Source organism: Vulpes vulpes, chromosome 5 (genome assembly GCF_048418805.1).
Source record: "Vulpes vulpes isolate BD-2025 chromosome 5, VulVul3, whole genome shotgun sequence".
Classification (NCBI taxonomy): Eukaryota; Metazoa; Chordata; class Mammalia; order Carnivora; family Canidae; genus Vulpes; species Vulpes vulpes.
Window position 1 is genome coordinate 618,393 of NC_132784.1, and position 127,237 is coordinate 745,629.

At 39.2% G+C, this 127,237-nt stretch overlaps 1 protein-coding gene and 2 pseudogenes across 1 annotated transcript; all 3 read left to right on the forward strand.

Moving 5' to 3' along the window:
* Window positions 1–12,483: 12,483 nt before the first annotated feature.
* Window positions 12,484–12,580, forward strand: LOC112932751 (U6 spliceosomal RNA; annotated as a pseudogene).
* Window positions 12,581–43,227: 30,647 nt separating this feature from the next.
* On the forward strand, window positions 43,228–58,705 carry LOC112932727 (large ribosomal subunit protein eL30 pseudogene; annotated as a pseudogene).
* A 5,089-nt stretch (window positions 58,706–63,794) lies between these two features.
* Window positions 63,795–120,227, forward strand: LOC140598958 (uncharacterized). Its single transcript, XM_072757416.1, has 3 exons — window positions 63,795–67,471; window positions 87,877–88,176; window positions 117,937–120,227. Exons 1-3 carry the CDS (start codon window positions 64,745–64,747, stop codon window positions 118,072–118,074), a joined length of 3,165 nt encoding a protein of 1,054 aa, XP_072613517.1. The 5' UTR covers window positions 63,795–64,744; the 3' UTR covers window positions 118,075–120,227.
* The last annotated feature ends 7,010 nt before the right edge of the window (window positions 120,228–127,237 follow it).

A 127,237-nucleotide genomic window follows, 5' to 3' on the forward strand; every position in this document is an offset into this window, starting at 1 on the left:
AAGCAGTGAGAGACAAGAGATTCTTAATTTATATGGGGAGAAATATCAGATTAAGAGTAGACCTCTCTACAGAGACCTGGCAGGCCAGAAAGGGCTGGCAGGATATATACAGGATGCTAAATTAGAAGAACATGCAGCCAAGAATACGTTATCCAGCAAGACTCTCATTCAGAATAGAAGAGACAAAGAGCTTCCAGGATAGGCAGACTGAAAAAATATGTGACCACCAAACCAGCTCTGCAAGAAATATTAAGGGGGACTCTGTAAAAGAAAGGGGGAGCCCAAAAAAACAATCCACAAAAACAGGGACTGGATAGGTAATATGATGACACTAAATTCATATCTTTCAATAATTACTCTGAGTGTGAATGGGCTAAATAATCCCATCAAAAGACACAGGGTATCGGACTGGATAAAAAAAGCAAGACCATCGATATACTCTTTACAAGAGACTCATTTTAGAGCACCTAAGGACACCTAAGACCTAAGGACACCTCCAGCCTGAAAATGAGGGGTTGGAGAACCATTTACCATTCAAATGGTCCTGAAAAGAAAGCTGGAGTGGCAATCCTCATATCAGATCAACTAGAGTTTATCCCAAAGACTGTAGTAAGAGATGAAGAGGGACACTATATCATACTTAAAGGGTCTATCCCACAAGAAGACCCAACAATAATGAATATTTATGCACCTCATGTGGGAGCCACCAAGTATATCAATCAATTAATAACCAAAGTAAAGAGATACTTAGATAATAATACACTAATAGTAGGAGACCTCAACACAGCACTTTCAGCAAATAACAGATTTTCTAAGCAGAACATCACCAAATAAACCAGGGTCTTGAATGATACACTGGACCAAACAGACTTCACAGATATATATAGAACTTTCCATCCTAATACAACTGAATCCACATTCTCCTCAAGTGCATATGGAACTTTCTTCAGAATGGACCACATATGGGTCACAAATCAGGTCTCAACCAATACCAAAAGATTGGGATTGTCCCCTGCATATTTTCAGACTACAATGTTTGAAACTAGAACTCAATCACAAGAAGAAATTTGGAAGAAACTCAAACACATAGAGGTTAAAGAGAATCCTGCTAAAAGATGAATGGGTCATCCAGGAAATCAGAGAAGAATTAAAAAGATTCATGGAATGAAAATGAAGATACAGCCATTCAAATCTTTGGGATACAGCAAAAAGTCGTTCTAAGAGGGAAATACATCACAATACAAGCCTCCCTCAAAAAATTGTATAAAACCAGGCACCTGGGTGGCTTAGTGGTTGAGCATCTAACTTTGGCTCAGGTTGTGATCTTGGCCTGGTCCTAGGATCAAGTTCCACATCAGGCTCCCTCAAGGAACCTGCTTCTCCCTCTGCCTATGTCTCTGCCTCTCCCTCTGTCATTCATGAAAAAAATAAATGAAATCTTTAAAAAAATGGAAGAAACTCAGATACACAAGCTAATTTCTCATCTAAAAGAATTGGAGAAAGAACAGCAAGTAAAGCCTACACCAAGAAGAAGAAGATAATAAAGATTTGAGGAGAACTCAATGAAATAGAGTCCAGAAAAACTGTAGAACAGATCAACAAAACCAGGAGTTGGTTCTTTGAAAGAATTAATGAAATAGATAAACCCCTAGCCAGCCTTATTAAAAACAAAAGAGAAAAGACTCACATTAATAAAATCATGAATGAAAGAGGAGAGATCACAACTAATACCAAAGAAATACAAACGATTTTTAAAAAGTATTACAAGCAGGCATACGCCAACAAATTAGACAATCTAGAAGATATGCATGCATTTCTGGAAAATCACAAATTACCAAAACTGGAACAGGAAGGAATAGAAAACCTTAACAGGCCAATAACCAGTGAAGAAATTGAAGCAGTCAAAAAAAAAAAAAAAAGAAGAAGAAGAAGAAATTGAAGCAGTCATCAAGTCATCACAAACCTCCCAAGACACAAAAAGTCCAGGGCCAGATGGCTTCCCAGGGGAATTCTATCAAATGTTTAAAGAAGAAACAATACCAACTCTACCAAAGCTATTCCAAAAGATAGAAAGGGATAGAGTTCTTCCAAACTCTTTTTATGAGGCAGCATTAACTTGACTCCAAAACTAGACAAAGACCTCATCAAAAAGGAGAATTATAGACCAATATCCTTGATAAACAAAGATGCAAAAATTCTCAACAAGATACTAGCCAATAGGATCTAATAGTACATTAAAAGGATTATTCACTATGACCAAGTGGGATTTATCTCTGGGATGCAAGGCTGGTTCAACACTCATAAAAACAATCAACATGATAGATCACATTAACAAGAGAAAAGAAAAACAAGAACCATATGATCCTCTCAATAGATGCAGAGAAAACATTTGACAAAATACAGCATCCATTTCTGATCAAAACTCTTCAGAGAGTAGGGATAAAGGGAATATTCTTCAGCATCTCAAAAGGCATTTATGAAAAGCCCACAGCGAATATCATTCTCAATGGGGAAGCACTAGGAGCCTTTCCCCAAAGATCATGAACACAACAGGTATGTCCACTCTCACCATTGTTATTCAACGTAGTACTAGAAGTCCTAGCCTCAGCAATCAGACAACAAAAAGAAATAAAAGGCATTCACTTGGCAAAGAAGAAGTCAAACTCTCCCTTTTCACAGATGACATGATACTGTACATAGAAAACCCAAAAGACTCCATCCCAAGATTGTAGAACTCATATAGCAATTCAGCAGTGTGGCAGGATACAAAATCAATGCACAGAAATCAGTTGCATTTCTATACACGAACAGTGAGACTGAAGAAAGAGAAATTAAGGAGTCAATCCCATTTACAATTGCACCCAAAAGCATAAGATACCTAGGAATAAACCTAGCCAAAGAGGTAAAGGATCTATACCCTAAAAACTACAGAATACTTATGAAAGAAATTGAGGAAGATGTAACGAGATGGAAAAACATTCCATGTTCATGGATCAGAAGAATAAATATTGGGAAAATGTCTGTTGTACCCAGGGCAATTTACACGTTCAGTGCAATCCCTATCAAAATACCATGGACTTTCTTCACAGAGTTGGAACAAATTATCTTAAGATTTGTGTGGAATCAGAAAAGACCCCAAATAGACCCCAATAGGAATATTGAAAAAGAAAACAGAGCGAGGGCATCACAATGCTGGATTTCAAGCTGTATTACAAAGCTGTGGTCATCAAGACAGTGTGGTACTAGCACAAAAACAGACACATAGATCAATGGAACAGAATAGAGAACCCAGAAATGGCCCCTCAACTCTATGGTCAACTAATATTCGACAAAGCAGGAAAGGTTATCCTCTGGGAAAAGGACAGTCTCTTTAATAAATGATGCTACAAAAATTGGACATCCACATGCAGAAGAATGAAAGGCCATTCTCTTACACCATACACAAAGATAAACTCAAATGGATGATGAAAGATCTAAATGTGAGACAAGAATCCATCAAAATCCTAGTGGAGAACACAGGCAACACCCTTTTTAAACCCAGTCACAGTAACTTCTTGAAGACACATTTATGAAGGCCAGGGAAACAAAAGCAAAGTGAACTATTGGGACTTAATCAGGATAACAGCTTCTGCACAGCAAAAGAAACAGTCAACAAAACTAAAAGACAATCTACAGAATGGAAGAAGATATTTGCTAATGATAAATCAGTTAAAGGGCTAGTATCCAAGATCTCTAAAGAACATATTAAACTCCACATCCAGGAAACAAACAATCCAATCATGAAATGGGCAGAAGACATGAACAGAAATTTCTCCTAAAGAGACATAGACATGGCCAACAAGCACATGAGAAAATGCTCTGCATCACTTGCCATCTGGGAAGCACAAATCAAAACCACAATGAGATACCACCTCACACCAGTGAGAATGGGGAAAATTAACAAGACAGGAAACAACAAATGGATGAGGATGTGGAAAAAAAAGAACCCTCTTGCACTGTTGGTGGGAATGAAAACTGGTGCAGCCACTCTGGAAAACAGTGTAGAAGTTCCTTAAGATGTTAAAAATAGAGCTACCCTATGACCCAGCAATTGCACTACTGGGTGTTTACCCCACAGATACAGATGTAGTGAAACACCAGGACACCTGCACCCCAATGTTCTTAGCGTCAATGTCCACAATAGCCAAACTGTGGAAGGAATCACGATGTCCTTCTACAAATGAATGGATAAAGATGTGGTCTATAGATAGACCAGTGAAATATTACTCAGTCATCAGAAAGGATGAATACCCACCGTTTGCTTGGATGTGGATGGACCTGGAGCATATTATACTGAATGAAGTAAGTCAATCAGTGAAGTACAATCATCATATGGTTTCACTCATACAGAGAATATAAGAAATAGTGAAAGGGATTATAAGGCAAAGGCAGGGAGTTGTGTGGGAAAAATTAGAGGGAGACAAACCATGAGAGCCTCCTAACTCTGGGAAATGAACAAGGGGTATTGGGAGGGAAGGTGGGCGGGGGGTTGGGATAACTGGGTGACAGGCACTGAGGAGGGCACTTGATAGGATGGCACTGGGTGACGGATCTCATCTAAAGCAGATATTGTCCAAATGGATATAAAAATATATAAAAAAAACTACATCCAACTGGAGGTAGTTTTTGTCTTGTGATGGTTCCACTTGCTAATTTCACTTTATGATGGTGCAAAAGCCATACACATTCAGTAAAAATTCGGCTTTGAATTTTGAATTTTGGCCTTTTCCCAAGTGAGCAATATGTGGTAAGAATACTTTCTGGTGAGGCTGGGCAGGGGCAGGGAGCACAGCTCCCAATCAACCATGAAACCATGAAGGTGAGCAACTGATACACTTAAAACCATCTGTTTTTCACTTTCAGTAGAGCATTCAATAAATCACATGAGATATTTAACACTTTATGATAAAATAGGTTTTTTGTTAGATGATATTGCCCAACCATAGGCTAATATAAGTGTGTGAACATATATAAGGTGAGTGAGGCTATGATGTTTGGTAGGTTAGCCATATTAAATGCATTTTGACTTATTTTCAACTTATTATGGGTTTATTATGATGTAACCCCACTGTAAGTCAAGGACAATCTGTATATGCTCTTTATAGAAGACACTTTAGATTCAATTACACAAATATGTTGGAACTCAAGAGTGGAAAAATATACCATAAAAACAACAGGAACAGGAGTGATTATACGTGTATCAGCCCAAACAGACTTTAACACAAAAAATTTATTACAGATAGAGAGGGACACTTTATAATAATAAAAAGCGTGATCCATTTAGATGATAAAATAATCATAAATACATATGTACTTACTAACAGAGTCCCAAAGTCCAGGAAGCAGAAATAGGCAGAATTGAAGGAAGAAATAAAGAATTAATAACAATAGTTGGAGACTTCAATATCAGACTTTAATTAATGATAAACCAACTAGGCAAAATATCAACAAGTATACAGAAGATTTGAACAACACTGTGAACTATTTAGAACTAATAGACATCGATAGAACATTACCTCAAACAGAAGTGGAATACACATTGTTCTGAAGTGTGTATGCACCATTCTCCAGAATAGACCATAAAACAATCATCAAAAAAGTAAAAGGAGGGGATCCCTGGGTGGTTCAGCAGTTTGGCGCCTGCCTTTGGCCCAGGGCGCAGTCTTGGAGTCCCAGGATCCAGTCCTGCATTGGGCTCCCGGCATGGAGCCTGCTTCTCCCTCTGCCTGTGTCTCTGCCTCTCTCTCTCTCTCTCCTCTATCTGTGCGTGTGTCTATCATAAATAAATAAATAAATAAATAAATAAATAAATAAATAAATCTTTAAAAAAAGTAAAAGGATTGAAATCAAAGAAAGTATATTCTTGAACTAAAATTGAATTAACTTGGAAAGCAATAACTGAAGGATATTTGAGAAATGACAAAGAAACATAAAAGTCTTAATCCAGTGAAAAACTTTTATGCTACAAACAAAAAGTGGCATCCAGAAAGTTAAAAGTACACAGAATGGAGAAAATACATGTAAATGATATTCTGGTAAGACATTTATACCCAGGATTTATATAAACAAGTCTTACAACTCAATAAGAAGAAAACAACCCAAATATAAAGTAGGCAAAGGATTCGAATAGATATTTCTCTAGGGAGGCTGTACAGGGGTCCAATAAAACATACAAATTTGCTCAGCATCACTAATCATTAGGAAAATGCAAATCACAGAGATACCACTTCACATGCACTCCATGGCTGTAATAAAAAATATAGAAAATTTTGGTGAGGATCTGGAGAAGTTGGAAATCTCATACATACATTCCCGGTAGAACCAACCGTAAAACCGTCCAGTCACTTTGAAAGCAGTTTGGCAGTTTTTCAAAATGTTAAACATAGAGCTATCACATGACCCAGGAATTGCACTCTGCATTTATCCAAGAGAAATGAAAGCATACATCCACACAAATACTCAAAGTAACTTCATTTATAATAATCTCAAAGTATGAAAAACTCAAATGTTCATCAGCAGTTGGGAAGATAAACTGTGGCATATCTATACAATGGAGTACTGCTTAGCAACAATGGAATGAGTTACTGATACACAGAACATAGATGAATCTCAAAATAATTCTGGCTAGTGACAAGAGCCAGTCACAAGGACGATGTAATGTACAATCCCACTCATAGGAAATATCCAGAATAGGCAAGTCTATAGAGACAGAAAGTAGGGTGGGGTTGAGATGTGTGTGTTGGGATGTGTAATAGGGAGGGAATGCTAATAGGATTTCTTTTGGCAGAGTGAGGAAGGGAACATTCTCAAAGTAGATTGTAGTGATGGTTGTAGAACTGAGTTTATTTTTGAAAGTCCAATTGTCTACCTTATCTTTTATTTGAATTCAATTTGCTGACATGTCGTATAACACCTAGTGCCCATCACATCACGTGCCCTCCTTAATGCCCATCACCCAGTTACCCCATCCCCCCAACCACCTCCCCTTCCTCAACCCTTTGTTTCCCAGAGTCAGGAGTCTCATAGTTTGTCTTCCCCCTCTAGCCAATTGTCTATTTTAAATGGGTAATTTGTATGGTTGTAAATTATAACTCAATAAATCTTTAGAAAGTTGAGGAGATATAAGTTACAGCAGGTGACACCTTTCCTTTGATGGCAGAGACATGAGATGGCTTTGTGTTCTGGGAGTAGTAGCAGTCAACTGGCCAACATTTCTCAAACATCTCTGTCACATACGGAACTCCTACAATGCTGCAAAATATTTAGGTTGTGTTCCTTGTCCTCACAGGAGGAGCTTGTTATTTATTTATTTTTTTTAAATTTTATTTATTTATGATAGGCACACAGTGAGAGAGAGAGAAGCAGAGACACAGGCAGAGGGAGAAGCAGGCTCTATGCACCGGGAGCCCGACGTGGGATTCGATCCCGGGTCTCCAGGATCGTGCCCTGGGCCAAAGGCAGGCGCCAAACCGCTGCACCACCCAGGGATCCCAGGAGCTTGTTATTTAAGCAAGGATTTGATGAGGAAATTTACAACCACAATTTAAGATTTTTAAGGATTTGAGGAGTCATAAGAGGCATCTTAAAAGAGGGAAACGTTTGTACTGGGCCTTTAAAAATAGGTGGACTTTAAGTAGATGGCGAAGGCTTAGAGAATTGTTTTCAAGTGCTCTATCCTTGTACAACCCTCTCAGGTGCCTTCTGCCCATAAGCTATTGGGCAGCTCTAATTGTTGGAAAATTATTCCTTGTATTAAATAGACCTCCCTGTTGATAATACTCTTACCATTTATGATGCAGTTATTATTGACAGAACTGTCTCAGAAATGGTGTCTCAAGTAATTCGTTCCACATGAGATAGATGGTGCATCCTCCTCCTCATTATTATTTTCCTGATGAAAAAATTCTGGCCCATAGGTGTGTACATGACCTGCCTACAATTGCAGCCCCAGAACTCATCCTCATGTGCCCCTGCAGCACTGTCATTAGTGGATGTCCTTTCTTTCATCTAATCCACACAGGACATGTCTAATTTCCATCCATATGATAGTTAATAAAAGTGAAGATCTTTAATTTTCTATGCCTTTTAACGCATCTTTTCCTCCCTTAGGGTTAAACAAAATCCATTGCTAAATCATTCTTCATTCAGCATGATTTTGAGGTTCTTTCCCATCTTAAGCACCATTCTTTGATCAAATCTGTCAGTATTTTACTGAAGCATGGGCCTCAGAACTGAGATCAGGCTACTGTGGTCTGACTAGCTGAGGAATGTAGGACTTGACCTCATTCTTCTTCTGTACAATGTTTGTCAGTTGATGGATCCTAAGATGGCATTAGCTCTTTGGGCAGTCACATTCCTTTATGGATTAAAATTTTTGCCAATTAAGGTCCAGGACCTGAATAAGGGAATCCTTTTAGAGCTGAATAAAAAGACCAAGTCTGCTGTAGGGTCTGGATGAGGTTTGAACCTACTAACACCAGGATCAGGCTTCATTCCACCTAGGACCAGTCTTTTAAATAAAGTAAGATGTGACCATTTACATGGTACTCAATATAATAATATTGATAACTCCTCTAAAATCTCTCCTCCTAGAGCTTCATTATTCTGATCTCTGATACTTTTATTCCAGAATCCATTTCCTTGCTTTTTTCAGCTTACTAGTGACTGCCTAAATCCCTAGGCCTATGACCTGCTCCCTCTTCAAAAGCATCACTTCATCTCTGCCTTCAACATCACACAGTCTCCTCTTCTGATCCTCCTTTATTCCCCTGAGAAGGGTCATGGTGATTACATTGGGTCCACTTGGATGATCCAGGGTAAACTCTCCATTACGACATCCTGAACATAAACTTATCTGCAAAGCCCCTTTTGCCATAAAATGTGACATTCATAGGTCCTGGATATTAGGACATGAACACTGTGGGAATTATTATTCACCCTACACAGAAGGTATTTCACAGACTTTGATTGGGGGGGGATGATGTGATAAACTGTATAATTCATAGTTTAGAAAGATCTGTCTGGCAACAGAGTGGGAAGAGTAAGGCTGGAGGCCTAGAAAGTACTTTGGAAGCTTCCAATATCAGTGGATACTGATCTGTATCAGTGGCAAAGGGACAGAGGAGAGGATTTATGTAGAGCACTCAGGAGGTATAACCCACAAGATTTGTAGCCAGTTAAGATGTGGGATGAATGAGAAAGGAGGTCTAGAAGGGCTTAGGGTTTCTGCGCTCATCAGTTGGGTTGATCAATAGGGAGTACAGGAGAGGCAGAGAGAGATTACTGGTTTTGTCGGGAACCTGACTTTGGGGTATCTATGAGATAAGCAATGAGCCCTGCCTAATAGGCAGTTAGGTCTACAGAGGAAGGTGGTGACGGCTATTGGTGTGCTGAGCACATAGGCAGCGCTTGAAACCACAGTAGACCAGATGACCCAGGGGCTGTCTCTAGAATTAGAAAGACCATCAAAGCTGCCTGGAGGGGAGGTCTAAACCTCAGCTGCCTACACTTGGATCTTTGAAATGCCCATTAATGTACAGATGCTTTGAGAAGTCTATAAGGGAAAAAAATCAGTTTAACTTACGGCATTTTCCAAAATTATCTGATTGTCAGGCTCATCATTTCTCTTCCAAATCATGTGAACCCTGCTTCAGAAAATGCTTCATGCCAGCAATCTGGGAAACTCAACTCCTCCAGATCCTGGAAAGACCCTCCAACTCTTTGTAAAAAATCAACTTGACTCACTCCCTTATGGTTCTGTCAACACTGGGGCAATAAAAAGGGAGATACCTTGTCTTCCTGGGTTGATGCTAATTCCTCCTTCTGAAAATCCTCAAAACAAGGTGGTCATAGGAAATGGTGAAATGTTTCCAGATCTTGGTGCATCACCTGTCAGCTGTGTCACCTTAGATGAGTACTTAACCTGGCAGAACACAAACTGCATATATGTAAAATGGAGCAATGGTGCCTTGCAAGGCCGCTCTGCAGTTTACATAAGAAGAGGCAATGCACCTAGCAGAAAGGAAGGGTACTGCTATTCCTTTCTCTGCAGGGAATAGGCTTAGCTTTCTAAAAATGGCTTCACCCTATTTCAAGCTGTTCACCTTGTTGTTAGGGTTAATGGGTCTTCCTCTGCTAGCCTTGTACCAAGCACACCCCAGTATGTAAGCCTTGCTTTAAAAGATTTCTCCAGTCTAGAACCTGCCCTAGAGGAAGCCATGGCTTTTGTACTAAAACTAGGAGTATGCGATTGATGGCAGATGAAATTTTGAAATTGAGACTGTCTTGGGAAACCTGGCCCTGTTGGATTCTGTACCCACAGACTGTTCAGTCCTAAAGCCAAACCACTTCTAGTTCCTCCAACCAGGCCTCTTGTCAGCAGACATTACTTCAGAGCTTGGCTCCTATTTCCCAGCTTTCTTCTTTGAGCTGCTTTGAGCTGAATTATACCAGTTGTGTGTCCCTTCCCCATGGCCACTGGATACAATTTCAAATCTTACTGATGGCAAGTTCTTTTGTCTAATGTATGCAAGGTTCTTAATGGGATTTCTAATGGAGTCACTCAGAAAGGAGACTCTTTCTGCTAGCTCCTTATGAGAGGGAAAAATTTCCCTGTTGTTTGGGGATTATGGGTTCCAAAGAGATACAAAGGAATAGAGGAGAAAGAATGGGCTGGGATACGAACGCCATATGTGTAAGACAGGAGCACCAGCACCTCACAGGGCTGAGGTACAGTTTGATGGGATGGGGTCAGGCCTCCATGGTAGCCCACCTTTGAGGAATGGGGGCCGCCTCTATAAGGCTACCTGGGGTACCTCCCAGCTTGCATCTGGTCCACATGCCCACCTGTGACCACACATGCTCACACTCAGTATTAGCTTGCAGAGCATGCTTTAAAGACTCCTACGGCTGCAAAGCTCTAAGTCAGATGACTACTACGGGGCTAACTGTGGGCACTAACTTTCTTTTGTCACTTTTCTTAATCTTCAGAGGAATGGACACAAAAAGGCTTGGAGCCAAACGGCCTGGGTTTAAATCCTGATTCACTACTTCCTAGCAGGTGTGACCATGACCAAGTTACTTGATTTCTCTGTGCCCCATTTTCATCTCCTAGGATATAGTGCCTACCTCATATGGCAGTCATGAGACTCCTGTAAGGTTCAATAAATTTATTGTCATTTCTCCCATTTTATGAGAGGAGAAATTAAGACTCGGATATCGGTACTGGTTACTTTTTACTTAGTAAGTGGGAGAACTAACTAGGACATATGTCTGATATAGTCATAGTCCTCTTTTGTATGCCAGCTGTTGTTCGTGGTCAGAGAAATTAATCCAGACTGATAGGAGATCAGAAACCATATATAGCAACACTGGGCAGTGTGTATGCGTGGTAGCAGGTGGGTAAGAGTGCTCCTGGATGTGGACTTTGGCTCAGGGCTACCCAGCCTTGGATTTCCCAGGTTCTTTCTACAGACCGATCTTGCCAAGAAAGGACTATTTTGGATTCCTTACTACTCCCTGGTGGTAACAGATCCCTATGAGGCTCTTTCCCTGAGAGATCAAAGTGGGAGGCTATTTTGAAATTGGCTCTCTAAATTAATGAAGAATTTTGAACTTTTTGTTTCTCTGTTTAAGCCTTCCAGGCACCTCTGGACCAACAGCCTAAATTAGTTCTCGGTTTTGTCCCTTTATAAATTAATAAATAGCTTACTAACTGCTTGACCCCAGTAAGTTACCAGCCTCTTGGGGATGTTCCATCTGTAAAATCAGCATTTCAGTTCCACTCAGAGAACATGATCTATTCCAGTCTATTCAGTCTTATTTTCAGCAGACAAACCACAAGGTGGCACTACAAGAGTTTGTCCTCCTGTTTTCTCCCCAAGCGATGGAAGAGTAGGTCAGAGGAACTGTGGTATGTGCAGAGGAATTGACTCAGAGCAAAGCTAAAAGTTATTCTATCTGCGTGTTGTGTTTCCGACATGGCCAGCCTCAGCACTCAGACCTGAGACCTCAGCATAATTCACATGTATGTGCGCCTTCTCCTTCTCGTATGGAAAATAGAGACAAAATTCGCTGAAACTTCCTTAAAGGGCACCCTGAGAATTCAGATTAGCTAGTGGGTAGGATCAAGATTTATTTTTATAATTAAGTTAAATTTGAGGGTGAGGCTATCATGGATTCACATAAAACTTAGAAGACATAATACAGAGGGCTACCATGTGCCTTTCACCCACTTTCCCCCAGTGACAGCATTTTGTAAAACTATAGCACAATATCACAACCAGGATGTTGACATTTATACCATCAGGACACCCAATACTTCTGTCACCATAAGGATCTCTCATGTTGCTTCTTTATAGCTACACTCATGCCCCCATCTTTAACCACTGATAAGCACTAATCTGTTCTCCATCTCTATAATTTTGTAATTTTAAGAATATTATAGTGCTTACTTCAGCAGCACATCTATTAAAATTGGAATGATACAGAGATTAGCATGTGCAAAAATGACACATAAATTCCTGAAGTGTTCCGTATTTTTTTAAAAAGGAATGTTGTGTATCTTGCTATTTGCAGTAACATGGTTAGAGCTAGAGAGTATTATGCTAAGTGAACTAAGTCACAGAAAGACAAATGCCATATGATTTCACTCATGAGGAATTTAAGAAACCAAATGAATAAAAGGAAAAAGAGAAAGGCAAACCAAGAAACAGACTCTTAATTATAAAAAACACACTGATGGTTATCAGAGGGGAGTTGGGTGGAGGGATGGGTGAAATAGGTGATGGGGGTTAAGGAAGCACTTGTGATGAGCACTGGGTGTTGTATGGAAAAGTCGAGTCACTATATTGTACTCCTGAAACTAATATTACACTGTATGTTAACTAATTGGAACTTGGATAAAAACCTTTAAAAAATAACCAAGAATATTATACAAGTAGATTCATACAGTATGTAATACTTTAGGTTTGGATTTTTTCACTTAGCATAATTCTCTGCAAATGCACCCAAGCTGTGTGTGCAATGGCTGGTATTTCATTGGATGGATGTACTGGTTTGTCTTACTATTTACTTGTTCAAGGAAATCCAGGCCATTTCCAGTTTTGATCTACTGTGAATGTTAAGTCATTTTGATTTTGAACTATTGTGAATAAAGTTGCTATGAGCATTAATTTACAGGTTTTTGTGTAAATGTAAATTTTCATTTCTCTGGAAAAAAGGCCCAAAAGTGCAATTGCTAGGTTGTATAGTAGTGTCTTTTAATCAATGGGTCCATTTCATCTAAGTTCTCAAATTTATACGTATAGAATTATTGGTAGTATTCTTATCTTTTTAATACCTGCAGGATCCCCTGTTTCATTCCTGATATCAATAATGTGTATCTTCCTCATTTTTCTTTGTCAGTCCAGTTAGAGCTTGGTCATTTATATTGACTTTTTGATCAGCTCTTTATTTCATTGATTTTCTTTGTTTTTGTTTTCTACTTCATTGATTACTGCTCATTACTATTTATTTACCTACTTACTTTAAACTTATTTTGCTATTCTTTAACTAAGTTCTTGATATGTAATGTAGGTAATAAATTGAGACTTTCTTTTTTCCTAATATGTTCATTTAGTGCTATAAATTTCCCTCTCAGCATGACTTTAGCTGTGTCCCACAATCTATTATATGCTGCATCTTCATTTGGTTAATTTTTTTTTTTACTTTTTCCTTGAAACTTCCTCTTTGGTCTTGGATTATTTAGACATGTGTTGTTTTATTTTTCAAGTGTTTGGATTGTCCTATTCTTTTTTTAAATTATTTTTTAAATTGTTTATTTAAATTCAATTTAGTTAATATATACTGTATTATTAGTTTCAGGGGTAGAATTTCGTGATTCAGCAGTTGCACATAACACCCAGTGCTCAGTACACCAAGTGCCCTTCTTAATGTCCATCACTCAATTACCTCCTTGCCCCACCCACCACCCCTCCCGCAACTTTCAGTTTGTTTCCTAGAATTAAGTATCTCTTATGATTTGCCTCCCCCTCTATTTTCATATTATTTTATTTTTACTTGCTTTCTCCTGTTCATCTGTTTTGTTCCTTAACTTCCACATATGAGTGAAACCATGAGATATTTGTCTTTCTCTAACTTATTTTGCTTGGCACAATACCCCCTAGTTTTATCCACATCCTTGCAAGTGGCAAGATTTCATTCTTTTTTGATGGCTGAGCAATATTCCACTGTTAAAGTGACTTTTTCCAGTGGATATTCTTCCCTGCTTTGTCAAAAATTAGATGAACAAAGAATTGAGGGCCAATTTCTGGGTTCTCTATTCTGTTCCATTGATCTATGTGTCTGTTTTAATGCCGGTACCATACTGTCTTGATGATCACAACTTTGTAATATAGCCTAAAGTCTGGCATTGTGATGCCTCCTGCTTTGGTTTTCTTTTTCAGGATTACTTTGGCTATTTGGGTTCTTTAAAGGTACAATACAAATTTTAGGATTGTTTATTATGAGTGTTCTATAGTTTTCAGAATACAGATCTGTTACCACTTTGGTTAGGTTTATTCCTAGCTATCTTATGGGTTTGGGTGCAACTGTAAATGGGATTGATTCCTTAATTTCTCTTTCTTCAGTCTCAGTGCATAGAAATGCAACTGATTTCTGGGCAGTGATTTTTGTATACTGCCACTTTACTGAATTGCTGTATGAGTTCTAGCAATCGGGGTGGAGTCTTTTGGGTTTTCTATATACAGTATCGAGTCATCTTTGAAAAGGGAGAGTTTGACTTCTTCTTTGCCAATGTGAATGCCTTTTATTTATGATAGTCACACACACAGAGAGAGAGAGAGAGAGAGAGAGGCAGAGACATAGGAAGAGGGAGAAGCAGGCTCCATGCACCGGGAGCCCGATGTGGGATTCGATCACGGGTCTCCAGGATCACGCCCTGGGCCAAAGGCAGGCACTAAACCGCTGCGCCACCCAGGGATCCCTGCAGAGAGTTTTTATGAGGAAAGGATGCTGTATTTTGTCAAATGCTTTTTTCTGCATCTATTGAGAGGATCATATGGTTCTTGTCCTTTCTTTTACTAATGTGATGTGTCACATTGATTGTTTTATGGATATTAAACAACTCTTGGGGATCCCTGGGTGGCGCAGTGGTTTGGCGCCTGCCTTTGGCCTAGGGCGTGATCCTGGAGACCCGGAATCGAATCCCACATCAGGCTCCCTGCGTGGAGCCTGCTTCTCCCTCTTCCTGTGTCTCTGCCTCTCTCTCTCTCTCTGTGTGTGTGTGACTATCATAAATAAACAAAAATTGAAAAAAAAAAAAAAAAACTCTTGAAGCCCAGGAATAAATCTTCCTTGGTCATGTTGAATAATCCCCTTAATGTATTGTTGGATCCTATTGGCTAGTATCTTAGTGAGAACTTTTGCATCCATGTTCATCAGGGATACTGGTCTGTAATTCTCCCTTTTGGTGGGGTCTTTGTCTGGTTTGGGGATCAAGGTAATTTTGGCCTCATAGAATGAATTCGGGAGTTTTTCTTCCATTTCTATTTTTTTGGAACAGTTTCAGAAGAATAGATATTAATTCTTCTTTAAATGTTTGGTTGAGGGATCCCTGGGTGGCTCAATGGTTTAAAGCCTGCCTTTGGCCCAGAGGTGATCCTGGAGTCCCAGGATCGAATCCCACATCAGGCTCCCTGCATGGAGCCTACTTCTCCCTCTGCCTGTGTCTCTGCTCTCTCTCTTGCTCTCTCTCTCTGTATCTCTTGTGAATAAATAAATAAAAATCTTTAAAAAAATAAATGTTTGGTTGAATTCCCTTGGGAAGCCATCCAGCCCTGGAGTCTTGTTTGTTGGGAGATTTTTGATTACTGCTTCAATTTGATTGCTGGTTATGAGTCTTTTCAGGTGTTCTATTCCTTCCTGTTTCCATTTGGTACTTTACATGTTTACATGCATCTGTTTCTTCCAGAATGCCAAATTTGTGGGCATATAATTGCTCATAGTATTCTCTTATAATTGTTTGTGTTTCTTCAGTGTTGGTTGTGATCTCTCTTCTTTCATTCATGATTTTATTTATTTGGGTCCTTCATCTTATCTTGTTGATAAGTCTGGCTAGGGGTTTATTGACCTTATTAATTCTTTCGAAGAACCAGCTCCTAGTTGCATTGATCTGTTCTTCTGAGTCTTTTTTACTTCTATGTCACTGATTTCTGTTCTAATCTTTATTATTTCTTTTCTCCTGCTGGATTTAGGCTTTCTTTGCTGTTCTTTTTCCATCTCCTTTAAGTGTAAGATGAGGTTGTGTGGTTGAAACCTTTCTTGTTTCATGATAAAGGCCTGTATTGCTATATACTTCCCTTTTAAGACTACCTTTGCTGCATTCCAAAGGTTTTGAACTTTTGTGTTTTCATTTTCATTTGCTTCCGTGTATTTTTTCTTCCATTTATTTTTTAATTTTTCTTTAGTTTCCTGGCTGACCCATTCATTCTTTGGTAGGATGCTCTTTTACCTCCATGTATTTCTGGTCCTTCCAACATTTTCTTCTGGTTGATTTCAAGTTTTAAAGCACTGTGGTCTGAAAATATACATGGTATGATCTCAGTCGTTTTTGGTTCTGACCTGATTTGTGATCCAGTATGGGATCTGTTCTGGAGAATGTTCCATGTGCACTTGAGAAGAATGTGTATTCTGTTACTTTAGGATGAAATATTCTGAATATATCTGTGAAGTCCATTTGGTCCAGTGTGTCTTTCAAAACCCTTGTTTCCTTGTTAATCTTTTGCTTACATGATCTGTGCATTGCTGGGAGTGGGGTGTTTAAGCCCCCTACTGTTATTGTATTATTATCAACAAGTTTCTTTACTGTTGTTATTAATTGGCTTATATATTTGGCTGTCTCAAGTTGGGGGCATAAATAGTTACATTTGTTAGATTTTCTTTTTTTAAAGATTTTATTTATTTATTAATGAGAGACACACAAAGAGGCAGAGGGACGAGCAGGTTCCCGGCAGGGAGCCTGATGCAGGACTTAATTCCAAGATCCCCAGAATCACATGACTTGAGCCAAAGGCAGACACTCAACCACTGAGTCACCCAGGTACCCCAATTGTTAGATTTTCTTGTTGGATATACCCTCTTATGATATAGTATCCTTCACCCCTTATTACATTCTTTGGTTTAAAATCTATTTTGTCTGATATAAGGATGGCTACTCCAGCTTTCTTTTGATGTCCATTAGCATGATACATAGTTCTCCACACCCTCACTTTCAGGCTGAAGGTGTCTTTGGATCTAAAATCAGTTTCTTTTAGACAGCATATTGATAGATCTCATTTTTTAAATCCAATCTGATACCCTGTGTCTTTTATTTGGTGTATTTAGTCCATTTCCATTCAGAGTAACTATTGAAAGATATGAATTTAGTGCCATTGTATTACCTGTAAATTTACTATTTCTATAGATTATCTCTGTTCTTTTCTGGTCTTTGTTACTTTTGGGCTCTCTCTTCACTCAAAAGATCCTCTTTAATATTTCTTGCAGGGGCTGGTTTAGCATTCACAAATTCTTTTTGTTTTTGCTTATCTTGGAGACTCTTCATCTCTCCTTCTATATTCTGAATGACAGCCTTGCTGGATAAAGTACTCTTGCCTGCATATTTTCCCATTTGATACATTGAATATATCATGCCAGTCCTTTCTGGCCTACCAGGTCTCTGTAGACAGGTGTGCTACTAGCCTTAGGTGTCTATCCTTGTAGGTTAAGGACCCCTTGTCCCCAGCTGCTTTCAGGATTTTCTCTTTATCTTTGAAATGTGGCAGTTTCACTATTACATGTTGTGGTGTTGACCTATTTTTATTGATTTTGTTCTCTGTGCCTCCTAGATTTGAATGCCTGTTTCCTTCCCCAGGGTAGGGAAGTTCTCTGCTATAATATGTTCAAATAAACCTCTGCCCCTGTCTTTCCCTCTCTTCATCTTCTGGGACACCTATTTGAATCTTATCTCACTTTATGATATCATTTTCTTGAAGTCTCCCTTCATGATCAAGTAGTTGATTTTCTTTCTCTCATCTTCTTTATTCTCCATCATTTTGTTTTCTATGTATCGCTCACTTTTCTGCCTTGTTTATCCTTGTTAGAGCCTCCATTTTTTTTTTTTTTTTTTTTGCATCTCAGTAATAACATTTCAGCCTGACTAAACCTCTAACTTTGTTCTCTTTTGTTGTTGTTGTTCAAGATTATTTGGCTATTTGGAGTCCCTTGATAGTTCATAGAAATTTTAGAATAGTTTTTTCTATTTCTTCAAAAAGAAGTCATTGGGTTTTGATAGGAAAACCCAATCAGGATAGGATTGGGTTTTAATTGTATCCGGAGATCATTTTAGGTAGTTTTGTCATCTTAAGAATATTCAGTCTTCTAGTCTATGAACATAAGATGTCATTTATTGGCACTTTCTTTAATTTCTTTCAGCAGTGTTATATAGTTTCCACTGTACTAACCTTTCATTCCATTGGTCAAGCTTATTCCTAAGTATTTTAATCTTTTTCTTGATATTTTAAATAGAATTGTTCCCTTAGTTTTGTTTTGGATTTTTCATTATTAGTGCATAGAAAAGCAATTGAGTTTTTGTGTTAATTTTGTATCCCACAATATTGGTTTATTTTTTGTTGAACTGCCAATTTGTTTATTAGTGTTAATGGTTCTGTGTGTGTGCATGTGTATTTGGAATATATAAAGTCGTATTATGTGTAAACAAAGATAATTTTATTTCTCCCTTTTCAATATTAATCCCTTTTATTTTTTCTTCTTGCTGATTTGCTCTTGCAGGGATTTCCAGAACTATGTTGAATAGAAGATGTAGAAAATGGGAATCTCTATTTTGTTTCTATCTTGGGGGAAATAATTTTAATCTTTGACCACTGAGTATGATGTTACATCTGGGTTTTTCACATCATCTTTAGGAAGTTTCCTTATATTCCTGGTTTATTGAGTTTGTTTTATTTTTTCATGAAGAAGGGATATTGAATTTTGTCAAATACTCTTTCTGCATTGGTTGAGATGATCATATGTTCTTTCCCCTTAATTCTAATAATTGATTTTACTGAATCAGTTTTCACTTGAATCATGATTATATTCTGGGGATAAATTTCATTTGGTCACGATACACAGTCTTTTTAATATGCTGCTGAATTCACTTGGCTAGTATTTTATTGAAGGTTTTTACAACATTTATAAGGAATATTGGTCTGTAGTTCTCTTGTATTATCTGTCTGGTTTGAGTGTCAAGGTACTCCTGGCTTCATAGAATGAGTTAGGGTGTGTTTCCTCCTCTTCAGTATTTTGAAAAGTTTGAAAAGGATTTGTGTTTATTCTTCTTGAAATGTTTGGTACTCTTCACTAGTAAAGCCATTTTGTTTTAGCTTTTTGTTGTTGTTAGAAGGCTGTGACTACTGATTTAATCTCTTTACTAGTTATAAGTCTACTCAGATGTTTTACTTTTCTTGATTCAGTTTTGGTGCATTGTGTGTTTTTAGGAATTTGCTTCATTTAGTTTAACTAATATGTTAATATAAAAAATCACATTCTTTTTATTTCTGTAACCTCAGTAGTAGTGTTTTGTTTTTATTTCTGATTTTAGTAATATGAATCTTAATCCCTCTGCCAGTTTTGGGTTTAATTTGCTTTTCTTTTTCTTAAGACATGAAATTAGGTTATTGACTTAATACTTTTTTTCATGTGTACATTTAGAGCTATAAATTCCCTTCGTATCATTGCTTTCTCTATATCTCATAGATTTAGGTATTTTGTGTTTTTGCTTTCATTTGTCTCAATGTACACAGATCGTTCTCAACTTAAAATAGGGTTATATCCCAATAAACCCATCATAAGCTGAAAGTATCATAATTTAAATGGAAGAAGATTTTTGTGAATGACATATTCAACAAAGGGTTAGTATCCAAAATACATGAAGAGCTTATAAAATTCAACACCCCCAAAACCCAAATAATCCAATTGAAAAATGGATTCTTTTCCAAAGAAGACATACAGATGATCACAGATACATGAGAAGATACATCACTTATCATTAGGGAAATGCAAATCAGAACTACAGTGAGATGTCTCTTCACATATGTCAGAATGGCTTAAAATTAACAATTAACAACACAAGAAACAACAGGTATTGGCAAGGAGAAAGGAGAATGCTCTTGCCCTGTTGGTGGGAATACAAACTTGTGCACCCACTGTGGAAAACAGTATGGAGGTTCCTCAAACATTAAAAATAGAAACATTAAAAATAGAAACATTACAAATAGAACTACCTTATGATCCAGAAATTACACTACTGGGTGTTTACCCAAAGAATACAAGAACACTCAAAGGATACATACATCCCTGTGTTTATACCAACATTATTTACAATAGCTAAGATATAGAAGCAGCCCAAGTGCCCATTGATTGATGAATGGATAGAGATGTTGTGATATATACATGTATACATATATACACACACACATATATACACGCACACATACACATTGGAAAATTATTCAGCCATAAAAATGAATGAAATATTACCATTTGCAACAACATGGATGAAGTTAGAGAGTATACTGCTAAGCAAAATAAGTCAAAGAAAGATAAATACCATATGATTTCACTCAAATGTGGAATTTGAGAAAAAAAGTGAGGAGGAAAATTTAAGAGAGAGAGAGAGAGAGAGAGAAATCAAGAAACAGACCCTTAATTATAGAGAACAAACTGATAGTTACCAGAGGGGAGAGGTAGGGGGATGGGTTAAATAAGTGATGAAGATTAAGGAGTGCACTTGTCATGATGAGCACACAGGGTGATGTATGGAAGTGTTGAATTGTACACCTGAAAGTAATAAAATACTATATGTTAACTAACTAGAATTAAAATTAAAACTTTTACAAAACAAAGGAAGTACCATAATTCAAAAAGACATTTAATATACCTAACCTACTGAGCATTGTAGCTTAGCCTACACTACCTTAAATATGCTTAGAACACTTACATTAGTGTACATTTAGGCAAAATCATCTAACATAAAGTCTCTTTTATAACAAAGTGTCAAATATCTCATATAATTTCTTGATCACTTAACTGAAAATGAAAACCATAGTTGTATGGGTACAGAATATTTCTAATTATATTGGTTGTTTACCCTCATGATCACAGGGCTGACTGGGAGCTGTGACTGGGTGCCACTCTCCAGCATCACAAGAGTATTAATAGTATCACATATAAAGAGATCAAGAAAAGATCAAAATTCAAACATTAAAGTATGGTTTCTACTGACTGCATATCACTTTTGCACCATCATACCCTTGAAAAATTATAAGTTGAACCATTATAAGTGGAGACTGCTTGTGTTCTCTAATTTCCCTTCTGATTTCTTCTTTGACCCATTGGTTAAGAATGTGTGGTTTAGGGGCACCTGGGTGGCTCAGTTAGTTAAGCATCAGTCTTTAGCTCAGGTCATGATCTAGGGGTCCTGGGATCAAGCCCCTGCTTCTCCATCACTATGCTCATGCTCTCTATCTCTCTCAAATAAATAATATAAATAAACAATATAAATAATATTAATAAATAAATAAAATCTAAAAAGAAAAAAGAATGTGTTGTTTAATTTCCCCATATTTGTAAATCTAGTTGTTGTTATTGATTTTTATCTACTGTGATAGACATGAATATTTTTTATGATTGAAAACTTTTATAAAATGTATTCACTCATTTTGTGATATAACATACAGTCCATCTTGGAGAATTTTCTATGTGTACTTGAGAAAATACGTATTCTGCTGTTCTTGGATGTTCAGTATATTTCTATTGTGTTTAATTAGTCTATGGTTTTGTTCAAGTCCTCTATTTCCTTATTGATCTCCCATTGGTTCTACCATATTAAAAGTGATGTTTTGAAGTCTTCATTATTCAATGTCCCCATTTCTCCCTTCAAATCTATAATGTCTGCTTCATAGATTTAGGGTCCTGATACTTGATGCATATATGTTAAAATTGTTATATTTTCTTGGTGGATTGATCCTTTTATCAATCTCTAATATTTTTGTTTTTGTAGCAGTTCTTTACTTAAAGTCTATTTTATCTAAATTAGTAGTCACCTTAGCTCTCCTTTGGTTAGTATTTGCATGGAATACATTTTTCCATCCTTTCACATTCACCCTATTTGTGACTTTCAGTCTTAAATGAGTCTCTTGTAGACATCATACAGTTGGATTATGGAGTTATTGTTGTTTTTTAACCAATTTTGCCATTCAGTGCCTCTTGATTGGAAAGTCTAAGCCATTACATTTAAATTTCTGACAAGGAGAGTCTTATTTTTGCCATTTTGATGTTTATTTTTTATATGTCTTGTAACCTTTTTGTTTTTCATTTCCTTCATTACTTTTTTTGTGTTTAATTGCTTTTTTTATAGTGACACATTTTGATTCCCTTCTCATTTCCATTTGTGGCTACTCTATGGATTTTTTCTGTATGGCTAAATGGAGATTACCCATAATACCCTATAGTTATATTTATCTAATTGGGACTGACTCCAGTAGTGCTCTCTCTACCCTCTTTATGTTTTGGTGTCACAAATTACATATTTATACATTCTGTGTCTGGTAATACTGATTTTAACTATTTTTATGCTTTTGTCTTTTAAACTCGTAGAAAATTAAAATACAAATTACAAACTAGGATTACAATAATACTGTTACACTCATATGTTTACCTTTATTGGAGATTTTATATCTTCTTGTGTTTTTTTTTAAGATTTAATTTATTTATTCATGAGAGACATAGAGAGAGGGGCAGAGACCTAGGCAGAGGGAGAAGCAGGCTCCGTGCAGGGAGCCCGATGCAGAACTCGATCCCGGGACTCCAGGATCACGCCCTGAGCCAAAGGCAGACGCTCAACCGCTGAGCCACCCAGGCGTCCCTCTTCATGTGATTTTGGGTTAATGTATAGTTTCCTCTTATTTTAACCTGAAGCATTCTGTTAATTATTTCTGTAAGATATGTCTAGCAGTATTGAAGTCCATCAATTTTTTTTCTATAAGTATGCCTAATTTCTCCCTCACTTGTGAAGTTCAACTTTGCCATCTATAAAATTATTCATTTATAGTGTCTCTCTTTCAACACTTTAAATATACTGTCTCTGGTCCAGAGTCTCTGTAAATGGCTGATAATCTTATTAGAAGTCTTTGGTACATGATAAATCACTTCTCCCTTGCTGCTTTCAAGATTCTTTATATTTGACATTCAACAATTTGATTATAGTTTGTCTTAGTGTGGGTCTCTTTATGTTTAAACTACTTGGAGTTTACTGAGCTTTTAAGATTTATAGATTCAGATGCTTCATCAAATTTGGAAAGTATGGCCATTATTTTTTCAAATAATATTTCTTTCTCTTTTTCTTTGTATTCTCCTCCTGGGACTCTCAAAATGTGTGTGTTGTCCCATAAATGATGGTGTCTCACAAATCCTGTAGGCTCTGTTTATTTTTCTTAATTCTTTTTTGTTTGTGCCCTTAAGATTCAATAATTTCAAGCATTCTATCTTTATTTTCACTGATTCTTCTGTTTGCTTAATTGTGCAGGTCAACTTCTTTTGTGAATTTTTTATCCCAGGTATTGTATTTTCCAGCTCCATAATTTTGTTTGAGTCATTTTTGTAATTTCTATTTCTTTATCGATATTCTAATTTTGTTTACATATTGCTTTCCTGATTTCCTTTATTTCTTTGGCTATGTTTTCCCTTATTTCAGAGTGTAGTTAAGCCTTTTGTTTAGTAAAATTGATGCCTGGGATTCCTCAAGGATAGTGTCTTTCAATGCATTTTCTTCCTTTGAACGAACCAGTTTCTATGTATGCCTTGTGATTTTTGGTCAAAGTTGGGCATTTGGTTATTATAATGTAGTAATTCTAGAAATCAGATTTCTGCCTTTTCTCATGATTTGCTTTTTTTTTTCTTTTGAGACTTTTCCAAACTACTTTTGAAAGTCCAATGTGCTGAACTGAGTGGAACTGTTGAGAACTCAGATTTAATTTTATCTTCCTTATAAGATAATATGGTGGCTAGCAAACATTTCCTTTTAAGAGTGAGATTGTAAATATTTTTAGGCCTTGTGGGCAATATAATGTCTCTGTCACATGTTCTTCATTTTTACTATAACCCTTTACAAATATAAAAGCCGTTCTTAGCTTGTAGGCTGTAGGCTGTACAGAAACAGATCATGTGCTAGACTAGATCCACAGGCCGTAGTTTGCTGACCACTGAGATAATAAATTAACCTATTACTCCCTCATGGATCCTGGAAGAAGAAATGATGCTCATGGCACAGCAAGCTGGAACAGCATCATGTCTGTGGAAATTCTTGACTCCTTCAAGTCCTATAGAGTCAATACAGAGAGTGCTTTGCAAGCAATGAATTTGTGTCACAACTGAGAATCACTGAGCATAGGCAGTCACTTCCTTTATAGCAAGCCTGCTCTTTGGCCTGGAAGGAAACATTATTCCATCTCTCAAAGTTACTTGCTGCAAATACAACCCTGAGAAATGAGATGGATTATTCTTGGATTACTCAGTAACTATGTGCAGAGAAATTTAGGGTCTATTGTGGAAAACACTCAATAGTGTTTTCATTCCTCTGTGTTTCAGGTGAATTGAAGAGAATTTAGTAGGTGCCAGGAAATATACATGGAACTAATGATACAAAGAGAAATAAAACGTGGTTCCCATCCTCAGGGAGCTCACAGGCTGTTAACAAGTATTCACAGGATAAACATAAACATTGATCTGACAATAGGTACACGGTAACCTTTCAGGTATTTTGGGAACACATAAGAGAGAAAGTGGTTTTTGAGTTGGACATTAAAAGAGGTTCAGGTTAGGCAGCATGGGGGGGGGAAGGAATTTTCAGGTAGAGAAACAAGCTTGGACAAAGGTATGTTGAGCAATGCTGAATAGTTGGATATTGCCAAAGTATAATATATATGGGTGAGGTCAATGGGGAGAGAAGTACAGTGAAAAGGAATGATGGAAAAAAATTAGCATTTTCTGAGAGTTAATTTATCTAATCCTCAGAGCCTATCAGGTAAGATTGAGCACCAACTGCACAGAGTTTCTTAACACAGGCTTTAAATACACTATTGCATTTACTTCTCATAACTACCTGAATGGCCTTTTGAAAAATGAGAAACTTGAGACTTAATAATTTGTTCAGGGTTATGGCTGGTGGCACATCTAGGATTCGAATCTGGATTGGCTAGATCCCATAACATGTGCTCTTCAGCACAGCCCTCTGTTGCCTCAGAAACTAACACTCTGGAAGAAAAATGTGTAATTTTCTGAATTTATCCAGAAATTGTGAAACATTGATGGGTGGAACTGGGATTTGTATATATGTTTATCTGCCAGCAAAACTAGTTCTGCCTTAGATTATGGGTCTTTAAGTCAATAAGTTTCCACATAATTGAAGGAATTAACTAACAATAGAAGGCAATAGCTTGCATTGGAGATATGAAAGCAGACCAGGAACCGTTATAGAAGTAAAAGAAAACCCCAAACTCCCTCTTCCATTTGAGTTACCTATTCTCAACTCCTTCCAAGAAAAGGTACATGTTCTACCAGTGGAAGGCAACACAGCATAGCAGTCAAGACCATAGGCTTTATGATATGAGCTGCTCACCTTCACTAAATAGTTGTGGGGAATTAGGCAGATTGCTTACTTGCCCCAATTCTCATTTTCCTCCTTTGACAAATGAGTTGTGAAGATAAAATAAAATAGTATTTGTAAAGCACTAAACACAGAGCTTGACACAAAGAATTTTCTAGAAGTATATTGAAATTTCCAAGAATTAGGACAAGATTGGCATTGGGGAGAGTTAGTGGTAAGTTAGGAACCAAAATCTTGAAGGGATAAGGGCATGTAAAATAGACGTATATTGCTTCAGTAAAAATAGTTGTGGGCAGCACAGTCCAGATATATGATATTCAAGGTTAAGTGACTTTAGAGATTGGGCTTTTGCTTTACTGGTTTGGAATTCATCAAACTGAGAGACTACAGCTGTGCATGAGTTGTCTTTGGAAGGTATCCTCTTTTCCAAGGCTTTTGCCATAGTGAATGCTACAGAGATTCTGAAGAGGGAGAGGTAATTATGGGTCAGAGTCTCTACACTTGGAGTGTGGCCCTTGAGTGGAAGTGGGTTGGAGATAAGGAGGAAAAAGTGATGCAGAGTACAAGTGGTGAGAGTCTGCATGGGGAGAGTCTGCTTGGAGCAGGTGTGCTGTAAGAGAGCTACCTGGGCCAAAAGGGGTTGGTTTGAGGCCAAGGCTGAGCTAGCTGGCAAAAGAAACACCCTCTTCTCTGGTTTGTCCAGGTAGCTGGTACACAGGTAGGATCCATGGGAGTCAGGAGTGACTAGGGTGGAGGGGTCAAAGATAGCATTATGAGTTGAATATAGAGAATGGCCAGTGAGAAGGAGAGCTCACTGCCCAGCCCAAAGAGGAGATCATTCATGACAGAATGGGCAGAGGTAGTAAGTGGTCAGGCCAGGCCTTAGGAGGAGAGGGTTGTCCCCTCATCCTCAGTCCTCTTATTGCTTCTTGTCCTTAGATCTGCAGCCTGCTCCCGGAGGCTTCCAATTCCAAGACAAAATGCCACTAATACAGAACAAGGGAATGATATCTCACATGCATGCTCTCCCACAGGTGTTCACATTTTAAAAGAAATCAGATAGAAAATTAAATTTCTGCTGGCGCAACCAAGAGGGCCATGTTCCTTAGGAGCATAGGGAGCAATTGTCCTGATTCCTCAGGTTGCACTGCATGGAGAAGCTCCTCCTCCACCCACATTATTTGCCACGGTCCCCACGGTGGGGTTGGAGGAGGTCTTAAATAGGGCTAGACATTCTACCTGGGACTTTTGTTTTTCTATATTTTAGTTTATGTTTTATTTTAATTTATTTTGGGCTTTAACTTATTTGGACTTGACTTCCCTCTTTAGCCCAAGGTTTCATTACCTAACTGCCTCTCACCCCACAAGGTAGTAAACACTTCTTTTATTCCTTCTCTACCTCCAACTCTAAGAGTCATTTTTCCAGAATACCATTGAGAAATTAAGACCTTTCAAGAGCAAGATGCCAGAACCTTTATGCTTTCCCTGATGGCTGCCTGTGTTCATGCCTCAGAATTGTCTGGTGCATGTCTGTCTTCCCTATAAGATTTGAGTGAGATTTCAGGATTGAACTGATTTGAGATTTCAGAAATCTCATTCATTTTTGTGTTGCCAATGCCTAGACAGCTAATATTTGTTGCACTGAAATGAGGTAGATACGGGGCTTAAGAAGGAGGCTTATGGGACTTGGGGCTGGGGGCTCCCTGTGTTTTCTCTGTTTTCCTGTTGATTCAAAACACATTCAGGTGAGTAGGCACTCCCTGAATTATGAAAGTGCTCTGAAGTCTTTAGGGATGCCAGAACTCCCTCTTCTATTCTTTGGAATGCTGGAGCAGAATGGTAGGCAGTCACTTAAAATTAAACAAATCTTTTTTCTTATGGGAAAAAAAAGTCCAACTCAAAGGTATCATGGATTTTTCAAATGCCTCTTTTCTTCTTCTCTCTCATCGAAAATACTATAGTGTTAACTTTTCTAAATTTCCTGCGTGGGTTGATTCAATTACACTGATTCAGTTCCTTTAGTGGTTATTGAGTTATCTCAGTTGTTCAGACCTGGGGAAACCAGAGGCAAGTGTTACTCTCCTGGCTCTAACCCAGTCACAGAGCTGACGGTAGCACCCACGTGTAACTACGGGAGACAGGGATGAGCCAGGCAGAGGCAGCAAGCTGTGAAATGACTGTGTATCTGGGGCTTCTTCTCTGAGGTGTCTGAAAGAGTGGGCAGGTTGGTTTTCTGAAAGGCCTCAACATCCTAGTTCTCTGCAGGCAGAGGGTGTGGGCTAGCAATGGTTCTGCCGCTAACCATGTGGCTTTGGGTAAATTGTTTAACCTTCTGAGTCTCAGACCCCTCATATTGTATATATCCATATTCCACAAAATATGGAATAATACTGTATGTTTCCAGGATATTCATGAGAATTAAATGAGTTAATTCATGTAAAATCCATAGAATAGTGGGTAGCACATAAATAAGTGTTCAACAAATACTAAGGTTCATTATCACCATCATCATCATTGTCATCATTATGTCCCCTTATACTGACATATTACAATGTTATTTTATATTGTGAAGGCAAAAAGTGGTGTAAGAATTTTGAAAATGTTTTGGAAATGTTTTCACTAAATAGTTTAGAAAGGCTTTTTGAAGGAGACAGGAAATGAGCTGAGGGTGGAGAAATGTAAGTAGTGGCAAATGAATAGACAGAAGAGCATTCAGAGAAACTCAGTTTAATTTAGTTAATGGTTAAAGAGCACACTCTGGAACCTGACTGCGATTGTTAGATTACTGGTTTTGCCATTTACTAGCTACATAACATCATGTAAATTACTCAAAATCTCTGAGCCTCAGTGGATTCCTTTGTAAAATGGGGATGTTTATAATACCTACCTGAAAGGTGGTTATGATCAAAAGCACATAAAAGCAGTCAAAAGTATTAGCTGACATTATTAACAATGCACCTAATATGCGGTTTTTGGCATGAATTTTGTTACTTCAAGGAGTAAAAGGCAGATTGCTTATCTTTTCTGAGCTGTCCGTTGTTGGAAGATACAAACCATTTAGCTAGAGAGAACAGGTAACCGTAATGCCAGGCAATGTCTCCAAATGCCCACAGTGGTAGAGAGATTCAAGAAATATTCTTGATGAACTAGGATGTGTATACCTGTTTTTCCAGGACCAACTGGAAGTGCCTAGGGGTTCTCAAAACCAAGCCCTGCTGCCTCCTATGGAGCAGCATTTGATTGCAGACTGAGGACTGTCCCCAGGATCTGTCCTGACCGGGAAAAGCCTTGGCCTTTCTAGGCCCTCTTCAGTTTTACCAGTAATATGAGGACAAAATCCATCATCTTACAGCACTAGAGAGGAAAATAAAATGAGGTACTATATTTTTGAAAGTAGAAACTTTGTATTGACCAAACCTGGTAATTATGGTTTTGTTTCTTCCTATATTGCTGGATTTGGTATAATGATACTTTGTTTTAGATTTTTGCATTTTTGTTCATATATGAGACTGGTAGGTAATTTTTCAAGCTCATTAGTGTTTTAGGTTTTGATATCAAAGATGTATTAACCCTATAAAATGAACTGACAGGTGTTACATTTTTTTAAAATTCTGAAAAAGATTGTATAAAATTTTTATTACTCATTTCTTGAATATTTGGTAAAAATTGTTAGGAAGCTTCCTTTTTAGAAAAAATATTTTAGCACTGATTCAATTCCTTTAATGGTTATTGAGCTATTCACAATTTCTACTTTTTTTTGCTAAGTTATTTTTTGCTGTTATTTTTTTCTATGTGGATCTATAATGTGCCCAACATTCTTTGTTGAAAAGACTATCCTTTTCCCAATGAAAAGGCACCAACAAAATGATCTCTTTGTGGGTACATATTGTTTAATTCCTTGTCTCTATTTGGTCTCATCAATCTAGCATTCTTACACTGATTGTCTTGCTTACTGTAGCTTTAGTCTTGAAAGTCTGGAAATCAGCCTGTATAGTACCCTAGTTTTGTTTCCTGTTTTCAAGATTGTTTTAGCTATTCCAGAAAATTGCATTTCTGTGTAAATTTCAGAATTACATTATAGTTTCTACAAAAAGCCTGCTAGAATCCTGATTGGTACTACATTTACCATACAGAACAATTTAGGAAAAATTGACACCTTAACAATGTTGAGTCCAGTTTTGTTAAATTGTATTTTCTGAGAATGTGCAGTTTCATTTAACTGTTCAAAGTAATTGGCTTTTTCTCCATCAACCTTCTTAGTAATGTTTTTAAAGGCCTGCAACATATATAATGGAACCATCTTTTTCATTCCTCATATTTATTATGTGCGTCTCCACTTCTCCCTTAACCAGTCTTTTCAAAAGTTTGTGGCTGCATTAAGGTATTCCTGGTTTCTATAACAACAACCAACAATGTGATATTTCAGAAGTTTATTTCTCCAAATAGGTGCTCTTAGTCAGCAGTGGCTGTCCTCTAAGTGATGACTCAAGGATGCTAGACCTTTTCTATCTTTGGCTCTGTCATCTTCACAATGAGGTTTCCAAGGCTGTCTTGCTTGCCTACACCATGCTAGGAAAGTGTATGGAAGGCCACACGTTGGAGGGCTCAACAGGCAGGGTGAGACTGGTGTGTGTCACTGTTGCTCATGTTCCACAACTGGAACTGTTACACGGCCACAACCATTTAGGGGCATTGGGAAATGTTATGGAGGGGTGCGCCCAGAAAGAAGAAGAATAGGTTTCTATAGCTATCCCGTATAATCTATAAAGATTTTTATTAGTCTTAAACTTAAAAAAAAAAACAAACTCTTCCTTTAGTGGTCTTCTCTGTTATTTTATTAATTGCTTCTCTGTATTTTCTTAATTGTTGCTCTTCGCCTTTTATATTCTTCCTTATACTTAATTTGGCTTTATTTTTCTGTTCACTTTCTAACTTCTTAAGAGAGATGCTTAATTTATTAGTGACAGGGCTTTCTTTTCTAGTGTTTGGTTTTCTTTCCAGAATTTAGGACTATAAATTGTTCCCCTAAGCAATGCTTTAGCAGTATCCCACAAGTTTTCATTGAGGGTATTTTAAAAATCATCCAGTTCAAAATATCTGATTTCCATCCATATTTCATCTCCAATGCATGGGTATTGTATATTGTTACTTAATTTATAAATATATGGAGATGTGCCTTTGCTGATTTCTACTTGAAATGCACAGAATTATTTCAGTCTTTTGAATTGTGTTATTTTTCTCTACTTTTTTTAGAAGTTGCACATTCTGTTTGCATTTCTCTTAATATTTGCCCAGAACTTATAATATGTATTTTTAACTTAACCAAATTATAGTGAATCAATTCCTTTATCTTCCTCATGGATAATATAATGATCTCAAAACACCTTAACCTTATAATTTTACTAATTTCTTTTATATTGTTCTGTATTTTATGTCTGTTTTCTAACTCTATTAGATATTATTATTTTATATAGTCTATGTGCATTTTTATTTGCCTACTTATGTACTACTTCTTTACCTTCATTTCTTTGTCTATCTGGAATTACTCTCCTTCTGTCAGAAACTCATCATTTAGATGTTCCTGAATGAGAGTCTACTAAGAGTGAATTTTTCTCAGCCTTTTGTTTTCTGAAATTGGACTTATTATTAAAATGTGTTTTCACTGGAAACATCATTCTAGTTGGGCAGCTATTTTCTTTCAGCATATTGAAGATTTTCCATTCTATTCTGATTTCTGTTTTTGCTCTTATAAGTCTAATATTTTACAATTAGAATTTTCCCCCTCTTGCTACTATTTTTAATAATAAATTTAAATTTTATTGGTGTTCAATTTGCCAACATACAGAATAACACCCAGTGCTCATCCTGTCAAGTGCCCCCCTCAGTGCCCGCCACCCAGTCACCCCCACCCCCGCCCTCCTCCCCTTCCACCACCCCTAGTTCGTTTCCCAGAGTTAGGAGTCTTCATGTTCTGTCTCCCTTTCTGATATTTCCCACACATTTCTTCTCCCTTCCCTTCTATTCCCTTTCACTATTATTTATATTCCCCAAATGAATGAGACCATATAATGTTTGTCCTACTCCGATTGACTTATTTCACTCAGCATAATACCCTCTAGTTCCATCCACGTTGAAGCAAATGGTGGGTGTTTGTCATTTCTAATGGCTGAGGAATATTCCATTGTATACATAGACCACAGCTTCTTTTTTTTTCTTTTTTTTTAATTTCTTTTTTATATTTATTTTTTTAAATAAATTAATTTTTATTGGTGTTCAATTTACCAACATACAGAATAACACCCAGTGCTCATCCTGTCAAGTGTCCCCCTCAGTGCCCGTCACCCATTTCCCTCCACCCCCCCCCTTCCCCTGCCACCGCCCCTAGTTTGTTTCCCAGAGTTAGGAGTCTTTATGTTCTGTCTCCCTTCCTGATATTTCCCACACATTTCTTCTCCCTTCCTTTATATTCCCTTTCACTATTATTTATATTCCCCAAATGAATGAGAACATACACTGTTTGTCCTTCTCCAATTGACTTACTGCACTCAGCATAATACCCTCCAGTTCCATCCACATCGAAGCAAATGGTGGGTATTTGTCGTTTCTAATGGCTGAGGAATATCCCACTGTATACATAGACCACAGCTTCTTTATCCATCATCTTTCAATGGACACCGAGGCTCCTTCCACAGTTTGGCTATTGTGGAAATTGCTGCTATAAACATCGGGGTGCAGGTTTCATTGCATCTGTATCTTTGGGGTAAATCCCCAGTAGTGCAATTGCTGGGTCGTAGGGCAGGTCTATTTTTAACTCTTTGAGGAACCTCCACACAGTTTTCCAGAGTGGCTGCACCAGTTCACATTCCCACCAACAGTGCAGGAGGGTTCCCTTTTCTCCACATCCTCTCCAACATTTGTGGTTTCCTGCCTTGTTAATTTTCCCCATTCTCACTGGTGTGAGGTGGGACCTCATTGTGGTTTTGATTTGTATTTTCCTGATGGCAAGTGATGCGGAGCATTTTCTCATGTGCTTGTTGGCCATGTCCATGTCTTCCTCTGTGAGATTTCTGTTCATGTCTTTTGCCCATTTCATGATTGGATTGTTTGTGTAATTGGTGTTGAGTTTCATAAGTTCTTTATAGATCTTGGAAATTAGCCTTTTATCTGATACGTCATTTGCAAATATCTTCTCCCATTCTGTAGGTTGTCTTTGAGTTTTGTTGACTGTATCTTTTGCTGTGCAAAAGCTTCTTATCTTGATGAAGTCCCAATAGTTCATTTTTGCTTTTGTTTCTTTTGCCTTTGTGGATGTGTCTTGCAAGAAGTTACTGAGACAGAGTTTAAAAAGGGTGTTGCCTGTGTTCTCCTCTAGGATTTTGACGGAATCTTGTCTCATATTTAGATCTTTCATCCATTTTGAGTTTATCTTTGTGTATGGTGCAAGAGAGTGGTCTAGTTTCATTCTTCTGCATGTGGATGTCCAATTTTCCCAGCACCATTTATTGAAGAGACTGTCTTTCTTCCAGTGGAGAGTCCTTCCTCCTTTATCGAATATTAGTTGACCATAAAGTTGAGGGTCCACTTCTGGGTTCTCTATTCTGTTCCATTGATCTGTGTCTGTTTTTGTGCCAGTACCACACTGTCTTGATGACCACCGCTTTGTAGTACAACCTGAAATCTGGCATTGTGATGCCCCCCGCTATGGTTTTCTTTTTTAAAATTCCCCTGGCTATTCGGGGTATTTCCTGACTCCACACAAATCTTAAAATAATTTGTTCTAACTCTCTGAGGAAAGTCCGTGGTATTTTGATAGGGATTGCATTAAACGTGTAAATTGCCCTGGGTAACATTGACATTTTCACAATATTAATTTTTCCAATTAATGAGCATGGAATATTTTTCCATCTCTTTGTGTCTTCCTCAATTTCTTTCAGAAGTGTTCTGTAGTTTTTAGGTATGGACCCTTTACGTCTTTGGTTAGGTTTACTCCTAGGTATCTTATGCTTTTGGGTGCAATTGTAAATGGGATTGACTCCTTAATTTCTCTTTCTTCAGTCTCATTGTTAGTGTATAGAAATGCTACTGACTTCTGGGCATTGATTTTGTATCCTGCCACACTGCCGAATTGCTGTATGAGTTCTAGCAATCTTGGGGTGGAGGCTTTTGGGTTTTCTATGTACAGTGTCATGTCATCTGCAAAGAGGGAGAGATTGACTTCTCCTTTGCCAATTTGAATGCCTTTAATTTCTTTTTGTCCACGGAGGGGGCCGCTGATCTGCTCAGCTCGGGGCAGGAGCGTCCTCGCTGTCCTGGACCCTCCCGGCCTCTGCCTGTCCCGGGGGAGGCCGGATCCTGGGCTGTGTCCCGGCGCCCTGTGCTCCGGGGCCTGCGCTGTTGGATTCGCTCCCGCCCCGCAGCCCCCTCCGCGGAGCCGCCGCCCGAGCCCCTCCGAGCTGCTCCGGGTCCCGCCGAGCGCTGCAGCCCTTAGGGAGCTCGGGGCATCTCCCGGGGCGCAGGTGCCTGTTAGTGTCCCCGGGAGCCCGAGGGCATCCCCGCCCTCCTGGGTCCTGCTCCAATTCCCCGGGGAGCCCCTTTTCCCCGGGAAGGTCGGTGCAGCTCCTGCTCCTCCGGGACGGGGCTCTCCTGTCCTGGGGACACTCGCCCCGGCCTCAGCCCGGCTCCTCGTGGGGCCCCTCCCCCTTGGAGGCCTTTTGTGTCTTTTTCTCTTTTTCCCCGTCTTCCTACCTGCTAGAAGCGCGAACTCTTCTCACTGTAGCGTTCCAGCTGGTCTCTCTTTAAATCTCAGGCCGAATCCGTAGATTTTCAGGATGGTTTGAAGGTTATCTAGGTAATGTGGTGGGGACAGGTGACATGGGGACCCTACTCTTCCGCCGTTTTGCCCCTCCTTCCCCTTTTTGCTACTTTTAAGATGTTTCTTCCCTTATTGGGTGTTTTCAGTTTCACTTTAATTTGTCTATGAGTTGATTTCTCTTTTTATTTATTGAACTTGGGATTTGTCAGAGTTCCTAAATGCATGGATAGGTATCTCATCAGTTCTACAATATTCTCAGCCATTAATTCTTCAAATATTGCATCTTTGCCCTCTTCTTTCCCCCTCCCTTTGGAACTCCATTGTAAACTTGGTACACTTCCACACTTTATTCCTCATGTCTCCTAACCTCTCTTCCATAACTTTCATCCTTTCTGTCCTCTGTGCCATTTTGCAAATTTCTTTTGTCCCATCCTGTGATTCACTAATTCTCTTTTTAGCTGTATCTAATTCGCTGTTAAAGCTGTTAAGTTTTTAATCCTTTTATTTTAGTTTAGTTTTAAAAGGTTTTGATTTCTATAAGTTAATATCTAGTTTCCTGTTTCCTGTGTGTACTTGTCTCTGTTTCTTTGAACATAGGAAACATACTTGTTTTAGCTTCAGGCACTTTGCATTTGTTGTCTCCTTTGGTCCTCAGGACCCAGCTGTGAAGAATCATTATGCCTATCATAGAGAAAAAAGCACCAAGACACTTGTCTCAAGGTCCATTAATTCCTTTTCTATCATCTACCTTTAGCTAGAAGTTGAAACTCTGAGAAATTGCTCCAAGACAGAGAGGAGTGTCTGCCCAGTGGAGCCTCCCCGAAAATTATACAATAGAGATGGTGTCATTGAGCATGGAATACGTTTTATGGAGCTAAGACCTGTATTTCCGTGATTCACTGTGAGCTCCCTGAGGGCAGGGACTGTGTTTGAAGCATCCCTATGACTATAGTACTTAGGACAAGACTTAGTAAATATATTGTGATTGCATTATTCAGTGTTCTGGGCACATAGCCGGGATGCAGATAAAACTGTAGAAGTGAATTAATTAATAACTAAAATAATACAATTAAAACAAACTAACTTGAGCACTATTTCTTAAACATTTATTAATAACTGGTTATGAGCATCTAGATTGGAGCTTGGCAAACTTTTTCTATAAAGAGGAAAATAATAAGCAAATTAGACTTTGTTGACTGTATGGTCTATTTCACATCTACTCAGCTCTAGCATTGTAGCCTGTGTTAGTCTCTATAGCCTGTAGTAGTCTGATAGGGCTGCCAAAAACAAGAAAATACCAGAGAGAAACTTCTAGGTTCCAATATTTCCACACAATTTTGGAACCCAGAAGTCCAAGATCAGCATGCCATCAGGGATGGTTTCTGATGAGAACTCTTCCTAGCTTGCAAATGGCTACCTACTTGCTGTGTCCTCATGTGGTCCTCATATGTGTGCAGAGAGGGAGAGAGAGACTTCTTCTTATAAGGACATCAGTGCTATCAGACAGATGCCACCTTATGACCTTCTTTAACCTTAACTAACTCCTTAAAGGTTCTACCTCATAATACTTTGGGGATTTGAGGGCTTCAACATGTGAATTTGGTAGGAGGACACAATACTGTCCATAACAGAGCCTAAGGCTGCCCTAAGCAACACATAAATGGGTGAGTAAGGCTGTGTTCTAATAAAATCTTATTTTTAAAGACCTTATTTATTTATTTTAGAGGGAACGAGAGTGGGGGGGCAGAGGGAGAGGGAGAGAATCTCAGGCAAACTCCATGCGGAGCACAGAGCCAAAACACAGGGCTCAATCTCAGGTTCACGAGATCGTGACCTGAGTCAAAACTGAGAGTTGGATGCTTAACCAAGTTAGCCACCCAGGTGTCCCTAATTAAAACCTTATTTACAGAAACAAGTAGCAAACTGATTTGACTTATGGACTGCAGTTTGCCAATTCCTTTTCTAGATATATAAAGATGATTACCTGTAAATGTGCCAAACTTATTTGAAATCATATTTCTTTAGGGTGCTCATTCTTGGCTCTAGTGGCTCTTGAGTCTCAGCAGGAAAGGTATAGCATCTGGGGCAGAGCCAGGGTCAGATGCTTTGCCGCACTGACCAAGTAGGTCTCCTGACCTTAGCTTTCCCTTGAGAGGAGCCTAATTTATCAGAAGCACCTAAGTGATGAAAGATAGTAAATAGGTCCTGAATGAGTTTTATTTCATTGCCCTATCTTTAATTTTTTATAGAATAAGATATAAAACTTGAGTTTAAATTGCAGTTGGTGTGATGTATGTAAGTGAAACAGCCTGAATCATTCTATTCATGCATTCGTTCATTCAAATATATATTTTTAACATCTTCTGTGTGTAAGACAGAGTTCTATGTGCTAGAGATACAGATGTGATTAAGACAGAGAAAACCCTGACCCTTCCTGATGCATGCTAAGATATGACTCATGCTAAAATTATAGCATCAGTGAAGAAAGCCCCTAAATCCTTGGCAGTGCCTCTTTCACAAGACTCTTTTACTCATTTCTATTCAAAATTGCTCTTTGGGAGCTGCCAATAATCAGGCATCTCACATGAGTGAATGGATCTTTCTTGGTTGCTTCTCTGTTCTATGCAATAGGTGTGGACCTGCTAAATCTAACAAGTCAGTAAGACATAGGAGGACTTGGGATTTATAAGGAGAAATGAGTCTTTGGGGTGAAAAGCTTTTTGGATGGACAAAGAAGGAAGAAGGAGAAGTAGCAAGATCGGCCTCAGGACTTCTCACTCTGAGAGTTAGGTCTTCCTTTCTTGATTTTGGCATTCTGGTGGGTTTTCTGCTAATGCTAACGCTGGCCTTAATCTACAAGACACATGAAACTAATGCTGGTTTGAGTGACAACCTGGGCCCATGCTAGTGGATGGGGGAGCCCAAGAACTGCCTCACTAGGATGCGATGATGACTCTTACACAGGAGGCCTGGCCAACCCTGTTACTGGGAAAGCATTTCTGAGAGGATGTTGGTGTGAATGATCTGGTGAGTGGCTCCCTATAGGCGACTCCAGTACTCTATGACAGGAGGCTGTCACCCAGCAGGCATTCACTGGGCACTGCCTTGGCATCTGACCCCTATATGGGTGTGGGAGGAGTGAGTGGATGGGGCACAGGAATAAAGTCATTGGGATATAGTGGGTCAATGAACAGTTGTGTTTATGTACAACTTTTGCCCTATTAGCTGCATGTTATTAAGCAAATCACTCTTTTAGGCTTTACCAATCCTGTGCTCCAGGCCATGAACTATGGCCTCTTCTATACCATTCATCTCAGAAGAAAATTGAAGCTAAATACCTCTAAACTTTGCCCAGTAGCACCAGCTCTTGGTGGCAGATTGAGGACTAGAGCCAGGACAAATCCCATTCCAGCAGTCAGGTCACCCCTACCCTGCAATGCACATCTCTCCACAGATTCCTCTCCTAGACTTCTACCCTCCTTGCGCAGCCTGTGCAGTTGCCTGCATTCACAGCCCACCCGGGGCCCATCTCCTCAGGAGGTGTTCTGCAGCTGCCAGGTCTGCCTCTGAGACCCATAGGTGCTATACCCCTTGCCTTCATTCTCAGTGTCTTAATGTCTATGTTCTACATGGCTCCCAAAGTGGATGTTTTTCACCCAGAAATATGTTGATTTACTTTCTTATTTAAAGGCTGTGTCTTGTAGATTAAGGCCAGAGCCCTGAGCATAGTGTATATAACCCTTTGCATCCTGGCTCCTGCCTAATAAAGTTGAACCTTATCACTCTTTCTGGCCATTCCAGTAACTGTCCCAACTGTGCTAAATGACTCAGTTTCATCCCCTCTTTCTACCTGCTGAACTTCTACTCCTGTTTCCAGCTTAGCTCATGCATTCTTTCTCTAGGAAGCTTCTCCTGTCTGCCTTGGCATATTTACCTGGGAGGTCCCACCAAACTCTCACATTCACTAATCTAGTACTCATCACTTGGCCTTATAATTTTCTGCCTTCTTATTTGCTTCAACTTTTGTCTGACCTCCCGAAGGGTCAGCACAGAGTCTCTTATTTTCATATCTTTATTACCTAGCATAGAATCTGGCATAAAGATCCAACAAATAAATGTTTGAATAAATTTTTGAATTATGGAGAATGGATATATTCTATCTGGTTATAAACTGTCCTGCACTGTTTTTTTAATTCATCTTGTGCTACCTTTGTCTCTCTTCTGTTCTGTGGGGGCTGGTCTTCCAGTCTGGCACAGTGCTAGAAACAGAGCATGGCCTCAGGAGCTCAAGTGCTGAGTTGGGCTGAGCCGCACTGTCTCCCGTGCCAGTCGGTGTAGCCTCAGCAGGGTGGGGAGACATAATCTCCTCCCTGCTTTTCCTCCAGGACTCAGTCCTGTGGAGCCAGAGGGTGGAGTTCAGGAAGGAAAGCCGGTGCTTCCATTTTTTTATCTGTCAGGTGTCGTGGCCCCACCTGGTGAATCAGCCCAACCAGAATGGGCTTAGTAAAGCACGTGTTGGTGTTGCAAATACCCAGAGGCACTCTCCAAACTTCACAAAGCCTCCCTCCCTGCCCAGTCCAGGCATGTTCCCCAGTTCTCTGCAGAAGGCACTCTGTTGGAGAAGGCCACACCTTGGTGTACTTGTGTTCCAGGACAGCTGGACCTAAGAGGTAAGGAGGGCCACATGTGCTTCTAAGAAGGGAGACCACTCTTGTGTCTAGGAAGAGACTTTTGGATGAGATTTGGACGGGAGAGTAAATTCAGAGTTTAGATGGTCCTGTTACTGTTCAGCCTGCCCTGCCATGCCCTGCTGTGCCTGGGTATGAAGGATGTGCCAGCCCACAACCCATTGAGGTCATGGCAGGGCGCAAACAGATCCTGTATAAGTATACTTGATCATTGGATATATTTTCAGAATTTTAAACTGCGTGTTACAAACTGGGTATACGTGTCAATTTGCTATGGATGTGATTGTTTTCTGTAAAAGCTATTTATTAAACTAAACTGAACTTTAACTTAGTTACACAGAAATCACTGTAATGGTGTTATCTACATGCTTATTCCTGCTCTTTATTTTACCCACTGCCCACCCAGAACAGTTGCTTGATTTCTACATGGATAGTGGTCAGGCAGGGCTTATGCACTCCAGATATCCCTGCAGAAGTGAGATTTGAGATTTTATGAGGAAATCTGTTTAATGAAATCTGAACCCCTGAATTGCAAACTAAATCTAGGTGTGGCTTTCAGTCCTTTTTCATTAAAGAACCACTGAGGAACTATCTGTAGGGGAACCAGGAGGACAACATGAGGGGCGTGGTCATGCCCCCAGAGGACACCAGAGGGCACTTCTGAGGCCAGGGCTGGGAGTCCTGGGATGGAGAGGAGATTCTATTGTCATTCATATCCTTCTGGTTCATTGCTTTGTTTGCACAATGAACCATCTATTGCCTTTCTAATTTTTAGGAGAAAAAACACTCTCTTCTGGAGAGGAAAAACTGGTGAGAATCCTTAACAATTTCATCCAGTCCAGGTTTTGCTTCTTCAAAGGTCCTATTCTGTGGCTCCCTGCATGGCCCCCCTGTTGCATGGTGTCAGGTTAGCCAATTCACAACCTTTTGGGCAGATTAACCTCAATCTCTATGTATGCAGTTGTTTAAGGTATCTTCCCCCTCCATTAGCTTCCTTTGTGATTCTTTTTCTGGCCAACCTAGAGATCACAATATGGATTTCTAAAACTAGCTTTATTGAGGTATAATTTGTATATAATAGAATTCACCACTTTTAAGTGTAATTTGATGAGTTTTGTCAAGTGTGTTCAATTGCATAATTATCGCTACAATCATTATACAATCATCATATAGAACATTTCTATTCCCTGAAAATGTTCCCCTCTGCCCCTACCTAGTAAATCCCCTTCCCATGACCCCAAGAAACATGGGTGTGTTTCCTGCTACTTCAGGTGTCCTTTTCTTCTAGAGTCTCACGTAAATGAAATGGTAGCTTAGGTGGCCTTTGGTGTTGGGCTTCATTCACTTAGTAGAATGCTTTTGAGATTCAACCATGTTGTTCTGAGTGTGAGAAGTCCATTCCCTTATTGTGGCTATGTAGTGTTCCATGATGTCACTGTGTGATTATGCACCAGTTAGTGGACATTTGGATGGTTGACAGCTTGAATATTATGAATTATGAATACATCTATTGGAGCATTTGCTTAAAAATCTTTGTGTGAACATGTGCTTCACTTTTTTTCAGTAAAAACATAAGAGTAGAGGAGTGCCTGGGTGGTTCAGTTTGTTAAGTGTCTGCCTTCAGCTCAGGTCACGATCTCAGGGTCCTGGGATTGAGCCCTGCCGTCCTGCTCCCTGCTCAGTGAGGAACCTGCTTATCTCTTGCCCTCTGCATGCTTATACCCCTTCTCTCTCTCTCTCTCTCTCTCTTTCGTAAATAAATACAATCTTAAAAAATAAAATATAAGAGTAGAACCACCAATCTCATGGCAAGTGTATAACTTTATAAGACACTACCAAGCTCTTTCCCAGGGGCTATACTGTTTTATACTCCCATCCCAGTATGTGAGAGCTGTGGTTTTAATTTACATTTCCTTAAGGACTAAGAATGTTGGGCACTGTTTCATGAGTTCATTTGCCATCTGCCTAATCTTCTTGGTGAAGTGTGTGTTCATATTTTTTGCCCATTTTTTTATTGGGTTGTTTGTCTTACTACTGGGCTATAAGGGTGCTTTATATAGTTTGGATATAGTGCTGGTCAGATGTATATTTTTCAAAGATTTCCTTCCAGTCTGTGACTTACCTTTCCATTTTTTTAACAGTGACTTTTAAGCAGTAAAATTTTTAAATTTGAGCAAAGTTTGATTTTCACTTCTTTTGCATGTTGTACAAGCTTTTTAATCCAAGATCATAAAGATTTTCAAGAGTGTTATGGGTTAGTTCTAACACTTAGGTATATGATCTATATTGAATTAATTGTATGTATGGTATAAGGTAGAGGGTTTTTTTTTTTTGCATTTTTGCATATGATTATAGTTCTAGTACCATTTGTTAAAAAGACTAGTATTCTAGGGTTTGGTTTTTTTTTTAAGATTTTATTTATCTATTTTAAAGAGAGAGAGAGAGAGTACAGGCGATGGGGAGGGGCACAGGGAGAGCCAGACTCTTCGATGAGCAGGGAGCCCGATGTCGGCTCCATCCCAGGACCCTGTGACCATGACTTGCAGTTGCTTAGCCAATTGAGCCACCCAGGTGCCCCTAGGGTTTGGTTTTTATAAAGTCTTTTTTGATTTGTTATTAATCTAAAACATTATAAAAATATAGTACCTCATATATATGTTAACAAATGACCTTTTGTTCTTTCTCTTTTTCTGGAACACTTGAAATAGCAGTCTTATAATCCCTTGTGTGTACAGAGCCATTTGTGCTGGCAAGTAGGAGAGATTTTATGTAAAGTGGACAGGGAGAGTTTCTTATTTGTTGTAGTCCAAGCAGAAACCATTCTTCTAGCAGCAGTGACTCAGGAACATTACAATACTTAACTATGCAGGGATGGCGTGTGTATATGGGAAGGTAACTGCTGTTCATTGAGCACATACTATATTTCAGGTACCTAATTTAACCTTTACAACAGTATGAGGTGAGAATAGCTATCTCATTTTGCAGATGGCAAATATGAGGCTCAGGAAGGATGGTTAACTGACCCACAGTAAACATTTCAGAGCTTGGAACTTTTTTTTCTTCCTGTTATACTGCCTTCACCAGTACTGGCAATTTTCATATTTTACTATATTAACTGTGTGTGTGTTCTCCATAGAAGGAGAATCAATAGAATATATAGAGATGTATATAAGAGGAGATTTATTATAGGAATTGGCTTCTGTGGTTATGGAGGCTGAGAAGTCCCATGATCTGCCATCTGCAAGATGGAGAACTGAGGGAGCCAGTAGTATAATTCAGCTTGAGTCTAAAGTTCAAAGAATTGGAGGGCTGATGGTGTAAGTCTTGGCCTGGTTCCAAATAACTGAGAGCAGGGAGCACTGATCCCCAAGGGCAGGAGAAGGTGGATGTCTCAGCTCTACCAAAGAGAGTGAATCCTCCCTTCCTCCACTTTTTTGTTCTATTTGGGTCCCCAACAGATTGGATGATACCCACTAGCATTGGTGAGGCCAGTCTTCTTTCCTTAGTCTTCCCATTTAAATGCTAATAATCTCTTCCAGAGACACCTTCATAGATACGTCTATAAATAATGTCTCACTAGTTATCTGGGAATTCCTTAGCCCAGTCAAGCTGACACATAAAATTAGCCACCACATTAATGATATTTTTAAAATACTTTACTTATTTATTCATTTATCCATTTATTTGAGAGAGAGAGAGAGAGAGAGAGAGAGAGCACAAGCAGGGGGAACAGCAGAGGGAGAGAGAAAAGCAGGCTCCTTGAGGGAGCAGGGAACCTGACATCAGGCTCAATCCCACGACCCTGGAATCATGACCTGAGCCAAAAGCAGGCACTTAGCCAACTGAGCCACCCAGGAGTTCCCACATTTATTATATTTTAGAACGAACTATCACTTACCAAATGAAGGTACATTTGGCAAACAAAGAGAACTCAGGCCTCAGGGTAAAAGGGTACGAGCCTCTGAAGTCCAAGTTACAGACCAGAGACAATGAGGGTAGATGTCTGCATCAACAGCAGCCAGAATGAACGGTCCCCAGCTCCATATGGACCCATACTGGTGGCCGGCCACTCATGCCAGGGACTGGCCACTGGTTCAGTGGAATTTAAGTCTGCATGGAAATAGTGGCAATCATCCTCTAGGGTGATGAAAATTGAATAAGATAGCACAGGTAAAATTTCTATCATTTGGTAGGAATGAATTAGCATTAGCCTGTTGGCCCTGATCACCAGGCTAGGGGAGGAATGTAGTTCCTATAGAATTTCAATGAAAGGAAGAATATAAGACACAGTGAGCTCTAGAAATGCTAGCTCCCATCCTCTAATGCTACCGGATGAAAATATTTCTGACAGTGCACTTCCAGCCCATCACCGAACATGGCTCTGTTTTTAAAACCACAGCACACGCAGGAAAATGTATATACCATTTGCTTCTGTGAAACAAAAGACACACAGTGCTTGCATAAGTGATAGCCGGTTACTAAGTGAGCCGAAGCTGCTAACTGTGAGTCTAGGAATGTTAGCCTCCTGCCACAGAAGATCTTGCTTTCCAGTATGGATGTATGGGACCTGGAAGGCAGCAGGTCAGTGTGAGCAGGTGTGAAGGTCACTCCACCCAGAAGCAGGAGGCATAAACACTGCCACATTGTTTAATTTTTCCCTAGCTTCAGTTGTGTTAGTTTTAAAATTAAAGAGGAAAAGACCCAGTATTTGTTGAATATCTACTATTTGCTGGGCATTTTACACCTACTTTTTCATTTGAGCACAAACATACATACATGATATAGCATTTTTTCCCTTAAATCTTACCGATAAGGAAACTGAAGTTCAGGCAAGTCTGATACCTTTACCCACAGACATAAGGCTAAGTGGTAGTTCTTTCTAACAACAGGATCTTTTAATTTTTCTGAGACACCATGCCGCTACTAATTCAAAATTGTCATAATAGTACACAAATTGTGAAGAACAAATGAGTTAATGAATGCAAAGCTTGCATGCTGTCAAGTACAATGGACCTATTTTAGCTGTATTTTTTTTATGTTTAAGTAACTAAATGAACCTTTATATTAACTGTACAGTAAACATGCCAGAAGAAATATAGAAGTCCAGGCAGAATAGAGGGCTATACATGTGCATGCTAAGATTAATATTTAAATATGTAAATAGGAAAAACTGCATTTTGTTTGTAGTATGGTTGTTTCATATTATCCACATTTTTCTCCTGTACCATGAACATAAAAATGCTATTATGCCCCCAGATAAGAGCCCTGGGTGGGCCAGGAGCATGGACAGATCTTTTGAATACAGTCCTGGATATGAATATAAGACATACATGTAGCCAAGTCCTGTGCAGCAGGGCCACTGGAGCTAAAGCCCATTCGAGCACAGCGCAGTGTGCTGCAAGTAAACATGCACTTTTTCAAGTCCTACTGCAGGCCTGGGAAGGAGGCCTTCCACGGGTATCGGCCCAGGATGAAAGAAAATTATCACTTTCCCAGATCAGGAAACTAATGGTGGAGGAGTGAGTCAACCCTGTATTTGTCTGTATGTCCCTTGTGCCAAGCCCAGAGCCTGGCATGGAACAGAGACTTAACACAAGATGGCCAATGAAAGAATGAAAAATGAAGGAAGGAATACAAGATTGTGGATTTGGGTCTGGGAGAGTTCATGAGATGGCAGCACTGAGTAGATTGATGAGTTGGTCAGAGAGAAGAGAGAGACCTGGATTCTCAGGTGGAGTGGATAGGACTCTGATTGGGCAGATGCTTCAAGGCCTCATGGGGAGCCAGAACACACCCATGACAAGAAGGAGTGTGTGAAACACAGGGAAATGATAAACAATAAAAAGCTGCAGACTGAAGCTGCTCCTTTTTATGTACTAAGGCAGAAGGGTTCTGCAGCTCACACAAACACACTCCTGGTGGAGCCAGGTTTAGGTGATAGGACAGATGTTAGCTACTAAGAGCACTATATTGGACTGCCAGGCTACAACAGAGCACGGGTTCAGTTTGATGTGAGGGTGTGCCAGAAAATTTCCTCTCAATCTCAAAAATATACATATATCTCACATTCACAATTTTTCCCCGATTCATAGAATTCTTTACCATAGCTACATCTTGCACATAACCCCCTATAGCTCAGAGCCAGTGAAGGAGTGCCCAAGCTTTGCCACATTTGGAATCTTTCTGACTTCTGCCCCAGCTCACTGCCTTCCTCTTCTGCTTTGAAGCATATGACTACTTTGGGCTTGCCAAAGTAATCCAGGGTAATCTCTTTATCTTAATTTTAACTGATTATTAATCTCAATATCTGCAAAATCATTTGTGTCATGTAATTTATGTATGAACATGATACTGGGGGCAAAAATTTTGCCTTCTGAGCTGTTCTTGCCTCCAACTCAAAAGGGGGGATCAGAATTGATAACAGGGAGTTAAGATACAGTCTAACTGTTGCTACAAGAAGAATAAACACAGTGCTGTGGTGTACTTAGGAAGTCTATTTGAAGCAGGGGCAGCTTCCTGGAGGAAGAATATCTGATGTGATGGATAGAATTTAGCAAGGGTGGGAAAGTCCCAAGAAGAAAGAATAATGCTATTCTGCTGTGCAGTGGCTCATTGTTGTTGGCCTATGGAATTCACTTCAGGGAGCCTGAGAGACAGGGCAGTGAAAGGACAGATAAGAGAGCTGCCAAAGGCTCTAAGCAAGGAGCTGAGATGATCAGATTTTCATTTTAGAAAGGTTGTCTGATAGTACTATGGGAATGGACAGGACTGTATTTAAAGAGGAGGCTGGCAAACTAATGAGACTGTTGCGGTAATCCAAGCAAGATGATGATGGCTTGAAAAGTAGAAATACCAGTGTGAGGGAGAGAGGTGAATGTGATACAGTGTGGGATTGAGCATGAGAAAGTACCAAGTTATGAGTGATCCCTGAGTTCCTAGCTTGGCTGACTAGATGCAAAATGGCACCATTTCACAGAGACTAGAAGAGAGACAGAACAGTGGAAGCCATGAGTTCAGTTTTAGAGATATTTAATCATTTGAAGTGGCTATGACAATGAGTGGTGATGTTCCATGGATAGCTCTAAGATAGTGATAAGGTTTGGAGGTCATCAGTGAATGACTGGAAACATTCTTGATGTTTCTTGATGTGGAAGGGAGGAAGAGGAGCCAGAGAAGGAGGAAGAAGCAGCAGGTATAGAAGAAGGAAACCCAGGTGGGTATGGTGGCTCAAAGCCAAAGAATAGAGTTTCAAGAAAGAAGTTGAGGTCAGGTGCTCTTGAGAGGTCAGGTTAAATGAAGACCAAAATGTGCACTAGATTTAGTACCAGCAAGGTCACACTGGTGATTTATTAGAGTAATTCCCATAGATGGTGGGCAGGATCAGGTGGTATTGCATTAAAGAGTGACACATGAGGGATGACTCAGTCAGTTAAGTGGCTGTCTTCAGATCAGGTTATGATCCCAGGGTCCTGCTCAGAGGAGAGTCTGCTTCTCCCTCTCCCTCTCTTGCTCCCCTTGTTGGGCTCTCTCTCTCTCTCATAAATAAATAAAATCTTTTTAAAAAAGTGACACATAAGGTAAGAAAAGGAGAGTAGCTGGAGGGAACTAACGTCAAGAAAGTTGGGAGGACAGAGGAATATTGAAAAAGAAAACCAGAGCCAGGGGCATCACAAAGCCAGATTTCAAGTTGTACTACAAAGCTGTGATCATCAAGATAGTGTGGTTCTGGCACAAAAACAGACACATAGATCAATGGAACAGAACAGAGAACCCAGAAATGGGTCCTTAACTCTATGGTCAACTAATATTCAGCAAAGGAAGAAAGAATATCCACTGGAAAAAAGGCAGTCTCTTCAATAAATGATTCTATGAAAATTGGACAGCCACATGCATAAGAATGAAACTAGACCACTCTCTTACACCAGTCACAAAGGTAAACTCAAAATGGATGAAAGATCTAAATGTGAGACAAGAATCCATCAAATTCCTAGAGGACCTAGGCAACATCCTTTTTAAACTTGGCCACAGCAACTTCTTGCAAGATACATGTATGAAGGCAAGGGAAACAAGCAAAAATGAACTATTGAGACTTCATCAAGATAAAAAGCCTCTGCACAGCAAAAGAAACAGTCAACAAAACTCAAAGACAACCTACAGAATGGGAGAAGATATTTGCAAATGACGTATCAGATAAAGGGCTAGTTTCCAAGATCTATAAAGAACTTATTAAACTCAACAGCAAAGAAACAAACAATCCAAACATGAAATGGATAAAAGACAAGAACAGAAATTTCACCAAAGAAGACATAGACATGGCCAATAAGCACATGAGAAAATGGTCCGCAAAACCACAATGAGATCCCACCTCACACCAGTGAGAACGGCAAAAATTAACAAGACAGGAAACCACAAATGTTGGAGAGGATGCGGAGGAAGGGGAACCCTCTTACACTGTTGGTGGGAATGTGAACTGGTGCAGCCACTCTGGAAAACAGTGTGGAAGTTCCTCAAAGAGTTAAAAATAGACCTGCTCTAGGACCCAGCAATTGCACTACTGGGGATTTACCCCAAAGATACAGATGCAGTGAAAAGCCAGGATGCCTGCACCCTAATGTTTCTAGCAGCAATGTCCACAATAGCCAAACTGTAGAAGGAGCCTCAGTGTCCATTGAAAGATGAATAAAGAAGATGTGGTATATAACTTTTCTTTTCTTTTTTTTTTAGATTTATTTATTCATGAGATACACAGAGAGAGAGGCAGAGACACAGGTAGAGGGAGAAGTAGGCTCCATGCAGGGAGCCCAACATGGGATTCGATCCCGGGTCTCCAGGATCATGCCCTGGGCTGAAGGCCCGCTGAGCCACTCAGGCTGCCGAAGATGTGGTATATATATATATATATATATACATATATATAAAATGTAATATTACTCAGCCATTAGAAACAACAAATACCCACCATTTGTTTCGATGTGGATGGAACTGGAGGGTATTATGCTGAGTGAAGTAAGTCAATCAGAGAAGAACAATCATTATATGGTTTCACTCATACGGGGAATATAAAAAATAGTGAAAGGGATTATAGGGGAAAGGAGAGAAAATGAGTGGGAAAAATTAGAGAGGGTGACAAACATGAGAGACTCCTAACTCTGGGAAATGAACATGGGATAGTGGAAGGGGAGGTGGGTGGGGGGTGGGGTGACTGAGTGACAGGCACTGGGTGGGGCACTTGATGGGATAATCACTGGGTGTTATGCTATATGTTGGCAAATTGAACTTTAATTTCATATATATATAATTATAATATATATATAATATATATAATAAAAAAAAGTTGGGAGGAGGACTTTACTTTAAATGAGAGAATGAAAATTATGCTTAAGCGCTATTGGGAGAAAGCCAGTGGAAAGTTGAACTTACAGAAAAGACAAGATTGTCACTGGAGTTTGGAGGGCTCACATCAGCAGGAGAAGGTGTGACTGGGAACACACACAGGAGAAAGGGAATGGGACTGAAACTGTACTTGGAAGGAGGAAGAGATGAATGACACTTAAGGGAATGTAAAGGAGGAGACAAGATTTGAGGGTACTCTTGAGTGACAATGTTGTCTCCATTAAGGAGGTGATCAGATCACCTGGAAGAGACAAGTAAAGGATGTGGAGCAGGAGAATTGGGTGGCAGGAAGGTCTGATGTAGCCTTGTGGAGAATGAGAGAGTAATTACTGGAAGAATTGCAGAGCAACAGTAAGCACCCATGTCTGAGGAGCCACAAGGGGCTTGTTGTTCCCACTACATCTGCTTGAGTGCACACTTAACAAGGTGGGCCTTGGCCTGGGGCGAATGAAAAGATTTTCGTTAGGGCGATAAAAAAATATTTTTAATTGCACTGTTGGGGATTTACCCCAAAGATTCAGATGCATTGAAATGCCGGGACACCTGCACCCTGATGTTTCTAGATTTTTAAGAAATTTTAAAGTATAAATGCAAGACACATAAACAATATAGTTTCCCCCTTAGTGTATCGTTTAAATTAGGTTAATTGCTGAAGCAAGTGATGGTTCATTCCCTCTTCCCTTATCCTCAGAAGATAATCTTAAGTGAGCATGGCACTCATGTCATGTGAGTCTCCTCTTATTTGTATAAACTGGTCTGGGCTCTGTAGAAAACATATAATTTTTAAGGAAACTTCATAAGACATGGTCAATTATAGATTGACCAAAAATAAGAGGTTTCCAAATAGGAGGCTCAGACATTGCTGAAGGGTCACTCATTCTCATTCACCTCAATTATTTATTCCTTATCTTTAGTGATCATCTGGAATCCTGTAATTCACAGGGTTGGGTAGATGGCTCACAGCATTACTAATTTATCACATTAAAGATCATGAAACAAGGCTCTCCAGGCATGGCCAATTGTTAAGATTCAGAAGTATAGCATATCTCTCCACTTACGTGTCTTCTCTAGTGTCCTTATTTTTTCTTCATTATTGAAAGATATTTTCCCTGCGTACAGAATTTTTAGTTGGCAAGTTATTTCCTGTAAGCTCTTAAAAAATACCCACTTTCTTCCACTGCCATAGTTTTAGATGCGAAATCAACTGTCATTCAAAATGTGTTTGCTACAAGAGTATGTCATTTCTCTCTGGCTGCTTTCAGGATTTTTTCTTTGTCTTTAGTCTTCATAAGTTCAATTATGCTGTTCTTGGCATGGAATTATTTCTATTTATTCTACTTGGAGTTTGCTCAGCTTTCTGAGTCTTTGTAAATTTGTATCTTTTGCCATATCTGAGAAATTTTTAGCCATCATTTCTTCAAATAGTTTTTCAGTGCTATACTCTCTCCTCTCCTTATGAGACTCTGATGATACAAACATGAGCTTATTTATTATGATGTGACATATCCCTGAGACTATTAAAATTGCCACAGTCTCTTTTCTCTCTGTTGTTCAGATTGGGAAAACTCTATTGATCTTTCTTCAAGTTTATTGATTCTATCCTGTATCATCTCCCCTCTGCTTCTGTGCCTAGCCAGCATATTTTTTCTTTTTTTAAGACTTTATTTATTTGACAAAGAGACAGAGACAGAGAGACAGAGAGACAGAGACAGAGGGGAGGGAGAAGTAGGCTCCCTGCTGAGCAAGGAACCTAACTTGGGGCTTAATTCCAGGACCCTGGGATCATGACCTGAGCCAAAGGGAGACACCCAACTGACTGAGCCACTCCGACAACCCATATTTTTCTTTCTCTTATTATATTCTTCAGTTCTATAATTTCCATTTGATTCTTTTTCATTAAAAAGAAAACTATTCCCTATTTTTTTGCTGTTTTCTTGTTTTCATTAGTTTCCAGAAAATTCATAATTGCTTATTGAAGCATTTTTATGATGGCTGCTTTAAAATTTTGTCAAATAACTGACATTTGATTCATTTTGGTGTTGGTATCTGTAGATTGTCCTTTCTCATTCATGTAGGGATTTTCCTGGTTCTTGGTAAGACCAGTGATTTTTCAGTTGTATCTAAGACATTTGGATATTATAACACTCTGGATCCTATTTAATCTTCCTTTAGTAGTAGGCAATACCCAGTTGAGGGCATGGTGGATGTGTAATGTTAAACTTCATACTGGGCCTTGACAATAACAGCCCAATAAAAATGGAGCACTGACTGACATTGCCTCTTTGCCTGTACAGGAAGGGGAAGCAGAGGGCTGACTCATACCACACTGTTGCTTCAGGGAGGGGTGGAAGCTTAGGGGTGATGGCACCAGAGAAGAAATGGGAAGGGAGGCGTGAGGAGGGATAAGCAAGCCAGCCTTTCACCACCCTTTCCACCTATGTGATGCTGGGTTGGGGTAGAGTCTTCGCTGGGGGATAGGAGGTAGTGATGAAGCATGGTGGTAATTACCTCCTTCTCCTTCTGCCTTGTTAAGTCTGATTGCTATTGGTTTTGGATTGAGGTTCAGCACCCTGCTGGCACTCTGATGGCAAAGGAGTCAGAATACCACCTGCTTCCACTGAACAGGATATCTGCCTTCTGCTGGGGTCACTGACATTGCCCACTAGGGGCAATACCCACAGATGAGAAAACTGGAGCATCGCCTGCTTCCTGGGAATAGGTGGAGTATCTCTGAGCACTCACCCTGCTGAAACCAGAATGAGATGAGACAATGTGGTTTTCATTGGTGTTTGGCTGGAACAGGGAAGGTGTTGCCAAAAAGGTATTCTTTTGTGAGGCTGCTCTTGTCCCCGACCTTTCATTAGGGCAGTTTTTGTTTGAGCCTATTGTGAGCTTAGGTTTACAGGTTCTTCAATATACATGTAAGCAATAAGAAAGCCAGTGGACTCATGTCATTCCTTAAGTCTAGAAGGTCCTAAACAGCCACCTTCTTCTTCCCACTCTTCAGAGACTTACTGTCTTGTTGTCTTGTGCCTACAGTTATTTAGTTGTAAGGGGGAGGATGTGGGAGCAATGAGGCTGCTCCATCTTTGGCAGAACCAGAAGTCCTTTAATATCTTCCAAGAAACTTTTAAATTGAAACTGAAATTTTGCATTTAAAGTAAAAATTTTTTTCCATGAAGATTTTGGACATATATTTATATGTATTCTTATGTACTGAGGTATTTTATGTTGTGTTCATAAAAATATGTCTTTTTTACAAGAAAGGATCAGAGAAAATCTTAAGAAAGCCACAAAATAAGTAATAAAGTGGCAATAAATACATATCTATCAATAATTACTTTGGATGTAAATAGACTAAATGTTCCAAACAAAAGACATAGGGTGACAGAATGGATTAAAAAAAAATAAGTCCTATCTATATGCTGCCTACAAGAGACTCATTTTAGACTTAAAGACACCTGCAGATTGAAAGTGAGGAGATCAAAAAAAAATCTATCATGCAAATGGATGTCAAAAGAAAGCTGGAGTAGCAATACTTATGTCAGACAAAATAGACTTTAGAACAAACACTGTAACAAGAGACAAAGGACATTATATCATAATAAAGGAAACAATCCAACAAGAAGATATAACAATTGTAATTATTTATGCACCCAAGATATAAGCACCCAAATGCACAAACAGTTAATAGCAAACATAAAGGAACCAATTGATAATAATACAATAATAGTAGAGGACTTGAACATCCCACTTACATTAATGGGCAGATCTTCTGAACAGAAAATTAGTAAGGAGACAGTGACTTTGAATGATACACTTATACAAATGGATTTAACAGATATATTCAGAACATTCTACCCTTAAACAGCAAAATACACATTCATTTCAAGTGTACATGGAATATTCTCCAGAATAGATCACATGTTAGGCCACAAAACAAGTTTCAACAAATTAAAAATATCAAAGTCATACCATGCATCTATTTCAACTACATGGTATGAAACTAGAAGTCAACCATAAGAAAAAATCTGGAAAGACCACAAATACATGGAGGCTATATAACATGCTACTAAATAATGAAAGGGTCAACCAGAATATCAAAGAAGAAATAATAAAGTAAAAGGAAACAAATGAAAATGGATGACATTTTATATATATATATGTTTATATATATATACATATAAATTTTTATATATTTACTCAGCTAGAGAACTCTTACTATGACAATGGCAACTATTTCTCTTATTTTTTTAAATCTTTATTTTTTTAATGTTTTTTAAAATTTTTATTTATTTATGATAGTCACACAGAGAGAGGGAGAGAGAGGCAGAGACATAGGCAGAGGGAGAAGCAGGTCCCTGCAGGAGCCTGGGATCATGTCCTGAGCTGAAGGCAGACACTCAGCCACTAAGCCACCCATGTGCCCTTATTTGTCCCCTTTTTAATATTTATTCGGTCATTTATTCCTATCAGTATAGGCTTATGGATAATTATTCTCTCTTTGGGTTATAATTCAATAATATGGTTATCTTGTTACTTAAATGATTCCAAAATGGGGAGAATTGGCTTAGTAATATTAAGTAATAGTACTATAAAGCAGTATTAAGTCCTTAAATACATGAAAAGCACACTTGCTTCATATATTTATGTCTACTTTGATTTCTTTGATTAGTATTGATTAAAAAGCCATGCTGATGAAATATAGCATATAGGTCCTAAATTTTTTCCTTAGATTTATACCTAGGGATATAATTTTTGGCTACTATTATAAATGCTATTTTTTATTTCAAATTCTAATTGTTCATCCCTAGTATATAGAAATACAACTTATTTTGTTTCTTGACCTTATCGTCTTGAAACCTATTAAAACCACCTGTTAATTCTAGGAGGGTTTTTTTTTTTAAAGTTCCTTTGGTATTTTTTTTTTTTTAAAGATTTTACTTATTCATGAGACACACACATACACACACACAGAAAGAGAGAGAGAGAGAGAGAGAGAGAGAGGCAGAGACACAGGCAGACTCCATGCAGGGAGCCCGATGCGGGACTCGATCCTGGGACTCCGGGATTATGCCCTGGGCAGAAGGCAGGCGCTAAACTGCTGAGCCACCCAGGGATTCCCCCCTTTGGGATTTTCTATGTAGAAAATCGCACATAGACTATTTCGTTTCTTCCATTTCTTCCATTTTTATCTGTATTCCTTTTATTTCTTTCTATTGTCTTATTACACTGGCTAGGACTACAGAGTTCAGTATTGAGTAAGTGATAAGAGAAAACACCCTGGCCTTGTTGAAGACTTAGGGAGAAAGCATTCAATTTTTCCCATTAAGTATGGATTTAGCCTTAGGATTTTTTATAGTTTACATTTATCAGGTCCAGAACATTTCTTCTGCTCGTTTGCACTCTTCATTTCTGTGTGTAGACCCAAGATTCAGCCTGCTATCATGTTCCTTCTGCCTGAAGAAGTTTTAACATTTCTTATACAGTAGGCCTGCTGGAAATTAATTCTTCAATTTTTGCTGGGAAAATCTTTGTTTTTCCTTCATGTTTGAAAGATTCTTTTGCTGGATATTTTTTTTCTTTCAGCTCTTTAAAGAGGTCACTCCAATGCATACTAGTTTCCATGATTTCTGATAAGATTTTTGTTCTAATTCTTATCCTCGTTTGTCTCTATTATTGTTTCTTTTTATCTGCTTTGAAGATTTTCTCTGTCTTTGGTTTTCTGCATTTTAAGTATGATATCCATACATGTGAACTTTTTTCTTTTATATTTATCTTACTTGAACTTTATGAATTTGTGGCTTAATATGGTCACTTATTTGAGGAAATTCTTGGACTTCTTGTTTCAAATATTTTTTTCTGCCTTGTTCTCTCTCTTCTCTCCTTCTAGGATTCTTTTTTTTTTTAAGTATTTTTTAAAATTTTTATTTATTTATGATAGTCACACACACACACACACAGAGAGGCAGAGACACAGGCAGAGGGAGAAGCAGGCTCCATGCACCGGGAGCCCCACATGGGATTCAATCCCGGGTCTCCAGGGTCGCGCCCTGGGCCAAAGGCAGGCGCTAAACCGCTGCGCCACCCAGGGATCCCTCCTTCTAGGATTCTAATCATGACATGTGTTAGATCATTTGGTATTAGTCTTGGAAGTTTGAGTTTCCTATATCCCTGCAGATGCCCGTCTCTCATATTTTGGGCCAGTAGTTTGCTCTGCAACCTCAGCTCTCAGATGGCTCCAAAAAAAGTTGTGAATTTGAAACTATTGCTTTTTCATTTTAAGAGTAAGAGTGATGCTCCTTTGAGCTCATTTGTATCACAAGGCGGAAGCTGCAGTTAGAACGATGTCTTGGAATATGCTAATCCAGTCATATGCCTTCGTTTACAAACGAGGATGCTGAGGTACAGAAAAGGGAAGTGAGTTGCATAAGTCCAATTCTCATCACAATGAGAGTCACTTACTTTGTACCTCTCTAAGCTGTGGTTAAATGCCTATTCCCCATTGGAGAGGGATTCTAGACTAGTTTCTCAGGTGATTCAGTTCACAATTTAGAGTAGTCCATGGGGAAGGAGAAAAGGTTTCAGGAGCCAATGCGAGGGCATGCAGCCAGATAATAGGGTGCCTTTAGTAGGTGCCCAGCAGTGAGACATTAGAGTCTAATAGAGAAGACAAGTAAAAAACTACAGTTGTTTTCTGACTGGCCCAAGTGACTCTAAAGATAAACCACATCACGTTATTCCCTGTCTTAAACTCTTTATTGGCTTCCTCTCAACTCAGAATGAGATCCAACTCTCCAACACACCTACAAGTCCCCACAGTATCTGGCCTTTACCTCCTTTTGCCTTCACCCATGAGGTCACAGTGGCCTGTCCTATTGGATCACTTGAGCCAAGGTGTCTAGACCTGTGAGTTATGCTTTTTCCTCGACCTAGAATGCTCTCCTCCCTAACCCTTTCCACAGATGGTTCCTGTTCAGCTTTCAGGTCTCAGAGTAAACACTTTGCCTAATCATTCATTGCCCCTTGGCTTTTATCCCTCTACAACCTTCATCTGAATTTTTAATTATGCACACACATGTCCTTGTTTGCTGCTTGTGTGTCTTTGGGGGCAATGGCAGGGTCTACTTGATTCACCTGTATACCTCCAGATTTTGGTATTGTTAAATAATACTGATGATTGCAGCATTATGTGTTATGTGAGAAGGTGGAGATGTGGTAGCAAAGATGGGTACAGAGTAGGTAAATATGCCCTCACCTGACATAGAAGAAGAAATGAAGAGTGCTAAGGACCCATCTTGCTACCAAGCTCCTCAGGGACCTTACTTGCCATCAGTAATGGCCTACTTTTACACTTCTCCCCCTGGCACTCGTGAAACTTCATCTCTCATAACACAGTTCAAAGGGAAGCCCCCGTGAGAACTTCTTCCCTCTAAAATCATTCATTTTCATGTGTGTGTATAGTTTTTGTTTATACTGTTGGTAGAGCAGGCAGCACATTTCACACTTGCTAGTTGCCTAGAGGCTTGTTCCTTCGTTAGTTTAGAACTCCTCTGACGGAGGATCCCTGAGTGGCTCAGCAGTTTAGCCCCTGCCTTCAACTTGGGGTGTGATCCTGGAGTCCCAGGCTCAAGTCCCACATCGGGCTCCCTGCATGGAGCCGGCCTGCCTCTCTCTCTCGAATAAATAAAATATTTTTTTAAAAAAGAACTCCTCTGGTAGAAGGGGCTTTGTTTTGTGTGTCTTTTATTTCAAACCATCTCTGGTACATAACAGTTCTAGTAAATGGCAACTTCTTCTAGAGTCTCTTATGGTTTGTTTCCCTTTCTCCTTTTGCTCTTTTCCCCCTTCCCATGTGTTCATCTGTTTTTTTTCTTAAATTCCATGTATGAGTGAAATCATATGGTATTTGTCTTTCTCTGTCTGACTTATTTCACTTAGCATAATACACTCTACCTCCAACCACGTGACCGTAAAAGGCCAGATTTCATTTTTGATTGCTGAGTAATATTCCACTCTAGGTATATGTGTGTGTGTGTGTGTGTGTGTGTGTGTGTGTGTATATCACAGTCACAGCTATATATATATATATATCACATTTTTTTTTTATTAAATGGCAACTTAAGTGGCTCTGAATCCAGAATTTTGGCAAATTCATCTGTACTTTCCCAGAAAAATCAGACAAAGCAGTAGATTGCTATAGGGCCTTTGAAAATAAAAAGTGTCTGATTTACGTGGAAATTCAGGCTGAGCATATAGAATGAGGACTAATTAAAGGAAAAGGCCATTTAGGATTCTAGAATATTCTTTTTTTTTTTTTAAAGATCTCATTTTTAAGTAATCTCTGCACCCAACAACGGGGCTTCAACTCATAACCCTGAGATCAAAAGTCACACACTCCACCTGACTAAGCCACGCACCCCAAGATTCTAGAATATTTTCAAGTAAGCATAATAATAATACTTCCAAGATCATATTTAACTCCCATTGATTGCCTAAAAGGACTTTCCAGATAGAAGAAATCTTGTCACCTAACAAATGAGTAAAAACTAAGTGCATTTAGGTACAGTGAGGTAGAAATTGCTTGAATCCTTGGGCAGTGTAGAGAATACATTTGCCTTATAACTTCATCAGTGGGAATGACTGACCTAAAATCCCATGCTTTTAGAGAGTAAAAAAGGTAAATATGATCAGATCAGGTCCAAATATCATGGAGGGGTAGGGAATGAGGTTGACTAAGTGAGCGGCTCTGTCCATAGGTAATAGGGCAGCTTGCTTTAAAACTGAGGGAGCTTCTAGGGCTCCTCAGACCTCCCCAACTTTCTTCTTTTTCTGTCTGTCTCTCTACACCCCCACTAAATAACAGTCACTGCATTCTATTCATTAATTCACCTGACAAACATTTACTGGAAAACCTTGCCCAACTGTGTGCCACACCCTGAGCTGTGACTGAGGAGTCATCAGGTGCTCCTTGAGCAACCAGAGGATAGACTGCAGTGGGACTCACCCTCCCTCTTGTCTGAGGCCTTCTGTGAACTGCAGTCTAACTCCAATTATTTGAATAACCCTTTGCCATAAAAGGTAACTTTGACAGCTTTCAGGGATTAAAATATGGATATCTTTTGGGGGAGACGGACATTATCCTGTCCACCATACTCTAGAAGAAATGATAGGAAAAATCTTTGTGATCTTAAGTTGGAATGAGCCTTTAAAATTCAACACATGACCTACACGACCTACAAAAATGAATAAATTAGGCTTCATCAAAATGAAAACTTTTCACTCTGCAAATTAAAAATAATTATCAATAAAATGAAAAGGCAAGTCATAGACTGGAAGAAATGTCGCAAAAGATATATCAAACAAAAGTCTTCTATCTAGGATCTGTAAAGTAGTCTTACAACTCAATAATAATAATACAACCCAATTTTTTTAATAGGCAAAAAACTGAAAATTGAAATGCTATTTCACAAAGATGTACAGATGGAAAAAGCATATGAAAAGATGTTTACATCGTATGCAATTAGGAACCTGCAAATTAAGACCACTTCACACCTACTCGGATGGCTGTAATGAACAAAGGGTGCCATACCAGGCTGGGCAGGCGGGGAGGCTGGTGGGGGTATGGAGCAGCTCACTGTCCTATACTGCTGGAGCAGTGTCAAAGGGAATGGAGATTTTTTGGCGGTTGCTGTTGGTTGGGGCCGTCCCACGTCTAAGGCAGGAAGATTGTGCCCGCAGAGAAGACGAAAAAGTCGCTGGAGTCGATCGACTCTAGGCTCCAACCGGTTATCAAAAGTGGAAAGTACGTGCTGGGGTACAAGCAGACCCTGAAATGATCAGACACGGCAAACAAAACTGGTCATCCTGGCCAACAACTGCCCGGCTTTGAGGAAATCCGAAATAGGGTGCTACACCATGTTGGCCAGAACTGGTGCCCATCACCACAGTGGCAAGAATATCGGACTGGGCACAGCATGTGGGAAATGCTACAGAGTATGCACACTGGCGATCATGGGTCCAGGGGATTCTGATATCACCAGAGGCATGCCAGAACAGACTGGGGAAAAGTAAATCCGCAAAATTTTTCTTTAAAAAAACTGGCCAGAGCTTGTTTTAAAGAAAAAAATAAAATAAAATAAAATAAAATAAAATAAAATAAAATAAAATAAAATAATAAAATAAAATAAAATGGAATGGAAAGGAAAGCCATTTGCCATTTCTTCAGAAATTAAACATATAGCCCTTCCATATGATCTAGTCATTCCACTTCTAAATATTTACTCAAGATAAATGAAAGCACACATCCATACAAAGACTTGTACACGAATGTTCATTGCAGCTTTATTTGAAAAGCCAAAAACTGGGGGCAACTCCAATGTCCATCAGTAGGTGAATGGGTAAATAAACTGTGCAATCTCTATACAAGGGAAAGTTACTCAGCAATAAAACAAATTATTGACACACGAGACACTGATGACTCTCAGAATAATTGTTCTGAGTGAAAAAAAAAGCCAAACCAAAACTATATACAGTATGATCCCATTTTATGGAATTCTATAAAATGCAAATTAATCTGTAGAACCAGAAAGCAAGTAAAGATCGCCTGGGTATGGAGGAGGGTGGCCAGGGAGAGGTGAGAAGGAGATGAGAGGAAGCAAAAAAGCATAAGGTAACTTTTGGAAGCAAGAGAAGTGTTCATTATCTTGACTGTGGTCATGGCTTCCCAGATGTATGTAAAAACTTTGATTGTACACTTGCAATATGTACATTTTATTTTATGTCAATTATACCTCAATAAAGTTGTAAAAAATTAAATAGTCAACAACAACAAGGAGCAATCAAGACAGAAAACCAGAGTCCTGGGTTTGGTAGTGCAGAGGTCACTAGGGGCTTCTGCCAGAGTGATTTGGGTGAATGAACAGACAGCCGGTCAGACTATGGTGAGCAGAGTGAATTTCTGTTTCTAGAATTTTTGCAGATTGTGTATTGCCCAAAATGCTCACTGCAACAAAAATACACAGAAATGATGCGTATATTTATGCTCTTAAGCAAACCATTGCTGAATCTACACACAAAAAAGAGAAATTCCCAGGAAAAAAAGGAGAAACCCCAAAAGAATGACATATGGTGGTAGACAGAAACCATAATATACCAGTGATCACAATAAATGCTCACTGATTAAACTTTCTAGTTAAAAGTTAGTGAAAGGGGCATCTGGGTGGCTCAGTCAGTTAAGCATCTGCCTTCTGCTCAGGCCATGATCCCGGGGTCCTGGAATCGAGCCCTGCACACCATTGAGCTCCCTGCTCATTGGGGAGTCTGCTTCTCCTTCTGCCCCTCCCCCACTCATGCTCCCACTCTTTCTCTCTCTCTCAAATAAATAAATAAAATCTTTTTAAAAAGTAAATAAAAGTGACTGAAATAGACGGGATTTTGAAAGCCCAGCTACATGTGGTTTATGAACAATATACTTAAGGGGCATAGAGAGATTGAAAATAACGGAATGGAAAAACTAGGAAAATAATAACCCAAAGAATTCTGGTATAGGTCTATTAATATTAGAGAAGATGGCTGTGAAAGCAAAGACCTTTATTGGGGATAAAAAAGGTTACCATGTAGTAATCGAGCCACTCACCAGGAGGGTACACCATCATAAACTGGTTTATGCACCTACTAACATATGCTGAGATACGTCAATCAAAAGGTGACAGAGTTAAAAATAAATTGACAAGTGCACCACCTTTGTGGTTACATTAAATGTTAAAATCACCCTTCTCTTAATAGCAGATGAAAAACTGGTCAAATTACTGAGGATTAACAGTATTAATTAGGATTTAGCAGTTAACAAGCTTGAGCTAATGAACACTTATCAAACCCTGCATGATCTTATTAGAGAATACACATTCTTTTCAAGCACAGGGGACATTTATTAAATAAAACCTGTGTTATACCATACAGCCAGTTTCAACTAATTTCAAAGAATTGGTATCATAGACCACACTCTCTGATTGTAATTAAATATGAATCAGAAACACAAAGATAATTAAAACACACATTTAAATAAATCATGGGGGCAGCCCAGGTGACTCAGCGGTTTAGCGCCGCCTTCAGCCCAGGGCCTGATCCTGGAGACCGGGGATCGAGTCCCACATCGGGCTCCCTGCATGGAGCCTGCTTCTCCCTCTGCCTGTGTCTCTGCCTCTCTCTCTCTCTCTCTCTCTCTCTGTGTGTCTCTCATGAATAAATAAATAGAATCTTAATCAATCAATCAGTCAATCATGGGTCAAAGAGCAAATCATAATGGCTTTTAGAAAAACAAAATACAGGAGAAAGTCCGAACACCTTGCCCTAGCGTTTGAAGCTTCATATAGTTACAAAAACATGACAATTAGGAAGTGCCAGGACTGTGACAAAAATAAAGTTTCTCTGCTTAAGAACATTCAAATTTGACCCGCCGCTCACTCTCACAAAAAATTTAAACAGGGATCCCTGGGTGGCTCAGCAGTTTGGCCTGTGCCTTTGGCCTAGGGTGTGATCCTGGAGTCCCCAGATCAAGTTCCACATCGGGCGCCCTGCATGGAGCCTGCTCCTCCCTCTGCCTGTGTCTCTGCCTTTCTCTCTCTCTCTCTCTTTCTCTCTGGCTCTCATGAGTAAATAAATAAAATATTTTAAAATTTAAACAAAAAGAATACTTTTGCTTCTAGATTTAATCCCTAGGCCATCCCTCCAGGGTAACCATGGAATTACATGGATTCATGCTGAGAAATTACTTGAGGATTACTCCTATGCCAAGTCAGGAGGAAAAGATTCTTTCTTTAGAAGATTTCGAACCTAATTTTCAACCAAATCAAATGCTTTTTTAAAAAGACTTGTGCTCTTCATATTTCAGCATTTGTACACTTTAAGGAATTTTAAACCTACTATACCAATGCACTTGCTGAGACAACACCAATTTTGTAATCTGGAAAAATTATTTTTTGTATTTTTCTGCAATTTTCTTTTATTTTCATTGAAACAGAGTGAGACCTCTTGCCCGAATAACCTGGAATTTAAAGAAAGGCTTGATCATTAAGAAGACCCAGCCAGGGAGTCTAGTACCTTGGCCTTAGTCCATCCCCTTATGGGCAGTGTTCTGGGAGGTGATACTGAACAGAGGTAGGCACAGGAATTTTGGGATAGTCATTGTCCAGAGCATTGGCCTTTTGGAACTTGGGTTTTGGAACTCTCTGGGCTTGAAGCATGTGAGTATTGATGCCACTATGAGTCTATAAGTTTATGTCGAGCTATGACTGGCTAAAAGGACTGCTCACATGTTCTATCATTGGGGTGTCCGTTCCTGATTTCATAACTCAGTTGGCAAGATGAGGGAGTGGACATGCTCCAAAAGCAGCACTCACTGAGCAGTAGCTGTAGCTGGCCTTCATTTTCTCTCCTTCCCGGCAACAGGCCTCTGTGCTTGCCAAGGCACGTTCACATCCACATCTTGCTCATCCTCACAGGGCTGTGGGTGACCTGGGAGTGACCAGAGTTTGCCCCTGTGTTCCCGCTGGGGAACTTGGGAAACCCTGGCTTCCTAGCTGGGTGTCTCCCCCAGATACCACACAGCAAGCACACAGCGCTCCTTTCCAAATGCTTTGATTTTTAATGTTTCCTTTCATATTCCGGACGGACTCCTACCTGCCTTGCAACAAATTTGAAGCTATACTATCATATTATTCCTGATGTTCTGAATCTATCTTGTGCCTTAAAAAGCTTCATATTGGATGCTTTGGTGTTTGTCCATGTTTCTCCTCTCAGTTAAGGAGTAATGAAATCTCTTATGACGAGTCCTAAGAAACGTGCTTAGGAGTGGCTGGCTGAATGAATGGCTTCTGTACAAAACTTAATGTGGAGGAGCCTTAGCTAGAAATGGAGCCAATTGCTTGTTCCACTCTGGTCTAAGGAGTCTCTGGGGAGTTTGGTGATTGAAAGAAGGGTGTAGCATTATCACCTCATTCAAGGCATTGTCTGTCCAACACATGCTGCAACCATGATACGTGAATGAAACTCAAATACTATGCTGAAAGCAAGAAGCCAGACCCTGAAGAATACAAACTGCATATTCTGATCATTTGAAACTCCAGAAAACAGAGATCTAGGCTGTAGGGTAGAAAACACGTCATTGCGAAGTAAGAAGGACAGAGGTGGAGAATGACTAGGAAGGGGCAGGGGCTTTTCTTTGAGAAATGGAAATACTCTAGGTTTTTATGATAGTAGTTACATGGGTGTCCACATTTGTCAAAATACATAGGTCCATCTATTTTAACCAGATGCATATAAATTTATATCTCAACAAGTTGATTAAGAGATGTGTAAGACAGGGGTACCTGAGTGGCTCAGTTGGTTTGGCATCTGACTCTTGATTTCAGCTCAGGTCATGATCTCAGGGTTGTGGTATTGAGCCCCGGGTCAGGTCTGTGCTTAGCAGGCAGTCTGCTTGGGATTCTCTCCCTCTCCTTCTGCCCCTCCGTCTGTTCACTCTCTCTCTCTCTCTCTCTCCCTCTCTCAAATAAATATTTTTTTTTAAAAAAAGAAATGTGTAATGTCAAAAGGAAAATTTGCAAATACTTAAACAATTCTCCATTTTTCTTCCTATTCTCAAAGCTGTCTTAGGCATTTATAATATCATGAAATGTGTTTAAAATTCAATAATTCTTTTTTTTTAAATTACTCCAGCAAACCTAACTCAGAAAACATTTCTAAGTGTAAGAGTCTTGACTTTAATCCAGTTGGTTATGTAAGAATAAACAACACAAAGCAAACATATATTAATTGGATATTTACTGCTGCAAACATTAGGCAGAGATGTGCTTTTCACCATGACTCACACAACATATTTATTCTTAAACTGCACATGCTCATTTGTCCTATTCTGATTTTTTAATAGAATTGCTTTAACTGTGTGCTACATTTTCTCCGTACTGTTTGGGTTTGGCTTCATCGCTTGTTTTCTGTGTTAATAAAAAGTAGCTCTTCATACTTACCTCTCCTTTCCTAGGCACACATGGGGAACTAATAAGATGTTTCTGAACCTTCCTCCTTCTGACAAAGGCTGGTGCAATGTAAACATGAGTGCAATGTCCTGAGGCCTTGTCTGACTCCTTTCTTCTTGCCCTTGCAGACTCCAGAGCCAGGTGTACACCTGCCAGGTGAAGACAAAAATTGAAGATAAGCAGCTCCCCACTTCTCCTGCAGAACCAGAGAAACAGGCATGGAACCAGGAAACAGACCACAGTGACTTTGAGACACTGTCCCACCAGAGTGAAAGTCATTCAGACACAAAAACTGACCCCTTTGAAAGTGCTTCCGACAGAGTCCCTGCCTGGTGACCTCACAGGGGGAATCTGCCTTCCTCTAAGTGGTACCCCTGTGGACAGAGAAGGACACTGGCGATGCCCTGACATCCCAGCACCCAGACCTCCTCAGGAGCGGCATTCAACCGGTGTCCCCGGGCTTGACCCAAAGGAGAAACTAGACTTGTCCCTTGACTTCAAGGAAGAGTCCTACAGAAGTGGGTTCCAAGACTTTGCTGTAGAACCTGGAGAAGAGAAGACAGAACACCTCCAGGACAATGGTGTTCCCAGCCTAGAGCAAGAGTCTTGGCTGGCAGGGTCTCCTCACCACACAGCGAACTGCTCACAGGGTACCACAGGCAGCTACAGTCTCCAGCCAGCAAAGGTGGTGACTGCACAGGACCTTAGGGGATTCTCTATCTTCTCTCTTCAGAAATCCAGGTCTGAAAGTTGTCTGGGCATCCCAGTGGCCTGGCCCTTCCTTCACTGGTGCTGTGAACTGGGCCAGAGCTGGCCATATATCCACACCTGGGCCAGGGGACCAGGGCTGCCTTACAGAGGTCCACTACATAGCACAGCCCCTCTGGGAGCCAGGACAAAGAAGGGAAGTACTCTAGGTCCTGAGAACACAGGCTTGCTCTGCCCCCAGCCCTGCTCCGATGCCCCTTGCCAGCTTCCTTTAGGGACATCTTGCCTCCCACATGCCAAGCTTCACCATAGTGCCCCAGAAAATATTAATGACAAGGACAGGACATCCCCAGAGTACTGCTGTCAGCACATGGGGACACTGACCAGGGCCCGTTCCCTAGCAGAGTTTCCTGTAGGTTACCCTGAGGATCCTCCTACGCAGAACTTTGTGAAATTTGGGACTCATCTGAAGGAAGGAACCAAATCAGAACAAGATCCAAGAGCGCAAAACCCTCTTCACCCTGTTCCCACCCAACTGCCTCCTTTGCCTTCTGCTTACTTACAGGATCAGTATAAGCTCAGGGCTCCGAGCTGGACGAAGGCCTTTCAGGACACACCTTGTGAGTATCTCTGCTTGGAAAACCAGTTGGGACAGGATTTTAGATGCTGCCCAGTCTCTTCATGCCTTCCTGCAAAGTCTGTGAGCCTTAGCACAGAGGAAGCACCGGCGCCCACAGAGTGCAAGTCGGAACACAGACCCGAAAGCCTGCAACAGGAGCCCCGGGGCACTGGCCCTGCACCAAACGTTGCTGATGTGAGTGACAGACAAAAGCACCTTCAGGACACTTCTGTTGAAGCAGGAAACCAAACCAGTAGTTACAGATCAAAGTCCATTCTCAGTGAGAAAAGAAAGCACCTGTCAGGGCCAAGGTCCCACTTCATTCCAGCAACAGCAGGTTGCAGGTGTGGAACAGACTGGATGGGTTGCTGCAAAGTGGGTAACTGTTCAGTTGCTCCAGAGACCACCCTGATAGCAAGTGCCACAGACACTTCGAAGGAAGTGGAAGACGCGATGGTACTAGACTCCAACTGCACCAAAAGTGCCTTACCAGAGTTTTCAGAAACGACAGCAGCCACTGTGCCTCATTGCAGCGGTGGGGATGAGTGTGAGCAGGGGCTGGAGGCTGGTGTGCAGCCCCCTTCTGAGGGCCTGAAGCTAGAGCCCACAGCAGGCAGGCCTAGGGGCGGGTGTACGCTCCTCATTATAACTGTTGAGCAGAAAGGCCCGCAGGCCACCAGGACGAGAGCGGGTCCTCTTTCAGAAACACAGCCTGAGTTTCTGGAGAAAAGACCACGATCTCCTCGTAGTGCTGAAGTGACACCCTCTGAATCTTCCGGGTCTGGGAAACCACAGACCTGTGGCAGTGAGTGCAAGCTGTCTGCATGCAGCGGCCTAGGACGTGACCATGGGAGTCTTTGGCAGAGGGCCCAGGCCACAGAACTTACGCCAGGTCTGCTGCCCTCGGCTGCCCCCCAGGAGAGGCCCTTGGGCAAAGAGACTTTTCCCCAGGAGCTGGCCCAGGGCAGTCTGAGCACAGGGGATACTGCAGAAGAGAACCTGCCTGGGGCAAGCCAGACTCCTGGCACTAAGGCAGACAGGGAAGAAGCTGCTGGTGTGCCTGGCCCCTATCCTGAAGGTATACACGGGGACCAGGGCCTTCATCACACTGGGAGCCAAAGGGCACAGAGCCCCAAGGCCGGGAGAGGGGTTGGGGGAGCAGAGGACCCAGAGAAGGAATGTGGCACCCCGGCCTCTGCCCCCGCCCAAGCTCTCCCACCACCAGGCCCATCCTTCTGCCCCTGCAAGACTTCGCAGGAGCCTGGGAAGCGCCTGACATTTCCTAAGGTGACTTCCCTCAGAAAAAGCAAGCCTACGGTTACCAAGGGCCCAGGAAGGGACGCCGGTGCACAGGGACCCAGCACCCCTGCCCCAACCACAGGTTCTTCGGGCCTCCGGGAGCTGGCCGTGGACAGTCCTGACCCTACGGCCTGCTGGCAGAATGCAGCTGGCTGGGACGTACCTCCTACACACCGAGTGGGTACAGGCGCCTCTCAGAAGGTCTTCCTCCAGGGAGCAGGGCTGAGAGAAGGGGACAATGTGGAGACGCCAGGGGACCTTGGTAGCAGAACACTGTCCTCAGAAAGCTGTGATGCCAAGAGACTCAAAACTCCAGAGAAAAGGTTCAGAGCACGGTTGGCCTTAGCTCATAAGACCTTTGCAAACTTTTTTGAGTCAAGGGTTTTAGAAAAAGAGAATACTGATGACTGTTCTCTAGGTTTTGTCAAGGGCCGGAAGGAGAAGAGTAGGCCATGGCAGAGTTCCTGGTGTGCATTTCTGAAAAGCAAAGATGCAGAAGGCACAAAAAGGCCCTTAGTTAGTCTGGTTCCAGGACAGGAAATCTTGAATCCATTCAGACCTTCTCCACCAGGGCCCAACAGTCACTGTGAGGAACAGGTACAAGACCAGGAAGGCTGTGTTTTTGGAGATCACTGGTCACTTCCACATCTCCCCACACCTTTGACATCCAGCAGTTTGGTCTCTCCACATAACAGGAGAAAAAGTGAGCCAAACATCAAATGCACAAGCCCCCGGGAAAGTGGTAGGTACCTAACTTCAGGTATCTTTCCTGAAAAGTCCTGGCTGATGTCTCCCACCAGCCCTCATACCCAGCAGGCTGGGATCAGCTGCACCCTTCCCTCTAGGTCTGCCTGTTGCTTGGCATGTGGAAGCCAAGGCACGCCCTGCAAACCCATGAGTCCCAAGCCCCGGAGCCCCAGGCCTGGTGTTCATCGGGCTGATCTCCAGTACTCAGGCAGGAGCAGTGCTGTGTCCATGGTTTCTCTTGGAAGCTCCACTGATGTGGTTAACAACTCAGAGGCTTCCGAAAGGCCCAAGACCCTCAAGACCCGAGCAAGCCTCCTACTTTCTCTGCAGACACTAGACCAAGATGACCAGAAGGAAGAGAGCAGGAAAACATGCTGGAATCACCATGGCCTGAGCATCGCACCCTCACTCAGGGACCTTCCTGGGAGTGAGGTGAGTTACCTGTGGCTCACACCAACCTGTTTATTTACTTCTAAATACGAGAGGCGGGAACCACATGGGAAATTTTCCTAAGTGAGGGGAGAGGTGAAGCAGGAAGGCCAATTTGCCTTCCGTGGAGAGAGACTGTACCATCTAACACTCCTAGAGCGTCCCGACTCTGGTCAATACAGTGTATGACCAACTTCTGGGGATTTGCTAAACGAGTAGGAATCGACATTTCACTATAATTTTTTGTCTTTTTTTTTCCCCTTGCTATTTGAATCCCCTTTTCTGTCAACTGCCTATTCATAGTCTTTGCCCATCTTCTATCAGGTGGTCGATGCAGGCTTTTTCGTGTCACCTGCGCCCTTCCCCACGGCGAAACTTTTAAAAAAGAAATCTCCCTATTTTGTCTTCTACTCTTTTTAATCTTTTTATTTTTTAAATTTAGGTCTGATACAGTTGAACTTATTTCAGTAAAGAGATCGTTGTTGGTGCTTCTGAATTTGTAAAATAAAATGGTCTCTCTCCCAAAGCAACGGCATCTACCCAGAACAGGGTAACGTGGTGCTGGGTCAGGCACAGGACAGGGTATACACGCTTGAGTTTTCTCATGAGTCACTGCCCTGAGAAGGACGTAGCTTTCTTGAAATTCCAGAAAGAAAACCCTTGGGAGTGTGAAGGAAAACCTGTCTATGTGCTGCCCAACCCTGCATCTGTGTGCCCTTTACCCCTTCGCTTCTTTAGACAAATGGTATGTGGTGTCTCACCTGTGCTGAGCACTGTGTTGACGTGCAAGGACCTCAAGTTCCGTGCGAGTCGCCAGGCAGAGCCAGCCAGTGCAGGCCTGGCTGCCCCTGCTTCCTGCTGAGCCCCTCCCTGAGGGAGCCCTCTTCCAGCGGCCAGTCGCGCTGCTCTGCGTCTGTGCCCTCCCTCCTCTGCATGGCAGCCATCCAGGGACTCCTGTGGGTCTCCCACGCACTTCCCTCGCGTTCATGTATCTGCTGCTCTTTTGTTTTCCTGCTGACAGTGGTCACCTACTTCATGCCTGGCCCTTTCTTGGGCACCTTCCAGATGCTTGCCTGAGGCCTACCACAGCCGCTCCTTCCTTATACTACACCTGGAGGAGGGGGAAGACCTAGTGTGCTTGCACATCAGAACATGTAGGAAGACAAGAAAGTAGCATAAGTAGATAAGTGAACACAGTTCACAGGATTGGGAAGGGGAGAAAAACTTGGAGATTTGCTCTCTCGCGGAAGCCCAGAGCAGTCACAGGACGTGGAACTCAGCCTGGAGATATGAAGGCTCCGTCCTGTGGCTGCTGGGGGGAAAGCAGGCAGTGATGGAAGCAGCAAGGAATTCCGGGGGCCTTCCCATTTCTTCCTCCCACAGCCAGTTAAGGAGCAAGGGTTCTTGTATTCTAATACCCTAAGACAGCCACTTTTGATATTTTGTTAAATTTTCTGCCAGATTCTCTTCTATAAGAGTTTTATACATTTATCATGTTTGTGGTAATGCCATCTATAGAGGCTTAGGCTTTAATTTTCTATGATTTTGCATCCCACATTTTTTCTTTAAAGCTCTCTTAATGAATGGACAAAGAAGCTGTGGTCTATGTATACCACGGAATATTCCTCAGCCATTAGGAACGACAAATACCCACCATTTGCTTCGATGTGGATGGAACTGGAGGGTATTATGCTGAGTGAAATGAGTCAGTCGGAGAAGGACAAACATTATATGGTCTCATTCATTTGGGGAATATAAAAAATAGTGAAAGAGAATAAAGGGGAAAGGAGAGAAAGTGAGTGGGAAATACCAGAAAGGGAGACAGAACATGAGAGACTCCTAACTCTGGGAAACGAACTAGGGGTGGTGGAAGGGGGTGGGGGGGTATGACTGGGTGACAGGCACTGAGGGGGGCACTTGACGGAATGAGCACTGGGTGTTATTCTATATGTTGGCAAATTGAACACCAATAAAAAATAAATTTATTTTAAAAAATAAAAAAAAATAAAGCTCTCTTGAGAAATTCAGAGCATACAGAAAAGCCTAATGCACAATGTACAGATAACATGTAAAACAAAAACCAAGTAACCTCCACCCATTAAGAAACCCCACCCTACCCTGGCTCCCATCCCTTCCTGCTCAGTGCACCATCCCTTCTCTCTGACACTAACCCTGCCAACCTTTACGGTGTCCGTTGTAGCCTTCATTGTCATTTCCTCTACATCTAAAGACGCTGAGCACCCTTCATATGCTTTCTGCCAATTTGGATATCCTGTTTGGGGACATGTCTGACCTGTTTTGTTGCCCATTTGTCTGTAAGGTTGCCTTTTTCTTGCTGATGGTGTATATTCTGGATACAACCCCATTATTGATTAAATGTGCCAAAAATATCATTTCCCACTCCATGGCTTCTATTTTTTCTTCTGCAATGGTATCTTTTGATGAACGGAAGTCCTTAATTTTAATGTTTTCAAGTATATCCTCACTTTCTATACTCCAAACTCAGATGAGTAGAATCCCTTAAATAACTTTTTAAAACAGATTTTATGTATTTACTCATGAGACACACACAGAGAGAGGCAGAGACATAGGCAGAGGGAGAAGTTGGTTTCCTGTGGGGAGCCTGATGTGAGACTCAATCCCAGGACCCCAGGATCACACCCTGAGCCAAAGGCAAATGCTCAACCACTGAGCCACATGGATGCCCCTCCCCTAAATAACTCTTAACAAAGATTTCTGATCTTTTTTTTTTTTTTTTTTTTACATTTAGATTTCTGAGATGCCTAAAACTGGCTTTTGTGTTCTATTGGTTGGTTTTTCCATCCTGTGCCAGTTCAGTGTCTCATCACCATAGCTGTATAGGAAGCTGCTGTCCAGCTGAGCAAACCCTCCCACCTGGTTCTTCTTCAATATGATAAACACTTACTGAGTGCCAGTTATGTACCAGGCAATATTCTAGATGTTGTGGATACAATGTGAAAGAATATGTAAAGATTTCTGTCTTCAAAGGAGGATCAAGTACGGCGGGAGTAAATAAATAATTGAGCAAATAGGATTATTTAAGATGTTGAAGAGACTGTAAAAAAAATGAAAATGTAGGTAAAAAATTAATGGGATAGAGAGTTGGGGGTTGTAAGGGTGGGGCTCTCTTAGCTTACAAGTTTGAAGTCTAAGGATTTGAGCCAAGCCTTGGGTGATGAGAAGCCAGAAAAGGAGGCCTTTCAGGCCCAGCCCAACATTTCAGCAATGTTGAAGACTCCTGTCACCTACAGACTGCCATAAAATTAAACCCTCCACAATGTCACCTCATACTTGGGACAGCACAGCAGGTTTGTGTGATGGAAAAACAAGAGGAGGCAGTCTTTGGGCATGAAAGGTGCCATTTACATGTAAACATTTCTTCTTTTTGAAATTCAGGTTTAGGGACAAAGAATCTATGATTCCAGGCAAGCAAGCTCAGCAGCTTATCTATAATCTAATTTGTGCACACATGGGTTTGTGCTCCTAGCTAAGGGGGCTTAAGAGGAAGACCAAGATCAAGAGAGACTAAGATGAGAAAGATCTGGAGGTGGGTGAGAGAAATGGGGAAAAGCTAGAAGTTTCAAACACCTGTGCATGCCTGATTCCCACTTTGTTGCTTCCTAACCCTGAATCTTGTTATAAGACCTCACTGGGACTCTCGTTTCCTTATCTGCAAGGGTCAGACAAGGTGATCTCTTAGGCCTCCACTAGGTAGAATATCAACTTCATGAATGAATGCTGGATAGTTTTCTTGACCTTCCCCCATTCTGACTTTGAAAGCAAGGATCCAAGGTACTGCTTCTACTTAGAGATTTTAAATGAGGTGGAGTGGAGGGAATACATTATGAATATTCTCAAACTTTTCTGATGCGAATGTAAAACAGTACAGCCACTCTGGAAAAAAGGTCTGACAATTTCCAATTAGACAAAACCCGGGTTTACCATATGACCCAGCAATTGTCTTTATATGTGTTTATGTCCTTATGGAAATGAAAATATTCTTCAATGTAAATCCAAGCAATAGACTACAGTGACTTTTTTGTGTGTTTGTTTCCTGTAGTTAATAATTATTGAATTTTTCATATGTGTGATTTTCTATAAATCTATCCTTAAATCTGGCTGTAAGATCACTTATAAACTATTTTCCAAATATTCAAACATACCAGCATTCTATCAAGTCTCTCCTTTCTCCTAGAAACCTTCCTTCCAGAGTGAGGCCTCTGAACTCCTGCTATAATTTGGATTAGTTGTCCCCACTAATTCCACATAGTTTTCTTAAACTCTGATTTCCTGTTTCTTGGATCCTGGGTCTTCCTTACTCCTTTATTGTGTGCAAGAACATCCCTCACTCACTTCCTAAGAAAAGGCATGTAGGAGGAATTGTTTTTTAGTTTTTGCATGTCTAAAAAGAAATACCCTTTTATTTTCATACTTGATGGATAGTTGGGCTTTGTATAGAATTCTAGGTTGAAATAACCCTTCTAAAAGGTGAAGGCATCACAACACTATGTTCTAATGTCAAATGCTGCTGGCAAGAAGGGTGATAATGTTGTTCTAACCAGTCCTGCCTAGCTTGGTTCATTTGTTTTTTCTTTAGAAACTTTTATGATTCTCTTTTATTCCTGGTGTTATGAAATTTCCTAGTGAAATTCTGGATGTGAGTTTCTTTTCGTTCATTGCATTAAACATTCAGTGTATCCTTTAAATCTAGAGTCTCTTCACCTTCAGTACTGGGAAAAAATATGTTGTTGTTGTTGTTTTTAAGATTTCATCCATTTACTCATGAGAGACATAGAGAGAGAGGCAGGCAGAGACGTAGGCAGAGGGAGAAGCAGGCTCCATACAGGGGGCCCGATGTGGGACTTGATCCCGGGACTGTGGGATCATGCCCTGAGCCGAAGGCAGACGCCCAACCGCTGAGCCACCCAGGCATCCCAAAATATGTATAAAATTAATATCAAATTAATAAATTTGATAATTTCCTTCTCTTCTTTTCCCCCTGGAATTCCTGTTAGAGATTGTGACTCCTTGACAAGGCTTTAATATTCTTAACATTTCTATGTTTCATTTCTATATCTTGTTTATTTTGGGGGGAGGAGAGATTTTCTCAAATATATTTCCAATCTTCCTATTGAATATTTTCAATGTTCTCTAATTTTATTTTGTAATAAAAATGGCTTTCTTCTGGTTATATGAACTCATTATAAAGAATATGTGCTCATTATAAAGAATTCCAACAGCACATGAAAATATAGAGAACATAATTTTCTGTAATCCTACCACTTTGTGGTAATCAGCCTAATATTTTGGTGACCATTCCTTTATTCTTCATTTTATACAAACACATCGAAACAAAGCCACACCTATAATTTGACACAAACAGGATATCACTCTTGCTGTTTTTAATAAAGATGCTACCATTATCCCTCTTCCCACCTCAGCAACACCTGATTGTAGTCCCCCATTAGCCCATGCCTACAGCCTAGTGAATCATATTCTGTATTTTCTCCATACTCTTATAATCATATAAAAATAGATATATGTATATATGTGTTCCTACCTATACAAACACCTTTTCCTGTATCTTACACTTATCCCTTAACAACACTCATGGAAATATGTACACATTGTAATTGTAAGTAATGGCTGCATAATATTCCATGCTGTGAAGGTGCCAAAATTTGCTCCTTTTTTCACCCATAGATAGCCACACACTTTTCCTGTTCCTGGAACCTGCAAATATTCCTTTAGTAAATGTGATTTTATATATAACCCTATAGATTAATAGAGAATCTTGAATGGAATTGTCAAAAATCATAAACATTTGTATATTTTAATAGATTCCAGATGCTTCTAAAAAGGTTATAATATTTCCTATAGTTATCCACATCTCTATCAGTAGTGAACGTTAAAATCTTATAATTCTTGTTTTATTTCAATATTGTTGCTATTGTTTTAAAACTTTATTTTAAAATTTTTCTGTTAGCACATATTTAATTAGAGTTGCTTTTTCTTGTTCTTTCTGGCTCTTTTTTAAACATTTCATTTTAAAATAATTATAGATTCACAGGAAGTTGAAAAACAATATAGAGAGATCCAGTCTATGCTTCCTTCATCCAGTTCCCCAAATGTAACATCTTTTTTTAAAGATTATCTATCTATCTATCTATCTATCTATCTATCTATCTATTTATTTATTTACTTGTTTATTTATTTATTTGAGAAAGAACACTTGTGCATGGGGTGGGGAGGGGCAAAGGGAAAGGAAGAAGCAGACTCCCTGATGAGCTGGGAGCCTAATGGGGGGCCTGATCCCAGGACACTGGGATCATGACCTGAGCCAAAGGCAGGTGCTTAACCGACTGAGCCAACCAGGTGCCCCCAAATGTAACATCTTATATAAATATAGAACAATATCAAAGCCAGCAACTGACATGGGTAGAATGGGTGTATGACTCTATGTCATTTTATCACACATGTGGATTTATATGACTACCACCATGAGCCCGATAGACACTATTCCATTACCTTCATGCTACACTCCTTTACAGTCACACCCTTTCTCCTCTTCCCTGACTACTTGCAATCATGAATCTGATCTCCATCTCTATGATTTTGTCATTTCAAAAATCTTACCTTTTGAGAATGGCTTTTTTTCATTCAGCATAAATCCACTGATTTTTATTAAGCTGTTGTGCGTATCCATAGTTCATTCCTTTTCATTGCTGAATACTATTCCATGGTGTGGCTTTACTGTTTTTCTCCTTAACCAGTTACCTACTGAAGGACATTTGGGTTGTGTCCAGTTTTGGGTCTATTGCAAGTAAAGCTTCTATAACCATTCATGAACAGGTCTGGGGTGGATAAAAGTTTTCATTCCTCTGGGATAAATGCCCATCAGTGTGGGTGCTGAGTTGTATAGTTAAGTATATTTTCAGTCTTTTTTTTAAGATTTATTTATTTATTTATTTATTTATTTATTTATTTATTTATGATAGACGTAGAGAGAGAGAGGCAGAGACACAGGCAGAGGGAGAAGCAGGCTCCATGCTGGGAGCCCGATGCGGGACTCATCCGGGGACTGCAGGATCGCACCCTGGGCCAAGGGCAGGCACCAAACCACTGAGCAACCCAGGGATCCCCATATTTTCAGTTTTTTAAGAAACTGCCAAATCTTCCAGAGTGGCTATCCCATTTTACATTTCCACCATCAAACTATAGGAGATCTGGTTCTTTGCATCCTTGCCAACATTTGGAATTTTGATATTTTTCATTTTATGTGTACTAACCATCATGTGGTAATATCTCATTGTGACTGTGATTTTACCTTTCCCTAAGGGCTAGTGAGTTGAACATTTCTCATGTGCCTATTTGCTGTCTTAGCTCAGGCTGCTGTAACAGAATATCACAGACTGGGTAGCTTAAAAAACAACAGAAAATGTATTTCTCACAGTTCTGGAGGCTGAGGAATCCAGATCAAGGTGCTAGCAGGTTTGGCGTCCAGTGAGAGCCCGCTTCCTAGATGGTTATCCTCTCACTGTAATGTCACAAGCAGAAGGAACAAGGAGCTCTGTGTGGCCTCTTTGATAAGGGCACTTATCCCATCCAAGAGGGATCTGTTCTCATGGACTAATCACCTCCAAAGGGCCCCACCTTCCCTGGGAGTTAGAATTTCAACATATGAATTTTTTGAGGACAAACCTTCAACCTATAGCATTTGTCATGCATATATATCTTCTTCAGTGAAATGTCTCTTCATGGCTTTCTCATTCTCTAATTGAATGTTACTTTTTACAGTGGTGTATTGAGAGGGTTTTTTAAAAATAAGATATACTTGACATAACACCGCATTAGTCTAAGGTGCATAATGTGTTGGTTTGATGGAATTATATATTGCAATTTGATTACCACCGTTAGCTAACACCTCTATCATGTCACATAATTCTCATTTCTTTTTTGTAATGAGAACATTCAAGATCTCGCCTCTTAGCAACTTTGAAGTTTATAACACAGTATTTTTTATTGCCCTCACTATTCTGTGCATTAGATCTCCAGGATTATTCATCTACCAGGTACAAGTTTGTACACCTTAACCACATCAGCCAGTTCTACTCCTTAGCCCCTGGTAACCACTGTTCTACCTCCTGACTCTATGAGTTCAGATTTTTTAGGTTCCACATATGAGTGATACCATACAGTAGTTGTCCTTCTTTAACTTATCCCACTTCACACTATGCCCCTAAGTTCCATTCGTGTTGTCACAAAGGGCAGGATGTTATTCTTTCCCATGGCTGAATAATATTCCATTATCTATATATGCCACATCTTCTTAATCCATTCATCCACTGATGGACACTTAGGTTGTTCCCATATCTTGACTACTGTGAATAATGCTGCAATACTTGCATGGCAGTGCAAATATCTCTCCAATATCCTATTTCCATTTCCTTTGGATATATACCCAAAAGTGGGACTGTTGGATAATACGGTATTTCTATGTTGAATTTTCTGAGGAACCTCCATACTGTTTTCTTTAGCACCAATTTACTTTCCCACCAACAGTGCTCAGTGTTCCCTTTTCTCTACATCCTCACTAACACTTGTTATCTCTTATCCTCTTGATGATAGCCATTCTAACACTGATATCTCATTGTTTGGATTTGCATTTCCCTGAGCATCATTTCATGTACTTGTTAGCCACTTGTATGTTCTCTTTGAAAAATGTGCTCTTTCGATTCTTCTGCCCATTTTTAAAAATTGGATTGTTTGGTTATTCTTTTATTGAGTTGTATGAGTTCTTTATATATTTTGGATTTTAACTCCTTATCCAATATATGGTTTGTAAATATTCTCTCCCATTTTGTAGGTTGTCTTATTATTAGTTTTTTCTTTGGCTGTGCAAAGACTTTTTAGTTTGATGTGGTCTCACTTGTTGACATCTGCTTTTATTGCTTGTGTTTTTGGTGTCATATTCAAAAGATTGTTGCTAGGACTAATGCCAAGGAGGCTCTCTCTCTTCCTTATGTTTTCTTCTAGGAGTTTTACTCTATCAGGATTTCTGTTTATATGTTTAATCCATTTCAAGTTAATTTATGAGTGCTGTAAGATGGGGTCCAATTTCCTTTTTCTCCATGTGGCTGTCCAGTTTTCCAACACCATTTATTAAAAAGACTATCCTTTCCTAAGTGGATGTTCTTGGCCACCTTGTCAAATAGCAGTGCGGGGCTATTTCTGAACTCTCTATTCTGTTACATTTGTCTGTGTGTCTATTTTTGTGCCAGCACCTTACTATTTTAATTACTATGACTTTATAGTATAATTTGAAATCAGGAAGTGTGATCCTTCTAACTTTGTTCTTTCTCAGGATAGTTTATGCTATTGGGGTGTTCTGTGGTTCAATTCAAATTTTAGAATTGTTTTTTCTGTTTCTGTGAAGAATGCCATTGGAATTTTGAAAGGGATTGTATTGAATCTGTAGGTGGTTTTGAGTAGTATGGACACCTTAGTAATATTAACTATTCCTATCCATGAGCAGGGACTGTCTTTCCATTTCTTTGTGTCTTCTTGCCTACAGATTGGGCTGGCTTTCTACATATGCTCACTAGCTACTTTTTCCATCCTTTTTATTTCAGCCTACTTACCTACATTATTATATTTGAAATGAGTTTCAAATATAATGAGCCAGCATATACTTGGTTGTATATTTAACCCACTTTGCCTTTCTCTGTTTTTAGTTGGTCTTTTAACCATGTACCATTGACAGTTTAAATTAAGTCTTAAGGCTTAAATCTGCATTTTTATTTTTATTTTTTTTCTATTTCTTTTTGTTGTTTCTGTGTTCTTTTTCCTTCAGTCCTGTGGGTTGCTTAAATATTTCTGAGAATTCCATTTTTATGTATCCATAGCATATTTGAATCTCGTTTTATAATTTTTAGTGGTTGTCTAGATATTACGTTGTTTATACAATACAGTATACAAGATTGTATATACAAGCTTACCAAGGTTGATTCATATGGACACTTTATCAGTTTAAAAAGAGTGTAGAAACCTTACTTCCTTTTCCTCCTCTGTTTATAATATAATTATCTTAAATATTTATCTAAATACATTGAGAATCACATCAGGTAATGTTATAATTTTTGTTCCAAACATCGAAACATAATTTAGAAATCTCAAGAGAAGAAGGAATGTCTGTTTTCTTACCCATACTTTTACCTTTACATTGCTCTTTTTCTTTACCTACTTTTATCATCTGTTTCAGTACTTTAATCATTTTTTATTGAAGTATAGTTGATATACAATATTATATTATTTTCAGGTGGACAACATAGTGATTTGGCGAATACATACATTATGAAATTCTCACCACAATAAGTGTAGTTACCATCTGTCACCTTAAAAAATTGTTACAATATTATGGATTATATACCCTACACTGTGCTTTTTATCCACAGGATTTATTTATTTTATAACTGGAAGTTTTTACCTCTTAATCCCCTGCACCTATTTCATCCATTGCCTCACCGTTCTCTTCTTTGGCAACCACCAGTTCTCTGTATTTATGAGTCTGTTACTAGTTTCTGTTTATTTGCTCATTTGTTTTGTTTCTTAAATGTTATAAATACATGTGATATTATACGACATTTGTCTTTTTTATTGGAGTTCAATTTGCCAAAATATAGCATGACACCCAGTGCTTATCCTGTCAAGTCCTCCCCTCAGTGCCCATTATCAGGTCACCCCAACCCCCCGCCCACCTACGTTTCCATTACCCCTTGTTTGTTTCCCAGAGTTAGGAGTCTCTCATGTTCTGTTATCCTGATATTTCACTCATTTTTTCTCCTTTCCCCTTTATTCCCTTTCACTATTTTTTATATTCTCAAATGAATGAGACCATATAATGTTTATCCTTCTCCGATTGACTGATTTCACTCAGCATAGTACCCTCCAGTTCCATCCACATCGAAGCAAATGGTGAGTATTTGTCATTTCTAATGGCTGAGGAATATTCCATTGTATACATAGACCACATCTTCTTTATCCATCATCTTTCAATGGACACTTTATGAGTGTTGAACCAGCCTTGCATCCCAGGGATAAATCCCACTTGTTCAAGGTGAATAATCTTCTTAATGTACTGTTGGATCCTATTGGCTAGTATCTTGGTGAGAATTTTTGCATCCATGTTCATCAGGGATATTGGTCTCTAATTCTCCTTTTTGGTGGGGTCTTTGTCTGGGTTTGGAATTAAGGTGATGCTGGCCTCACAGAACGAGTTTGGAAGTACTCCATCTCTTTCTGTCCTTCGGAACAGCTTTAGTAGAATAGATATTGTTTCTTCTGTAAACATTTGATAGAATTCCCCTGGGAAGCCATCTGGCCTGCACTTTTGTGTCTTGGGAGATTTGTGATGACTGCTTCAACTTCCTCCCTGGTTATTGACCTGTTCAGGTTTTCTATTTCTTCCTGTTCCAGTTTTGGTAATTTGTGGTTTTCCAGAAATGCGTCCATTTCTTCTATATTGCCTAATTAATTGGCATATAGCTGCTCATAATAAGTTTTAAAAATTGTTTGTATTTCCTTGGTATTGGTGGTGATCTCTCCTTTTTCATTTGTGATTTTATTGAGTCTTTTCTCCTTTGTTTTTAGTAAGGCTGGCTAATGGTTTATCTATCTTATTAATTCTTTCAAAGAACCAACTCTTGGTTTTGTTGATCTGTTCCACAGTTCTTCTGGTCTCGATTTCATTGAGTTCTCCTCGAATCTTTATTAACTCTCTTCTTCTGCTGGGTGTAGGTTTTATATGCTCGTCTTTCTCCAGTTCCTTTAGGGGAAAGGTTAGCTTTTGTATTTGAGTTCTTTCCAGTTTTTTTAGGGATGTTTGTATTACGATGTATTTCCCTCTCGGGACTGCTTTTGCTGTATTCCAAAGATTTTGAACAGTTGTCTCTTCATTCTCATTAGTTTCCATGAATCTTTGTAAGTCTTCTCTAATTTCCTGGTTGACCCTTTCATCTTTTAGCGGGATTCTCTTTAACCTCCAGGTGTTTGAATTTCTTCCAAATTTCTTCTTGTGATTGAGTTCTAGTTTGAAAGCATTATGGTTGGAAAATATGCAGGGGACAATCCCAATCTTTTGGTATCGGTTGACCCAGTATATGGTCTATTCTGGAGAAAGTTCCATGTGCACTTGAGAATAATGTGTATTCAGTTGCATTTTGATGCAAAGTTCTGTAAATATCTGTGAACTCCAGCTGGTCCAGTGTATCATTTAAAGCTCTTGTGTCTTTGGAGATGTTGTGCTTAGAAGATCTGTCATTTACAGAATGTGCCGTGTTAAAGTTTCCCAGTATTAGTGTATTATTACTTAAGTATGTCTTAACTTTGGTTATTAGTTGATTGACACACTTGGCAGCTCCCACATTAGGTGTATAAATATTCATGATTGTTAGGTCCCCTTGTTTGATAGATCCTTTAAGTATGATATAGTGTCCCTCTGCATCTCTTACTACAGTCTTTGGGATAAACTTTAATTTATCTGATATGAGGAGTGGTACCCCAGCTTTCTTTCGAGGACCATTTGAATGGTAAGTGGTTCTTCAACTTTTCATTTTCAGGTTGTAGGTGTCCTTAGGTCTCAAATGAGTCTCTTGTAGACAGAAAATAGATGGGTCTTGCTTTTTATCCAGTCTGAAACCCTGCGTCTTTTGATGGGATCATTAAGCCCATTCAGGTTCAGAGTTACTATTGAAAGATATGAAGTTAGTGTCATCATGATACCTATTCAGTCCCTGTTTTTGTGGAGTGTTTCTTTGGACTTCCTCTTTCTTTTACAGAGTCCCCCTTAATATTTCTTGCAGAGCTGGTTTGGTGGTCACATATTCTTTCAGTTTCTGCCTATCTTGGAAGTTCTTTATCTCTCCTTCTATTCTGAATGAGAGCTTTGCCGGATAAAGTATTCTTGGCTGCCTGTTCTTCTCCTTTAGGACCCTGAATATATCCTGCCAGCCCTTTCTGGCCTGCCAGGTCTCTGTGGAGAGGTCTGCTGTTAATCTAATATTTCTCCCCATAAAGTTTAGGGAACTCTTGTGTCTTGCTGCTTTAAGGATCTTATCTTAATCTTTGGAATTCACAAGTTTCACTATGAAATGTCAAGGTGTTGAATGGTTTTTATTGATTTTAGGGGGGATCTCTCTATCTCCTGGATCTGAATGCCTGTTTCCCTCCTCAAATTAGGGAAGTTCTCAGCTATGATTTGTTCAAATACATGTTCTGGTCCTCTGTCTCTTTCGGCGCCCTCTGGAACCCCAATTAAATGTAGATTTTTCCTTCTGAGGCTGTCATTTTTTCCCCTTAGCCTTTCTTCATGATCTTTTAGTTGTTTTTCTCTTTTTTCCTCAACTTCCTTCCTTGCCACCAACTTGTCTTCTATGTCACTCACTCTTTCTTTGTTAAGCCCTCCAGTTTGGATTGCATCTCATTTAATTGATTTTTTAATTTCGGCCAGATTAGATCTAAATTCTGCAGTCATAAAGTCTCTTGAATCCTTTATGCTTTTTACCAGAGCTACCAGTAGCTTTATAACTGTGCTTCTGAATTGGCTTTCTGACATCGAATTGTAATCCAAATTTTGTAACTCTGTGGGAGAGAGGACTGCTTTTCTGATTCTTTCTTTTGTGGTCAGTTCTTCCTTCTAGTCATGTTGCTCAGTACAGAGTGGCTAAAAACAAGTTGTACCAGAAAAAGGAATGAAAAAAAGAGAGAAAAGGGGGATACAAACAAAGAAGAAAAAACAAAAAGAAAACAAACAAACAAAAACAAAACAAGGAGGGGCTTCCTCTGGTTCTATATACTGTAAATCCCTCGACTCCCCCTGGAGCTTTCCAGTGCTGCTCGGTCCAGAACTTGCTCTTCCCCTGTCCTTCCAACTGGTCTTCAGGGGCAGGGGCCTGCTGTGCTGATTCTCAGGTGTGTGGACCTGGAAATGCACAGGAGCTGTCCCTCCCCCTGTCAGGTGCACGGTTCAGTGGGAGCTGTTTATCCTGAGAGGCCCCTGCTTCCCTGTGGCCCCGCTCAGTCCCAGGCACAAGGTGACACAGGGAGGAACAACAAGACTGGCAGCAGCCAGCTGTCCAGCCCTGGAGTCAGCTCCCACAGTAACACCCGCAGCTCCCAGTCCGCAGGGGCCTGGAGGCTCCAGGGCGGGGCCGCTGATCTGCTCAGCTCGGGGCAGGAGCGTCCTCGCTGTCCTGGGCCCTCCTGGCCTCTGCCTGTCCCGGGGGAGGCCGGATCCTGGGCTCTGTCCCCAACAGCCTGGGCTCCAGGGCCTGCAACACTGGAATCGTGCTCCTGGCGCCACGCAGCTCCCTCCACGTGGAGCCGCCCCTGAGCTCCTCCAAGGCCCCGCTGGGCACCCTCCCCAGCCCTCCAGCGGTGTGAGGCGCGCTCTCCCCGGGGCGCATCTCCTCTGTTAATGACCCCGGGGACCTGAGGGCTCCACTGCCCCTCCTGGGATCCTGCCTGAGTTCCGTGCAAGCGTCTTTCCGTCTGAGAATATAGGTAAAGTTCCTGCTTCTCTGGGAGTGGGCTCTCCTGTTCTGGAGGCCCTCACCACCTGGCCTCAGCCCAGCTCCTTGGGGCCCCTCCCTCACTGCTTTTTAAATTTATTTACTTTTCCGTCTCCCTACCTTGATAGAAGCATGAACTCTTCTCACTGTAGCGTTCCAGCTGGTCTCTCTTTAAATCTCAGGCCAAATTCGTAGGTTTTCAGGATGATTTGAAAGTTATCCAGGTAAGTTGGTGGGGACAGGTAGGTGACTTGGGGACCCTACTCTTCTGCCGTCTTGCCCCCCTCCCCCAGACATTTTTGTCTGACTTATTTAATTTGCTGTAACCATCCATGTTGTCACAAATGGCAAGATTTCATTCTTTATTAAGATTGAGTAATATTCTGTCATGTATATATATATATACATCTTCTTTAACATTCATCTGTGTATGATACTTGGGCTGCTTCCATATCTTGGCTGTTGTAAATAATACCGCAGTAAATACAGGAGTGCATGTATATTTTCAAATTAGTGGCTTCATTTTCTTCTGGTAAATACTCAGAAGTAGAATTCCTGGATCATATGGTAGTTCTGTTTTTTTGAGGAAACTCCATACCGTTTTCCACAGTGGCTGCACCAATTTACATTCCCACCAACAGTGCACGAGGGTTTCCCTTCCTCTACATCTTTATCAACACTACTTTCTTGTCTTTTTGGCAATAGCCATTCTGACATCTGTGGCTTTGATTTGTATATCCCTGATGATTAATGATGTTGAGCATCTTTTCATGTGTCTGTTGGCCATGGTTCATGTGTCTGTTGGATGTCTTTAGAAAAATGTCTGTTGGGGTCCTCTGCCCATTTTTAAATTGGATTATTTGTTGTGTGTGTGTGTGTGTGTGTGTGTGTGTGTGTGTGTGTGTTGAGTTGCATGAGTTCTTTATATATTTTGGATATTAGCCCCTTATCATTTGCAAATATATTCTCCTATTCAGTGGATTGCCTTTCTGTTTTGTTGTTTCCTTTGCTGTGCAAAAGCTGTTAGTTTGATGTAGTCCCAATTGTTGATTTTTGCTTCTGCTGCCCTTGCCTGAGAATAAAGATCCAGAAAAATATTACTAAGGCCAATATCCAAGAGTTTACTGCCCATTTTTGGTTTTAGGAATTTCAGGTCTGACATTTAGACCTTTAATCCATTTTGAGTTTATGTGTTTGGTGTAAGAAAGTGGTTCAGTTTTATTCTTTCACATATAGCTGTCCCATTTTCCCAGCACCATTTTTTGAAGAAACTGCCTTTTCCCCATTTGTGTATTCTTGCCGCCTATGTCATAGACTAATTGTGTAAGTGTAGGTTTATTTCTAGGCTCTCTGCTCTGTTCCATGGATCTATGTGTCTGTTTCTGTGCCAGTACCATCCTGTCTTGACTACTATAGCTTTGTAGTATATCTTGAAATCTCCAGCTTTGTTCTTCTTTCTCAGGATTGCTTTGACTTATTTGGTATCCTTTGTGGTTCCACACAAATTTTAAAATCATTTGTTGTAGTTCTGCGAAATATATTAGCATTCTGACAGAGATTACATTAAATCTGTAGACTGATTTGGGCAGAATGGATATTTTGACAAGATTAATTCTTATTATCCATAAATATGGGATATCTTTCTACTTACTTTTGTCATTTTTAGTTTCTTTCATCAGTGTCTTCTAGTTTTTAGAGTACAGGTATTTTACCTCCTTGGTTAAATTTATTAGTAGGTATCTTATTCTTTTTGATGTAATTGTAAATGGAAGTATTCTCTTAATTTCTCCTTCTGCCAATTCATTATTTGTATAGAAATGCAACAGTGATCTGCTAATTAATTCTGTGTCCTGTGACTTTACTGAATTCATTTATTAGTTTTAATACTTTTTTGGTCAATTTGTTATGGTTGTCTATATATAGTATCATTTTGTCTGCAAATTGTGACAGTTTTACTTTTTCTTCCTTACTAATTTGAATGCCTTTTGTATATTTTTTTCTTGCCTGATTGTTGCATTCCTTAATCATTTTTAAGGGGATATCTAGCAAAAAAAATTCTGTTTTCTTTTTCTTGAGAATGTCTTGATTTTTCCTTCATTCATGAAGAATATTTTCACTGCATATAGATTCTTCATTAACGATTGTTTTCTTAAAAAATGACATTTAAAAAATGTTGTACCTTTTCTATCTGGCCTCCATGGTTTCTTTTTTTTTTAAATTTATTTATGATAGTCACAGAGAGATAGAGAGAGAGGCAGAGACACAGGCAGAGGGAGAAGCAGGCTCCATGCACCGGGAGCCCGATGTGGGATTCGATCCCGGGTCTCCAGGATCGCGCCCTGGGCCAAAGGCAGGCGCCAAACCGCTGCACCACCCAGGGATCCCACCTCCATGGTTTCTGATGATGTCATTTAAATTGCTTTTTCTTAAAAGGAAGTTGTCTTTTCTATCTTACTGCTTTCTGCCTTGCTTGTGCTGGCTGATGAAATGTCTTACATTAAACAGAGACATTTGGAGAGCATCTTGTTCATTCGTGGATAACAAGGTTATTTACAAGGATGCAAACTGAATAAACCAAATCTGTACAGCCCAAAACTACAGAGAATTACAGATTGGTACTAGAAATTCCTTCAAATAAAAATTTTAAGATTCTCCAAAATAAAAATGAAAAAATCAGAGAATAAGTTTAATGCTGAGTAGCATGTTTATAAGTGAAATACTGAGGTGGGATCTGAAAACAAGTCATTCCAGAGACATACGACTCTGTTACCACCACAGCCACCTCAGCACTGTCTACTTATTAATAAAGAAAATAATATTGGCTACCATATATTGCTGTAATGTGTATGTGACAGGCATTATGCTGAGTGTTGTGTATATACTATCTCATTTACTTCCAATAACATATCTGAGAGGTATTAGTATTTCTGTTTTACAGATGGAGAAATAGAGAGGAAGTTGAGGAAACTTGCCCAAAGTCACACTGCTGCCAAGTGCTACAGCCAGGATCCAAATTCAGATTGTCTAACCCCATACACTGCTCCCTGACCCTCCACCCAGGGACACACAAGGAGCACAGAACAGCCTGATCTGCCTAGCTCCCTCTTATTTGCCTATCTGTCTTGCACAGTGATTCTCAAACTAACCTTGCAAAATAACCCCTAGAGGGCATTATAAACAGATAGCTGGCCCCACTCTCAGAATTTCTAATTCAGAAAGTCTTGATGGGGTTGAAAATATGGATTTCTAGTAGGTTCCCAAGGGTATGAGTTACCCATTGTTGCATAACCAGCCTGACTTAGCTGCGTGCCTTTGGCTCAGAGCCTTTCATAAGGCTGTAGTCAATGTTTTGGCAATGGCCACACTCATCTCAAGGCTGGACTGCAGGATGTCTTGCTTCCACACTTTCTCTGTGACAGGTCACAGATACCTGCTGGCTGTTGACTGGAGACATCAGTTTCCTGCCACATTAGCCTTCCATAGCACTGCTCACAGTATGTCCTTTGGCTTCCTGCAGAGCAAGGGATCCATGAGAGGTCCCCCAAAATGGAAACCACAGCCTTTCTATAACCGAATCTCAGAAGTGCCATCCCATCCCTTCTGCCATATTCCGTTCATTAGAAGTGAGTCACTAAGTCCAGCCCACTCCCAAGAAGAGAGATTCAGGGGCACTTGGGTGGCTCAGTCAGTTAAGCATCTGCCTTCCACTTGGGTCATGATCCCACGATCCTGGGATGGAGCCCCACACTGGGCTTTTTGCTCAGTGGAGATCCTGCTTCTTTCTCTCCCTCACTGTTTCCCCTGTTTGTGCTCATTCTCTCTCGCTCACTCCCTGTCAAATAAATAAATAAAATCCTTTAAAAGAGAGAGATAAAGAGGATCAGACAAGGTGGCCTGTACCAACAAGGTGAGGCCTTTGGGCATTAATTTAGAGGCTACTCACCACACTGGGTGCTGCTGCTGGTCTGGAGCCACACTTTGCAAACTACTGCTCTAAATAATGGCTTCAAAACAAGACTATTTTTCCCGAGAGCAAAGCTCTGTGGTAAATAAATGGATATATGACTCTAGCAGCCTCCCAAGGTAGGAAAAGGGGTGGAAGGGTAGTTAATTCTTTTCTATTGAGCATACAGAAAAAAATGAAGGTAAAATTTTGCACTTAGGACACTGTGTCTCCAGCAAGCATTCTCTCTAACAGCCCATAACCAAGCTGTGAAAGTGCTAATGTTGTACAGTTATGATGAAAGAAAAGTTGAGGCTAAAAGCTGTCACTGATGACATGAGGAGGCCCCAGCCAACAAAATCAGGTCCAGCAGAGGCAGGGGTGTGATGGAAAAGTCCAAGTCACCTTCTAACTTGAAAATAAGTGAGCTCATATTTAGCGGCAGTAAGTTGTATTCTTGCGGAATCACCAGTATCAGGTGGCTTTGCCTTCCTTCCAGAAGACTAAATGTCATTTACTTGCTGAATGGCATTAGGAGGACCTGCCTTCTTTATCTAGTGTACATAAAGTGCATAAAAGGGAGCCTCACATGAAGATGTGCTCAGTTAACATCCATTCCTTTTGTGGGGGGACTTTAAAGTTATAAAAGAGTCTGAGGTATTGTTTTTGCTTATTATGGAGTCATTCTATCTGCCTATGAAACAATAAGAATTTATACAATGTAGAATAGTGAATGGACATGGGGGTTAGAATCACAATGTGATGACACACATTGCTGTGTGAATTCAGGCAATCGCTTAAGCTCTCTGAGATTATATCTGTATGATATGGGTAATACACCTGCTGTTTCTAACCCAGAGTGGAGTTGGGGAGAGAAAACGAAATGAAAGCACTTTATAAATTTAGAGCAGTATTTGGGAGGTAAAAAACAAACAATAAACCACAAAACAGTGATTTTCAAAATTGGATGCATATTAGAATCACCTAGAGAGCTTTGAAAAGTCCCAGTTCCCAGGCTATACCCCCAAACTGTAAACAACAATTATGCTCCCTCCTCCTCCGCCTCCTCTACCATCTTCTCTCCCCTCATGTGATTGTGTGTATACATACGTATACATATGTGTATGTGCACGTTATTTAGGCAGATTCTTAAAACAGTTAAAAGAAACTTCACCTTTGTTTCCACCAAACATTAGACACAAAGTATTGAGGATGACATTCCAAAGAAGTGTTGTGAAAGAGGTGTCCTCTGGGATGGGGTGGGGATGGAGTCAGGGTCGTGAGACTTGAAGAACACCTGGGAAGCAAAGAGCTTCTTTTCCCAGTGCCTGTGTTGGTCAGAACAGAAAGTACGGCCATGTCAACACAAAGCCCACGTATTCTATTAGTAAGCACAAATTTTATTTTTAATTCAGTTAGGGTGCCTGAGGGGATAACTAAACTGGGACACAGTGAGGGCAGCACAGAAAGGGTGCAGCTGTGTGTGCATTGAGTTAACATCTGTGCCAAGAAAGAAGTAATACGTGCCTGAAGTGTGTTTGTGTTCCAATTCTGTTCTCAGGGGATACTGTTTAAAGAAGAGCTTTTGCCCCAACTATTGGCCTTTAAAAAGTATTTCTAAAGAGCATGCCAAGTACAGTTATTACTTTCAAGACTTAATTCTCTGATCAAGGTAGAACACTTGATTTTTTTTTTAAGTCTTGAAAGTATAGATTTTATAAAAACAAGATTTGTTTTATTCCTAATCTTCACATTTTTCCAAAATTACTGAGAACAAAGTATTTCACTGGAATCTGTGAGATTAACCAAAAGATGGGGTAAATGAACAGAAAAAGGACATTGTACCCAATTGATATGTTCTCCTCTCTGCTCTCCAGAACCACATGAGGTGGGAAGAACAAAGCAAGAAGCCCATTTGCTCCCACAGTCAGAAAGCTTTGTACACTGAGCTTCAGAGGCCATTCTCTACCACTGAGATGGTGGCATGGACCCTCCCATCCATCTCTGCAGCGTATGTCCCCAGGGAGACTCCACAACCCAGGAACATCATTCCTCGGCACTCACGCATCAGTTTAGATGACTTGTGGCTGGAGAAGACACAGAGAAGGAGGTTGAAGAAACAGGTCCAGGTCGAAAGGAAGATGCACAAAGGGATAACATATGAAGATGGAATCCAAGTAAGCTGTTCACATGCCATGTATCATCATACCTGGCCTGGTATCCCCTATTTCTCTGCCGCTGCTCGCATTTTCTGAGCTCTCCCCTGACCCTTTCCAGTGCTATAGCTTGTTGCCCTTGAGCCCTTTGGATATAAAACAATGATGCTTCTCCCTAGCCCCTCCACCCCAGCAGAGCCTGCAAGAAAGACTCCATACTGGCAATTCCCAGACCCAGAGATTGTGGCTCCTCTTCCCTCTCTGCAGTGTCTCTGCCTGTGTCCAGCGCTTTGTAAAGTATTAGAGGAGAACCAAAGAAGGCAGGGAAGCCCTCTAGCCTTTCTGTAGTAATTACCATTTAGTGAGAACACACTCTGTGCCAAGCACTGTGTTAGACACTGGATAGTACTAGCCTTACTACTAATAGAGGAGCATGACATTTTAATATTAATTAATTAAGCTAATTGAAGTTGTATTAGGTCAATTAAATGCTGTCCTTAGAGACATTTTGACTTAATAGTGCATACAGCATATATTTTACTTAATCCCAGAATAACAGGTTTTTTATTATTATTTGTGCAGTACACATCCTTGAGTCCCTCTCATCCCTGAATACCCATCTTTTTAAAATTCACATGAAATTAACATAACAAAAAATTAACCATGTTAAACTGTACAATTCAGTGGCATTTAGTAGATTCATCAAGGTTTTGCAAGCATACCTCTATGTAGTTCTAAGACATTTTCATCATCTCAAAAGGAAACTCCGTACGCATTAAGGAATCACTGCCCATTTCCCCTCCTAAGATCCTGGTAAGCACTAATCTACTTTCTGTCCCTATGGCTTTACCTAGTCAGATATTTAATATTAGTGGAATCATATAATATATGAACTTTTTGGGTCTGGTTTCTTTCACGTAGTATAATCTTTTTGAAATTCATTTGTGTTATAGCATATGTCAGCACTTTATTCCTTTGTAGGACTGAAAAATATTTCATTGTGTGGATATATTTGTTTGATTTCATTTATCTATTCATCCACTGATAGATCTTTTGGCTATTGTACATAGTACTGTCAGGTATGTTTGAATACCTGTTTTCTATTCTTTTGGATATATACCTAGGAGTGAAATTGCTGGGACATATGGCAATTATATGATTAGCTTTTTGAAGAACTGCCAAGCTGTTTTCCATACTGTTCACATCATTTATATTCTCACCAGCAAAGTATGAGGGTTGCAATTCTCCACATCTTCACCAGCAGTTGTTTTCTGTCTTGTATTGCTTTGTTTGAATTATACCATCCTAGTGGGTCTGAATGGTTCCTCATTGTGGTTTGATTTGCATTTTCCTAATAACTCGTGTTGAACATATCTCCATATGCTTGTTGCCCATTTGTATATCTTCTTTGAAAAAATGTCTATCAAGTTGTTTGTCAATAATACCATTTTGTAATTGAGTTGTTTGTCTTTTTGTTGTTGACTTGTAGGGATTCTTTATATGTATGATTACTAGCCCCTTATGGAATAAATGATCTACAGGTATTTTTCCCCATCTGGCTTCCAATTTCTCAATAGTGTCTACTGATGCAAAAAATACTTAATTTGATATAATCCAATTTGTTTATTTTTTCTTTTGTTGTTTGTGAATTTAGTGTCATGTCTAAGAACCCATTACCAAATCCAAGGTTATGAACATTTACTCCTATGCTTATCTCTAAGAGTTTTTATAACTTTTGCTCTTACATTTGGGTTTTTAAATTTATTTTGAATCAATTTCTATGTTTTGTGCAAGGTTGAGGTCCAACTTCAGTTTTTTCCATATGGACATCTTGTGTGTCAGCAACATTTGTTGAAGAACTCTCCTTTCCCTCACTGAATGGTCTTGGCACCCTTATAAAAAAAATCAAATGACCTTAGATATATGGATTTATTTCTGGACTCTCGATTCTGTTACATTGGTCTGCATATCTATGCTCATGCCAGCAACACACTATTTTAATTACTGTAGCTTTGTTAAGTTTGGAAGTTGGGATGTATGAGTTCTCTTTGCTACTTATAGGTTTAGTGTATAAGTCTGTTAGGATTTTGTTGAGATTACACTAAATCTGTAGATCACTTTACAGAGCATTGCCATCTTAATATTAAATCTTTGAATCCATGAACACAGGTTGTTGTTCTGTTTTTTTAGGTGTTCTTTAACTTCTTTTAGCAATGTTTTGTAGCTTTCGGTGTAGAAGTCTTGCATATCCTTGGTTAAAATGTTTCTTAAGGAGCACCAGGGTGGCTTAGTGGTTATGCTCAGGATGTGATCCCAGGGTCCTGGGATCAAGTGCAACAGTAGGCTCCCCGCAGGGAGTCTGCTTCTCCCTCTGCCTGTGTCTCTGCCTCTCTCTGTGTTTCTCCTGAATAAATAAATAAAATCTTAAAATAAATAAAATATTTCTTTTTCAAATTTTTGACATATAGCTGACATACAATATTATATTAGCTTTAGATAGGCAAGATAGAGATTCAACAATTGAATATATTATAAAATGCTCAACACAATGGATCTAGTCACCATCTATCACAAGATTAGTGGAATATTACTGACTACATCCCCTGTGCCGTACTTTTCATCCCTATGATATATTTATTTTATACCTGGATACCTGTAGCTTTTAATCTCTTTGACCTATTTTGCCCGCCAGCCCCCTCCCCTCTGGAAACCACTAGTTTGTTCTGTGTATTTATGAGTATGCCTCTATTTTTTGTTTATTTGCGTTTGTTTTTTTGATTTTTAGATTCCACACATAAGTGAAATCATACAGTACTTGTCTTTCTCTGACTTATTTCACTTAGCATAATACTTTCTAGGTCCATCCATGTTGTTGTGTCAGAAATGGCAAGATTTCATTCTTTTTTATGGCTGAGTAATGTTCCATTGTATATACACACCATATCTTTATACATCCATCTATTGATGAACACTTATTTTGTTTCCATATCTCAGCTATTGTAAATAATACTACAATAAACTTAGGGGTGCATATATCTTTGAAATAGTGCTTTTGGTTTTTTTTTTTTTTTTTTTGGTAAATGCCTAGCAGTGAAATAACTGTATCATATATTTCCATTTTTAAGGGTTTTGTTGTTTTTTAAAGATTTTATTTATTTATTCATGAGAGATGCAGAGAGCGGCAGAGACAGAGGCAGAAGGATAAGCAGGTTCCCTGTGGGGAGCCCATTGCAGAACTCAATCCCATGACCCTGAGATCATGACCTGAGCCAAAGGCAGATGCTCAACCACTGAGCCACCCAGGCATCCCTTTATTTTTAGTCTTTTGAGGATTCTCTCCATTCTGTTTTCTTTTTTCTTTTCTTTTTTTTTTTTTTTGGAGAAAAGAGGCTTATAAAGTATTTATTATGATTTTCCATATATATATATACATATATATATACATATATATATATGTATATATATATATAACAGAGTATTAGATAAAGTAATACAAATTCTTTTTTTAAATAATAAATTTATTTTTTATTGGTGTTCAATTTGCCAACATACAGAATAACACCCAGTGCTCATCCCGTCAAGTGCCCCCCTCAGTGCCTGTCACCCATCCACCCCCCACCCCCCGCCCTCCTCCCCTTCCACCACCCCTAGTTTGTTTCCCAGAGTTAGGAATCTTCATGTTCTGTCTCCCTTTCTGGTATTTCCCACTCATTTCTTCTTCTTTCCCTTCTATTCCCTTTCACTATTATTTATATTCCCCAAATGAATGAGACCATATAATGTTTGTCCTTCTCCAATTGACTTATTTCACTCAGCATAATACCCTCCAGTTCCATCCACGTTGAAGCAAATGGTGGGTATTTGTCATTTCTAATGGCTGAGGAATATTCCATTGTATACATAGACCACATCTTCTTTACCCATCATCTTTCAATGGACACCGAGGCTCCAAAGATACAAATGCAATGAAACGCTGGGACACCTGCACCCTGATGTTTATAGCAGCAATGTCCATTCTGTTTTCTATGGTCCTTGCACCAATTTACAGTCCCATTAACAGAGCACAAGCATTCTCTTTTTTCTACATCATTACCAACACTTGTGATTTGTTGTCCTTTGATACTAGCCATTCTGACAGGTGACAGATACCTCACTGTGGTTTTGATTTGCATTTCCCTGATGATGAGTGATGCTCAGCATCTTTTCATGTGTTTGTTGGTCATCTTTATGTCTGCTTTGGAAAAATGTCTATTCAGGTCCTCTGCCCAGAGTAATATGGACCTCATAAAATAAATTGGGAAGTATTCTCTCCTCATCTGTATTCTTGAACAGATTGATACAACTGGTTTTCTTTGCCCCAAAGTCTACTTTGATATTAATATAAGCACTTCTTTTTTGATTTGTGTTTATATGTACCTTTTATTTAAAACCTGTCATTAATTTGAAGTGATTTTCTTGTAAGCAACATTCTTTTAAGAATTTATTTATTGGGGATCCCTGGGTGGCTCAGCAGTTTGGCGCCTGTCTTTGGTCCAGGGCATGATCCTGGAGTCCTGGGATCTAGTCCCACGTCAGGATCCCGACATGGAGGCTGCTTCTCCCTTGCCTGTGTCTCTGCCCCCCGCCCTCTCTCTCTATGTCTATCATGAATAAATAAATAAAATCTTAAAAAAAGAATTTATTTATTTGTTTGTTTTTTAATGTATTTATGAGAAAGAAAGTGAATGAGAGAGCATGAGCAAGGGGAGGGGCAGAGGGAGAAGGAGACTCCCGGATGAGCAGGAGCCCAATGTGGGGCTCTGATCCCAGGACCCTGTGATCCTAACCTGAGCCAAAGGCAGATGCTTAACTGACTGAGCCACCCAAGCACCTCTCTTGTAAGCAACATTGTTGGATGTTTTTGTTTTATCCATTCTGCTTATTCCTGTCTTTTAATTAGTGTATTTTGACCATTGACATTTGAAATAATTAGGGCTTCAGTCTACCATTTTATTGTTAATTTCCTGATTGTTTCTTCTGTTTTCCAGTATTCTTTTCTTACTTTTCTGTCAGTTACATGAGCATTTTTTAGGATTCCATCATACTTTATTTGTAGTATTTTTTTAAAGATTTATTTATTTTAAGTAGAGCTTACATGCATGAGTTGTGGTAAAGGCAGAGGGAGAGAATCTCAAGCAGACTCCCCACTGAGTGCAGGACCCAACATGGGGTTTGATCTCACCACCCATGAGGTAATGATATGAACCAAAATCAAGAATTGAACACTTAACTAACTGAGCCACCCAAGTGCCCTTGTAGTATTTTTGGATATATGGTTCTGTATGGTTTTCTCAGTGGCTGCTAAAAGTATTGTTGTATACATACATCACTAATCATCATCTATTGTTATTAACATTTTATCACTTCCAATGACTCTTACTTCCACTAAAGTTCATTTACCCTCCCTACTTGTAAAGTATGGTTGTAAAGTATTTTCTTTATATGTATTGAGCACCACACCAAAAGTTTTAAATTTCCGTTTCAATCATCAAAAATGATTTGACATTCAAGAGAAATAGGATAGTCTATTATATTTACCCTAATTTTTACCCATACTATTGTTCTGAAAGTCTGGACTTTTTTTTCATCATTTAATTTCTCTTTAGAGGCCTTCCCTTGGCCACCCTTTAAGGGTAAGTTTGCCAACGATAAATCCTTTACTTTTCCTTCAACTAAAAATGTCTTTATTTTTCCTTCATCCTGAAGGAAAAAAGATATAGTGCAGCAGTTGGCAGTTCTTTTAATTATTTCAGTACTTAAAATGTATTGAGCCACTTCCTTCTGGCCTACATGGCTTCAGATGACAAACCCATTGTCATTAGAATTGGTGTTACCATATAAATAATGAATCTTTGCTCTCTGGTTGCTTTCAAGGTTTGTATTATTATTATCATTCTTTGTCTTTCAGAGGCTTAACCATGATGTGTCTTAGAAAACATTTATTTGGGTTTACCCTATTTGTGGTCCACTCAGTGTTTTAGCTTCGGCTGCTATAACATAATACCAGGGACTAGGTGGCTTAGAGAACAAACATTCATTACAGTTCTGAAGGCTAAGGTCCAAGATCAGAGTGCCCCTCTAGGGCACCCGATTTAGGGTCTGGTGGGAGCCTGTGTCCTGGTTTTCAGATGGCTTCTTGCTATATCCTCACATGGCAGAAAGAAAGACCATCTCTCGTGTCTTTTCTTATTAGGACACTAATCTCATTTACGAGGGCTACATCTTCTATTACCTTCAAATACCATCACACTGGAGATTAGGGCTTTAGCGTTACCTTCCAATACCACTATACTGGAGATAAGGGCTTCAGCAGGAATTGAGAGAAGACACAAACATTCAGTCCATAGCACTAAGCTTTTTTAATTTGTAGTTTTGTATCTTTCACCAAATTTGGGAAATGTTCAGCCATCATTTCTTTAAATACTGTTTTAATCCCATTTCTATCTCCTCTCCTGGGACTCTGCTCTTTTGTTAGAGTCTGGGACTTTATTTTGTTTTGGTCTATTTTTCTCTTGTTCACAAAAAACAAATTCCATTGATCTGTCCTTAGGTTCAATGACTTTATCCTCTATCATCTCCACTCAACTACTAAGCCTATCAGATTTTTGTAACCCACCAGAGTTTTTGTATCAGTATTGATTCCTGTTTAGTTCTTTGTACAACTTGCCTGTTTTTTTATTTGTTTCAAGGAACTGTGTAATTGATTATTCAAGTGATTTTATAATGATTGCTTTACATTGTCAGATAATCCAGCATCTGATTCATCTCAGGGTTGATATGTTGTCTTTTTTTATTCATTTTATGATTTTCCTGTTTCTTTGTATAATGAGTGATTCTCTTGCATTCTGGATATTATATGATGAGACTTGGCATCCTATTTTACCTCCTTTTTTTTTTTTTTTGTAGCAGTCAGTCCTCCTGACAAAAGTTGGGCATGGAATGCTTCTTTGCAGTTGAGTGGGATAGAAATTCATTTCCCCCCTTAGGCCTGCTTACAACTTCCTAGTAAAAGTGGGACACCAACTCTATCACCTAATTGCTACCAATATGTAAATAGGCACCCAGCTGGGCCCTGCCAACACAAAAAGAGAGCAAAGTAGAGTGCCACCTGCCTCTCATCACTTTCCCTGCCTCATTGCTGCCCATTGAGTGTGGAGGTTTATCTCTCCAATCCTTCTGACACAAGAGCAGGTAGCTATCAAAGTGGTGACGGGGCAAGTAGATTTGCATGCCATTATTCAGTCTCCCTCATGCCAACTGTGGTGGACAGTCACTCTGGCTGCACCCCACTGGCACCTAGTAATAACGTAAAACTTAGTGGTACCTCACCTGACCTTACATTGCCCTCTTGTCTAGTTCTTGATGCATGAAGGTGAGGCTTGGCCCTCCACTGCTTACCCTGACAAGCAAATTGGATCACCACTGCTTGCTTCCTCTGGGCAAGGGATGGAAGGTCAGTTTCCTGCTTGGCCTGCTGACATCACCTACTGGGGAAATTAGAGTGCACCTGGAAAAAAATGGAAAATTTCCACTCATTTCCAGAGACACTGCTGAGAGTGGGACAATTAGAGTATTACTTGCTTCTGCTAAGTACAGGTTGAGAGTACAGCTCTCTGTTCAGCCCAACTAAACCATGTGAGAGGAATTAGAGCATGCCATCTGCTTCTGTGAGATAAGAAAATGGGGTGAAACATTAGTTCCCTGATTGGCCCCACTTTAATTTCATTCTCTCTGTCCCTCGTAGTCCAAACAGGCAGTGATTTGGCTGTGATAATATTCTCAAGAACCTTTTGGGTCTCCCGTGTATGTCATGGGGATTGAGTCCCATTAACCAAGAAGCTCTCCCAAAGATCTTTCCTCTCTCTATTTTTGGCTTCTTCTGATATGGTTCAGGGGATCTGTGAGTTGCATGCTTAGGGTCCTCAAAGATCCTTTGGTATAACTGAATACTCAATCTTTCTGAGGTACTAGCAAAAGGTGAGGTGTAGACACTCAGCTTTTTCTCTAGACCTAGTTTTCTGAAAGTGATCTCTTAATTTTAGTGTTTTTTTGCCATCTGGGTAAGCTGAGAATTTCCCAAATCATCAAGCCCCTGTTCATTGTTGTTCAATAGTTCTTCCCTCAATTTATTTCTTTCTTCTTACATTTTACCATAAGCAGCAGAAGAAAATAGGATGTACTTTCAATGCTTTGCTTGGAAATTTCCTCACCTAAATATCCAAGTTCATCATTTATCAGTTGTGCTTTTTATATAACTGCATGACACATTTCTGCTAAACTTCCTACCATAAAATGACAAGCATCCTCTTTCTTCTAGTATCAATATATATCTCAATATTCCTCATTTCCTTCTGAGCCCTTACTGGAGGAAACTTTAATGTCCATTTTCTACTAACAGTCTGTTCAAACATCTTAGTTATTCTCTATAGCAATTTACGTTTTCTCTATAATGCTCTTCTTCCCGAGCCTTCACTGCCAGGCATGACTTTAATATCCATGTTTCTATTAATAGTCTATTCAAAGCAATCTAAATTTTTTTCTATCACACTTTTCCAGATTCTTCCAGCCTCTGTTTATTGGTCAATTCCAAAGTCACTTCCATGTTTTTAGGTGCCTGTTAAAGTCACACTCCACTTCCAGGCACCAGAATCTCTACTTGTTTCCCGATTTCTGCTATAACAAATTACCACAAGTCCAAAGGTTTAAAACAATACAAACCTGAGACCTTACAGCTCTGTATGTCAGGAGTCTGACATGGCCCTCACTGAGCTACAATCACTGCATCAGTAAAGCTGTGTTCCTTTCTTGAGGTATTAAAGGAGAATCCATTTCCTTATCCTTTCCAGCTTCGGAAGCTGCCCACGTTCTTTGTCTCCTGACTTCTTCTGTATCTTCAAAGTTACCAACATGGCATCTCTCTAACCATTCTTCTTTAGTTCTCTCTCTGGACCTAACTTCAGCTGGGAAAGGTACTTTTAAGGACTCATGATCAGGTTGGGCCCACTTCATCTCAAGATCCTTAACCTTAATCACATTTGCAAAGTCAGTTTGCTTGGTAAAATAAAGGCAGAAATTAGGATGTGTGAACAGGGTGTATTATTGTGCCTACAACAGCTACCCTTCTCCTAATGTTTTAGCTAGGGGAAACAAGCTTTTCTTTGAGATTTTTTTTTATTTGTTGGTTCTGAGTTAGAGGCTTCACAGTGCCTTGTCTGGGATATATGAGAGGTGTAAGTGCCAAGTCACTCGGCATCCCATTGCCTCTCAAGTCCTGGGGTCTCTAAACAGCCCACCTTCTTTCTATCTTTCAGTCTTTCTATGTTTGCTTGTTATATTATAGCTAAGGAACTCAGTTAGAAAAGAAAGGGCCCTGAAAGAACGGGGTTATTACATCCTAGCAGAATCAGAAATCTCTAAAAGTTTGGTTTTTAAGAACTTAGCAGGTTTTGGGGGGGGGGTTCCCTAAGGCCATTCACACATTCAGTGATGTGCTAGAAGGACTCATGAGATTCAGCATACCATCATCTTTATGGTGAGGCTTATTGCAGTGAAAGGATATAGGACAGGATCAGCAAGGGAAAAAGACACAGGTGGGATCGGGATAAATGACCCACAAAGTCTTCCCATGCTTTCTCCCTTCTATGAGTGTTCACATGGAGCTTGCTTCTCTCTTCAGCAGAAAAAAAAGCAGTAACATGTGCCTAATGCTTCTGTCCAGGGAAGCCCATGAGTCAATGAGTGCTTAAGGTCTTTATTGGAGGCTGGTCACATGGCACCCTCTGCCTAACACATACCAAATTCCAGACTGTTAGAAGGAAAGCAGGTGTTTGGCCTAAAGCACATTATATAACTGAGAACTATAAATCCTCACTTTAATTAGCTGATATACAGAAATAGTACAGATAGTCCAGGCACAGTGAATCCATCCCTATCAGTTATGAAATGGTTTGCAAGCCAATTTTCTAGATGCCAGCTAAGAACCAACCTTGCACACAGGCCCCAGTAAAGGTAACAGCCTCAGGTCTGCTTTTTGCTTTTTTCTGCATATGAGTAACAAACTTATTTGAGATTTTTTTCAGACAGCACATCTAGACAACAACATAAATGGAACAGCCAAACACTTTAGGATCTCACCAAATCCCACACCAGGGAATACACAAACCTATAGCTGGGAGTGGGAGAATGGAATAAGATTCAGAAATGAGGATAGTGCATAAGATAAGGTCACTTTTTACAAAGTACTTTTTACCATTTGACTATAATTCTCAAGGTGGGGAGTGAAAGAATAGGAGACAGTTATACATGAATAAAGGTCAGAGACATAAGTTGAACATATTACCTAAAGATTTAAAGTATTGTTTTAAATTTTGAAGTGAATGTTTTGATGCAGGTGCCAGTAAGCCTATGAATATAAGCAGTTTTGGTATAATGACAATCTTATGAGTTAGATATTATGTGCCCTACTTTACAGATGAAGAAGCTGAGATTCAGAGACATTAAGAAACCTGCCAAATTTTAAGGTCCTACATTGGCAGAGACTGGATTTGAACCTCTCTATTTGTGTGTCTCCAAAGCCTTTTCTCTTTCTACTTACATTGTTTTATATAGGTTACGGAAGGATGGAATGAAACTACACATATTTTTTTACTATAAGTTCTCATTTTAATTAGCTTATATGTTAAAAAAAAACTGTTGGAAGTTGTGTAACCACATAGGGCAAAAATAGATGCAGCATATTTAGTGTGGCACTTCCCTGGCTTCTTGATTTCCAATGAAAGGCGTACCTGCCAAATCACTATTTCACTATATGAAGAGGATAAATTCCTACTGAATCTGAGAAAATAGTTCAGTGCTTGCTCCACTACGATTTTTTCATACATAAGATTTATATTACCACTGAGAACTCACTTTAACAGTCAATGCATTTCAGTTTTAATGTTCCCACCAACAAGCCATATCCTAAGACTCAAAAGCAATGGGAATCTTAGTGCTCCCAAAGAGTATCTCTGTCTCCAGGACCCAGTATCTCAGAAGCCCCTTCCCACTCCTCAGTGCCCTTGGTGTCTGGTGATTCAGTGTGAGTTAAGAATGTTTTCCTCAAAAAAAAAAAAAAAAAAGAATGTTTTCCTCCAGGCTATTATAATAGTCAAAGAATGATTTACCATTAATTTTGATGAGGAATCTATAAAGGATGAAACTAAATAATCCCTTATTATTCATAGATTCTATATCTGTGAATTCACCTACTAAAATTTATCTGTAACCCCAAATTCAGTAGTTAAGGCAATTGTGCACTCATTTACAGATGTACACTCATTTGCAGAGCAGCAAACATTTGATTCACTCAATTCCAGGCTCTCAGCTCATTTTGAACAAGGTAATGCTCTGCCTTCATGTTTAAGCTCTTTTTACTAAACAAATGTTCTTTTTGTGGCCTATTTAGTACTATGCTTTTGGTATTTTGTGCTTTCTGTTGGTGATTTTGCTGCTTAAAATGACTTCCAAACATAGTGCTGAAGCGATGTTTAGTGTTCCTAAGCACAAGAAAACTGTGATTGCCTTACAGAGAAAATACATTTGTTGGATAAGCTTTGTTCAGGCATGTGTTCTATTGCAAATGGCCATGAATTCAATGCTAATAATTTAATAATGTGGTGCATTCAAAAAAAAAGGAAGAGGAAATTCACTGATCTGTATATGAAGTCATTCTGGAAAGTGCTAAAATAACAGCTCTAATGTATGCTGTAACTATGGAAAAGATGGAAAAGTAGCTAAATTGTGGACGCTTGGGATGATGAGCCATAAAAAAGTGTAGTAGGTAGCATGTTGTAGGATTGAAAGCCAAGAAATTTATGGTCACATTGGGCAGCCCTGGTGGCTCAGCGGTTTAGTGCCGCCTTTGGCCCAGGGCCTGATCCTGGAGACCTGGGATCGAGTCCCACATCGGGCTCCCTGCATGGAGCCTGCTTCTCCCTCTGCCTGTGTCTCTGCCTCTCTCCCACTGTCTCTCATGAATAAATAAATAAAATATTTAATAAAAAGAAATTTATGGTCACATTACCCAGGGTCAGGAAAATGTTAAACTTATCCAGCTAGTACTGCCTGGCTCACCTGTTTCAAAGAACAATATGGTATAAGAAATACTAAAATTGAAGGTGAGGCAGGTTCTAAGGATCGGAGGTCTTCAAGAAAAAAATGTAAACATCAGCTAAATATTATACAAGGAAAGGGTCATGTGGAAGAGCAGGTTTTCAGTGGTAATGAGATTGGCTTATTTTACAAGGATATTGACAAATGAAACTATGTAATGCAAATACTGTTTTGTCTGACAAAGATGTTGTGACTAGAGGTTCACAGGAGTCTCACTCTTCTCCCCAGGAACAATAACTCAGTATTTGCTAATTCAGTGTTTTCAAAGGCTTTATAAAATATATGTAGCACAAGTAATGAGAATAAACTGTAATTAGAAGACCACAGCTCCAGTAAGAGGGTATGCAGGAAAGCACGGAGATGTATGGATATAAAGTAGTCATATTCAGTTCTGATTTATTTACTATCTTATAATAAAAACCTTTTTCCTGGGTGATACAGTCCCATTCTCTGCACTTGCCCCTCCCACAACCAGACTGAATTACCTAGGTTTTGGATTTTTATCCATGGTAACAGGATGTTGTCCAGGTGTTTATCAAGGCGCTATATTTCACCTACTTCAAAGAACTATAAGCTAGATAATGAAAATTAAAGAGAATATTAGTTTTATTTATTCAACATACATTTAATTTTAAAAATAACATATGGAGCACTAACATACTAGGCATTGTTCTGGGTGGTGAGGATGAAAAAGTTAAAGGGCCCACGTTTTAACCATTATGTGATACATCCTCTTTAGGAGAAGGTTGGAGATAATCTTTAAGAGACAAAATCTATCAGATTGAGTTATTATTGTATGTGGGAGATGATTAAAAGGGAAGAATCTGATATTTCCTTGGATTTCAGCTAAACACCTGGATAGATGAATAGTGCTAGTGTTCCCTGAGAAAGAAAACACAGGAGGACCTTAAGTGCAAAGAAAGGGGTAGAATGATAAGTTTGATTTGGTACCTGTTCAGTCAGAGATGCCTGTGGTTCATTCAAATGGATATGTTCAGGAAGCACTGTTGGAATTATGAGTCTAAAGCTTAGGGAAAGATGTGGTATAAATATATATATATATATATATATATATATATATATATATATATATAAACATATACACAATGGAATATTACTCAGCCATCAGGAACCACAAATACCTACCATTTGCTTCGACATGGGTGGAACTGGAGGGTATTATGCTGAGTGAAATGAGTCAATCAGAGAAAGACAATTATATGGTTTCACTCAAGCGGGGAATATAAGAAATAGTGAAAGGGACTATAAGGGAAAGGAGGGAAACTGAGTGAGGAAATATTAAAGAGGGAGACAAACCATGAGAGACTCCTAACTCTGGGAGAGGAGTTACAGAAGGGAAGGTGGGTAGGGGGGATGGAGTGACTGAGTGACGGGCACCAAGGAGGGCACTTGACGGGATAAGCACTGAGTGTTATACTTTATGTTGGCAAATTGAATTTAAATTAAATAAATAAATAAAATAAAGCCTAGAGAGAAAGTCAGGGCTAAAAGAGAAATTAAAGAGCCATGGAAATGTATTCTACCAGAAAAGGAGGAGGCATAACCCAAAATGAATCATTATAAAGGAAGGAAAGCCAGGAGAGAAAGAAAATAGAGCAGTAACAGTGGAATGGTCAGCAATGTCAAATGCAGTAGAAAGCACTGAAAGTGACTCACTGGATTTCACAGGATGAACTTAATTATTAAGCTTTGTAAAGTAGTGTAGGAATAGAGGTATGGGCACAAAGAACAGCTGAGTGAGGAATGAAGTGAGGAAAGTGGGGGAAGTGAAGTAGAAGAAATGGAAATATAGTTTTCTTTCAAAAAATATGGCCCCCAAAATAAGGAGATTTGAGGCACCTAACATCACCTAACCTCTCTGAACCTCAGTTTCCTCATCTGTAAAATGGAAATACTAACATCTCTCTACCTTGTTGGCTTGTTATAAGGATTAAATCAGAAATGATGAACAAACTGTGCAGTACATACCAGACACATATAAAGCACTTAAGGAAAGCTATTCCCTTCCTCTCTATCAGCTCCTTCCTGAACAATGAGCTTGAATCAGAGCCATATGTTAGAATAAAATATAAAGACAGTCTCTTTCCTCAGGAAGATTATGGTCTAACTAGATTGCCAACACAATAATAAAATGTATATTGTAATTCAGTGTACATAAAACCATAGAGTAACTATACTGCAATATAGATGCTGTAGTAATATCAACAAAATAATGTTAACAGAGAGGAGATATGGGTGATTCTATTTGGAAGGAGCATAGGAAATGCCTAGCAGACAGGGAGATACTTGCCTGAAGAATTGATAAAATTTCACCAGGGAGAGGCATTTCAGGTAGAGAGAATAGCAAAATCAAGGGCATGGTAAGCAGAGTCAGTCCAAGATGGTAGTGTAAGAAGAACTGGAACTCACTTCCTCCTGTATACACCAAATCTACAGCTACATGTGGAACAATTCCCTCTGAAAAAATAACTGAAAACTAGCTGAAATGCTCCTCCACAACAAAGAATAAAAAGACCACATAGAGATGAGCAGGACAGGCAGAGACATAGTGTCTCCAAAATCCCTACCCCAGAAGCAGTGACACCCAATAGGAAGGGATGTCACAATTCCAGAGTTTCTCTCAGAGGAGGGAAGGGTTTGTGCCCCACACCAAGCACCCCAACCTTTGCGACCTGTACAAGACAGATGAGCCCCAAACATCTGGCCTATACAACCAAGGGGGCTTATATCCAAGTGACCCAAAGAACTGTAGGAAATGGGGATACTCATTTAAAGGACTTCCATGTAGTCTCACTTGCCCCAGGAACAAGTGCAAAATCAGCAGTTTGAAAACCACCTATTTTCACATAAAGGGCATCCATTGCTAATCTTAAACATTTGCTGGAGAAGCAAGGGACAGTTGGGACTATGAAGGCCAGCGAAGTACATGAATACAGCCCCACAAGACTGTATATATTTACATTAAGAATAAATCAAACTACTTAGACAACTACACATGTTTAAAAGACAACCAAGAATGAGGGCATAGTTAAATAATAAATTTCATCACCTACACAAAGCCACTCCTTCAAAACTGGTAAAGGTACCTCTTTTCCATAATACATAGAAACAAACACAAAGAGTCAAACAAAATGAGAAAACAGAAGAGTATGACCCAAGCAAAAGAAGAAGATAAGGGCAGCCCAGGTGGCTCAGCGGTTTAGGACCACCTTCAGCCCGGGGCATGATCCTGGAGACCCAGGATAGAGTCCTATGTCAGGCTCCCTGCATGGAGCCTGCCTCTCCTTCTGCCTGTGTCTCTGCCTATCTCTGTGTCTCTCATGAATAAATAAATAAAAGCTTAAAAAAATAATAAGATAAAACCTCAAAAAGACCTCAATGAAAAAGATGTAAGTAATCTACCTGTCAAAGAATTCAAAGTAATGATCATATAGATGGTTAAACATGGGAGAAAAATGAATGAACTTGATGAGAACTTAAGGAGATAGAAAATGTAAGAAAGTACCAAACATAAATCACAGAGCTGAAGAATACAATAACTGAACTGAAAAATACACTAGAGGGGTTCAACAGCAGGCTGAATCTGAAGAATCAATGATTTATAAAACAGGGCAGTGGAACTCACCCAAACAGAGTAGTAAAAACAAAAACAAAAAAACAAATTATAATATAAAAATATATTTATAAAAATATAAAAATAAAGAATATATATATATATATTTAAGTAAACATAGTTTAAGGGATCTGTGGAACAACATTCAATTCCTAGAAGGAGAATAGAGAGAGAAAGAAGCAGAAAACTTTTTTCAAGAAATAATGGCTGAAAATTTCCCTAATCTGGGAAAAGAAACAGACATCCAGATCCAGAAAGTCCAGAAAGTTCCCAATAAGATGAATCCAAAGATATCCACACCAAGACATTACAATTAAAATGTCAAAAGTTAAAAAGAGAAACTTAATGGCAGCAAGAGAAAAACAGCTTGCTATGTAAAAGGAAATCCCCATATGGCTATCACCAGATTTCCCAGCAGAAACTTTACAATTCCAAAGATAGTGGCATTATATATTGAAATTTCTGATGGAAAAAAAAAAAACTTTCAACCACTACTCGGAAAGATTATCATTCAGAATTGAAGAAGAAATAATGTTTTTCCAACAAACAAAAGGTAAACAAGCCCATCACCACTAAACTGGCCTTACAAAAAGGATAAAAGAAACTTCTTTAAGCTGAAAAGAAAAGGCACTAATTAGTAACAAAATATATGAAAGTAAAAATCACAATGGTAAATTTAAATATATAGTAAAGGTATTCTATTACCCACTTATAAAGCTAGTATGAAGGTTAAAAGATAAAAATAGTAAAATTAACTATAACTATAGTACTCAGTTAAGGGATACACAAATAGATGTGAAATGAGATATCAAAAACAATGCTGGGGAGAAGTAAAAATAAAGATTTTTCAATGGATTCATACTTATATTGCTAACAAATTTAGAGATGTTATATATGAACTTCTAGGTGCCACAGAGCAAGAGCCTATCATAGATACATGAAAGGTAACAAGGAGTCTAAACAACACTAAAGAAAATCATCAAACCACAAGGGAAGAGAGCAAGAGTAGAAGAAAGGACCAGAGAACTATAAAAAAGCATTCAAAAAACAATTAAAAAATGGCAATAAGTAAATATCTATCAATAATCACTTGAAATGTAAATGGACTAAATTCTTCAATCAAAACTGAATGGATTAAAAAACACTCATCTATATACTACCCACAAAAGATTCATTTGACACCTAAAGATACATAAAGACTGAAAAATGAAAGGATGGAAAAAGATATTTCATGCAAATGAAAATGAAAAGAAAGTTGGTGTGGCTATACTCATATCAGACAAAATAGAATTTGAAACAGAAAAAACAAAAACTATAATAATGAAAGAAAAATAAGGATATACACAATGATGAAGAAATCAATCTAGCACATTTATAAGTATATATATATATATATACACAGCGCAGTAGTACCAAAATATATAAAACAAATATTAACAGACTTAAAGGAGAAGTTGACAGTAATAAAATAATAATCAGGGATTTTAACACTTCACGTACATCAATGGATAGGTAATCTGAACAAAATCAATAAAGGACCATTGGTCTCTCTTTTTTTTTAATAATAAATTTATTTTTTATTGGTGTTCAATTTGCCAACATACAGAATAACACCCAGTGCTCATCCCGTCAAGCGCCCCCCTCAGTGCCCGTCACCCACTCACCCCCACCCCCCGCCCTCCTCCCCTTCCACCACCCCTAGTTCATTTCCCAGAGTTAGGAGTCTTCATGTTCTGTCTCCCTTTCTGATATTTCCCACACATTTCTTCTCCCTTCCCTTATATTCCCTCTCACTATTATTTATATTCCCCAAATGAATGAGAACATACACTGTTTGTCCTTCTCCGATTGACTCATTTCACTCAGCATAATACCCTCCAGTTCCATCCACGTTGAAGCAAATGGTGGGTATTTGTCATTTCTAATGGCTGAGGAATATTCCATTGTATACATAGACCACATCTTCTTTATCCATCATCTTTCGATGGACACCGAGGCTCCTTCCACAGTTTGGCTATTGTGGACATTGCTGCTAGAAACATCGGGGTGCAGGTGTCCCGACGTTTCATTGCAGCTGTATCTTTGGGGTAAATCCCCAACAGTGCAATTGCTGGGTCTAGGGCAGGTCTATTTTTAACTCTTTGAGGAACCTCCACACGGTTTTCCAGAGTGGCTGCACCAGTTCACATTCCCACCAACAGTGCAGGAGGCTTCCCCTTTCTCCACATCCTCTCCAACATGTGTGGTTTCCTGCCTTGTTAATTTTCCCCATTCTCACTGGTGTGAGGTGGGATCTCATTGTGGCTTTGATTTGTATTTCCCTGATGGCAAGTGATGCAGAGCATTTTCTCATGTGCGTGTTGGCCATGTCTGTGTCTTCCTCTGTGAGATTTCTCTTCATGTCTTTTGCCTATTTCATGATTGGATTATTTGTTTCTTTGGTAAACATAAGAGTAGCCCTTAGCTCTTACTGTTCACTACAGTGGGTCTATTTTAGACCTTGATTTTTTAAGACTATTTCTTCCTTACTTCATGATGGATAATTCATTTGCAAATCAAGAATTTGAAGTTGATTTTTTTTTCATTATGAAAAAATTGCAAATGTTTTCTAGGGAGAATTGATTTCTTTGGTTCTGAAGGAAAAGTCATTCACACAGAAAAATTGAGGAAGTAACACTTTCAAATGTGACATTAACCCAGGAAGTTAGACATACTGAGTCCTTAAAGGTGTCATGTTGATTTAATGTCTTTTACATTTTAAGTTGTGATTTTTTAAATTTGTATAAGTCAAAAAAGTGTCTTATGCAGATTAAACCAACTTTAATAAGACCTTCTCATTGTAAGTACTTCCAGTGAAGACTGAGAAATAAAATATTTTAAAGACAAAAAAAAAATAAAGAAAAAAGAAAACCATAGCTGGGGGCATCACAATGCCAGCTTTCAGGTTGTACTACAAAGCTGTGGTCATCAAGACAGTGTGGTACTGGCACAAAAACAGACACATAGATCAATGGAACAGAATAGAGAACACAGAAGTGGACCCTCAACTTTATGGTCAACTAATATTCGACAAAGGAGGAAAGACTATCCATTGGAAGAAAGACAGTCTCTTCAATAAATGGTGCTGGGAAAATTGGACATCCACATGCAGAAGAATGAAACTAGACCACTCTCTTTCACCATACACAAAGATAAACTCAAAATGGATGAAGTATCTAAATGTGAGAGAAGATTCCCTCAAAATCCTAGAGAAGAACACAGGCAACACCCTTTTTTAACTCCGTCACAGTAACTTCTTGCAAGATACATCCACGAAGGCAAAAGAAACAAAAGCAAAAATGAACTGTTGGGACTTCATCAAGATAAGAAGCTTTTGCACAGCAAAGGATACAGTCAACAAAACTAAAAGACAACCTACAGAATGGGAGAAGATATTTGCAAATGACCTATCAGATAAAGGGCTAGTTTCCAAGATCTATAAAGAACCTTTTAAACTCAACACCAAAGAAACAAACAATCCAATCATGAAATGGGCAAAAGACATGAAGAGAAATCTCCAGAGGAAGACATAGACATGGCCAACATGCACATGAGAAAATGTTCTGCATCACTTGCCATCAGGGAAATACAAATCAAAACCGCAATGAGATCCCACCTCACACCAGTGAGAATGGGGAAAATTTACAAGGCAGGAAACCACAAATGTTGGAAGGATGCGGAAGAAGGGGAACCCTCTTGCACTGTTGGTGGGAATGTGAACTGGTGCAGCCACTCTGGAAAACAGAGTGGAGGTTCCTCAAAGAGTTAAAAATAGATCTGCCGTAGGACCCAGCAATTGCACTGCTGGGGATTTACCCCAAAGAAACAGATGCAGTCAAACGCCCGGGACACCTGTACCTTGATGTTTCTAGCAGCAATGTCCACAATAGCCAAACTGTGGAAGGAGCCTCGGTGTCCATCGAAAGATGAATGGATAAAGAAGATGTGGGGGAAATACAAATCAAAACCGCAATGAGATACTACCTCACACCAGTGAGAATGGGGAAAATTAACAAGGCAGGAAACCACAAATGTTGGAAAGGATGCGGAGAAAAGGGAAGCCTCTTATACTATTACCATTGGTCTCTAACAGCAGACTGGACATGATGTACTTAACAATATATACAGAACATTCCATCCAAAAGCAGCAGAATACACATTTTTCACAAGTGTACATAGAACATCCTCCAGAAGACATCACAGGCTAGGCCATAGGTTAGGCTACAGTGTACATAGAACATTCAGGAGGCCGTAGGTTATGCCACAAAACAAGTATCAATAAGTTTAAGAAGAATGAAATAATTTCAAGCTTCTTTTCTAACCACAATAGTAGGAAACTAGAGATCAGTTCAAAGAAGAAACTGGAAAAATTACAAATAATCAGTGACTAAACAAAACACTACTGGAAAACCAATGAGACTATAAAGAAATCAAAAGGGAAATTCAAGACAAATAAAAATGGAAACACAACATTCCAAAAATCTATGAGATACAGGAAAAGTAGTTCTAAGATGGAACTTCATAGCAATACAGGCCTACTTCAAAAACCAAGAATAGTCTCAAGTGAATAATCAAACCATATACCTGAAGGAATTAGGAAAAGAACAAATGAAGTACAAAATTATTAGGAGAGAAGAAATAATAAAGATCAGAGCAAAAATAGGGACTAAAAGACAGTACAAAAGATCAATGAAACTAAGGGTTGATTCTCTAAATAAACAAAACTGACAAACCTTTAGCCAGACACCAAGGAAAAAAAAGAGGGCCCAAACAAATACATGTAATAAATGACATTGCAACTGATACCACAGAAATACAAATGCTCAAAGGAGACTACTATGAACTTTTATCCACCAACAAAGAGGACAACCTAGGAGAAATGGATAAATTCCTGGAAACATGCAGTACTCCAAGACTAAATAATGAAGAAATATAAAATTTGAATAGACTGATTATTATTAAGGAAATTGAACAGTAACCAAAACCCTTCCAACAAACAAGAATTCAAGACCAGACAGCTTCACTGGAGCTATATATCAAACATTCAAAGATTTAATATTTATCCTTCTCAAAATCTTCCAAAAAATTAAAGAGAAAGGAACATTTCTGAACTCACTTTACAAAGCCAACATTACCCTGATCCCAAAACCAAAAACACCACAAAAAATTACATTCCAATATCCCTAATGAACAAAAATGTAATTTTTTTCAATAAAATACTGAAGCAATCCAAATATCACAATACATTATAAGGATCATACACTATGATCAAGTGAGATTTATTCCAACACTGTGAGGATGGTTCAAAAGCTGCACCATTGCAGTACACTGTGGCAACAAAATGGATAAAATCATATGATCATCCTAATAAATGTAGAAAAATAATTTGACAGAATTCAATATCCATCCATTCATGATAGAACTCTCAACAAAGTGGGCATAGAAGGAACTTGCCTCACCATAACTATAATAGAGGCCATATAGGACAAGCTCAGTGCTAACATCATACTCTTTTTTTAATTTATTTTTTATTTTTTTTATTTTTATTTTAGTTTAGTTTAGTTTTATTGTTTTTTATTTAAATTCAATTATCCAACATATATTACACCATTAGTTTCAGATGTAGAGGTCAGTGATTCCTCACTTGCATATAACACCCAGTGCTCATCACATCAGGTGCCCTCTTTAATGCCCATCACCCAGTTACCCCAGCCCCCTACCCACCTCTTCTCCAACACCCCTGTTTGTTTCCTGTAGTTAAGTGTCTCTCATGGTTTGTCCCCTCTCTGATTTCTCCCTTTCAGTTTTTCCTCTCTTCTTCTATGAGCCTCTGCACTGTTTCTTATGTTCTATGTATGAGTAAAACCATGTGATATTTATCTATGGGCAGCTTTATCTTTAAGGTTCGCAATCATAAGGTACTTGGCCAGTGAATCCTACAGTAGATTTTAGCAAAAATTGAAGGAGTCACATGCTACACCTGATGTCATGGAGCAGGGGAGAGTGTATTGGGTTGTTTGTTTGTTTGAATGTCCTAACATACTCAGTGGTGAAAAGCTGAAAGCTTTCCTTCCAAGATCAGCAACAAGACTAGTATACCCACTGTCACTACTTTTCTTCACCATAGTACTGGAAGTCCTAGCCAGAAGAATTAGGCAAGAGAAAGAAATAGAATATATATAAATCAGAAAGGAAAAAATAAAACTGTCACTATTTGCAGGCAACATGATATTACATATATAGAAAGCCCTAAAGACTCAACCAAAAAACTGTTAGAATAAACAAATTCACTAAAGTTGCAGGGCACAAAATCAATATACAAAAAAAAATGGTTGCATTCTATATACTTAAAACAAACTATCAGAAAGAGAAATTAAGAAAACAATCCCATTTACAATTGCATCAAAAATAACAAAATCCCAGGGAATAATTTAGCCAAAGAGGTGAAAGACCTGTACACTAAATTATACAACATCAATGAAGGAAATTGAAAAGACACAAATAAATGGAAAGTTATACTATGCTCATGGATTCGAAGAATTAATATTGTTAAAATGTCCATATTATCAAAGGCAATCTACACATTCAATGCAAGTACTATCAAAATTCCAATGGCATTTTTTCACAAAAACAGAACAAACAATCCTGAAATTTGTATGGAACCACAAAATATCCCAAATAGCAAAAGCAATCTTGAGAAGGAAGAACAAAGCTGGAGGTATCATTCTCCCTGATTTCAAACTATATTACAAAGCTATAGTAATCAAAATAGTATGGTATGTTTAGTTTTTTGAGGAACCTCCATAATCCTTTCCATAGTGGCTGCAACAATTTAAATTCCCATCAACTGCCTACCAGGCTTCCCTTTTCTCCACAAACTTGCCAAAACCTTTTATTTTTTGTCTTTTGATACCAACCATTCTGACTGGTGTGAGGTAATATCTCATTGTGGTTTTGATTTGCATTTCTCTGATGATCAGTGATGTTGAACATCTTTTCATGTGTCTGTTAGTACGCTTTAGAAAAATATCCATTCCTCTGCCCGTTTTTAATTAGATTAATTATTTATTTGGTGTTGAGTTGTATGAGTTCTTTATATTTTGTATATTAACTTCTGATTGGATATACTGTTTGCAAATATTTTCTTCTATTTAGTAGGTTGCCTTTTCATTTTATTAATGGTTTCCTTCACTGTGCAAAAGGTTAATAGTTTGATGCAGTCCCAATTGTTTATTTTTGCTTTTGTTTCTCTTGCCTGGGAGACATATCAGAAAAATATTGCTAAGGTGGACATCCAAGAGATTACTGCCCATGTTTTCTTTTAGCAGTTTATTTGGTTTCATGTCTTACATATAGGTCTTTAATCCTTTTTTAGTTAATTTTGGGGTATGGTATAAGATAGTAGCATAGTTTCTTTTTCCATGTGGCTGTCCATGGCTGTTTTCCCAGCACCATTTAGTGAAGAAACCATCCTTTTCCTATTGTATATTCTTGCTTGCTGTGTCATAAATTAGTTGACTGTATATGCATGGGATTATTTCTGGGCTCTCTATTCTATTCCATTGATATGTGTCTGTTTTTATGCCAGTGCTATACTGTTTTTTTTTAACTGAGGTACAGTTGACATAAAATATTCATTTCAGGTGGACAACAGAATGATTTGACAATTAGATATATTATAAAATGCATACCACAATAAGTTATTTACCATCTGGCACCACATAAGGTTATTACAGTTTTATTGACTGTATTCCCTTTGTTGTACTTTTCATCCCTGTGACTTATTTATTTTATAACTAGAAGTCATGCCTCTTAATCCCCTTCTTTTATTTCATCTATTTACCCACCCCCTTCCCCTCTGGCAACCAATAGTTTTTTTTCTATGAGTCTGTTTCTCTTTTTTGTTTTATTTTTTAGGTTCCATATGTAAGTGAAATCATATATCTGTTTTTCTCTGCTTGATTTATTTCACTTAACATGATACCATAATTCATCCATGTTGTCATGGATGGCAGGATTTCATTCTTTTTGTGGCTGAATAATATTCCATTGTATTCAATTCCATTGTATACAATTTCTTGTTTATCCATTTATCTATCAATGGACACGTGGGTTTTTCCATATCTTGGCTATTATAAGTAACACTGCAATAAACATAGGGTATTCTTCACAAAACTAGGACCAAAAATTCCTAAAATCTATATGGGGGCAGCCTGGGTGGCTCAGTGGTTTGGCACCTGCCTTCAGCCCAGGGTGCAATCCTGGAGTCCCAGGATGAAGTCTCATGTCGGGCTCCCTGCATGGAGCCTGCTTCTCCCTCTGCCTGTGTCTCTGCCTTTCTCTCTCCTTCTGTGTCTCTCATGAATAAATATTTAAAATCTTTAAATAAATAAATAATCTGTATGGAACTACAAAAGAATAGCCAAACCTATCCTGAGAAAGAACAAAACTAGATATCAATACACAGTGGAATATTACTCAGCCATAAAAGAAAGTGACATCTTGCCATTTGTGACAACATGGATAGAACTTAAGGGGATTATGCTAAGTGAAATAAGTCAGACAGAGAAAGATAAATACTGTATGATTTCACTTATATGTGGAATCTAAAAAACAAAACTCATAGATACAGAGAACAGAATTGGTGGATGCAGAGGGGAAGGAGTGGAAAGTGGGTAAAACAGGTGAAGGCGGCCAACAGGTACAAACTTCCAGTTATAAAATAAATAAGTCATAGGAATCTAATACACAGCATGGTGACTACAGCCAATAATGTTATAGAAAATACTTGAAATTTGCCAAAAGAGTAAATCCTAAAATTATCTTTGTATGAGGACTGATGGTAACTAGACTTCTGTGGTAATCACTTTGTAATGTATATAGATATCAAATATTATTTTATACCTCAATCATTAATATTATGTCATATGCCAATAATACCTCTATAATTTTTTAAGGGTGTGCTAGTATGGAATTCATGGAGTATCGGGGATAGTACGTGGTAGGTCCTTGGTGCCTTAGAAAGGCAGGAAACAGGGGTTGTTGTAAAGGCTAGAAGACAGAATGTGAAAAACTTGGCCCCATGTCAGTCAATCTTGGCTTGATCCTATAAGAAATGGCAGTCTTTTAGGGCTTTAGTAGGGGAGTGCCATGATGAATCTGGTGTGGAGCAAGGAGAGAGGATTTAGGAGGATGTTTTAGTAATCCATGTGAAAGATGGCTCGATAAAAAGTTTTATGAAAATGATATAGTCACCAACTGACATGACTGTTTTAAAAAATCAGATGTAATCTGGCCTCCATGAAAACATTTACAGGGTCCATTTCCCCTCAACCAGGATTAAAGTAGATTTCTAGAGAACTCTAAGTCTGAGATTCTATGATTTTAACAGGTTTGGAGGCCGAAAAAAGAATTCTGAGAATTTAATAGGAAGTGGGAATTATATACTAGTTGAGTCAATTATATACTAGTTGAGTCATAATGCTCTGATGGTTTCTACAAGTAAACACAAAAAGCTACATTATAGGTATGATTATCAAAAGAGTATGATGAAGAATAATACAGTGTACTTAAAAAAATCAGAACACTGGGAATTAAAAAAAAAAAAAGAGCCTATATTGAAGAAATTGGAATACTGGGTCACAGTTCTCAAAGTGTAGTCACTTTACTACCGTGGATTATTTTGAAGTGTGTTGCTTAATTTCTAAGTAGGTGAAGACTCTCCAGTTACCTTTCTATCACTGATTTCTAGAGTAATTCCATTATGGTTAAAGAAGCATATTCTGTATGAGTTTAGTCCTTTTAAACTTAAATTGTTGTTGTTACTGTTACTATTATCATGCTTATCAAGGATATAGTCTCTCAGGTTATAGGCATATTCCATGTGCATATTTTGTGATTGTTGGGTGGACTATTCTGTAATTGTCAGTTCCATTTGGTGGATGATGCTGTTCCTTCACCTGTCCCCTTGCTATCTATGTTTCTTTTTTCTGTTGATTAGTGTGGCGGAAGTGTTAAAGTATCCAACCATAATTGTGGCATTTCTATTTCTCCTTTAAATTGTATCAGGTTTTAACGCTTCTCAGCCTTTTGGCTAAGATCAAGTACACATTGTATCAGGTTTTGCTTCATGTATTTTGAAGGTCTGTGGTTAGGTGGTGTCCTGTCTTCTTGATGAATCTACCCTCTCGTTATGTTTGTAAAGTCCTGAGGTATCCCTGGTCATTTTCTTTACTCTGATGTCTGTTGTGTCTGATATTAGTGCAACCTCTCAAGTTTTCTTTTGATCAGTGTTTGTGTGGCATATGTTTTCCAACCTTTTACTTTTTACCTTTTACTTTTCACCCTCATCATTATTTTGAAAGTGGATTTCTTATGATAGCATATTGTGAGGGTATATTTTTTCTTTAATCCATTTTGAAAATCTCTTTAATTATGTGTTCTTAGTATTTCAATTTAATGTAATTACTGATGTGTTTGGATTTAGATCTACCATGTTCTCTGCTTGCTCCTCTGATTCACTGCTCTGTCTCCTTTTACTGTCTTTTGGATTATTTGGATAATTTTTAGTTTTCATTTTAACTTACCTATTGAGTTTTTTACACTATTTTTATGTGGGTTTTTTTCTTAATAGTCATTGTGGGGGTTAATATACATCTTTTAACTAATCACAGTCCACTTTTTACAATTGGTTATTTTACTACTTGAAGTAGAACATATGAAACCTCCCACCATATAAATCTCTTTAATAGCCTGTTACACTTACCTATATATTTACTATTTCTATTGCTTTTCCTTCAGTTCCTGAATTTTGAAGCTTCCCTCTGATACCATTTTTCTTTATATGAACATATTCCTCAAAGTGTATTTATTTTTTTCTTTTAAAGATGTATTTATTCATGAGAGACACAGAGAGAGAGAGAGGCAGAGACACAGGCAGAGAGAGAAGCAGGCTCCATGCAGGGAGTCTGATGTGGGACTCCATCCCGGGACTCCAGGATCACACCCTGGGCCGAAGGCAGGAACCAAACCGCCAAGGCACCCAGGGATCCCCCCCTCAAAGTATATTTAGAGCAGGTTTGCTAGCTATGAATTTTCTTTGTTTTCTTCATGTAAGAATGTATTTATTTCAACTTCCCTAAAGCATTTTGTTGTTGTTGTTGGATATAGAATTCTGGGTTGACAGTTGGGGCTGCATTTAAAAAATACTGTTCCACTTCTCTCTGGCCTCCATGAGAAATCTATAGTCATTTGAATGATTGCTCCCTATATAAGGAATTTGTTGATTTGTTGTTAGTTTCTGGCTGCTTCTAAGATTTTTTCATTGTCTCTAATCTTTGGTAGTTCGATTATACTGTGTTGGGCATTTTCTTGGGTTATCCTGTTTGAAGTTTGATGAGCTTCTTGTACTATATGTTAAGGTTTTTCACCACATTTAGAATCTTTTCAGAAATTTCTTGATATTGTTCAGCACCACACTTTTTCTTCTCCTTCAGGGTCTCTGATGGCAGAATGTTAAATGTTTGTTGTTCTACAGGTCCCTGAAGCTCTTGTTTTTTTCCCAATATTTTTTATTCTCTGTTCTTCAGACCAGATCATTTCTTTTGAGCTATTTAGTTTACTGACTGTTTCCTCAACCATCTTACTTTGTAACTAAACTATACCAGTAAATTTTTTATTTCAGTTATTATATCTGTCAGTTCTAATATTTCCATTGCATTCTTTTTTCCATCTATTTAACCCTTGAGCAATACAGGGGTTAGGGATGCCAACCCCCCCCCCCCACAAACAGTCAAAAATCCACATAACTTTTGATTCCCCCAAAAGTTACTAATAGTCTACTGATAAGATAAGCAATCAATTAACACATATTGTTTATGTCATATATATTATATACTTCATGCTTACAACAAAGTAAGCTAGAGAAAAGAAAACATTACTAAGAGAATCATAAGAAAAATACATTTACAGTACTATAGTTATTTTTTTAATCCACAAGTACACCTGTGCATTTGAAACCCATGTTGTTCAAATGTTAGCTATATTTCCCTGATGTTATTTTCCATTCATTTCAGGAGTAGTCACCCTTACTTCCTAGAGCATGTTTATATGAGCTGCTTTAAAATCTCTGATCATTTCAATGACCATGTCATCTTGGTGTTGAGATCTGTCAGTTGTCCTTTCCCTTATACTTTATTGAGAGTTTCATAGTTGTTTGTATATTAAGCAATTTTGAATAATATCCTGGACATTTTGAATACTATGTTATGAGACTCTGGGCCTTGTTTAATTGCTATGGAGAACAATTTTTCATTACATTTTTTTCAGGTAATTGAATCCAATTTAGACTAAAAGTTCTTACTAACCTTCAGAGGCTATGTTTCTTACATCAGTTCAGTTTTCAAGGTGTTTTCAGTACTATTTGGATAATGAGGATTACTCAGTGGCCAGTTTAGGACCTGTAAAATGTTCTGTTCCATAGTTCAGTTCTCAAAGACTTAAGTATTCTGTTTAGGATAAGATCCACCCATGCACAGTTTGGGGGTAAGTCCAGTAGCTTATGAACAACTTTTGAGAATCAGTTTCTTGAGCTCCTTCCTCTCTGCAGTCTTTCAGACACTTCCTGATTCCAGGAGAGCTTACATTCCTGGTTTTTTGCAAGATTATTGGCTTTTGTTTTCCAATTTTGCCACATACTTCCTGCCATCCTGTCTGCCTCTGGGGCCAAGCGGCAGTTAGGAGAGAGAGAAAAATGAAACAGGATTCTCCACCTATCCCATGCTTTTGGGACCACAGTTCCTCAGGTCATAAAAGATTCCCCTTCCTCAGAGTTTTAGGTGCCTGTCTGGCTATTGTTGCCATCCTATAATGGGATTTCCTGGGAATCCAGTACAGGAGGGAAACAACAGAGAATATTTCCCCCATTTGTTCATAGTCTCTAGGGGCCCCTTTCCCTTCAGACCAGAGAGGGCTTCTTTTGGATTCTTTTTTATCCATACGCAATTTCAAGCTGCCGCCGAGTTCAGACCACAGGATATCACAGGAACAACAACAAAAGAATTTTTAAAGCATACTTGCTTAATTGTGTGAGTAATACATAAGAAAAGGAAATGGAACATTTATTTGAATACATATGAAAATTTTTAAGTTAATACAATAACTTTACAAAATAGAGAAAACTGGAAGGGGCTAATTTTGTCTCTAGATGATGGGATGATAAAGAAAGGGACAGTATCCATTTTCTTCCCAAGACTCTATACAACACTGGTCCTTACAGTTTGAAAGGTAAGGTCTGCCTCATAATTATGACGTCAGGGGCTTCATGAGTTGCATTTTAATTAAATTAATTTTTTTAAGATTTTATTTATTTATTCATGATAGACATAGACAGAGAGAGAGAGAGAGAGAAGCAGAGACACAGGCAGAAGGAGAAGCAGGCTCCATGCAGGGAGCCCCACAGGGGACTTGATCCGGGGACTCAATCCGGGGACTCCAGGATTGCGCCCTGGGCCGAAGGCAGGCGCCAAACCGCTGAGCCACCCAGGGATCCCCTAATTAAATTAATTTTAATTAAACAGTTATGCTTTTGGAAAGATGTCAGGCTTTGTTACTCAGCAGCTGGGGGGGACTTAAGGGTTTGGAGACCTTCTCAAGAGTCCTCATTTTACATTGCTGAATGACAACCTATCCTGCCACAACTACAACATATGGCCACACAGGATGTAGACTCCAGGATAAGTTTTGTGGGGTTTTTTTTCTCATGGATTTTGATGTGAATGGCACCTCCTGAAGCTGTGTACATTTTGGCTGTGTACCCTACTACAACAAAGATCCCGGACAATGAAAAAAGTATGAAATGACAATGACAGCTTGTCATCTTTTTTCTTCATTTACTCTCTATGTCTTTCCTCCTCTCCCAGTGTTGGAGGAAGGTGACTGTTACCTCTCCAGAGTCTCTGAGTCTCGCTAGAAGAAGCCATCCATTCTCCCAGAGTGCCCCAACAGGATTGAACTGCATGGGCTGGCCACAGTACATACCTGACACTGGTGAGTTATGAACCTCTCTCTTCTGTTTTATACTCTGATGTCCTGGAAAGAAGGACAAGAAGTGAGAGAATGTTGTTGACTGCCATGTTTACTTGCCTGGAAGAAGAAACTTAAAGTAAGTGAGATAGATAAACCAGTGTTTCTTATCCTTTCAGGATAAGAGGTCCCTAGCTCCCAGAGAAAGGGAATTCTTGGCTTGGGGAAGAATTCATTATTGAATCCCCAAACCTGTTTCCCTTTGTTTATTTTAAGCAGAACTAATGACCACCTCTTGGGTCTTGTAATAGGATATAATTTGCAGAAGAAATAATCACAGAGATTTGTCTCTAATTTGAATGGAACTTGAGAGTTTTCCCCTTCTGAGGGACAAGCCTCTTCCTCCAGTTTTATGGCAACTTCTATGAGTCTATTTCCCAAATCTATAGCAAACAGCTTCGCATCACATATTTGGCCATAAAAGGGCTGGTCTTTGTTCCAGAAGGAAGCTGGGCCCCAGTGAGAACCAAGATAGGGCATCCTCATGCAAGGCTACCACCTGTCCTAGACCTAACCCAGAAATGCCTGGATATGCTGAAAATGCTCAAGGGCTCCTGATGGAAGGACAGGTGTTAGGTCTTGAGCAGGTGCAGATTATATTAGATGGTAACCTTACTGTCTAAAAGCTAGCTGGTGGGGTGGGCGGGGGTGGAGGGTGGAGGGCCTATGCCGTTTATGAAGGATAAAGAATGGTCCTAGACAGGGATAAAAAGGCAAACTAGCTCCCCATGTCAAACATGTACTGTGTCCAGACTTGGGGAGTGGGAACAGGACTGGCATTGAGGACAAAAGATGATAGGAGCATTGTGGCCAGGCTCTGAGCATCAGAGTGTGGCATATGCCATGCTGAGAAAGGTCAACTCTGATGTAGACCTGAGTCCTGAGCCCGAATCCAACTTATTGCATACTCACTGCTGGTCCTGAGAGAACTGATTAGCTGGTGGACATGACTGTTTTCCATTAACAAATGTATGTACTTATGCTGCATTGTGCAGTGGACCTTTATTCTTTTCCAGGTGTGGTTGTGATCTTAAATTCACAACAAGAAAAGTCATGAAAGGTATTTGACAACTGCTGAAAGAATCTTTTCAAGGGAAAGAAAGATATTTCTAACATAGCCCTTCATTAAATCATGGGATTATTTAGAGACTCATGGAAGGGGCCATGATGGGTTCCAGTAGTGTTTTTTCTAGCAATAGTTGTCAAGGCTGATTTTGGCCCTTGAAGTTAGAACTTTCTTACAAAGCCAAAGCTTAACAATCACATAGTCTTATTATTTCATAAGTTCATTTGTATTAATTAACAGGTGACTTTATTTCAGGATAAACAATTTAAAAACCTCACAGTGACACATATGTCCTGGGATGTTTGCATATCAAGAATACTGGTCTGAATGTCAGAGTTTAGGGCTCTGGTTCTAGCTGCACTGATATGAGGATAAGAAATCGGGCATATCCCTCTGTTTCTCTGTATTTCAGATTACTTTATTATTCAAAAAAATAAGTAATAATTCCTGCTTTCCCATTTCATTGGTTAATATGAGGGTCAAGTTAACATGGGTAGAGTCTCTGGATTTAACTCAGGAAAGCCTGCTTTTCTTTATCACTTCCACTCCAACTGTTCTGTTCCAAACTTCTGAGATTTCTCCTTTCTACAGATTCTATTTACAGTTTCTATCCTTGGAACCTCTCTCACCATTTTCATTTTTTTACTCCTTTTCCCTCTACGTTCTGGGAGAAGTTCTTAGTTTTATTTTCTGTGTTGGTTTTCTGATTTTATCTACCTGTTCATTGCCTTCATTGGAATTTGTGGTTCAGTGATCACACTTTTAATCTACAATAAACCTTTCCAATGCCCTCTAGAAGCTTGTTAAAAACAGAAAATACAGAATTTTGTAAAAATTGTCTCCTATTCATGTTTTATCAATTCATTTCCAAAAAACATCTGCATTTCTTTTGACTAGTAGTTTTTCTGTAGGGGAAATTTCTCTATTGGCTTATCCTTACAGACATCAATCCTTCCCCAGCAAGGGCTTGTTATCATGTAGCATTGGAGACAGCACCCTGTCAGAGACTGCTATAGATCCCTGTTAAAAATCCTTTTAAAAAATAATTTAAAAAAATAAAAATCATTTAAACATGGCTGAAGCAGGATATGAAAAGTTAAACTTCCCTGTAACCTATATCACAAGTTCAGTCACCTTGAAAGGACCTGTAAGCAGTTCCAGCTGAAAGCTTTGCCTCTTGCCAGTACTTCTTTACTATGTTTGGAGGAGTAGCCAAGAATTACCCTAATGTGAAAGCATGCCACCCTCTGCCCCACAAGTTGGTGCCCAGGATAAATTGCACCACACCCACTCCTCTCTCGGTGGAGCCAGCAGAGCAAGATACAACTCTTCAGGTCGCCAGTACAGCAGATGCACACATCACATAAAGCCCTCGACACCTCCAGAGCCCAGGCCTATGACTTAGGAAGGGTTGGCAGGGTTCCACCAGGCATTTTCCTACTTGGTTCTGGGAGCATTGCTATTTCAAAGATATGGGTCATTTCTTTCTTCAGGCCAGTAATATGTTAATTGTATCTTGTGGCTAAATTTCTCTATTTTTTAAACTGCTTTATTGAGATATAGTTCATATACCATACAATTCATCCATTTAAACTGTAAAATTCAAATTTTTTAGTCTATTCACATACATGTGCAATCATCACAAATTTCCCTATTCTGGAATTTCACATTAATGGAATCATATAGGACCTGGTCTTTTGTGACTGGCTTTATTCACTTAGAATAATGTTTTCAAGGTTCATCCATTTTGTCACATGTATCATTCTTTTTGATGACTAAATAATATTCCATTGTACAGATATACCACAATTTGTTTATTCATTCATCTGCTGGTGGACATTTGGATTGCTTCCAACTTTTGGCTATTATGAATAATGCTGCTTTAAAAATTCTTAGACAAGTTTTAGTGAAGACAGATGGTTTCATCCATATACATAGGAGTAGAACTGGTGGGTTAGATGTTGACTTTATGTTGAATCATTTGAAGAATTGCTAAACCATGTTCTAAAGCATCTGTACCACTTTATACTCCCACCACCAGTGTAACTACTCCAATATCCACATCCTAACCACACTTGTTATCTGACTTTTTGATTCTATTCAAACTAGTGGATATAAAGTAGTATCTCACTGTGGTTTTGATTTGCATTTCCCTTTTTATGTATTTATCAGCCATTTATATATCTTCTTTGGTGAAATGTCTATTTAAATCTTTTGCTCATTAAGATTTGTGTGGAATCAAAAAAGACCCTGAACCGCCAGGGAAATATTAAAAAAGAAAACCATAGCTGGGGGCATCACAATGCCAGATTTCAGGTTGTACTACAAAGCTGTGGTCATCAAGACAGTGCGGTACTGGCACAAAAACAGACACATAGATCAATGGAACAGAATAGAGAACCCAGAAGTGGACCCTCAAATCTATGGTCAACTAATATTTGACAAAGCAGGAAAGACTATCCACTGGAAGAAAGACAGTCTCTTCAATAAATGATGCTGGGAAAATTGGACAGCCACGTGCAGAAGAATGAAACTAGACTATTCTCTTACACTATACACAAAGATAAACTCAAAATGGATAAAAGATCTAAATGTGAGACAAGAATCCATCAGAATCCTAGAGAAGAACACAGGCAACACCCTTTTTGAACTTGGCCACAACAACTTCTTGCAAGATACATCCATAAAGGCAAGAGAAACAAAAGCAAAAATGAATTATTGGGACTTAAGCAACATAAAACATTCTGCACAGCAAAAGAAACAGTCAACAAAACTAAAAGACAACCTACAGAATGGGAGAAGATATTTGCAAATGACGTATCAGATAAAGGGCTAGTAGCCAAGATCTATAAAGAACTGATTACTCAGCAGCAAAGAAACAAACAATCCACTCATGAAATGGGCAAAAGACATGAACAGGAATCTCACAGAGGAAGACATAGACATGGCCAACATGCACATGAGAAAATGCTCTGCATCACTTGCCATCAGGGAAATACAAATCAAACCAACAATGAGATACCACCTCACACCAGTAAGAATGGTGAACATTAACAAGACAGAAAACAACAAATGTTGGAGAGGATGTGGAGAAAGGGGAACCCTCTTGCACTGTTGGTGGGAATGTGAACTGGTGCAGCCACTCTGGAAAACTGTGGAGGTTCCTCAAAGAGTTAAAAATGGAACTGCCCTACGACCCAGGAACTGAACTGCTGTGGATTTACCCCAAAGATACAGATGCAGTGAAATGCCGGGACACCTGCACCCCGATGTTTCTAGCAGCAATGTCCACAATAGCCAAACTGTGGAAGGAACCTCAGTGTCCATTGAAGGATGATGGATAAAGAAAATGTGGTCTATGTATACAATGGAATATTCCTCAGCCATTAGAAATGACAAATGCCCACCATTTGCTTCAACGTGGATGGAACTGGAGGGTATTATGCTGAGTGAAATAAGTCAATCAGAGAAGGACAAACATTGTATGGTCTCATTCATTTGGGGAATATAAAAATTAGTGGAAGAGAATTAAGGGGAAGGGAGAAAAAAATGAGTGAAAATATCAGTGAGGGTGACAAAACATGAGAGACACCTAACTGGGAAACGAACAAGGCATAATGAAAAGGGAGGTGGGCAGGGGGTTGGGGTGACTGGGTGATGGGCACTGAGGCAGGCACTTGGCAGGATGAGCACTGGGTGTTATGCTATATGTTGGCAAATTGAACTCCAATAAAAAAATAAATCTTTTGCTCATTTTTTAAAGCTGTTATTTAAATTACAGTTAGTTAACATACAATGTAATGTTAGTTACAGGTATACAATTTAGTGATTTAATACTTCTGTACAATACCTAGTGCTCATCACAAGTGCCTCCTTAATCCCAATCACCTATTTCCTACATCCCCCCACCTACAAACCCTCTGATAAACATCATTTTGTGTTTTAATGGGATATTTGGGGATTTTTTTTTATTGAGTTGTAAGTGTCCTTTACATCCTGAATACACATCCATTATCAGATAAATGATTTACAGACATTTTCTTTATCCTATTCTGTGATTTGTCTTTTCATTTCCTTGATGGTATCCTTTGAAAACGCAGAAGTTTTAAAAATTTGGTGAAGCCCACTTTATCTTCCTTTTTCTTTTGTTGTCTGTGCTTTTTATCTCATGTCTAAGAATCCTTTGCCAACCCATGGTCATGAAGATTATGTTTGTTTTTTTTCCTGAGAGTTTTATACTTTTAGCTCTTACATTTAAGTTTTTGATTTGAGTTCATTTGCATGTGGGTATCCAGTTGTCCCAGCACTACTTTTGAAAAGGCTATTTTTAAAAAATTATTTCTACTCTAACTTTTATTATTTCCTTTCTTTTTCTTGCTTTAGGTTTTGCACTTCTTTTTCTGGTATCATGAGGTGCAAATTTGGTTGTTGACTTGAGATCTTTCTTCTTTCTTTGATATAGGCATTTGTAGTTATAAATTTCCCTATAAGCATGCTTTAGCTGTGTCCCATAGATTTTGGCAAATTTTGTCTTTATTTTCACTTATCTCAAAGTATTTTCTGATTTTTCTTCTCATCTACTCTTTGACCTATTGGTTACCTAGGAATGTGTTGTTTAATTTCCACATATTTGTAAGTTTCCTAAATTCCTGTTACTGATTTCTAATTTTATTCCATGTGGTCAAAGAACATGCTTTGTATTATTTTTATCCTTTTAAATTTACTGAAGTTTGTTTTATGGACTAACATAGGGTCTATTCTAGAAAATGTCCCATGTATACTTGAGAAGAATGTATACTCTATTGTTGAGTGGTATGTTCTAAGATGTCTAGGAGGTTTAGTTGGTTTGTAATGTTGTTCAAGTATTTATTTGCTTGATCTTCTGTGCAGTTGTTTTATCCATTACTGAAAGTTGGATATTTAAACCTCTAACTATTGTTGAATTATCTATTTTCCCTTCATTTCTGTCATTTTTGCTTTATATATTTTGATGCTCTGTTATTAGGCCTAGATATGTTTTAATTTTTATATCTTCCTGATGAATTGACCCTTTTCTTGCTAAACCCAGCTCTTAAACTCCACTGATTGGCAGCTGATTGCTCTACTGTTTACAGCCATGCCTGGGGTATAAGTTGCTCTACAAACTAATTCAATCAAATTCTAGCTCCTTTGAAGAAATAGTTTCAGAGATGTGTGTTTGGAGTTTGTTCTGATCCCAGAATGAATCCCCCCAAATGTCTTACTCCTGGTTCTTTCTTGCAAACTAATAGGCTTACAACCTAGCCTGTATCTTTATTAGATCCATGAATATGGTTCCCAATGCCTTTTACCAGAAGCTCCATTGCTCTTGGGACCACCTTTAGGTTTAAGCTTCCCCACGCTCCAATACAAATGAGGTCAGTTATTTTGGGAAGAGATTAGCAGCTGTTTTACAGCCTTTCCAGGGTCAAAATTCTCTCCCCAGGCAACATATTTGAGCAAAAGCCTGGAGCTGGAGATAGAGATAATGGCAGGCTTCTCTCTGAGAGACAATCACTGAAGGAGGATACATTCACATATGGTTACCTGGGCTTGCCTGGCATGGAATCACAGCCTCCCAAGCAGAGGGAAGAACTATCGGAGCTCCAGTATTCTTGGTATGCAGAAGAAGGGAGGCTCCACTGCTCAGCCCTCTTGTACAGGATTTAGCCTCAACAACAGGTAGTTGGGGGCAGGGTGAAAAACACTGCTCCTCTAGGGAAGTAAGCTCTCCAGCTGGGAGATGGTGAAAGAGGGAGCCCTATGTTCTTGGCTTTAGTCATCCAGAGTATTCTGGAGTATCCAGAATCTCCAACTCACTAAGCCAGAAAGAAGAGAAGAAGGAATGGACTTGCTTCAAATACCATAGACTCTCACCCTTCTTTGTAAACTTTCATTGATTTTCTTGAACAGATGTTTCTTTATTTGCTGTTTGCCCCTAGAACCATATCCAGAGGTTTTAAGTGGTTATTTTTAAGTAATTTTCACTAGTTTCCTGGAAAGTGGGTCAGTAGACCTTGTCATTTTCCTGCCCGCATGACGTCAATCTCAATTTCCCCTATTTTTATAACCTATTAGTCATTTCAGTTAGAGTCTTAAAGGAGAGAAGTTAGATGACTGAACTCAAGTCGTACTTACTCAATATCAAGATCCATTGCTTAAACTTCATTATATTCCTAACAGCTAGCACATTATGCTCTGTACTAAGTAGGCTCACAGTGTCTCTTGCCAATGATACTGATAATATCCCAGCAAGAACTATCTACAGAGGGGTGCCTGGGTGGGTCAGTCGGTTGGGCATCTGCCATTGGCTCAGGTCATGGTCATGGTCCCAGAGTCCTGGGATGGAGGCCGGCGTCAGGGTCTCTGCTCAGCAGGAAGTTTGCTTCTCCCTCTCCCTATACCTACCTGCCCCTGGCTTGTACTATCTCTCTCTCTGTCAAATAAATAAATAAATAAAATCTTAAAAAAAAAAAACTGTCTAAAGAATCCTCAAGGGATGGATTAGTGGCTCAGCAGTTCAGCGTCTGCCTCTGGCTCAGGGTGTGATCCCGGGATCTGGGATCGAGTCCCACATCAGGGTCCTTGGGGGGAGCCTGCTTCTCCCTCTGCCTATGTCTCTGCCTCTCTCTCTGTATGTCCCTCATGAATAAATAAATAAAATCTTAAAAAGAAAAAGAAGAGAATCCTCAAAATCAGGAGGAAAGGAATTAACAATTTCATAGAGGTAAAAAGCATAGCCGGTGAGCATTGGAACCAAATCTACCATTTCCTGGATGTGTAGCCTTGGATCATTCTGAGCTTGTTAGTTTCAATTGAAAAATTAGGCTGATAATAGTACCTATCATTTGAAGTTGTTGTGGAATTTAAAAAATATATGCAAATACTTAACATTTAGTATATACTTAATAAATAGCAGCTAAGATTTCAGACATTTCTAGACACTGTTGTATATGTATGTATCACTTCATTTAATCCTTACAATAATCCTGCAAAAATAGTTGTTAGTATCATTATTTGATGGGTGTAGGGAGAAAGACTTAAGAAGTTTAAATAATTTGCCCAGTCACAAATAGTAAGAGAAAACCAGAATTTGAACCCAGATCTCTCTGGCTTTAAAGCTTCTTTCCATTTAACATTGTTGTAGAAATCAAAATACGGGTTAGTCAGGAATGACAGGACAGAAGCCAACCACTAAGCTTAGACAAATTTCAATCCCATTCTGTGTCTGTTTCCTACATGTACAGTTCAATTGCAGCTTCTTTTTTCACATCATTGAGCCAGCCTCAAACAGTAATTCTTGGGGATCCCTGGGTGGCTCAGCAATTTAGTGCCTGCCTTCGGCCCAGGGCGTGATCCTGGAGTCCCGGGATCAAGTCCCATGTCGGGCTCCCTGCATGGAGCCTGCTTCTCCCTCTGCCTGTCTCTACCTCTGTGTGTGTGTCTCTCTCATGAATAAATAAATAAAATCTTTAAAAAAAAAAACAAAACAGTAATTCTTTTGTGCTGACCTTTCTGATAAAAGCACTGTGTTACTGTTAATTCAGAGACAGAGAGAGAGGTAATTACTTATAATTATAAACCTATCATGTGATGTTAAGAGAACCAAAATCTCCTTTCTCCCTTAATAATATCAGAAATAGATGAGTTTGTAGGGAGGCAGCTAAGTCTCACTGCATCAACTTTTATCCCCCAAGAATTCCCTTAAGCTTGGGAAATAAGTATTAATTTTGGATGCCGGGGCACCTGAGTGGTTCAGTTGGTTGAGCATCCAACTCTTGGTTTTGGCTCAGGTCATGATCTCAGGATTGTGGGATTGAGCCTTGAGCCTTGTATTGGCTCCATGCTCAGCAGGGAGTCTGTTTATGATTCTTTCCCTCTCCCCCTCCCCAACTCGTTCTCTCCCTTTCTCTCCCTCTGGAATAAATAAATAATTTTTTTAAAATATTTAATTTTAGCTGCCATCATGACTGTGGTCTTAAAAAATGTAGATCCCTTTTTCACAGCATAGCTCAAATGAAGACATTCAGCAATACAGCTGAAACCAGGATAGC

Coding starts and splice junctions, on each gene's coding strand:
- LOC140598958 (XM_072757416.1), top strand. CDS start 64,745: ATGGGGACACTGACCAGGGCCCGTTCCCTAGCAGAGTTTCCTGTAGGT. Junction 67,472..87,876: donor GGGACCTTCCTGGGAGTGAG/GTGAGTTACCTG, acceptor TCTGCTCTCCAG/AACCACATGAGGTGGGAAGA. Junction 88,177..117,936: donor CATATGAAGATGGAATCCAA/GTAAGCTGTTCA, acceptor CTCCTCTCCCAG/TGTTGGAGGAAGGTGACTGT.